This window comes from Thermobia domestica, chromosome 5, assembly GCF_964235325.1.
Source record: "Thermobia domestica chromosome 5, izTheDome1.hap1.1, whole genome shotgun sequence".
In the NCBI taxonomy this organism is placed as follows: domain Eukaryota; kingdom Metazoa; phylum Arthropoda; class Insecta; order Zygentoma; family Lepismatidae; genus Thermobia; species Thermobia domestica.
The window spans coordinates 277,101,548-277,245,726 of NC_137458.1; the positions used below are offsets into that span (position 1 = coordinate 277,101,548).

Genomic DNA, 144,179 nt, shown 5'->3' on the forward strand with positions numbered 1-144,179 from the left:
AGAAGAGTTGGTGCTGAAGAAGGTTACAGTGATAACCAACAGAATTTGCCAATGTAAGGAAAATAGTCAAGGGATACGGAGATAGGTTAAACAATTGTTTGGGTGTGACGTATCCTATACCTCCATTAGTAAACACAGAAAGTTCATACGCGATAAATCTTTTAGATAATTTCTATTTTTTTTTTTTCAAAACATTTTAATTTGCTTTTACATAGAAATATAACATTAAATGCACAAAATGGCAAAAAAAAAAAAAAAAGTAAAAGTATAGAATAAGTGGATTTGGATTTTTTTTTTCTTGTTTTGGTGTCAGTAGTTCAATTTTGTACCTTCCTATATAATAAACTCTTATATATTAATATAATTATTAATTACCTCAAGTTAATCTATAAGCTGGGTAGATTTTTTCTTCATAGAAAAACTAAAATATACAGTTCTATATAAGTGTGATTTTAAAATTTGATCCATATATAATATTATACCTAGTATATGATAAAAGTTGTTTGATAAGTTTACTTTTTAGGTAATAACATGAGGAACACTTCATCTTCTTAATCTCTCAGGAATATCACTTCAATGAGAAGAACAAGGAATTTTTCTGTTATTTACTATACTATACGATGCACCTTGCTATTCGCAGATGGTTTCAATTTACATTAGAGAAGGGATTGCAACTAGGGGCAAAAGTGAAGGGGAACGCGGGAGGACTCCATCCCCCACCTAGAAAAAAATATGTACGGCCTCCTTCCAGTTTCTAAAAAAATACAATGGGCAAAGATAGGCAGGGGAAACGGCGTGACGTCATGCCGCTACCTACCCCCCTACATTTTCAGATCCACTTTTACTCCTGATTGCAAAAATGTCGTTCTATTCTATACAAGGATTCTAGTGTGCCTAGTAACACTGACAGAATGTGTGGTTGCACATTGGTGTAAATTCTATCAGTATATTGCAAAATTGAATTATGTAAAAAAATTAAATATCTCATCATGTGTATTATGTTGGAAGATTTGGAAATATTGTTGAATATCTAGTTAACTATGGGCCTTATGCAGAGTCGTTTTGAAGCGCGATTAGTGCCGTACTAAACAGTTCGACTAACATAAGTCTCCTGCAGTAGTCTGTAGTTTAGTATAATGCTAATCATACGTCGAAACGACTCTACATAAGGCGGAATAAAATTACGTATATTCTGTAAACTTAGAATTTATTGTATATTCGTATATACTGTAAACTTAGCAGTTATTATACAAAAAAGGCAATAATTAAGGTAGACAGTAATTGACTATACTTTATTTGGCAGTGACGGATTCTTTTAATTTCAGTTTCACAATTAATAATAATAATAGTAATAATACCACGTAATAATGTTTAAAAAATTGATGTTTAACCAAATTAACTCCAATCGCTGATTTTGTCAAGAAAATCCCTCATGAAGAAAGTTAAACTTCGTACCAGTGCTATTGTTTTTCTTACAGTAGTATCGTACTTCCTTATTCATAGTCTTTGGACCACACGAAAACACAGAGACATCTTGTCTGGAAAAGAAATATGCGTTATTATTATATTAATCTAAATACGCGTATGAAACAAATAATTATTAATACAGTGGAGTCAAATTGTTCGAGGTTAATCTAAACAAACAAAAACTTAAAAACTAGTCTGGTTACAATGATAAGCAGTCTGCAAGCTTTTTTTTTTCTTTGTAGCTAAAACAAAGATGGCGTAAAGATAACGACTTTTGGCGTCAGCTTCCCCTCAATGACACCAGCTGACATAATGTTGCGACGTCTGCGCAATATAGCGGCCTAAAAACGAGGCAGCTTGTAATCAAGCTGAAGATTATAAAAAAAGATGCATATGTGTAGGCTAAAGAGAACCTTATTTGTATTGTGTTTCATATACGTACGTATCAACATCAAACCTGCATTTTCTTTACTGTATTGTGGCTAATTCCTTTCCTAGATACGTACTGTACTGTACTGTATGCCCAATGAAAAATAAGACAGTGATAATATATAATCTAATAAAGAGAGATAATCAATGAACAACAATAACAAATACTGTACAAAAATGACTATCCTTCCGTATTAACCGAGTTTTTGCTTATCCGAGTAAGATCCAGTTCACATTAGCTCGGATAATCTGGACTCTGCTGTATTATTAATTATCACTGATTTCTCTTGCAGTGAAGGAAATTCAAAATCAGGTATATAAATTCATCAAAAATCAATGAAGTGCAACAATGGCAGAGGTACATACAGCACACGGAGAGATGATGACAGGGGTAAATACAGTAGCAGAAAATGTGGCAGGATGCAGAATGAGAATAAGAACCGTAAAGAAACTTTTAAAAACAATGCTTTTAAACAATCACTAAAAAGGAGGGTAATTTAAGTGAAGGGCGGAGGGGAAGAGGGAGTAAGGTAATTCAGAATTGCTGGTGTATTAACAAACTTTAGAAACACGTACTAATTTTTTTTTCCTTGGCAGGATAATTGAGCATTATAGCCTTTAGAATAAGAAAATTTAGCAAAATGCAATAAAAAGTTTTTTTTAGAGGGAGGAGTAAAGAGAAATGGGACTTAAGATCTTCCTAAAGTTGACGGCTAATGATTTTATGAATATCAGAAGTGGTTCTCTCACGCAATCACATTTTTGTTCCTAAATTAACTCGAAAATACAAGTATGAGGTTACATATTTTATTTTCTGAACATTTTACAAAGCGTACAATAGTATGTTCAACATGTTTGCAGAATTATTATATATACACAAAACTTCCAACTGGTGAAAGAACATTTTTGCACGATAATAGCTCCTAACTCTTGTTAAAGGCACCAAATATCTTAGTTTAGATAATATCTGTAGTTTAAGACATAAATTAAAAGAAATTGACTGGCAGCAAATATTCTTCAGATGTAAAAATGTAGTAGAAGCGTGTGATTTTTTTATGTATAATTTAACACGATGCCTAAACGAATGTTGTCCAAGAAAATTTAAACGCTATAACTTATCTACAAACAAATTACAGCAAAATGTTAGTAACTGGTACACTCCGCAACTAGCAGAGCTTCGTAAGGTTGTCATTGCTTGGTACAATAGGGCTAAATCGGGCTGTCCTGTGGGAAAAGAAAAATACATCAGAGCTAAAAGACACTACAGAAAGGAAATAAGTGCGGCAAAAATTAAGGCAAACGACAATTTTATTGTAAACCATACAAATAAATGTAAAGCAGGGTGGACAATTATAAACAGGGAAATAGGGGTACGAAAAGAAAATGATTTAATATCAATATCCCCTGACACTTTTAATGAATTCTTTGTAAGTAGTGCTAAGTATGTAAATGGTAATACAAGCAATATCCCTAAGTCCACAGAAAACGGTGTTATAGACTTTAAAAGTATTCTAAGTTCATGTAGAAATCATACTAGTAACTTGACATTTAAATGGACAAACGTAACACCTGAAGCAATTTTGTCAGTGGTTCGTAAGTTTAAGACATCTGGTAGCGAGGATTATTATGGGTTTACTAATAGTACAATTAAAAACATTATAGACGTAATAGTGGAACCCCTTACACACTTAATTAATTGGATACTAGTAGAAGGAGTGTTCCCAGATTGTCTTAAGATTGCGGTTACTATTCCCATACATAAAAAAAGGGGACAAAAACTGTCCCAGCAACTATAGACCAATATCTCTCGTACCAATTGTATCAAAAATTATTGAACATTGCATGAAAGAACAACTAACTCTGTACTTTGAAAATAACAAACTCATTAACTGTGCACAATATGGGTTTCGGAAAGGTATGTCCACAATTAAAGCTGTTGAAAAAGTTGTATCTGAGATAATTGATGCCTTTGAAAACAGTTCATTCGCTTGCGCAACATTATTAGATTTAAGTAAGGCTTTTGATACTGTTTCACATGAAATATTGATTCAGAAATTACAGTATTATGGGATCAGAGGAACTGAGCTCCCATTGATCAGGTCTTATCTTGAAAGTAGAAAACAAGTTGTGTGTGTACAAAATAAACAGTCAAACGTACTTGATATATTAACAGGAGTGCCACAGGGAAGTGTCATTGGACCTTTTCTATTTCTGGTATATATTAACGATTTACCTGACTACGTATTAGAAACCACTGTTATGTATGCCGATGACACTACATTTATAACGAAAGATAATAATATCAACGCAATACACACAAAAAATAATAAAGCAATAGATAAATCTACTGTTTGGCTGTTCCACAATAAATTACATTTGAATCATAATAAAACAGAGAAGTTATACTTTCATCTCAGCAGCTCCACAACTGATACAAAAGAATGCTCCTCAGTTAATCTATTAGGGATATACTTAGATACAAAATTAAATTGGAATGTGCATACTATGCAACCTTGTAAAAAATTATCAAGGGCAGTATATGTGTTACGTAAATTAAAAATATCTGTAAGTAAAAGTCTATTAATCACTGCATATTATGCTTTCTTTCACTCTCATCTTTCGTATGGCATACTATTATGGGGTAATTCTTCCGGGGCACAAACAGTATTTAAGTGGCAAAAAAGAGCGATAAGAACGATAACAGGAATTCCAGAGAGAGAATCTTGCAGACATTTTTTTAAAGATTTTGGAATAATGACCATCCCATCCTTGTACATATTATCGTGCCTTATGTATATCAAAGAAAACTGTACAAATTATGTTACTCGAAGTAGTGTTCACTCACACAATACAAGGCGCAAAAATGAAATAAATATTCCCCATGTGCGGCTGTGCAAAACTCAAAATAGTTATAAATATATAGGGATGAAATTGTATAATCTGTTGCCACTCAGAGTGAGAGAAATGGAGATTAAAAATTTTAAATGTTTTTGTAAAAAGTGGCTCTTAGAAAAGTGTATATATAGTATTTCAGAATTTCAGGAAGAAATTTCAGGATTAGAATAGAAAAGTAGTACTAGGTAAAATATAAAATATTGTATTGATTAATTAAAATTGTAAATATTACATGTACGCAAACTTAAATTTTGACGTTGTCTATTACAACATCATGTTGTTTAACGACAATAAATTATTCTTATTCTTATTCTTAAATAAATGTCTTGAACTAGCACTGAACCACTCTGCCATCTGCTGAAGTAATTCTTCATTAACTGATGTTGCTCAGGTATAAACGCAGTCTAAATTCATTTGTAATAGCTTAATTTTACAGTAAAACGATATGCTAGAGCGATAATTATAAAAATATTGTTAACGGATTTATATATTTACAACGTAGTTCAAATAAAAGACAGGATTTTAAAAGAATTGCAAAAGTAACACTCTAGGTTAGTAGTATAGATGGGAGGGGAAGGCAGCCATCTTGATATCTGCTATTTTGAATTCATTTTCTTAAATGAAAACCGTATGTTGTGGTACGTCGTTCTTATCTGAAATTTTCCCCGAAATTCAATGCTGTTTGTTTTTGCTTATCCCCCCCCCCTGGTATAGTTTCAGGTGACGTAAAATAACATGGCTGTGACGCAGGCAGGACGCATTGAGATCATTTTGATGTCACGAGAGCAAAGCACAATGGTTGTTGATAATAATTTCAACAACTGTCACCCAGATAGGGCACTCATTAGCCATACAACAGTGAGCAAGTTGATCAAAAAATTCAGGGAAACAGGATCCGTAGCCAACAAATCAAAATCAGGCAGACGATACACGGCGACTGACGAAACAACGTGAATAGCAGTGTTGGCAGTATTTGGCAAAAGTCAGAATCGAAGCACTTGTCGTTTGACCCAGGAAGGTGATGTTAGTTACATCCATCATGTGTATTATGTCCCTGCGTATGTGGCACCCTACAAATTAAAAGTGCATCAGCAGCTGTTAGAAGATGACCCTCTCAGCGCTTCGAATACGCCGAATAGGCAACAGAGCAAATATGCCAAAATCCCTGTTTCATGCACAACGTTTTATTCACAGATAAGGTGAGCTTTTACGTTTCTGGTGAAATGAACAAATAGAATGTTCGCTACTGGTCTGACACCCCATTGGTGTGAAGTATCTGCCGGCATTCCTGGAAAAGTGATGGTGTGATGTGATGTTAACAGCAATCGAGTATCGTCGAATGTTGGAAGAAGATATCTTGCCATCTCTCCTATCTGAAGATGGGATATTACCTGTCTTCTAGTAATACGATGGTGTCCCTCCGCATTATAGAAATTGTTTTCGTGAATATTTGGATGTGCAGTTTCCCAACTCGTGGATCGGTAGACGTCGATCTGTGAAGTGCCAACCAACTTCCACTGACCTCTTTCCCCTAGATTTTTATCTTGGGAATCTTGAGACATATCTGAACTCCACTGTGTATTCAGTGGAAATTCGAGGTATTGACCACCTAAAGGAACGCATAAGAAACGGGTGCACAAGTATACCTGAAAGCACTTTGAGCAAGGTTTTGAATGAACGAGAAAAAAGAATGGCTGGCAATCAACACAATGGACAAAACATCGAACACATCCTTTTATTAGTAGAAATGTGTGATATGTGACTGACATTGTGAAAACCAAAAACCGATCATAACTTCGTTATAGGAAGTAATAAAGCAAAAAAAAACTATTGAATTCCTCAGAACATTTCAGATGGGAACAAGGTACCAGAACACATAGTTTGCATTTAAGGAAATTAAAGGTAATTCAAAATGGCGGATTTCAAGATGGCGGCTATCGACATCACATGTCCTAAAAGTTTTTCCCTCACCTGTACTACTGACCTACTGTACTATTTTTGCAGTTCTTTTAAAATTTTGCCTTCATTGGGTGTTTCTACACTTTTAAACTACCCTGTATACAAAAGCTATAGTTGGTTGGTTTCAGAGCTGTAGGTAGTATGAAAAGTCGTGAAATTTAAGGTGTAAGATTTGGCTAACAAACAGGAAAGCAATCTAATAAAACATTGTAAAAAGGAAGTCTGACATTAATTTGTTCATGCAATAATCTTGTTCTACTCCTACAGTTTTAAAATACTCATTTAATACACTTCTTAAATAATTGAACAATTAATATATGACACCTTGTTATAAATTAATTTATTAGGTGACACATTAGTAGCTATGCGATCAACATTTCAAATTTTAAAAAATATGAAATGATTGATTATATTCTATACAAGGAATCGAGCTTGCTACAGAAAGCAGCTCGGCGCCACACGATCTAACTCCAAACCATTTACTCGATCGAATTTCTATCTGCGAATCTCTACTGAAACGTAATAAACTAGAGCCATTTCTGTGATTACGAGTGATAGCTTACAACAATGTGTGCGGAAAAGATCGCAGTTAAAGCGAGAAGCTCCACAGTCCGTATCAGAACCCACATTGACACCCAGGTAGGTTATCCTGTGGGATTGGAAGGGCGTCGTGCATCACGAGCTGCTGCCACTAGGCAGAATGATACTCTTGACTTGTACTGCCGACGATTAGCGTGAGCGTACCTAGCACTTTTGAACAAACGATTGGAACTGGTAAGCACAAATAGTGGTGTGTACCACGGTGACTATGCCAAATCACACATATCTTGAAGAACCCATGAGAAATTGTGAGAACTTGACTGGGAGGTTTTAATACATCCATCATATCGTCTGGACCTAGCACCGTCAGACGATCATTTCTTTCTGTTTCTGCAGAACTCCTTGAATGATGTGTTAGTTTCAAAAGAGGCCTGTGAAAAACCACGTGTCACCATATTTTTACCGGAAACCACAACTCCATAGGACGGAATTATGATATTGCCGGGAAAATGGCAGATCATCGAACAATGTGATGGTTTCATAATGTTATTTTCGAATCGCAATAAATTTATTCTCAGTTCTCAACAATATATTTTAGACAAGCTGATATAACAAAGATACCATACTTCATGCTTACCCTTGATACATATTACCCCATTCCCTAAAGGCATCCTTCCAATTTGGCCTTCCCTTAAAGACTCTAGGTATCAGTAACGGAAATTTCTTTTCTAGAAGTTTCTGAAAGAAAGGAAAAGAAAAGTAATAATTTCTTACATGAAAAGAATTACTTTAGTATTAAAAATAGTTTTATAGACGTGCTTTCAAAGGAGCTTTTGAATTAAAGAAAAAATTAACTTGGTTATACTATTGAATAAGGGTTTCCTTTTGTAAATAATAATTGCTTACGTTAATAACTAACTAACTCTATGACCTATGGAAGACGGAGGTTCAATGTCACGTCCACAAAAGCTCTCCACTGACTTCTATCCTTAGTCAATTGGATCCGGTTTCTACTTTGTGTTCCTATTTCTGCGAGATCCATCTTAATATTGTCATCCCATCTGCGCCTAGGTCTTGCTAATGGTTGTTTTCCGGTTGGTCTTTCAGTTAAGATTTTGAAAGCGTTCCTACTTTCTTCCATCCTGGCTACATGACTGCCCACCTGAGCCTCCTAGACTTGATGACCCTAACAATGTTTGGTAAACCGAATAAATTGTGTAGTTCCTCGTTATGAAGTTTCCGCCATTCCCCATTTCCGTTTCTTCTGGGTCCGAATATTCATCTCAGGATCTTGTTCTCAAATACTTTTAGTCTATGTTCTTCCCACAGAGTAAGCGACCATGTTTTGCAACCATACAGAACAACAGGCATGATTATCGTTTTATATATTTTAAGCTTCAAATTTCTCGACAGAATTCGCGACGATAAGAGATTTTGGACTGAATAATAACAAGAATATTCCCAGCTTTTAGTCGATATTTAATTTCTTCGTGAATATGGTTTTCGTCTGTGGATCTAAAGTGGACCCTAGATATTTGAAAGTATCCACTTTATCAAAATACGTTAATAAAGAACATAAAACTTAGATATTTGCCAATGCTAGGTTAGTGTTGTTAAATTCATAAATTTCAGATTTTTTTTTTTTTTTTTTTCATTTCTTTTAATGGCTAGAAAAATGGTTTGTGTCCAAATCTTCTTAGTAACATTTGGATCCAAGTTAAATTGTAGGTCAGCATTTTATATAGGCTTAGTACTTACGCTCAAAAGAGAAACTGAACTAATCAAATCACCAACACATGTAATTTGAGCAAAGAAAATAAAATCGATTACCTGAATAGAATTCCTTGTGTAATTTCTAGTAATGTATAAACGTATTTCCAATCTATCTGGCTTATTTTCCATCCAAAACTATAAAAGAAGGTAATCATTAAATTAGTATTTTACGACAATGATTGGTAAGTATTCATAAAACATTGAAAGTCATATGAAATTCTTAGTTTTTGCTATCTGTTACACTGCTACTATCCGATATCGTGCATTATCTACGGAGACATAAAATGACTACTGCACTTGAAGGTAGCCCCAAAAATATCACATCACTGCGTAAATATTTGACCAGTTGCCATGAAATTTTGGGATAATGTATCTCATAAGAAAGATGAAGCGGCAACAATGTACTCCGTAGCGGTTGAGGAAGGGTCGCAACAAACAAATTCCACGAGTTGTTATTGTTGTCGCGCTCGTGTTTTCAGTGAAGTGCGATAAATCATGTGCAGTGTTTGTTTGTTTTCACGTTTTAATAATGATGTATTGCTATTCTGTGGAAGAGCGCGTGTTTGTGAAATAGTATTAGTAATTCCGTTAAGACATATCAGAGAATAATAATATTCAGATGCTCTAGGATGCATATTTAAACATAGAAAATAACTCACCTTGCATCTGGCTGGCGCTATTGTATATCCCTGTTATAACTCCGTAAACTGCATTATTTCGGCCCGTGCTTGGACCATGGACACGAACAGTCCTACTGCAAACTGGAAACTAAAATCAAATGAAATTTGAGTTTTACGTCCCACGTTTATGCCGTATGGGGTAAAGGAAACGGTGATGATGAGAAATGAATGAAATGGTGGAATGAAGAAAGCGAAGAGACAGGAGAACTCCGAGAAAACTCACGCACATTGTGTTTCTCCACCACAAACCCCACTTGGCGTGAACCGGGATCGAACCAAGAACTCACGCACCAGAGGTGAACTCTCAACCATTGAGCCACCGCTGCTCCCTACCGCAAACTGGAAGAAATTACTTAGACTTTATGTCTGCTCCTGTAGTAAAGAAAACACTTCAAATGTTCAAAACGCAATAGAAAATTTTTTAACTGTAAGATTTGAGTTGCGCCCGGAGATTTGTCTTGTTATGAAAGACCTTTATTTCCCACTAACATCTTTCACTATATTCACTTTTTATTTTATTTATATACAAAACTTGTTTATGGATGTTAAAATGATATTCACGTATTTCCGTTACAGAAATGTCGCTGTGCAAATTGCTTCGTTCGTTCGTTTCGGCACCTAAACTTTTGATCTAAATCGCCAATATCCATTAACTGAAGCTTCGTAATGTTGACTTTCTCTTCCTGATTTTTTAAGATCTAACTGAGTTAGGGTTATTATTTTTATCTACTATTCTTTTTTATACTACATATAATATACAGAAACATAAAAAGAAACTAGGAAAGGAACTCTCATATCAGGCCTTTCAAGGCACTTCCAAAAATCTGGATATGACATCGATAGAATTTAGGCGCTACGGAATGTATTTGAATCGTTTTTCATTAGGACTAAGAATTCACAACTTAATGTAGACGGTGGAAATTTAGATAATAATTTTTAGATAGATAGATAAATAATAATTTTATTCTTCTTTTTGTGCATCTGTAAAGTAGTTTTTTTTTATTTAATTTGTAAAAAAAAAGTCTCGACGTCATTTTCTGGAAACAATGGTCTGCATACAATCAAACATCTGCAGTTTGCAAGCGACATTACAGTAACGGAAATACATAAATAATATTTTAATATCTGTAACCAAGTTTCGTATCTAAATGACAAAAGTGCATACAATGAAAGATGTTAGTGAGAAGTGAAAGTGTCTCGTAACAAGACTAATCTTCCTAAGAATATTACTTTTTTTACCTGAGAAGTGAATGGACATAACTCAAACCTTTAAGTTGAAAACTTTTTTGAATACGCGGAAAGTTTTATTTATTCCAGAACAAAAGAACAAGTAATGACTACCTAATGATTCAGTAATTTCTTCGTTTTCGGTAAGAATGTTCTCGTCCATGGCCCCAAAGCGGGCAAATATTGAAGATTACAGACTTCACCGGATGCAAGTTGAGTTCTTTTCTATGTCACAGAATATTTCTGAAACAGTTTGGTGGTCGACACGCATCGTCTAAACTCTGCATACGAAGATTCACACAACTTGCAACCTCGTGTTCAAATGCATTTTTAAGCTGGGGACGAAATTTCCAGCATCTGTTGTCATTTTTTTTTTTTTCATTTTTTACACATACAGGTATATCTTGTACAAATTTTGTTTTATTTCCTCTCCACCTACCTTTTTTTTACACAATTTTTGGAGCTAACTTTGAGTGAGACACTGTATAAAATTTTAAAACCTATTTATGAACTTTCTTTTAATAATATTTCTAAATAACGACAATACCACTTACAGTACTTAAGGGTGTAGTGCGGAGAATTTGGACAGATTTGGCATCTAGATTGTTTGAGCATATGTAATTGACTTTTAAAGCGCTTGGCCACCATTTAGTACCTGATAACAGGAGTCAGAGTAAGGTGAATGTTAGGGATGGCCAGAAAATTTCGAATTCAGGCTACTAGGTTCCAGAACAGAATTGATTACCTGGATCCATTATTACCAGAGAACCGGGTATTTCAGTAACCAGTTCTGGTCATCCCTAGTTGAAACGCTAAGAGATGGTATGATGTTAGAGGATAAGATATGACGTATGTTTCAGGCTAAGAAGTCACGATAATTCAGTTGAGAGCCCTGAAATATTGAGATTGATGTTGAGTGAATTTAAGGGCTAGACAGACGACCAAAGACTGAAAGTTTAAGGTATACTAAGGTTTGGAAAAAATGCTCATGTCTATCTAACGTATATAGCAGTCATTTCTAGAAGTTTAAGCTCAGAGCAGTGGGACGGAGAAACAGTAAGAATCACAGAAAGAACGAGATGTGATGGGAGAAAGGGAAAGAAGTGTTAGCGCATGAGCAGCCATAGCTTTACGAATGATGTATCTGCAAAATCACCGACTGAGACAGAGATTATGTTGTCTTCCTGTCACTATTGCTTTTGTCAATCGCTGCCTAATTACTCGCTTTGCTCTTAGTGCATTTGTTTGATTTACAGAGAACGGAAGAAGCAAATTGTGATGTCCCAAACAATAGAGTTGGAAGTAACTGCCATATAGAGACAAGTGAAAACTTACCTTCTTGTGAAGTGTGCAGATCCGTTGAGCAAACCATAATAGAGGCTCCAAACTGCGGCACAGCCACAATAAATGAATCCTTTCTGGATATATCGTTTTCCCAGTAGCACTGAAAATTAAATAAATATGATATAAATTGTAAAGCATGTGGCCACGTTATCAAACAAATTACACTGATATTTTATTAAGTATGAGTTTTTCTGTAGTATGCCAAATTATTCTTCAGAAAGAACTGTTCAAATGTTGTTACTAAGCGTACTTGCAAAAATTATTACAAACTAATAATAATAATAATAATAATGTAAGCAGTTCAACTATGATACAAATATAAAAGAAAATGAAGACAAAATCAGGACTGCATGAATAACATATGTAAGAACAGCAAAGCGTTTTAGCTACTTTCATTTCTTCTTATCAACAAATGTGTAATTTTATAGTAAGACTGAATAGTCCTAGAAAAAAAAAAAAAAAAAAAAACTTGGGTAAACACATTTTCAAGTTAAAATTAAGCAATAAAAATAAAAGAGTGAAGTAACATAATTAAGGGGTTTTCTTTCAAAAGAAAAACCAAACTCAAACACTTTTAAGTTGCCCTTTATTTTATATTTAAAGATATCTTTATCCAAATGGAACTAGTCAGAATTTAGTTCTTGGGCATTATTAAATGTCAAAAGTAAACTAAATATAATTACGGAGCACTTTCCTTAATACGTTCGTATTAATAAAGCGTAACTCCTTAAGTTTCTTATAGTTTCTTATTATATACAGGGGTTGGACAAAAAAATCTAAAACTTTTGCAAAAGTGTGAAAATCATACCTAGTATGGTGTGGGGCCTCCTTTGCGTCCAAAATAGATTGGATCCGACGTGGAATGGACGTATATAGTTCCTGAATCGTGGTGTGTGGAATTTTGTACAATTGTTCCTCCAAAACATGCTCCAGTTCCTTATGGGATGCTGGTGGAGGGTAATGAGACCGAACACGCCTTTCTAACTGAGACCACAATCTCTCAATGATGTTCAGATCTGGTGATTGTGGGACCCAGGGGAGGTGTGATAGCTCCTGGTCATGCTCCTCAAACCATGATTTTACCGTTTCTGCAATGTGACAGAATGCCAAATCAATTTGGTAGATACCATCACCATCAGGGGAAAATATTTGGGCCATGGGTAGAACCTGGTCCCCCAAAATGGCCTCATACGCCTTAATATTCATCATTCCATGCATGGTTATGATGGGATCTGCAGAAAACCACGATATCAATGCCCATGCTTTACAGTTGGGAGGTGACAGTCTGTATTATAGGCCTGCGACGGTGTTCTCCATATGTAAACACGACCGGTTGTTAGAAACAAGGTGAAGGTTGATTCATCGGACCACGTTACGTGTTTCCACTGCTCATGAATCCACGCCTTGTGGTCCTTCCACCGCTGGATACGCCTCTTCGCATTTACTGCTGTGACCAGGGGTTTGGCAATATCGGCCCAGCCATGAATTTTCATTTTATGAAGTTCCCGTCGCACTGTTTTCGATGAAACCGGCTTCTGTAGGCCGGAATTGAGTTCAGACATAATTTTCATTGCAGTGGTCTTTTTAGCTGCTACAATCCATTTTAATGCCCTCCGGTCCCTATCTGACAGGATTGTCTTTCGACCACTGTTGTGCTTTGCAGATGTCGTTTGCCCATGAATTGTGCATGTCCTCGTGACATTGGACACAGTACCTTTCGATACCTCCACAATGTTCGCCAGTGTTGCCACTGAAGCTCCAACCAGATGGGCACCAACGATAATGCCTCTTTGGAAGTCTGTCAGGTCGCCCATTTTACCGCACCACTTTCACACCACGACACTCATAGGTGAACTGGTTACTGCTGGCGGAAGAGGAAGGCCTACATGACACATTGAAAACAAAAAAACGATCGGCAACCGCAACACGTGTTGTACAGTGGAGGGTCAAACTTACGTGTCCTGTATGAAGTGTTTTTAGATTTTTTGTCTACCCCTGTATATATATATAGATTAAATTCCATCTTTAAGGCATGAAATTTTGGAATTTTGATATTCTTTCTGATATTCTGTTTCAGTTTTTCCTCTTTATTTAATTTCTGAATGTGCACATTTGTCTGACGAACGTTTTTCTCATTTAACAAATTACAAATAATTAAACAAGAACTACATGAGATAATTCTTCTAGAATTTGGTTGCCACAAATACGACATCTTTTCGATCACAATTATTCGATCATTATCATAGGTATTCTGACATTATTGACAAGTCACTTACTACAACCATGAAGCTTCCATGGCCTTCCGCTTACCTCCTCGCCTTCACGTGCGACTTTTGATATCTTCCATTAACTGTAGTCTCCTTCACTCCCTCTCTCTCTTTCCTGCCACCATACCCTCTAGCACGTCCCTAACGATAGTTCCTTCTTAGCCAGTGTCCCAACCAGTTTCTATTCTTCTTCTTAATAACATCGAAAATTGTTCTTTTTTCCCCTACCGTTTCTAACACCCTCTCATTCGTTTTCCTCTCGATCCATCTAATTCTTTCCATTCTTCTCCATATCTATTCAATGGCTAAACTAAAATAATATGTTCTCAGACAAAAATGGGAAATCAATCTCTCCTCTCAACAATGATATGCTTAAAAATCACTTGATGCTGACTTGCCTTTATGATCAACACAGTGTAACGGATGGGAAGAATGCGCTTCTTTTCCAACAAATAACTAGGTATTTATTAGGGAGTCGATACCACGAATCTAGTCGCAACAACCCGATAATATTTTTTCATATTAAGACTTAATTATTACAAGTAATAAGTGTATCACTGAGTTATAAGGCGACAAACATTATTGCACAATCTACTAGTTAACAGTACACACACAAACACACACACACACACACATACATATATATATCACCTTTATAAGGATTCATTTTTCTCGAAAACTACATATCAGATTTGAAACTTGAATATGCCATTTTGCTCGGCTCTATATGATCTATAGATCGATATATTTTTCCTCTTTGCTCGATATGATCTATCGATTAATATATTTCCCTCATTTTAGCACAATATGATCTTATAATTGATATATTTATCATTTTTGCTCAATATGATCTCTAGATTGATATATTTATCATTTTTGTTCAATATGATCTCTCGATTGATATATTTCTCTTCTTTGCTCGACATGATCTCTCGATTAATATATTTCTCATTTTTGCTCAAAAGATCTCTCGATTGATATATTTCTCTTCTTTCTTCGAAATGATCTCTCGATTATTTCTCATTTTTGCTCAATATGATCTCTCGATTATTATATGTCTCATTTTTGCTTAATATGATCTCTCGATTCATGTATTTCTCATCTTTGCTCGATATGAACTATCGATTGATATATTTATCATTTTTGCTCAATATGATCTCTTGATTGATATATTTATCATTTTTGCTCAATATGATCTCTCGATTGTTATATTTCTCTTCTTTGCTCGACATGATCTCTCGATTAATATATTTCTCATCTTTGTTCGATATAATTTATCAATTAATATATTTCTCATTTTTGCTCAATATGATCTCTTGATTCGTGTATTTCTCATCTTTGATCGATATGAACTATCGATTGATATATTTATCATTTTTGCTCAATATGATCTCTTGATTGATATACAGTATTTATCATTTTTGGACACTAAAGTTAAACAAAAGGTAAAATTTAGGGCATAATAATAACTTTGGACTATATCTTATTAATCATACTGTATACGGTACGTTATCTTGCTAGTGTCATAATGAAAATATTGCTTAGTGTATACTTCAGTTTGATCTTACTAGATAGTGGCATGGTCATCGTTCAGCATCAATTTTTAGGTTTACAAAAAAGTTAGTCTTTCTCGCAAATTACACATGAGGATTTACTCACCCATATCATTTTTTTCAACTGAACGAGATTGGTATATGTCTTATCTCATTAAACTGTATTTTTCTCATTAAACTGTAATAATACGCTTGTTATAGTTGAATCGCCACTTTTTGTTATAGTACAAAAGTATTAATAGTTTTCCTTTTGTTACCATAAAAACGAATCCTAAGGCTGACAGTCTCTAACTTTGATAAAGCATCACCCAATAATATGAGCTTGTTCAGCTTACTGATATCAATAGTGCTTGACATAACGTAATGAAGGAGGAAAAATAATCCTCAGAGTTCTAGGCTCTTGCAAAAGCTCCACCCCAGTCACGAAACTCTTATTAAACTGTCTTATTTACATCTCCTATTTTAAGATACATGTTAAGTAAGTAATAATACGATTCAATGACAAATCAACTGAATACAGAGTTTTATATTAAATGGTACGTAATACGCTTTGGAATTCAGGTAGAACTTAAACTTCTAAGTTCTCAGAATAATAACTTTGAATGAACAATGAAAAATATTATTATATGTATATTGATTAAATGTCTTATGCAGTGGCGTATTTAGGGGGGTGGCTATCGGGCTCAACCTCCCCGAAATAATTTCATTATTATTTTTCCGCATTATACGTACAACACAAATGCTTCTTACTGGTTCTGGAGCCCCTCCCGAAAGAATATCCTAAGTACGCCACTGGTTTTATGACTTGACAAAACTTGGCACATGTTTCAAGCAGTAAGCAAGGATTAAGCTGACGCTTTTAAACTTTTTGTAGCTTTGTGGAAATCAGAAAAAAAAAATTTAGTACTTTACAACTTCATAGAGCAAAAAGATCTTAATAATAAACTCTAGGTTCACATGCTACTATACAAACAGAATTCCTTAAAGAGTCCAAAGTCCAAAAAAGATTTTATTATTATTATTTTAGCAAGCGATAAAAGTCTTACCCGGTTTGCATTATTCTTAATAATAGCAAAAGCCTAAAATCTTCAGTTTTATTACTTTAATTAAATCAGTTATTACGAAAAGGCCATGAATTCATTACATCCCATACTAAAGTTGTTATTTTATCGTTTTGTATCATTTAAAATGTATTATAGCAAGAGATATTTAAATACGTAGCCATTCACAGTTTACAAGGTGTCTATGAATATGAAATACAAAAATAACAAAACAAAATTCCTTTCTGAAGAAATGGGTTTTTCATAATAATTTAACCAATTTCAATTGAAAAATATTATACTAAATAATTATCTTTAGCCTCTTTCATCTACTGACATGTCAGCCAGACTAATAAACTAGTTTTTACATTTAACCACTAATTTTTAAAAACTGATTTGACTTACAGAACATGAAACGCCGCCGCAAATGGAGTTATTCCTATTCCCCCTGCAATACATATGGCAACCCGACAACGAAGAACATTCTGCAGAGGACTGCTGAACGGGCCATCAAGCAGGATTCTGTTAAAGTGAGAAAAAATATAAATCGAGCAATCTGCTGAAATATAATTGAGGTCGAAAAGGAACTCCAAATATCTAGGAATTTTAACTAAATGTTTCTTCCATTTCTAATTGTAACATATTAATAGTAAAATATGCATAAATATTTCTCTTCTAAAACGGCTTGCAGGAATCTATCACATTATATTATCCATCATGCCAAGAGAAGTCTTATAAGATCAGCATATGCTTCTTTGGTCTAGGAGACTCATAGGTTTTTGATTCCCGGTGGAAGCTCACGGGGTTAAATTCCTACATTTAGTTGTAGGTCCACATCCCATGTAGCCTCGGCGCTAAAAACGATGTTAAACTCCAATGTAACCCAGCCAAAAGAAGTATGAGAATGAGAAGATTTATTCAAGCAAGATGTAGCATATTCGCTTTGTTATTCTAATGTAATCAGAATATAGAACAGTGCATTTGGCAAGAAATGTTGATTCACACTTCAATCTTTGCGTTCACCACACATCACTGAGATTAGTTTGTGGTTCAAAATTGTTAATAATCAAGAAAGTAAAAAAATAAATCTTGTAAATACCAAATAAAGCTGTTCTTTACATGGCATGAATCAGTTGAAACACTTGCTAAAACTTCAAGAGGTCCTGTATTTTTTTAATTTGGCCTGTAAATTTTACTCCTATTTAACCATTGTAGCCTCCGTAGATATAACAATTTAAAATATATACACATTTTACTGAGTCATCCTACATATGTGTATCTTGAATTTATCTAACAATTTAAGTTTTATAAATTTGATGAACAATATATATTTCAACCTGAGTTTATTTATTTAATTCAATGTCACAGATATATGTCAAATAGAATAATGGACTAGAGTTTGCTTCATATGTAAAATTAAAAAAAAAAAAAGTTATCAATTGACTATCATTTTTCAATTAATAAGAAAAGTCTAATTTAACTCGTTAATAATATATCAAAGCATCTTCATATGATTACAAAATAACTTTAAAAATATATATCATACCTTACTGGATACGGAGTGGTATATACCCTTAGGTTCTTATCTTGGCAGACATTGTATGAGGGCGCACAGAATAAGTATTGGTACAACTTTTCTGAAATAAATAAGAAAAATAGATAAATAACAACGGGATTCAAAGATAAGGTAATAGTTCTTTTTTCAATCTTTTTAACAACCTCTTTTGAGGTATCTTTTTTTTTTTTTTTCTCCTCTTTCGAGGAATTAAGATTTAAGGCACAGATCTTATCTCATCCCAGTTTGCCTATGTCCTGCTATTTTGATTAATTGTTCCTGTAATAAAGTCTTGAGTCGAAAACTTCTTGTTCAAACACTGGATTCTTCTTGTAACTAAAATCAAAATAACAAACACAAGATCAAACGTAAAGATTATGAAGGATATATATATATATATAATTTTTTTTGAGAAATTTTGAATTCCAGTATGCTTTGTAATCTGTCATCAAACTGTTTGAAAAATATATTATTAAACTTTTTTTTATATGTTTAAATTGTTTCGTTGTAGAAATTGCAAAAAGATATGTAAAAACTCTTGATTTATGCTTGTTAAAATAAAATTAATATTAACTGGTTTTTGAGGTATCATAAATTCATGAAATTCATTTATCACCATGGAAACATATTTGTACACTTTCCTTTTTATTTAACATTGAATTGTTGTCCAAGAATACTAGCTATTTAATTAGGTTATTCCATAATAATAAAAAAATACACTAGTAAATCGGAAACGAATATATCCCTAAAAATACTGCACGATATACACGAGAATATGTATATCTACTGATTCTAATGTATTAAGAGTGGTGTATATTGTAAGGATCCTTACCTTTCAGTGAGAGCACATGTTACCCATATAACACGTGCTAATGTTTACAAGCACCAGTACAGCAGACGATACACCTAAAACCAAAAAGACAGGAACGCAGCCCGACGAGACCCAAGGAAGAACGAGCTACCCAGAAATGGCCTATAAAAATGGACCCGAACAGAACAGAAGTATCAGTTGTCCACTGATCGCTTAACCTACAATTGCTCCTGAGGTCGCTCTAAGCGAAGGAGCACCACCTTGCTTAAATCCTTGGCTGCCATGAATTAAGGAGGTTACCGACGTACCATATTCTGAAGTCGCTGCAAGACGCCCTCGACGCTGTTATGAGGTAAAGGGTTCCCGTATAAAACATTTCCTTCCTTCACATCACTTGTTAAGATTTTGAGATATTCATTTTGTAGATACAAAGACTATTTTATAATATATTTATAAAATAAATTAGGTGAAGGGCTAAATCTCGGACTATTATTGTCTCCACCTATAGGACGTTACAGTATTAACTAGATATATTTGAGTTTATTTAAAAATAAAATGAAATGAAATCTTTAAGTTTTACGTCCCACGGTTATGCCGGTTAGGCTAAAGGAGACGGTGATGATGAGAGATGAGTGAAATGGTGGAATGAAGAAGGTGGGAGGAAACGGGAGAACCCCGAGAAAACCCACGAGCACGGTGTTTGTCCACCACAAAGTCCACACGGCGCGAGCTGGGATCGAACCAGGGACCCCAATCACCGGAGGTGAACGCTCTACCACTGAGCCACCGCACCCCCTTGTGTTTATTTAATTCGAGAAGTTTCAATTATTTTGATAACCGTCTGTATATGTTTGTGTTTAACTTAAACATCTTCTAGACGTATTTCAACAAAATCTACCATATCTTTGTTACAATCTCATTATGGTTAGACTACCTATTAACATGCTTAGACTCTAAAGCTCATCAGCCCAAAAGATGAAACAAGATGTGCGTAAAATCGAATTGGATTATATCGAATGAATTCTCTACATTTACTTCATTCAATTGATTAACGGCTTTCAGGAAATGGAGTAAAACGAGAAAATTCATTTAGAGGCAATTTCACGATAATTCATTTCGGGGAATCAGAGGCGAAGGTGCTAGTGATTTCCCGTAACAATTATCTTGCATTAAATGAAGTGAATATATATATTGTGTACAAACAAAACAACACTTTACGCTTGTGTTTATAAACACCACCACATGGATTTACGTCAAGATACTACGCAGCATGTGGATCCATTACAACCAGCAGACGACAGACTTCTGGCTCCTTCTACGAAGCAGACGATGACATCGGAGCAGCAGCGCCACCGTCGCCTGGAACTCTATAAAATCGGCAGCAACCAGCGAACCAGTACAAATTCTCTGGTGTCCCTCCTACTGTTTGCCACGGAATATTAGGAGTAACGTAACCCCAACAATCTAGTCTGCTACGGGGCTCTTGGTTTTTCCTTTCTCCTGGCTTAGCCTGCTACGGGGCTCTCTTGGGAATTCTACACCCAGTTGCTTAGCATGCTACGGGGCTCTGTGACCACTAACCTCCTCACTGCTTGTCACGGAGCTTAGGGGACTCCTTCGCCACTCTGCCTAGCCTGTTACAGGGCTTTATGGAGTTCCTGTTCGCGACCTCATGGTCAAGGACTACCTATTCTAACCTAACAAATCTAGAGGAGAATAAATTTGTAGTATTTCTGTAAATACTGTTATTTAGTGAATTTTATAATAAAAGCGGGTAGTGGAGGTCGATTCCGGACACTCATTTCATTACCTCGCTTTACCTACAACCTATATGGGATAGAGTTGTATGTGTGTGTGTGTGTGTGCTTCTTTACTATGGAAATAAAATTTAGATGGGCTGGTGTATCATGGGATAGTCATCCATCCCCCTACCTTTTCAGATCCAGTTTTATCCCTAACTGTAGCCGTGGGACAAGGGACAGATAGAGTAGTGGCTCATCAATTTTAACCTATGGAACATTAAATCCTTGAAATGGAGTGAAACGAGAAAATTCATTTAAGAGCAATTTCTGATCTTAAGAACAAGTAAGTAAGATATGGGTACTTCCTTTTCTTTATGAATGGGAAATTTTAGCATTTTCGAATGATATATGAATATGAGTAGGAAAGTGATAATTATTTCTATCTTTAATATCTCCAACGTCGACAAAAATTCTAAGTCTCTCTGTGCAATGTGCAGTGCAGTGTAGTGTAGTCTCTCTGTGCAGTGTCATCATCATCATAGGTATTCTGCCTTTATTGGCAGGTCACTTGCCGCAGCTGAGAAGCTTCCATGCTCCACGATCCTCCGCTAACCTTTTCGTCTTCGCGTATGATCTTTCTGTTTTAATATCATCCATTCATTGTAGTCTCTTTCGCCCCCTCCCTCTCTTTCCCGCCACCATACCCTCTAGGACGTCCCTCATGATACAATCTCTTCTTAGGCAATGTCCCAACCAGTTTCTCTTCCTCTTCCTAATAATATCTAAAAGTGTTCTTTTCTCACCCACCATTTCTAACACTCTCTCATTCGTTTTCCGCTCGACCCAACTAACTCTTTCCATTCTTCTCCACACCCACATTTCGAAGGCTTCCAGTCGATTTTCGTCACCCTTACGCAATGTCCACGTTTCCGCCCCATACAGCACAACACTCCACACGAAGCATTTTATGAGTCTTTTTCTCAACTCTTTGTTCAAGGTCCCACAAAACAGACTTTTCTTTCTTTTAAAGGCTTCTTTCGCCATTCCTATCCTTGCTTTTATTTCACGTTCGCATTTCATGTCATTACTAAGAACACTACCCAGGTATCGAAAATTATTCACTTGTTCTATTTTCTCCCCTCCTACTTTTATATTTGACACAGACCCCTTCGTTCCAATCACCATGGCTTTTGTCTTTCTAACATTTATTTTCATCCCATATTCTTCAAAGCCCCTTCTCATTTTTTCTAACATTTTATTGATTTTCTTTTCAGATTCTGCAACAAGGGCCATATCGTCTGCAAATCTTATGCATCTAATCATTCTACCTCCCACCGAAATGCCATCATCATCATGTAGGCTCTTTTTTACTATCTCTTCTAGATAGACATTAAATAGTGTTGGCGAGAGGCAGCATCCTTGTCGAACTCCCCTTCCAATTGTACTCTCTTCCGTCAGTTCTTCCCCTATTCTAACACTTACTTGTTGGTTCATGTATAAGTTTCTTATGAGTCTTCTATCTTTCCATTCCAACCCTATCTTTGTTAGAACTCCCAACAACAATTCCCAATTCACGCGGTCAAAATCCTTTTCTAGATCAATAAATACAACATACACCTCTTTCCCTTTTTCTATAAATCTTTCACCGATCACCCTTAATAATCCAATAGTATCTCTTGTGCCCTTGCCTCTTCTAAACCCGAACTGCTCTTCCTCAACATCTTTATTTGTTCTTTCATATAACCTTCTGTTCAGTATTCGGAGCAGAATTTTAGCTGCATGAGATATGAGACTAATAGTTCTATAATCCTCACATCTCTTTGGGTTCGATTTCTTAGCTATCGGTATCATGATCGTTTTCAGAAAGTCTCTTGGCCATTCTCCTGTTTCATATATTTCATTGCATAGTCACCAGTGCAGTGTAAGATGAGATAAATAATTAAATAATTTCCTACTTACTTGACCAGTCTCCTCTAGCCCTTACATGGACTGTAAAGCAGTTATGACTAGATAATGGACACTAGAAAGAAAGAAAAAAAATTAAGTAGAGACAGAATAATCAGATAATTGTGAGAGAATTGTGATATTAGATAATTGTAAGAAAAATGAAAGCTTTCAATTGCTTACGTTATTATTAACTTGTTTTTAAAGCTCAATGCACTAAAATAGTGAAAATAAACAACTGGATTTTTTCCTTACGAGAGTTTTCTTTCTTTATTTATTTCCATTCATTCATTTTATTTACGTACATATCCAGCATAACTCTGAAACGCCTGGAACAAGTTTGACTAATCTTGGTACACATATTACTAGTCTGGAAAAGAGTACTGACGGGAAAAGACCTCTCCTAGCACACCTAGAATGGGAGAGGAAAGGGGAGACAAAAATGATCAAAAATAAAAGATATTAGTTTTCGGGATCGATGAGCTGATTGGTGATAGTTTTGGTGCCCTTTAAATCCAAGATCAGTTCCCAGCTGGGGTAAAACCTCCTCTTGACACTCACAGGGGAAGACATAAAACTGATCGAAAACGACCGATATTAGTGTCGAATCCATAGTTTTTGAGGTAGCTTAAACAAATAGTGACATTCTTGATGCCATTTAAGTATGACTTAAGCCCTCCCTAGCACCCAGGAGGTAAAATAGTGACATGTAAAAGTATCAAAACGACCGATAATAGTGTCGAATCCTTAGTTTTCAGCATCACTAAGTTAATTGGTGCCAATCCTGATGTAAGTATAGACTCCAGTGGAAGCAAGATTCACTTATCATTCCGAAGGGGAAGTGGGAGGACAAAACATAAAAATGATGATAAAAAAAGGGCCAATATTAGTGTCGAGTCCACAGTTTTCGGAGTCGTCTAGATAAAGAGTGACACGATAACATTTAAGTTCATGTTCAGCATCCATTAGCACCCGCGGGGTCTATGAAATTGTGAAACGTGAGAACAATTGAAAATGAGCGATATTAGTGTTGAATCCACAGTTTTTCGGTTTCTTAAGTTGATTGGTGGCAGTTCCGATGACCTTCAACTTCAGCCTCAAGTAGAAAAAATGAAATGAAATCTTTGAGTTTTACGTCCCACGATTATGCCGGTGAGGCTAAAGGAGACGGTGATGATGAGTAATGAATGAAATATTGGAATGAAGAAAGTGGGAGGAAACGGGAGAACCCCGAGAAAACCCACGCACAGGTGTTTGTCCACCACAAAGTTCACTTGGCAGGGGCTGGGATCGAACCCGGGACCCCAAGCACCAGAGGTGAACGCTCTACCACTGAGCCACCGTGGCCCATATAGCCTCAAGTAGAGGTAAGTCTCCCTGGTACATGTAGAGATGCTAGAAGAGAGTAACATATAAAATGATCGAAAAGAACTGATATTAATGTAGAGTTTTCGGGATCATCGAGATGAACGGCGACACTCCTGATGCCGTTTAAATCCAAGACCAGCCTCCATTAGCACCCCTAGGATGGTGGGAAGAAGTTGGCGTATAAAAACAACCGATAACGGCCGATATTAATGTCGAATCCGTTGTTCTGGATGTCGCTGAGAGTAATAATTATGTACATTCCCGGTAACATTAAAGTCCAAGTTCAGATTCCATCGGCATGGGGGTGAGAAGGGGTGAGAAATAAAATGTCTCACATGACTGAGATTAATATCGAATCCATAGTTTGGGTTTGGCAAGCTATTAGGTTACAATTGTGATGACACTTAATCTGATGTTTAGGTATGAACGGGCATGTCAGTTGGATTAGGTACTTATAGGAAGGCGTGCTCGCACATCTACATGTTTGGATGTATATGTATGAATGTATATTCCAGCATAGCTCCGGAACATCTCTACCAAACTCGTTAGACATATGACTTTCAATCAATCAAATAAATAAGCGCTATGAGAGTAAGATACCCGAAAGAGTAGGAGTTGGAAGGAGTAACACGTAAAAATAATGCAAAATGACTTATATTAGTTTGTTATGCATTGATTTCGGGTCGCTGAAGTGAATAATGACGCTACCAATGCCGTTTAGGTCCAAGTTCAGACTGATCGGCAGAGGGTGAGGGTGAGTGGGGAGCTGAAAAATAAAATAACAAAAAACACTGAGATTTGCATCGAATTATTAATTTTTGGGGTCAAAAAACGTCTGATCCTTTGAAATGACTTTTGAAAGATAGTTAGTACCTACTTCAAGCTTTCTTTTAAAATTATATAAATTAGATTAAAAATGTATTTTGCGAGGTAGGATGTTTCAATATTTATGCCAAAAAGTACAGTACCTTCTGTGTTTCTATCATTAAATTCTCATTGAAATAAATATTCTAAGGAGAAAGAAGATTCATATATTTCCCATAAACCTATTCTCCCGTACGAAGAACGGACATTTAAGCTAATAATAATATTTAAGTACAGTGCTTAACTACTTTTTGATCAAGAACAGTTCAGAACTACGTTTGAACTTTTTACTAAAAAAAAAGTACTTGATAAAAAATACATATATGTTTCAAGTTTTAGTTGATTTCAAACCACAGTCCTACTAGTAAAAAATAAATTGTAATTATAAAAAATGTTCAACAGTCTTTCTTCACAAACAATAAGATAAATATACAATTGATACCTGTTCCCATAAAGTAACTTTTTTATTGAGAAGAAACAAGTAAAAAAGAAAATTAAAAATTAATGTAATAAGTAAGCCACCTACCGTGGTAACTGTAAATGGATGCCATTCCAAGGACGATATTGTCGGACATTGCAGTAAAACATACTAGAAGAGAACATATTACCAATATAACTTTTTGATATAAAGTAAGAAAAGCAAACTATTGATATTTTACATTATTTATGAGTATTATTTACAAATACAGGGCTCATAGTGGTCTGGTCTCTTGTAAATAGTTGAAAAGTGACCAAAAGCACACGAAAAAGTGACCAGAAGCACACAAAAAGTGACCAAAATCTCATCATGCCCCTTTTTTCCTTTGTCAATTTCTCCATCACCTCTCTGTTGTTTTGTTTCATCTTTTCTTCTTTTCTTCTTTTTGAGCTTCCTCCTTTCTTAGGTTTTCTAAGTATGCTTTGTAGTTATGGTAAGCAGTCTTAGCAGATGTAAGAAGCTCCTGAGTAAGTGGAACCAGTTCTGGCCTATTTCCGAATTTCTTCATCCCAGAAATTATATTTAACTTAGTATTGAGAGTTCTGAAAGCCATGAAATATTCAAATTCATCACCTACTCTTAAGAAGAACATACAAGAAGCATAACATAAGACGAACATGATGAACCACACAAACACATACACACAACGTTGAGCGGAGCGTTAACTATTACGAGAGAAAACTAAAAGACTATTATGATAGAAGAGGGGACACAGGAAGGTTCTCAACCCCACCCTGAGAGCTTAAGCATCCACCAACCATCCATTGTGCTTTAGAAAGAATAAAAGCTGAAGTGAGAATAAAGCTGACTGTTTCGCATGTGGCAGCAAGTACTGAAGTTTTCAGAAGAGTAATGAGTAACAAGTTTCTGCCTTTTTCCATTTATTTTTGTAATATTTTTCTTAGAAAACTGTCAATGCACGAAAAAGTCACTTTACCTCCCAAAAAAGTAACTTTTAGTGACCAACTTGAAAGAAAGTAACTTTTAGTTAAAAAAAAGTGACTCGCTATGAGCCCTGCAAATAGTATAAGCGTTACTTTTAGAGGGTTGTCCAAAAATTAAGAGACATTTTGAGATAAAAAAAAAGTAACAGAATGAACAAACCAAATTGTATTATATATATTCGAAAGGTACACTCATGTTCAAAATGATTGTCGCATATCTATAACTGTCTTCTTGTAAGAATATAATTTGATAATGATTTTGCAGGGTACTTTTAATACCGATACTATGTGTATAATCGGGAAATGTATATTTGTGGTAAATTTCATAGGAAAAGAATTATAAATACGAAAATTAGAGTGAATAAAACAAAATGTTGCTAAATGGACAAGAAAGTTTAATTTTCGTTTTATTGTTCTTATTTACTGCTCTTTTGACATGAAACTTGTCACATACATGTCTTTGCCGATTATACACATACTAACATTATAAGAAATACCGGGCGAATTCGTTATCAAATTATATTCCTACAACAACATATTTATAGACATGCGACAATAATTTTGGACATGAGTGTACACCCTTAAGCTATTTTTTCCACATAATCGTCTTGCAAATTAAGGCACTTATCATACTGTGGCACAAGTTTTCCAATACTGTCGAAGTAGAAATTTGCCGCCTGCGATTTCAACTACTGACTTACATCGGCATGCAGTTCGGCGTTAGTATCAAAGCGTTGTGTAGCGAGCAACGTCTTCATTGCTGTGAAGAGATGGTAGTCGCTGGGCGCCAAATCCGAGCTGTATGGTGGGATGATAGATCACCTCTCATCCAAAACCATTCAAGAGCTCTAGGGTACGCTTGGCTGTGTGTGGACTTGCGTTGTCGTAAAAAAAAAACAACACCGCGCTAAGTTTTCCTCACTTTACTTCACACAGTTGGTGATGGATTTCAATTGGCTTTTGGTTTTTTGCCAAGAAAAATTTCATCACAGAACAAACCTTACAAGGGGCGGAATTTTTCTATTGCAGCGCACATTGTAACACGTCACAGATAGGACATAGGAGCGTCACAGTCCTATGGCTACCACAGCTGGATGCGTACTAAGAGTGGCAACGTTCTGACACCAAAATGGCGACTCTAGCCTCGCCCACTGCCACGATAGACCAAAACGTCTGGAATTTCCTGAACAGCTCTCATAAAATCTGCTAGTCAATAGTTTATATTTTTCACATACAGTGTATAAATAATTATATAATATATTCCAGAAGGATAAAAAGTATCAACTGCATCAGAATAATAATGAACAACATTCTTTTTTGCGCTATAAAAGTTCGATTTTCTCGAAAGCTATGCATAAGACTTTATTCTCAAAAATGCTGTTTTCTTCAGCTCGAAGTGATTTATTGACTGACATATACACCGATCAATCAAAACATTATGACCACACCATGGTTGCTCCTAGATATTGGCAGGTTGTTGCTGAAGACCTGCGCTCATTCGTGTCTGGTATATTTCCAGCTGGCAATGGCATTTTGCAGCAGGACAACGCTCCTTGTCACAAGACCAACGTTGTGCTACAGTGATTCGAGAAGCACAATGAAGAATTTTGAATTTCTGCAATGGCCTCGCACATTCACCCGATCTTAATCAATTGGACACCTCTGGGGTGTCACTGAACGTCAAATCCGAGCTCATTGACTTCTCCGCAGAATTTACAGGAATTACGCGACTTAGTGTGTAGATGTTGTGTGCCATTCGTCCAGTCACCCATAACAAGGACTCATTTCTCCCATGGAAAACTGCATTGCCGTTGTCCTGCGAGCCAAATATTGACATACCAAATATTAAGTAGGTGGTCATAATGTTCTACCTGGGCAGTGTATAAAAGTTTTGGACAATATTAGTTCAACAGAAATTAAAGTGTAGGAGTTAGTGATAATTTTAGGCTATCTCATTAACTATAGCATGTACTGTCGTCTTGTTAGGATCATAATGAAGAAGTATCAGTTTTACCTTAATACGAGTGGCTTAATTCTTCTACAACATCAAGTTTTTGATTTACGAAAAAATATTTTTTTCGAGTTTCCCAAAAAGTTCGCATGAGCTTTTATATTGGCATATATTGGTATGTGGCTTGTTTTTGGACATTTTTATTTTGTTAATCGCTAATAATGTTGTAGAAATTTTTCCAATTTTTTTATTTTTTTATTTTTTTATTTTATTTTATTTTATTTTATTTTATTTTATTTTATTTTATTTTATTTTATTTTATTTTATTTTATTTTTTGTCTTTAATTCACTGATTAATTAATTTGACCCTCCTTATCTAATCATTAGTTAGACTTTCTGCAGGCCGTGCTCTCTCTCTCTCTCTAGTATTTTGTTCATTCCTTTGAAACCTTTTTACGTCACTGATCTGGCAGATGCAACAGTGTACACTGACCAGCCTGAACATTATGACCACTTCCCTAATATCTAGTAGGTCATCCTTTGATTCGCAGGGCAGCAGCAATGAGATTGAGACGGGAACAATGAAATCTTGGTAAGTGGTTGGAGGAATGATACACCATATGGGTTTGGGGGTCATTTTAGAAATTAAAGTTCACCACTATGCTCTTCGAACCACTACAGTACAACATTGTGACAAGGAAGTTTCCTACTGCAAGAAGCCATTCCCAGCTGAAATATGGCCAACATAAATAGGTGTCGGTGATCAGCAATTGCCTGATGATAGCTAGGACCTGTCATGATGCCCTCCGCATGCTCTAGCAGCTCCATGCATGATCATATGAATGTTCCCCAAATCATAATGGAGTCACCACAGTCCTATCGTCTCATTACTGTCCACATCTCAAGTGGTAATTTCAGTGGAAGACAACGGGTTCTGACCCAGCCTTCGATATAATGAAGAGAGTATCGTAATTCATCGAACCATGCACCATTGTGCCATTGCTCTGCAATTTAGTGATGATGGACACGTGTCCATAACAGGCGTTACCCATATTGCCGTAGTATGGTTTACATTGATACACGACGATATCTAACAGAGTACGATGAACTGAGTTCACACACACTCGTGCTTTGTCCACTGTTAAAGTCTGCTGTTAATTGTACTACAGTTTGCATCTAATCTTGTTCTACCAGCCTCGACATTCTACGATGTCCAACATCTTTAATGAGATGCGGCTACCCCATGTCTTGTGGTTTGGTGCTGGGTTTCACCGTACTTTTTCCTCCTTTGGAAGACACTAACCATGGCAGCTCGCGAACATCCGACAACTCACGCTGTTTTCGAGATGTTCGTTTCAAGCCGTCTTGTCCTTATCAAACACTGATATATCGCCGGCCTTCCCCATTCTACGCACAATCATTTCATTGATTAATTGGGTCAGATTCCTGTCACCGTGTGGCGATCGGTTCTACTATGTTCCATGCTACTACTTTGCAACGACTTTGCAAAGCCTGAAGTCATGTTTTGGCTGGTCAGTGTATATGCATACTCTAAATGATATCCATTTTTAACAGCATAAAAACTTTGGTGTTTCGTGTTTTCGTGTATGCAGAAGTCCTCGTAAAAAGAAAATAACATATTGTATTTTTGTGGCATATTTTACGTTTAATGAACTTGCTACTATAGTGTTGAACTTCTGACCCTGTTCTGAGAACTTCTTTCAACTTTTTACAGCTTGAAGGAAAGTTTTAACCGTTTTTCATACCGAACTGTAGTTTGAAGTGTATTCTTATACTTCTTGTTACCCAATCTTGTCAAAACATACGTCAGGGAGAAAAGCAACTTTTGAAAAAATACACCTAAAGTTGCTTTTAAAAACAATCTACGTTAATACAAAATAAACCTAGTCCAGTTTGAAATTTTGCTTCATATAGAGTATAATACTCGAAAATTTCATTACTTCTCAAATAAAGATATACTATCACTCGAATGTCCTATCATCTTCGATCCATTTAGGCCCACAAACTACCGGATACGAAGTTGTGAATGAAAAACACACAATCTTTCGAACTGTTTGCACCTTCGACTATATTTTAATTAGTTAATTAACAACGAATGTAACGGTGTTGAGTACCTACGTCATCTTTGTTTTTAGCCCATTTGATTTGTAACGACCAATGTAACGGTGTTGAGTACCTACGTCATCTTTGTTTTTAGCCCATTTGATTTGTAACGACCAATGTAACGGTGTTGAGTACCTACGACATCTTTGTTTTTAGCCCATTTGATTTGTAACGACCAATGTAACGGTGTTGAGTATCTACGTCATCTTTGCTTTTAGACCATTTGATTAGTAACGGTATTGAGTACCTACGTCATCTTTGTTTTTAGCCCATTTGATTTGTAACGACCAATGTAACGGTGTTGAGTATCTACGTCATCTTTGCTTTTAGATTATTTGATTTATATGGGGATTTTTTTAAATACAATTTTACTGATTACTTCTTCAAGACTATCCCTTACCACAAGGGAAGATATGTATCTTGCTTTTACAAAATGAATTACATTGAATATAAATTTGATGTTATTTAATTTAAATTTGATTATTAAATATTAAAATTATGTTCAACAAAAATTAATTCTCATGAAATAAGAAACATTTAAAAAGATTTTAAAAAAGAAATTAGTAAAACCAAAGCATAAAATTTTAGTTCATTCAAATAATAATAATAATAATAATAATAATAATAATAATAATAATAATAATAATAATAATGATAATAATAATAATAATAATAATAATAATAATAATAATAATAATAATAATAATAATAATAATAATAATAAATCTCCATATATACCAAAGGGATGAGAAAAAAATGACAAGAGGTACTTATCCCCTAAATGAATACAACACGGAGAATAACTTGGAAAGAATGTTCTTTTAAATTAAAAAAAAAAATGAAAACAAATAAACAAATATGTGATGCACAGGAAGCTGTCCATCGTTAAAAAGAAAAAGTATTGTAAGTCTAACTTTATTCGTTTGTATTAGGTTAAGTCAATATTTTCTATCATCTTACCTGTCCTGGAGTACAACGAAATCCTTCCTTTCTGAGTTTCAGTTCAATTCCTGCTCCTGGAAGTTGACTAGCAAACATTATTTGCACTGGGATTTGCCGTTTAAAAACACGATGAAGCATTTCCAAAATATAAATTGCTAGTGGTATTACAACCCATAACCATCCCTGTAAAAAAATAATTTCTCTTGTAATCTCGTTGTGGAGCTTTAGGCAGAACGAAATTAATACAATACAGACCTTTTTTTCTACCTTTACCCAACATCATGAGAACAATAGGTACAATCTAAAAGATATTTGAATAAAAGTAACGAACTCCTATGAGGAAAACCACTAATAACGAGAAAGGGGATGATGTGCTCACCAAAATCATTCTCAGGGCATGAGTGGTGCCAACGCAAGCTGGTAGAACCTTGTCTCTTAGAGATTATTGTATCGAGAAGTTTCGGTGTGTATCCTCTTTAAGAAGGAAGTATACGGGTACAGCTTACAGCTTATATCTAACATAATATCATTTAAAAGTATACCTATGGTGTGGAAATTAAGTTCGTGCTAGAAAAAAGAAAACTGTCTAGCTTATGACGTAACTTAAAATACACTCATTTGCAATGAAATTTTAAAAAGTTTTAAAATTGAGATCACGAAAACTTAAGTTAAAAAGTTAAAAAAAAAAAAAAAAAAAAGAAAACACTTCAGACTTAAACTTAACACTTTTACTGAAAAATACAGGCTCACTTCTATATATATAAATAAGTGATCTTCTATCGTCAGAAAAGCTGACCCCGACATGTCAAATTAAGTGCCTGTTTTCCGACTATTATATGATTAAAGAAAGTTGGCGTCGGATAGAAAGCTACACGTGCTGTAAACAAAACGAATGGGAAGGTTTTTCGCTCACCACTGCAGTATTCTTTCACCTTATTTCTAGGCAATCATGGTCACTGACCGTCCTGATACCGGTAGTTGATTGTTGAATTTTCTGTCAAAAATTCCAAATACAATGAGACTTCTGAATAACGGATACCAATGGAACATGATAGCTATCCGTAAAAAAAAAAAATAAATAAATAAATAAAATAAAAAAAAGTATACACAAATTTAAAATACGTAATTATAATTGTAGACAGTACAGTAAATACTGGCCCTTGGTTCGATTCCCGGCCAACTAAGTTTGTGGTGGACAACATCGTGTCCGTGGGTTTTCTCGGGGTACTTCCGTTTCTTTCCATTTTTCATTCCACCAATTTTTCCATCGCCATTCATTTGTTTTGATCATTGTCTTCCTTAGCCTAACGGGCATAATCCTGAGACGTTAAGCTGAATTATTTCATTTTTTACTACTTTTTTTTAGAAACAGACTTACGCTATTGTAATTTATACTACTCTTATTAAAAAATCAAACAAGTGTTTGGAGTTGTCGTGGGTGCTAAGAAAAGTGTGTGATCAGTTAAAACAAGTTGGAAACTTCTGCAGCAGGGAGTGCTAGGTACCCAATGAAGCGAAGAGAAAAAGGCTATTATCCTTCGCTATTGGTCTTCTTCCTGAAATCTAATTGTAACGACAGATAGCCTACAACCCTTCTAAAATTCTGAAGAAGATAGTGCAGGGCGCAAAATTTCAGTCAGACGCACCCGCCAATCAAAATAAATAAATAAATAAATTTTAAAAAATTTAAAAAAATGGTCGTCAGTATCTCTTACGTACAAATTATGACAATTCCCCTTCCCTTGGCCTTTGGTTTGACAAAGAGGAGATCTAGAATCAGGATAATCAATTTTGTATTGGACAATTCTTATACATCTTAAAAAATAAACTCACCTTAAGGCTTCACGTTTGTGTAACGCTCTCTCTCTGCACAGAAATACCAGCTGTCGATTGGAATTTTCGGATCATCAAAATCCGTAAGTCAAGGGCCATTGATGGAAATTGTCAGGAAATGATCCAGCGTGTCACTCTTCAGTACATTCTTGTCTTAACTCTGTTGAGACTGCTGAAGCATCTCTCACATGCATCAGTACTCACAGGTAAAACTGCATAAAATGTGACAATTGGAAGCAAATTTGGGAATCTCGTAATGAAAGGAGGGGGCGAGTTACAACGCTGTGAAGACTTCACATTCCGTGTTTTCCCTCAGTGACAATTATTTTCGTGCGAAAGAGAAACTGTGCAGCTCTGAGAGTTTAGGCAGAACCATTCCTACTTTACCGGAAATTTTGCGTCCTGTATTAGTGAATATTCCATTAACGTCGATTGACAATGCTAATGAAGCCGAACACACTCCTGATAGATACGACTGGAATAATTGGTGCAAAATGGTTGTTGCAAAAGTGAACTATAAACATTACGTTATTCCTAACTTATTCTATCACTGATGACAGTAAGCAGTGCCCGAAATAATGATTGAAAGTTTTACAGAACTAAATAATAATAATAATAATAATAATAATAATAATAATAAGAAGAAGAAGAAGAAGAAGAAGAAGAAGAAGAAGAAGAAGAAGAAGAAGAGTAACATACTTGCGTTTCCATCGGCACAAATACTGGACTTTTGTTACATGTTTCTGCCTCATCGAAATTTTCATCCTCAGGTTCAGGAAATGCAAATTCTTCGTTTGTTGTCGAGTTGAGACAACCTGGGTGGTGTGCTTCAATATTGTCTTGTTCTTTAAGAACACCACTAGGAAGATACAAAAGCATGTTAAAAAACACTTTAGTTTCAAAGTTGTAAAGTTACATAAATTAGCATAAATAAGATAACATTAATTTACACAATACTGTAAAACAATGTATCTAATGATCTTGAAGATTAACTTATTAAAGCGTAGCTAAAGTAAGCTTCTTTTTATTATAAACAGAGACACGATTTTTTGGTGACAAGCGAAAATGCGAAATGTATCAGTTTTGTATGAAAATGTTTACGTGTTTTATATATATATATATATATATATATATATATATATATATATATATATATATATATAGTATATATATAGTATATATATATAGTATATATATAGTATATATATATATATATATATATATATATATATATATATATATATATATATATATATATATATATATATATACTATATATATTCACTATTTGTTCCATATAACGCTCGCGTTTAAACGCGAAATTCTGTCGAATTAGGGAAATTTGCAACAAGTCTAGATATTTCCCGCTTTTACGATTTATTCATTACAACTAATTGGCAATTGCTAGCAACGTGATGAAAATCCCCATTTTTGAGAAAACAGACCACTATAATTTTTTGAAATTTTACATCCTTACAAAATGAGCTCTAAACGGTATCTACTGGTAAAGTGGATAGTGTGGAAGGAGTGTTGTGGGGTATGTTAAATGAGCATTCAGAAATCGCTGGAAAGTGTCTCCAACTATTATACATATCAGTTTCGAATGTTGATGTGGAGAGGGCTCTCTTTTCTTGCAAGATATACTTACCGACAAAAGAACAAATTTAACACCAGAAAACATTGAAACAATGTTTACGTGTTATTTACATAAGTAAACTGTGAACACTAAAGTTATTTTTGTCTATTAGTGTTCTGTGTGTGTGTGTGTTTATTTTTTCATTAAATGATACTTTTATTCAATGAGGATGCTTAGTGTTATTTATTTAAAAACTCAAATATTGTTTAATATAGTCATGCATGAGCTCATGTCATGATTGATGTTTGGAATCTGAGGTGAAATAAAATATAACTAATTGTAATTTCGAGGGAAAATAGTGTTCTTACATTGAATTTTTATTCACCGATTTTATCCCGCTTTAAACATATTTTTATAACGAAGTTACGAATTCTTATTTACCACAAAAGCATGTCTCTAATTATAAATAAGCAAAAACTATGAAAGCAGGCTACTAATTATCTATAAATTGTTATTAAATTAACTATAAAGTGTGTACAACATATTTCATATATTGGAAAATTAAGGCATCAATCGTTACTTTGATTCGTCAAATTCTTTATGGGGTATCGAATTCAAGCAGCAAAAATATGTCATCCTGGAGGAGCTGGGGTTTGCGGTTTACTGTTCCAGTACGTTGGGCATTCCCTCCTCATATAACCCCTACACTCTCATCCTGATTTAACCAATCATATTTTTCTTCTTTCTTAATTTAACTGTCATATGGATTCATTCAAGTACAAGAGATATAATTCTGGCATAGTTCAAGTAATCTGATTAGTTGAACACTAACCTCAATATTGAGATTGTGTGCTGGGCCAGTGAAAGACTGAATAATGTTGCGTTTAATACGCATGAGATCCAAGATCGACCTTTGGTCCAATGACACATTTTCATTCTTTGAAATTCACTAAATCTTCCATTGAGTCCATGGATTTCAGTCAGCTAACTGAACAGCTTGGATGAACATCACAGTATGTCACATTTTCTAAATAACGAGTAAACTAACAAAGAACGTTCAATATTCCTATGCAATTGAATGCAATGACCAGTGGAGTATTTAAAGGGGACTTCCGGGCATAAGCCCCCCGAAATTTTATTTACTATTTTAAAATAAATGAAATATCTTGCAGAATTTTCACATTTCCAGGAATAAAGTTAGCAAAGCCCCCCCAAAACAAAATCGTAAATACGCCACTGGCAATGATATATATCAAAACAAGCTTCCCTTACCATCTGCAGCTATATTTTCAAAATCAAACTACCAACATACTCTTCTGTGGTTCGATCCCAACCTATTCCACCTACTAACTCAATTTCACCGCAAGTGGTGATTAGCGTTATGCCCCCCAGAGCCCATGCCCGTTAGGCTAAGAGAGATCATGATTAAAGCAAGTGAATGATGATGGAAAAATTGGTTGAATGAGAAAATGGGAGGAAACGGGAGTACCCCGAGAAAACCCACGAGCACGATGTTGTCCATCACAAACTCAGTTGGCCGGGAATCGAAATAGGGACCCCCACGCATCAGAGGTAAGCGCTCTACCACTGAACCACCAATGCCGCCATCTAAGAAAAGAATTGCGACAACTATTCATTAGTTTATTTAGTACTATTTTATAAATATTAGATGACTTATATAAGCCTTCACGGGAAATTAATCGTATTCGAAAATCATTTACCATTACACTTTTGATATAATTGTCTCCATTTCTGAGCAGGTGAAATCTATAGACGGTCACCGACGCGTCGATGCAATAATTTTTACACATGGGTGAATTCCTGTAAAGACTTTAGTAACTTTCATTGACTGAGAAACGCATTTTTTTCATTGGATGGTTGTATCTCAGTTCTAATTATTGCTTATTGTCTTTTCGTAATAAAGTTAAATAAACAGGTAGAAACAGGTCGTATGCAGCAACAGATCTGAAAAAACTGATTTGGAATGTAGATAGTAAATGCTCCTAGATTTTGTAAATTTAAAAGTATTAATATTTATAGTGTTGATAATTTCTAGGAGGTAAACTTCCTGAGTAAATGTGACTCAGGAAAGGTATAAATAAATACGAAATAATAAAAGTCGAAAATTAATATTAATTTTCAATTTGAAGAGAATTAATAACATGAAAAATATAACTATTAAATTAAACTCAAGAATGGGTCTAAATATTTATTAATACCAAAACTTTCAATGGGAACCCCTATCTTTGTCACTGGTTTATTTATTTATATACAAACAAATTGCTGTTTCAGTCACTGAGATAATTCTTTCATTACATAATGGAAGCCACGATTTATTTTCATTATTTTTTATTTATTTATATTTCTAGCTATTTGCGTCATTTATGGCCTTAAGCCTATCCCATATAAAGGACGGCGTCCCTCGGCTAGCATACTATTCGGGGAAGGGGTAAAGAAGGAAGCGCCTGGAACCTGTATGGTTAGGTACCACTCTTGTATGTGTCTGGTCTTAATAAGGAAAACCCAGGAAAAACCTTACTCAGGACAGCTGGCCTGAAAAAGTTGTTACACCTTTTCGACCAAATGTCGTCACCAGGATAGCAACGAAACCATGAGGTGATTGAGATGTACGTTTATGTTAAATAAATAGGCTTTTAATGAAGGTGGGGTTCCCATTGAAATTTCAGCATTAGTAAATATTTAGACGCATTCCTGAGTTTAATTTAATACTTATAAACATATGTTAGTTTACTTTCTTCAGTAGTAAAGAAAAAAAATATTGTAAGGATCCCCACATCACGACAGACGCACGTCTCAACTCAACACGTGCTATTGATTATAGACAACCTAGCAGACAAGAAGCCGACACGAAAGACACCGAGGAACGCCGAAAGAAGACGGACCTCACGGAAGGACCCGAAGAGGACAAATAAAGGGAGGACCACCGAGGGACCCAGCATCAGTCGTCCAACTAATCAAATCACCGACACCGCTCTGAGGTCGCACTGGAGTAGGGGTACATCTATCCTTACCGAGGTCGCACTGGACTAGGGGTCCTTTCTACAACCAAGCCTTGCAAAGCTGCCTTGAGCTGAGGGGGCTATCCTCCAAGACTCACCAGAACCGGTAGGTGCCTTGGAGACCGCGTTCAGAGAAGGGGCACCGTGCAAAACACCTATTATCCTCTTACTTGGACATTAACAAGAGAAACACTGTTTTACTCTTTGTAAATCAAAGACGTTTTGTATTTATCAAATTTATAATAAATTGGTGAAGGGGATAAATCTCGGTGCATTATTGACTACCAAAATCATTACAATATACTTTAGAAGAAATCAATCGATTTGAAAACCACATCAAATTGAATAGTTCCTTGACGTTTTGGAGAAAAGAACATGCATGGGATGGATATTTACTATGCTGACGACTGTACAAACAACCGATTGAAATAGTGAGGGAAAATTAAGACAATTTTAATTCAAATTTGTTTCTGACTATAAAATTGCTCTTATTTCGTTACGTTTGTGTATGCAAGTTTGGGTATGCTACTAATAAAGGAAAAACTTTTTTAAAAAATCGTAAATATGTATCATAACAGAAATTTTACTAGGAACAATAAATTACTTGAATATAACGAAGAAAAATTAAATTTTGGGGGAATTCTCTTAAATTACATGAAGAAACAACAGATTTTCAAATTTCACAATTACACAAGAAAATTGCATAAGCTAATTTTGGGGAATTATTTTGAAATTATTTGAAATTTTGATTTACAAAATTTGCGATGGTTTATCATTAGTTGAAAAGTAAATACTAAAAAAAAAAAAAAATGTGAATAATTGGCTGATACGCACCTACCTGAGCGGGTGAAAGATGAGTAGAAGCAAAAATAACAGGAATAGATAATGCGTAAACCAAAACACATTGTAATGGTTTGTTCGCACCCATCGAAGAGACGAAACAGTCATTACTACAAGTACTAACATCATTCCAAGACCAGTCAAACCTGGAACTAATAATAATAATTAAACGATTAATTTGTAAAATACTATAATTTTCAGAGCCCGATATACTAAAAATAATACAAAATTTACCATTTTTCTTTTCCTTGGTTTTCATAAGTGAAAGGAGATAATGAAATGTAACTTACCACAATCATAAATAATCTTATTCTACAACATAAAATATGAACCTGAAGAATTTTCAGTGTTGCCATCCATAGGACTTACAGCGTTGCCAGAATAAGATTTCCCTCAAAATCTAATTTAAGGCAGCGACTAGAGCAACGAACGACTGCATTTGATTACATATCATGTTGTCTTGGAAGTGAACTATTTTCTAAGTAATAGTTTTATCTAGTTTGTAATAAGCAAAATGGTTTCAACATACAGCTTTTAAAATTAAATAATAATGTTATTTAAAAAGTTCTTCACAGGATACAAAACATGATATGTAATCAAATGCAGTTCAGTTCGTTCTTCTAGTCGCTGCCTTAACGTAGATTTCGAGGGAAATGTTATTCTGGCAACACTGTAATTTCTACGGATGGTAACTGAAAATTTTCAGGTTCATATTTTCTATTCTAGAGAATAACATTATCTATGATTGTGATAAATTGCATTTCACTATCTCCTTTCACTTATGAAAACCAAGCAAAAGAAAAATGGTAAATTTTGTATTATTTTTAGTAGTATGTCTGGCTCTTAGGTACTGTTTCCAAAACATTAGAAAAAATACAACATTTAGGAATTTACAAATTCGACCTTATACAAGTTTAGGAAGCAGACCTGTTTTCAACAAATTTATATCGAATTATTTTTTCTTTTATTTTGAGTTCTTAAATAAGAATTGGTAGAAAATACAGAGGTTATTAAAAGATAAAGATGTCTAATTAAAACGCAAGTGCCAGTAGCTGATTCTATACAATTATGCTTCAATATTATGAATGTATATTTCTAAGCGTATTATTTACATAGTGCGATATCGTCACCTATATTTTCTTATAGAAATAAATAAATAAAAACAGCTGAGAATGCTCCAAGAGTATTGCCAGAACGAACTTAAAAGGAATAATTTTTCTTATTAACTTCTACAGGCTTTATACCAATTGTTCTATGTACTTTATTATTATACTCATTAAACAATTCTTATAATATACCTATCCATTTATAATTTCCTTGAGTACTAAATTTTTTTCATATGTTTTGTTTAAGAGTTCTGTCAAAACGTTCTACGATACGTTGTTTTACGAAGACGTATACACGAAATGGAGGGCTCAAAATCGAAAAATTCACAAAATATCATCTCTCTATGACTTACGGTTCCCGAGATATGGCTTCTTAAATTTTCTTAAATCCGAACTTTTTTTTTTTTTTTAAACCAATATCTGGGAAACGGTGGCCAGTTGGCCAGTGGCTACCGATTATTTTTGGTACAAAAATATTCGCTATCCTCTTAGGTATTGAATAACACCAATATGATCTCTCTATGTCTTACGCTTCCCGAGATATGGCTTCCTTAAATCTCTCGAAATCGGAACTTTTTTGACCAATATCTCGGGAACGGTAAGAGTGACGCGAAAAATTGCTTCACTTCTTTGAGAAAGTTTTTGATTCTCTATCGAATGGAGGGCTCAAAATTGAAAAAAAAAAAAAAAAAAAAAAAAAAACCTCGCAAATAACAGATACACACACAGAGAGATAGACATAGAGAATTCAGTAACGAACTCTTTAATTTCCTTGAAAATACAATGATCTCCAATAGTTGGTCAATATTACAATCCGAAGGCTCTTAGGAAGTTTCTCTTGAAACTCAATGGATAATTATATAACGAAGATCAATCTTTAAAAAATAGACACATTACTAATATTGTAGAAACTCTTTCACTAAAATAAATCTAATAATAAAGATAAAATATTAATGCTAAAATTAGTATGTTAATTTATATAATTTCCTGCGTTGTAAATAACATCCTCTAAAAAATGAGTTTAGAGATATTTTAAGACTAGGATTGTATCTTAATAATTTCGTCTGTTGATTTACATGAGAAATTCCATTTCTTACCTGAAGTTAACAACATCCAAATTGGTTCCTGTAAAGGAGAATAACATATTTCTTAAGAACAGAAACGGAAAAACTTTACAAACTAAATTATTATAACAATATGAGCCTTTTATAGGCAATGTCATATCACATCTAATCAATTTATCATTATCCTATATTGAATTTCAAAATATTAAGTCAATTCAAGTAGCACAACATATGGCGGGAATTCGCAAGACTACTAGTTTTAGTTTAAAATGGTCAACATAGTTTCATATTTATTGAGAAAAGAATAAAGAGAGCCTCAATTAAGTGAAAGTTCGTAACTTGAGAAAAAATAGTTGTAACCTTATACTAGTTCATTTTCTTCAATTTCCAAAATATAATAAACAACTCACCTCTCCGGCATGAGAAGCCATGTTGATTTCTGGAAATTCGTAGTTATAATGTCGAGAAAAATTTACTGCATTTAACATATGAGATCCTGTATGAATGGCTGCAAAGAGAATAATATGATTATTGTCCATATTGTAAATTATTTGCCGCTAATAGAAGGGTAAGTCAAAAATGATCCGCAATTTTGGCATAACTTTTTGTACATTGTTCATGCTGATCTCTCTCCTCGTTTATTTTATTGTTATGCTGTTGTAGTCATGCTATGAAACTTTGATCCTAATTCTTCCATTTGTCTTTCTTTTGTTGCTGATAGATCATGGCCGCTCCATTAGAAGTTTGCACCAAAGAGGAACAACGAGTAGTGATTTGGATTTTCGTGGTCGGAAGGTGTATCAGGGGCCGCAATCCATCAAAGACTTTCGATACAATACGGAAACAGTGTCTTGCCGCAACGGAGTGTCTACGAATGGATTGAAAAATTCAAAAATGATCGCACAAGTGCTACCTTCTAGGAAGAAGCCGAACGACCATCGCACAAGTGTTACCCACTAGGAAAGAGCCGAACGACCATCGCACAAGTTTTACCCACTAGGAAGGAGCCGAACGACCATCGCACAAGCGTTACCCACTACGAAGGAGCCGAGCGACCGTCGCACAAGTGTTACCCACTACGAAGGAGCCGAACGACCATCGCACAAGTGTTACCCACTAGGAAAGGGCCGAACGACCATCGCACAAGTTTTACCCACTACGAAGGAGCCGAACGACCATCGCACAAGCGTTACCCACTACGAAGGAGCCGAACGACCGTCGCACAAGTGTTACGCACTAGGAAGGAGTCGAACGACCGTCTACGGCCACAAATGATAACATTGAGCGTGCACGTGACGTGTTTCTGTCAGAGAGACGAGTTGACTAGTGATGAAGTGGCACATTGTCTAGAGATAAGTCATGGTTCCGTCATTAAGCAGCCGTCGATTCACCTCGGATCAGGACGTGAAGGACGTGGTACATGCGTGGCCCGCTCCTCAACCGAAAACATTCTTTTCTGAGGATATCAAAAAGCTTGTACAACGATAGACCAAGTGCATTGAAAAGCAAGGGGACTATATTGAAAAATAATGTTAAGGTGAGGTTCCTATTTGTGTTACAAAAAAAAAAAAAAAAAGTATAGCTACATTGCGGATAATTTTTAACTTACCCTCGTATATTGCACACTCTGTGGAAGACTGTTACAAGTCAAAAATACACATTAGGCTTGTTATTCTTTCAAAATCGCTCCCTGGAATACGGCTATTTCTACCATTTAGGGGTTAATTTCTTTAGTTACGTTTCTGCGAAAATACCATCAGATAGAGCTCGCTTTTCTCTCTCTCTCTCTCTCTCTCTCTCTCTCTCTTTCTCTTTTGAGCAATCACAACTTAAAATTTCCAATTGTTGAGTTGTAACACTCTTCCATCAGGTGTCCAATATATATAAAGGTAACCAAGAAAGTTCTGTCGCTTTTTTGTGGAAGCCTGTGTTCAATTGGCCCTCACACCATGAGTTGAATGCGAATGGAGATAAGGTGAAGCTTTAGGTCTTGGTGTGTGTATATTCTGGTTGCGGCAGTTCAGTTACATCGTGAACTTGAGTAAGGACAGAGTGAACATGGGACCTCTGCGTCATAAGAACGACATAAGAGCGTGTATGCTGTACGACAGCGGAGCGGAAGATATGCCAGGCCTTTGGTGAGAGTTTCGTGAGTACGCGAACAAGGCAGTGGTGGTTTAACAAGTTTAAGGACGGTGACGAAACACTCGAAGACGCACCATGTGCCGGAAGACCAACACATGTACAAAATTAAGATCTTCAGACAGCAATTGAGGCGAACAGTGACCAGACATGCGAGGAACTGGGACTAAAATTCAGTGTGAGTGGAAAAACCATTCGGAAGCACCGCACTGGGAAGCACTGCAAGTTGGGTCGATGGGTCCCACATGTTTTGACTTCGGGCCAGAAGGCAACGCGGGCGGACATCTGTGTTTCTTTGCTGTCTCGTCTGAGAAAGGAGCTATTTCTGGACGGGTGCTGACATGTGATGAGAAGCTGTTCCTGTACGAAGCTCTACGGTCCCGTCATTATTGGTTAGCATACCATGAACCGGTTCCAAAACAGCCGAAACCTGCACCGGAAAAATGTCCTTCTGTGTGTTCGGTGGACTACTCGTAGCATCGTGCATAGTGAATTGCTACCAGCTGGTCAGAATACCAATGCAAATGTGTACTGTCAGCAGTTGAGCCGTGTTCAAGAAAAACTCAAAACTCTGGAGCCAACACTTCTGAATCGCAAAAGGGTCCTCCTGTTACAGGATAACGGTAAGCCCCACGTAGCTAGGATGACATCTTCTATGCCTTGAATAAGAAATAACGATTGCATCCGCCATACTTCCCGGACATTGCACCGTCCGATTATCACCTGTTTCATTCCTTAGTCAATCACCTTAGAAGATGCCAGTTCAAATCTCTAGTAGAGGTGAAAATGCACTTGATATTTTCTTCACTTCACAGCCCACGAAGTTCTACCGTGATGGAATCCATGGTCTTCCAGAACGTTGGCAGAAGGTCGTTGATGCTGATGGGAACTATTTTGATCTTCCCGGTACGTCTTTTGATGTTCGAAGATGGTGGGTGAAAAAGCGACAAAACTTTCTTTGTTACCTTACTATATTATTATTATTATTACACCATCCAGATACCTGGTGTATCAAAAGTCCGGGGTCATAGGCTAACTCCATTATAGGTAAAGGTACGAGAAGATGGAATGAAAGGAAGAAGTAGGTGGTCTTCTATCTTTTTTTTTTTTTTTTTTTCACAATTGCACCAGCCGTTTGGCCTCCACAATGGTAAGGCGCCCGCCGTTTGATAAAAACGAAAAAGTAGCGTTTCCAGTTCAACAAAGATGTTCGAACGGAACGTAATAGTACATAAAAATGACGCGGTTAACGTGCACATTGATGTGTGAAGGAACCTAGAACACTTCAAATCGGTGTCCCAACAATACTGTATTGTTGGTATGGTGAGGACTCAAGGGAACAGTCAAAAGGCAATGTTGCTTTTTCATTCAACACACGGCACCTTACCAGTATGGAGGCCAAACATTTGGTGAAATTGGAACTGTCCTCTATTTCCTACAACTGTCCTCTCCTATTTCCTACAACAGTCCTCCAACTGGACCCGGGCTTTTGATACTCCCAGTACAGCACTTGCGATGTTCAAATAGATTTGTTTAGCATCAACAAAGTTCTGCAGTGTGTAATTTTTAGTTAGAAAAACTTAGTTATTGGTGAAATTGTTTTTAAGAAGTTTATACGGAAGATATGGAAACTAATCAACTCAAAAGCAAATCTGAAGTTCGTCAGTGAATTACTAAACTTTTAAATCTGAATTTGCCATTTCAATACGGTCAATGCTACTAGTCATATATCGTTGCTGAACCTCGAAAAACCGCTTGCAACTTTCTAGAAGCAAAAAGAGCGTCTTATCATCACTTACATTGTTAACAAATGTTATTTTTGTTTTATTATTACGAGAAAACTATTAAGAATTCAGACATAGGAATATAAGGGAAGGTACAACACCACTTTCTGCTCATATTGTAGTATTGTGACTCATTGTCGACAAAATGTCACAAAACAGTTTTTCGAGTCGCAGCAACTATATCTAGAAATTCATTACGAATTAATATACTAATTATATATCTAGAAAGTTCATTCAGAGAATAAAGCAGTGATCGAATATATAGCTTTTCGTTAATTTTTTGAATGTCGATATTTGGTTAGTCACTTGAATATATTAAGGAGTATATTGAATAAGAGTCGTGCCCATATATCCATTCATACAATATTGTTTACTGGAAACTTTATCTTTGAGTCTTGTTTCGCATTTATGTCTTACTGAGATGGAAAATAAATTAATATTAACTTAAATGAAGATCAACATATGAAATACGAGGGTGGAATGGAAAGTTTGTGGCCTGACCTACAAAATTAGAAAATATTTGGATAAGTTATGTTTTCTCTCTCCATGTAATTCCCCTCGACCGAGATACATTTACGCCACCTGTCCGGTAACACTTCTATACCACTTTTTAAAAAATAATTCCTCGAGCCCTGCAAAATATCCTAGTACGGCACCTCTGCATCCGAAGAAAATCACTGACCCTCTGAAAAACTTTTTCAGTTTTCTAAACAAGTGAAAGTTCAAGGGGGACCAGATCAGGCGAATAGGGCGGGTGCGACAAATGTTCGAACCCATAGGGATGAATTTCTGCCATTGATGCAAGGGACGTGTGAACACGCGTATTGTTCTGGTGAAACAGCGCCTTCCGTTACTTCCGCCAACTTAGGGGCTTGTAAATTTCTCACCTGAAACCATAGATAAATGAAATTTTACCCAATGACTATCAAAGGATATAGCTACGCAGTTACTGTATACTGTATACGAAAAATAATGAACAACCGGAAATTACATGAAAATGTGAAAGTAGAAAAGCCAAACAAGAGAAAACCTTTGCTAATAATATACGATGTTCCAGCTGATTTTGAGAACGAAGAGATAATTGAAACATTAATTGAGCAAAACTTCGAAGAACAGGAAATAGAACAAGCCAAGCAAGATATAAAGCCAAGATTTAGAACCGGTCTGAAGAATAAAGACAAATGCCATCTAGTGATTGAGACATCGGCCACAATGAGAAGGAAACTAATATCTGAAGGTAGAGTGTACCTTATGTATGAAGTTCATGGAATTAAGGACTTCATCACAATACCAAAATGTACCTTATGCCTAGATTATTCACACGTAAGCAAACACTGCAAGGAAGAAGAAAAGATATGCTCTCATTGCGGGAATAAAGGCTACGAACGTGCTATCTGTGAAGATAAAAATAAGAGCAAGGTATGCATTGCATACCATGTAGCAGAAGGAAAAAGAAGTGTGATGCAAAAAATAAGAAGGACTGCGCTACATATAAAATGTTTTACGAGCGGACCATTTCTAGGATAGAATTTTAATGGATAAGTATCCCGAAAAATTTTTCAATAATCAACTGGAAAAGAATATGAAAAAAAAAACAAAGAAGAAAAGGAAAAGCCAGTCGAATAAACTAAGGGATAAAGAAAGATCTGAAGCTAGAAGAAATCTGATCTCCGAAACAAAATTCGAAATTTGGTTGGAAGAATCAACACCAATAAGTAGCATCGAAAAGGTTTTAACAATAGAGGAAGGTTTCATTGATTTAGAAGATACAAATACATGCATAGTGCACCTTATAAACCCAGAGAAAGTGTATAGGGAATTTGCCAAACTGTATGGACGTATTGTATTTGACCACAGAGCTGAGTGGCCACACACCCACGTTAAAATATATAACCCCTGACCACAAGAATGGATGAACCGAGGAAGGATGAAAGAATAAAAGTTATGCAGATAAACGCAGGTGGGTCAATTACAGTAATGGACGAGATAAAAGAACTCGCTGAGAAGGAAGATATAGACATAATTTTAATACAAGAACCCTATACTAAAAACAAAAAACTAACGATAATGGGAAAAACAGAAATAGTGTACGCAGGAGAGAAACCTATAAACAACACAGGTGAAAAACAAAACACACGAGGAGGGAAGCCAAACTCAAACCACATTGGAGAGAAACCTATGGTAGTGATAGTAAACAGAAACAAAAACTACAAAATTCTAAATCTAACCCAGTTTAGTGACCCATGGACAAATTGTATAGAACTTAAATCACAAAATGGAGATATTATGATATTAAATTGTTACTGTCAGTATTGTGTAGATATAGAACCTTTTTTAAATACCATGACAAAATTCTGTGACACTTACAAACACAAAGACATACTTATATGCGCCGACGCGAATGCTAAATCTCCAATTTGGCAGAGTAGATATACAGACGACAGAGGACAGAAAGTAGAAGAAATGATAGCAGAAAATGATCTTGTAGTAATAAATGAGGAAGGTCATCCGCCCACGTACAGGAGTAGACAAGGGGGTGAATCAAACATAGACATAACACTAACAACATTGCAACTCAGCGACAGATTAACAAATTGGAGGGTACTAGACGCGGCTACCCTAAGTGATCATAACGCAATACTATTCGAAATAAGCAGCAAAACAAATTCTAACAATCTAAATGAAAACGATAAAACTGTAATATATAACACAAAAAGAATAAATTGGATTAAATTTTGGGAGACAATTAAATTGCCACAAATTGAAGACGATAGCGATGTTGATGAAATAGCTGAAACATTGGAAACTGAAATAATTAAAGCAATTAAAAGTTCAACTAAAACACGAACATTAAATGGAAAATCAAAAAAACGAGAAGAGCTAGGAAATTATACCAAGAGACGTGGGAAATAGAATTGAAACAAATACGACTAAGAAAATACAGGGAGCAAAAAGAATTATATGAAAACAAAATAAAAGAAATGAAAGTAAATAGTTGGAAGAACTACCTTAAAGAAAATACTAACCTAGACATTTGGGGTGAACCATATAAAATACTCGTAATTAGTCAGAAAATAAAGAAGCCAACTACTCTCTCAACCTTAAGAAAAGATGACGGAAGTTTTACTGCAGGATGGGAAAGCACCATAAAATTTTTAATGGAAAAACTTTTACCCAAGGACGAAAAAGAAGACGATGACGAGGTGCACAAACAAATGAGGGAAGAAATGAAAATTTTACCAATAAACGACGAAATTATGGAAGAAACAACCAATCAAGAAATAAGTAATTACATAAAAATGTTAAAAAAGAAGAAAGCAGCAGGTCCAGACATGATAAAATCAGAAATTTTCCTGGAAAATGCAGATACATGGTCACCATATCTATCAAGACTCTACAATTTATGCCTCAAGACGAAAAGAATTCCTAAAATATGGAAATACTCAAACTTAGTAATAATAAAAAAGAGCGAAGATAAAAGAAATGATGACCCTAAGACGTATAGACCGATCTGTCTCTTAAATATAATAGGAAAAATATTCGAAAGAGTAATCACTAACAGACTTAGCAAATATCGAAACATAGAAAGAGATAAGCTACAGCATGGCTTTAGGAAGAAGAACAGTACGGAGACAGCTATAAGGAGGCTTTTAGAATTAATAGAAAATGGAAAAATAGACAAGTAACAGGTAGTAATCTATGTTGATATCAGTGGAGCTTTTGACAATTTGTGGTGGCCATCACTCTTCAAACAATTTAAAAAAATGAAAGTACCTAAATCACTATACCAACTAATGTTAGAATACTGCAACGAAAGACAGGTCACTTACAAGGCACCAAATAATAACATTACCACATATACAACAAAGGGATGTCCACAGGGATCCATATGCGGTCCAACGATGTGGGACATCGTTATCGAACCATGCCTATAAACACTGGAAATTACGGAAGACACGGAAGGAGTAGTCGGCTATGCAGACGATATCGCAATAGTCGCATCAGCACGATCAAGAGACGAAATTGAGAGGAAAGGGAACCAAGTCTTACACACGCTTCAAAAATGGTGCGAAATAAATAAATTGAAACTATCAGGAAATAAAACTAAATACACGATATTCGGGCAATCTATACAAAGAGATCCAATATTAAAGATTAACAACCAAAAAATTGAACGAGTGAAAGAATTCAAGTATTTGGGAGTATGGATTGACGATAAACTGAACTATGCTAAACATGTCGAAAACGTAACTGACAAAGGAAAGAAAGTTGCACATAAAATACTCACAATTGCAAGAAAAGACTATAAGATACCCAAAAAGACCCTACAAACGTACAACAATGCTGTAATAATGCCAACAGTAAAATACTGTGCCAGCATCTGGGCTCACAGAATATTTGCAAATAAAAAATTAAGGGAACAAATAAACAGAGTTCAGAGGGGAGTTATAATTAGAACAATAGGAATAATCAAAACACTACCGATAGAATCCTTACAGGTGCTTGCACTAGAAGAACCAATCCACTACCAAATACTAAGAGAAGCTATAAAACGATGGAAAACAAATAATGAAACTATAAAAATAATAGAGATTCTAGGTACAAATCCGAACAACGAAGACGAACTAAATATGTTGATAGAAAGAAAATGGCAGGAGGAATGGTACACTACAACAAAAGGAGAAAAGCTCAAAGAATATATACCAACTATCAAAGTAAGGAAAGAAATTGGTGAAATAAAGAAGGAAACTATGGAAGCGCTGTCGGGACATGGACCCTTCAAAACACATTTGAAAAGATTAAATATTGAAAATGACGAAATGTGTTCATGTGGAGAAATCCAAACACCTGAACACGTAATATGGAATTGTGAAAATTAGGTAACTAGTGAAGGAATAAGGAATCTCAGAGATGAACTTAGTGATGAAGATTGGACTAGCTTACGGTAGGATAAAACAAAATTCGATAACTTTCAAAAAATAACAGAGCATGTAGTGAGAAACCTATGGAATGAACGAACCCAACGAAGAAGGTAATTGAACAAATAGCACTATGAAAAGATACAATTAAAAAAAAAAAAAAAAATCAAATTCTAATAGAAACAATTTTAAAGTTCTGGCAAACACCCAGAACTATAGTACAAACTTACGTTTCTTTTTATTTATTTATTTATTTATTTATTTATGTCGTTTTTATTTCTATAACCTCTATTAACATTGTGTGTGTGTCAGTGTTGTGCGTGTTAGTGTAATAAACACATATGAGAAACAGTGTGATAAAAGCATAGAGAATCATGGAAGAAAGAAGAAACTACAAGACAGTTAACACCAAATGAGAAGATGTTGTTTTTTACACTGTGTTTTGTTTATTTTTTCTTTTTAAATTTTTACTTTTCAGGGTGGTGAATGCGCTGCTTCCCAATCATTTATATTATGTAGTAATCAAATATTTTCTTTCTTCTTTCAGGTTATTTTCTGCATGTAAAAGGATAAATAAAGGAAAATAAAACAAACAAACAAAAAAAAAAAAAAGAGAGAGAAATATAAGGGCATGGTTTTAAATATTAGGTGCCATGCTGAAAAGAAATGTGCCTCACCTCAATCTGCTGAGGTTGGACAGCCGAAAAGACAGGAAGATAATAAAGAAACCAAGTATAAGAGAGAGAATAAAGGCAAGAGGCAGTTGCGTCTGCCATAAATAAGTCCGAAAGTAATCGGCCAAGGCAGGGGGAAGTGGAGGCATAAAAAAAAAAAGTTACTGTATACGAATATAAAATAATTGCTTCCTTTCTAGTCAGGCCATGAACTTTCTAATTCACCCTCCTATATAAAGAGAAAGTATAAGGGAAAAGAATTCAAATTCTTGAAAATTTACTTACATGAGTGTATTTTAGTGTATATTGCAGTTCTTCAGATCATTTTTTGAAGAGTATGATTTTCCACTTGATAAACATTCAAATCTACTAACTTCGCAATAGAAATATAAGATTTTTTAATTTTTTTTTCAATTGTGACAATTATTATTATTAATAATAATAATAATAATAATAATAATAATAATAATAATAATAATAATAATAATAATAATAATAATAATAATAATAATAATAAACAACTTACTTGAAGCTATCACAATAGTAATGGCAATTGCCATATGAATAACTTTGACTTTTTCCAACCAAACTGTGAGAGCACTTCGAGAATATCGAGAGAGTATTTGGTGCAGAAACGAATTTACAGAACGACACATCGGCAGTAACACAAGACTGCAACTGAGATTCAATATTGCTGCTGTACCGCGTGACACACACAAGCCTCTCTGAAAGAAAGATAAATAAATAAAAAATTCAAGCCATTAACATTTCTAGTAACACGCACAAAATCATAAGCAGAAGCGATGCAGAGTAAAAAGCGTTGAGTTGATTTTGAGTTTAACATTCGTTCAGCAGCGAAGTTATACGAGACGTGGACCTACTGATTAACGTGAAATCCGAACCACATGAGTTCCCGCCGGGAATCGAACCCAGGTCGCAGATTAAAAAGAATAAACAATACTTGAAAGTTCTTGTTTGACACATGTACTGGTGATGCCAATGCTTAAGCCCGGCGAGAAATGATTCACAAAAATGAGCCGGAAAAACAACAAAAGATTACCATAATTTATGTATTCATTATTAAGTTACTTTTGTCGGATTGAGGCTTTAAAATGACGTGAAGGATTGTATGGATTTTGTGTAATGTGATTTTTAGCAATTTTTACACGATTTTCAGATTTATTTATTTAATTGTACAATAACTTATCGTATCATAGATCATCTTTAATATAATAATGATAAATATGATTTACAATCAAAATTCCCAACATAAAACAAGAACAATCTTCCAGAAGACTAGGAAACATGCTTCTAAACGAAACTAAAGATTGCAAAGACCTTACTAACAATTATAACGTTATCTGCTTCTTGCATAAGTAAAAAATATATCAAAATCCAATTGTGTAAACTTTCTATGTAAATATTTTTTATAATACATCGTCAAAGGCTTTGCAACAGCAATTACGTAAATAGACCTAGCATTTAGTACGATAAGATGAATGTAATTATCGTTTCTTCTTTTACTTATAAGGCACAAAATATTGTATTATTACTATTTTCCACAATTTATGAAAAACTGAAGAGTATAATATTGAAATTCTGAATTTTTTTAAAAAAATATATATTCTTGAAGATGTTTTCAAATTAATAATTGAGTAAATTGTTGTAGAAATATTTTCACATCGGAAAAATTTATACGTTGAAGCAGATCTTTTAAATTAACCTGTATTTGGAAGTTTAAAATACTATATCTTTTTATTTAAAAAAAGAAAAGAACTAAGCAATTTAGATATTTCACTTTAAAAAAGTAAAAATTTATATAAGAAATTATTAACAAGTATAAAAATTAATTCACATTGAAAGTGAAGTGAATAAAAGAAATTAAAAACAAAATTCTTATTTGTAAGTAGGGGATAGAATCTACTTTATTCTTATGCAATTTAATAATTGTAATAATAATAATTAATAGTTGTGCAAATAATAATAATTGATCAAACTTTACTAATGAGATAATTAGATAATTGGTGAACAGTGAGTTTACAAAGAATATATCTAGTCGCATAAGTCGAGTCTACATCATAATTGGATACAATTAAAACACTTATATGGTCGAAATGAATTTATGTCCATTATTTTAAAATAACACCTTATAGGTGTTAAATGAAAAGTAACGAAACCTTCCTCTCACTGACAATTGATGTCATTTTTTTTAAATGAAATTTAAGAGTTAATGGTAGTTCTACGTACTATCGCATTAATGATAGTGTCTATTGTTCTTGCTGGTGTCTTAATGGGCGTATAGTTTAGCATCAGTTTCATCTTCATAGATGGCGTGGTTCTCGTATAGCCTCAATTAACAATTGTTAACAAACACCCTGCTAACTTTCTAGAAGACTACGCACAAGGAGCTATCCTTAATTAACAATCATTAACAAAAAATTCTGAATAGTTTCTAAAAGACTATGCATGAGGAGTTAGCCTTAATTAACAATTGTTAACAAAATATTCTCTAAAGTTTCTAAGACTACGCACAAGGAGCTAGCCTTAATTAACAATTGTTAACAAAAAATTCTGTAAAGTTTCTAGAAAACTACGCATGAGAAGTTAGCCTCAAATAACAAATGTTAACAAGAAAATTCTGTAAAGTTTCTAGAAAACTACGCACCAGGTTTTAGCCTCAATTAACAATTGTTAACAAAAAATTCCGCAAACTTTCTAGAAGACTATGCATGAGAAATTGGCCTCAATTAACAATTGTTAACAAAAAAATCTCTAAAGTTTCTAGAAGACTATGCACAAGGAGCTAGTCTTAATTAACAATTGTTAACAAAAAATTTTGTAAAGTTTCTAGAAGACTATGCATGAGGAGTTAGCCTCAATTAACAATTGTTAACAAAAAAATCTTTTTGTCAAGTTTGTAGAAAGTTACGCATAAGGATCTGCCATGAAACATGTCGTTTCGTAGCTCGATGGGAACTATCGACTAAAATTATCTCATCCTCGATCAAACGTTTTTTTTTCCATTGTATACTACGAATATTGTATAATTCAATTTCTTAAACATAAGCGTTATTTCAATTGAACTAATTGTACTTTACGTCAGAAATAAGTCGAGTAAAGGAACAACTCACTTTGGAATTTAAATATCTTTCTGAGCTTAATAACAACGACAAAAAAGCAAAGGTGTTTGAAATAAAAGGTAGTTTAAAACTCGATAAAACTCGATAAAAACAAATTTACATAAATATGACATACTGAAATAATAAATATCGTACCTGGAATAAATATTCTTACTACTACTACTACTACTACTACTACTACTACTACTACTACTACTACTACTACTACTACTACTACTACTACTACTACTACTACTACTACTACTACTACTACTACTACTACTACTACTACTACTACTACTACTACTACTACTACTACTACTACTAATAATAATAATAATAATAATAATATAAATTCCCAAAGATCAGTTACCGTATAGTTCCTGAAATGTTAGAACAGGTTAGATATTTGAAAAAAAAAAAGGTTATAGTAATTTAAATAAAATACTAAATATAGTACTACAAATAAGTATATTGTTTGACATGAAGTATCAGAAGGAAAAATCGAAATAAAGATATAAAATACTGGATGATGGGATATTTGGAATAAAGTAACCAACGTAATTCCTTATTATATCTCGAACGTGTTCAGTTAAAGTTTAATGTTTATTAACTTGAATAAAATAAGACATATATTAATACGAAAAAAAAACAAGCGTATGTATGTGGTCAATATTTGCACCGAAAAGTCATGTTGTAAGCATAAAAGTTCGGAGGAAACAACTATTAAACAATGATCTTAAACAAAATACCGGATACAATACAATGTTAGAAATACTGAAATAACTAGTACTATATTCAAATAACAAAATATGTAAGGTATAAGAAAAAAGTTACGATAATCAATATATAATACTAAATTATCTGAAAATATGAAAAATTTAGTTCTGGTGTCAAAGTAGTTTAACGTGTGGCATAATTTAGCCGTATCATAAGAACTTATAATTTTTTAAAAGTAAATTTGTTACAATTTAACGTCAGACAAGTAAGTTTACAAGATCATTATACTCGGTTGAGAAAAAGGATAAAAATTCATTTTTAAAAAATGGCTCCATTTGCTTAGTAATTTAGAAACCATTTATAATTAGTTGTAGCTAATCACTTATAGTTGAGACAAAGAAAATCAAAAATTACTTACACCAAGCATCCTTCTTAAGTAATAGTGCTTAGGCTCCTTCTTATACATATTGTATGTTGACCAGAATATTGCATTGTTTACACCAATCCATGCTATCTGTAATAAACAAGAACAAGGAATTTTTAAAACGTAAAACAAAGGTTAACCATTTGCTATAGCAAGATCGAAAAGAAAAGAAAAAAAAAAAAACTAGGATTTCTCAGTGATCAAATGTTGCTTTTCCAACTTCGATATTTCCATGTAAAATTTGCGATTCCTCATTTGTTACACATTTCTTGAGAAAGCACTGGGAACGGAACTCTATGATTTCTCTTTTTTATAGCAATTGTTTATAATAAAAAAAAGTAATCAATTTATAAAATAACGTCATGTGAATTTTATCTTTATAATTCTATTATAAACTGATGCCGTGCAGACACCCTGGGAGCTCATACTTTTGGAACTTTATTATTATTATTATTATTATTATTATTATTATTATTATTATTAAATATTGTTCATTTCGGCAGGTCCTTGTACTAATGAGGATTTTCTTTTTCAATTTTAGATTTGGACCTGGAAATGTTTCTTCCACGTTTATCGATCTTCAGCTTTCTCTTAACTCTTAATATTTTCTTCTATTTTTCAAATTATTAATCAGTCGTTCTTCTTCTTCCTACTCCTCGCTTTCCTTCCATCTTTTCTTCTATGGAAGTGTCAAGAAGACAATTTATTTGCAAGATGTGTCCAATCCAATTGGTCTTTCTACGAAGGATGGTGGCTAGAAGTGTCCTCTCCTCTTCTATCCGTTTTAAAACATCTTTGTTTGTTGCTCTCTCTGTCCATTTTATCTTCTCCATCTTCCTCCAACACCACATTTCGAAGCTCTCTAAATATTTCTTCTCTAACTTCCGTAAAGTCCAAGTCTCTGAACCATACAGTCCAATGCTCCATATATAGCACTTCACCAACTTCTTCTTAAGTTCAATATTGAGCCTGCTAGTTAAGAGTGATCTTTTCTTGTTGAATGCTTCTTTAGCTATGGCTATTCTTGACCTGATCTCTTTGGTGCAGTAAGCGTCTCTCGTCAAAATATTTCCCAGATACTTGAAATTATCGATCTCTTCAAGTTCTCTTTGTTCTACTCTGATCCATAAGGGCGTGTTTCCACGGGATATACTCATGACTTTCGACTTTTCGATGTTGATTTCCAGTCCATACAGTTTTCCAGTGTCAACTATTTTGTCAATCATCTCTTGTGGTCCTCTTTCGCTTGATTTCTTAAAACATGTTGTTGAATAAATGATATTCTAAGAACCATAGTTAATAATATCAGTTCTCATCCGAAAATTAATATTCTCCATTTCTCTACCATATCAAATTAAAGCAAAATTGAAGCTACATTCATTCTTCGATTTTTACGGACCTCGGAAGCAACGAACGAAATCTGTAGCAGTCGAATCAGTCTGAAAGTTCTGATTTTAAATTAAAAATGTTAAACTTACTGTATAATAATATATGTTTACAGTGTACAGGTATTCCATTGTCCGATTAGCTCATGTAAAGGGTTAAAAATACAGAGGTGTATTATTATTCCTTCTTTCATAGTCTAATTGTTGACATTAACCATGGCAGACTTGGTAGTGAAAATTGCGGACAATCGGCTACATCGGACCGCTTTTGTCTCCCTTTTAGTCTATTAAAACGAGGGAGAGTGTATTTGAACGAGGATAAGTTAAAATGGATCTCCTCAAAGTAAAACGTATTCATAAACGTATGAAGAGTAAAGCTTCTTTTTAAATTCGTTGAGTACTACCCTGAAAAGTTATAAAATCTCATCTCGAGGGGCAGAAATTCCCATTTTACTCCTGAACTTCCCACACTCTACTAATAACAAAATTTTCTAAACTTAAAAACCATGAACAGTGAAATGAAACCATGAACATTAGTGTATTATCAGTCATTTTCTTCAATATATGAGTAAATAATTCAAAACTTCCCATCGTCTCCGTTTATCAAACAGTTTATCAACAAGTATTTTTCTTAATTGAAATACACAATTGAAAATGTTGATGAAAATAAGTACATTTTATAGTGAGTTGTTTTAATCACACTTTTGTGCCTTAATCTTATACTGAACGTAACAAAATTAGATAAACGTCATTCTTCAGTCATTTCGTATGGAACGATTTGGAAGTTGGACGTTTCTCGTTTTATTTTCTTCCGTTAATTCTGTTCTTTCATTTCTTTGTTTTAAACCATAGTACAATTAACGTTTTGAGATTTTTAGATTTGAGATTAACGTTTTTTAGCACTTGTTTCTGAGATTCACAACTCACTGCATAAATTATTTTAACACTAACATACATTTTACAGTAACAAAATTCGACAATTAACAGTAATTGGCGTCAATGGAATGCATAAATGGAAAATCTCATAAATCAGTGCTATTCAACCGGGGGTACGCGAAGATGTTTCTGGGGGTACGTAATCCTAAAATAAGCATATTATAATATTTATTTATTAAATGATCACAGTGGAAGAAAATTTTGAAATTTTCCATGTTAATTTTTTCGGATGTGTAGTTTATCCCCCTGTAATAGTCTTTTGATTGGCACACTGATTTTCCTTTTATTGGGTCTCTATTTGTCCCGCTTTTTAATCAACAGAACATGTGTATTAAGTTTAGTAAGTTCATTTCGATTCAATTTCTTTTAAACAGCTTCATGGTACTAGCGTTTCTGGCATGTAAAATTGGGGGGGGATCAAAGAAAGTTATTTAAATGGTACTACCTAGTCCAACTTGTTTATTATCTTCGATTCCATTTGTTATCTTTTTTGCTTACATTCACAGACCCTCTGAGGTATATCAAGAACTCTGTTATAATCGTTTCACAGCCTGAATATTATATTCCAAATAAATATAATAATTGATATTAATATGTTATTCTGTCGTTAGTAAATAAATAAAATTAGAATAAAATATTGAATATTTTGTACTTGAAAATATCGAGAGGACGCGTCCCCCTCATCCCCCCGCCAGAGATGCCCGTGCTTCAGGGGTACACAATTGGATGGCGAACTGTGTCTAGGGGTACGCGAGAAAAAAGGTTGAATAGCACTGCCATAAATCCTGCTAATTTTTACGAAAACTCCCTTTATCACATTTCGAGAAATCGTCAAAATAATTCCACAATATGAGATTTTCTCCACGGGTTGGCATCATTGTACTAGGGTTTTTCACCTAAAATCAGCAATCAAGAACACTGACGCCTTCGTCACATGCCTTTACAAATTACATAAATACAGGGTCTTCTAAAAAATGTACTCAGACTTTAACTGGCTATTATATACATATTTAACTTTGATTAAGGTATTCATTGGCATCAGATCTAATAAAATAAATTACATCTCGTCTGATTTATCCCTGCGTGCGGCTAAGTTGCGAAATAATTTCCTTGTTTACAAGTGACATCAGTCACACGACAAGGTTGCAAGAGGTACTGGTTTTAGTTGTGGTTTTCTTTCATATGCAGTTTTTCAAGAAAATGAAAAAGGATATGATGCACCGGATCACATTTAATGAAAGCAGTCATGTACACACTGTAAGTCGTCGTGCCGCTGAATACGTAAAACTACTCAATAAGGGATCAAATACTAAAACATGTAGGTGGCTGCAAACTTAATTTTCCCATACGAAAACAGAACTTAAAGAATATTAAATAGTGTGTACAGTGCATACATATACCTATTTTACATATCAACTTTTTGCCCTATTTGCATATGGGATATTTAAATTTTCGTGTTATATTTACATTTAATTTTTAAAATAAAGGATTAGGTGTGGAATCATTAATCAGATTTAAATTTGTTTATATATATTATTATGTGATTTATCGGGAGGTGAAGCATATAATTATGTATATTCAGTGTTCATTTAGATATTAATCATATGTATCATGTATTTTGAAGAGAATCCAAGCTTCAGTATCTCGTTCTGGAAGAACGTAGAGTTAAAAAAAAAAAAAAAAGAATAGTTTCAAAGCAGAGTCTTTGTGTGGACGCAAAAGCTAGGTGGTCTGGAAGAGGACAGTAAAGCATAGTATCCATCTAACTTTCCTTTTTATAGACGTACCCAGGCACATGGAGTATATGTCAAGATATGGATTCTTATATTTAGTCTTTTATACGTGAGGAAGTAACATTTCCGCTCGGTGCCGGAGTGCCCGAAAAATCTATTGTTACATGAAGGAGCTGGAACCTAGCATGTACATGTCGAAACGGCGAATACAAAGACGTGTGACTTTTGCAAACCACGCCTACAAGTCACACATATTAGTATGCAAGCGTCTGTATACCAACGGACGTCTCTGGCTGGCGCAGTGATCCGCCAATTTCAAACTATACTTGAGAAGCTATGATTCGGTGCTATTCCTGTTAACAGTCTTCACCCCTTTTGTGTAGAGATGTTCCACACATAATTCTTTATTAATATGTTTAAAGTTCTCTTGATGTATTCGTTATGATTTTTGTTTACTAAATTAGGTCGTAGCTAGTTTTAGCGTTTATTATTGTAAAATAAAAGGCTTATATTGAAAAAGGTAGTAGCTCCCACAGTACGTGAATGAAATAGGATACGTAAGAGCCATGCCACCATGTTCCAGCAGACGTCTCCTGCAGGAGGGACAAGACGACAGAAAGAATTTTCATTTGTAACTTATTAACTATCAGATGACAGCACTTGGTATTTTCAATATATGCATATTTTTACTTATAGAGTCATTTTGTAATGAGTTTCAACAAGTCTTGTGCTGATATACATTATAAACAAGAAAAATCAGTGCTTAAAGAACCCCTCTCACCCCTCTCATACAGGTGGGAACCTTTCGAAGTCACTCACCAGGTGTCTCCCTGGGATGGACACAAGAAAGGGTGAGAGAGGACAGTCATTTTTAAAAGTTTCAAATGTTTATACAGTGCTTTTTCAATCAAATTTAATATAAATATCAATTAACAGGTATGAGTAGAAAGCTGCATGTTTGTACTTTCAAGTGATAGCAGCAACTTCGTGATTAAACATTACAGAAAATCACAATGATAATTAAAAGGTGAAAAAGTGTGTTTTTAAGAAATAAGTAGGTCACAAGGGGTGGCTAAACACGCTTCTCTGATTCCCCTTACGTCACTTTGCCCCGTCATAAGAAAACTTGCTATATTGGGCGCGAGCCTATATTTTTGTCCTGAAATGGAAAAATATAAAAACAATTGGCAGTGCAGAGACAGTTAAGTTGGTTTTCAAAACGCGAAGCGACAAGGTAGTTTTCTCTGGACGCATATAGCGGCTGTATAGTACTTATCGTGGCGGTGCATTTGGTCAGTGCGTTTTGTGTTGTGCCAATCTTACAGAGTTGGTTAATTGTTAACCATGAATTGTGTTTACATGTGTTACTTCCAACTTAAAACAATATTAGCAATATTATAAGTTTCACGCAGTTCTCTCTGAAACTTTCATACAAAACCGGCACTGGATGCGAGCACTTGTTTAAAAAAAAAACATTAAACTCTTTTTCGCCTAGCCGGTAAACTCTTCGCTAGCTAGACAAACTAGTACATACAGAGATATTCGTATTTATCTTCATTTTTTTTACATATTTAAACTGTTTTTTTTATTCTTATTGTTGTAACATGTGTGTGATCCGCGGTAATTAACTGTGCCATTACCAACCGCATCAGCGAACTCATAAACACACTAACATGGTGCAACGAGTGTCTGTATCATAACACGACACAAGTGCTGGTCAACAGCCAGGCCTTTTAATACGGACACCTCAAAAACTCCAGCGAGACGGCAACAGAGGCTGCAAGATTCTCGAGACCAGCAGAGATCATCTCATCATGCTGCTGTAGGTCCAGTGAGACGGTGAAGAGTCGACCAGAGGAGAACTCCAAGCAACAGAGCATGCCAATGGGAAGAGGTGTGCTTACCAGGGATGCTGACTTCCAGGAAGGACCAAGGATGAATACGACGACGACGATCCCGAGTGTAACAAAACACTAAGATTATGTGCACGAACAATATCCGGTGAAAAAAAGGCCTTAAGAGAGTAAAAAAATTTCAGCGCTTTAAAATTGTTTTAATCGTATAAAGAAATTCATTAGTGAGTGATATTTTGTACAGTGTGTTTTCCCGTGTGCTTTTAAAAAAAAATTAAATGGTTTCTACCAGGATCTCTTTCGTCTTTCTTGAACTTCTCCAGGAGAACCAAGGTATGTGAAAAAAAATTAAATGTGCCCTGTTTTATTTCAGCTGCTGGGAGTATGCAGAGCCTATGAGGCATGAAAGCCAGAACTTTTGTTGTTGTAGCGTGGGTAATCTATTTGGTGATTTCACCTGGAATTAAAACTACATATCTTTGAAATTCAGAGTCTCATGTTCACCAAAATTTAACGTATTATTTTTATTTGGCAAATTATTTTCTTTTATTTATTTTATTTCTCTACCGATTAGTTGGTGTGTAAGAGGTATCTATGTCTGGGCCTTCAGCCATCTTATTAATATTAATTAATTATAGTCATTTCCCCCACTTCTCATATTCCTCCTCAGATACCTCCTCTGCACCCCACAAAACGTGGCTTTCCCTGGCGCGTGGGGCCCGTTCACTCCAGGTGAAATTTTATTTCCCTTTGTATCTTTGTTTTGCTAAGAAGCTTGGTGGCGTGTAAAAGTAACTTCATTCTGTTTTTCTTTCTTTGGATATTGCTTTGAATGAAGCCACAAGCAACCAAAGGGATTACCCACAATGTTCATGCCGTCAATATAAGCCTTCCGCGGATCAGTTTAATTTTATTTACATTTTTGACGCGCAGAGACATCAAGAGAATTTAATGTGTTTATTTTGTTGTTTTTTCTTGCATTTATTGTTTTTTTTGTGTGTGATTTAGAGATATATCTGATTTGTTTATAATTTTGAAGGGGGATCCAATTCAATTATTTAGAGCAGTTAGGACACTTAGAGTTTCGAAATCTTTGTGTTTTAATGGTATTGACGCGAAGTCAAGTTAGAAAAATGGACGAGTTCGCGGGAGAAAACTTTAACCAATTAGGAGAGTTTGGCGAAAATTTAGAATCACGTTCTGAAGATCGCGTTGGCACTGCCCAGACTTCTCCAGGGCAGGATGTAGAAGCAGTAGTTTTACACACTGAGAACGATGTTAGGATCACTGAACCGGAGCATGTAAAGGAACCTGTTCCGAGTACCTCCGCGCAAGTCACAGGTAACACGACCGACCCGTGTCTCATGTCACTAATGACAATGTTGAAGGGAATTTCAGAGAAGTTAGAAAATCAGGAAAAGAAACAGGAGAAAGTAATGCAGGAAATTACAGGCCAATTAGGCAATCAGGAACGAAGACAAGAGGAGATAGCTAGGAAGTTGGAGCAACAGGAACAGAGGCAGGAGCAGGCTAGCCAGAAACTATTAGAAAGATTAGAAATCGTAGAGAAGGAAATAACAGTTAGTATTAGGCAAGAGTTAATGCAAAATGTCCAGGAACTCGAGGCTAAGATTACTTCTACTGCGGGCAACCTGGACACGAGAATCACTGCGTCCTGTCAAGAGCTGAAGGACTCGATTCAGGAGACGGATGAACGAGTTCGTCAGTTAGAGATAAATGCGGGAAATAGGATTGAAGAAGTGACTGAAGCTCTTAGTTCAGACTTCGCGAAGGTAGATCGCGAAGTAAACCATTTGAATAGTGAAGTAGAGAAAGTAGGTGAAAACGTCACTGAAGTAAACAATCAAGTGCAGGGCGTAAGAGAGCATGTTGGAAATTTGACAGGCAGACTAGATGGTGTGGAGAGCACTGTAGGCCAGCTGCAGTCCAAGCTGAGACGGGCCGAGTTACGCTGGGAAGAACAGTTAGAACTGTTGCGTGATTCTGTCAGGGAGAGAAGTAGTGACGAGAATGTCTCAGCCTCTGTCTCGAATACGAGAGCCGAGTCTCCTGTAGCCGGTCCAAGTAACGCGAGACAGACGTCGGAAATTTCGAGACAGGAGAGCTCGAGTGAACACACTGCCTTCCCAACGAACCCAGGACCACAGCCGTGCCAGATTGCGTCAGCTTTAGGGTTTCTGCATCGAGATTTGTCTCTTCCAACGTTTGATGGATCTGAGACCGAAGTCCAAGCGCATAACTTCCTGTTAGAATTAGACAGTTATTTTGAGCTCACTGGCGTACCAGAAGAGCGACGTTTAGCCTTCACCACGAGATGTTTCAAGGGCATCTCGCGTAGATGGTATCAGGTGACGTCAGTGAAGTGCAGAACTTACCAAGAACTAGTTACTCAATTTCGCGAGACCTACCTTAGCGAGGAGAAACTAGCTAACCTTCGTGCTTCAATATTGACATCTCGTTTCGAGACACGAGGAAACAAAAAACCGACCGAGTATTTGCTCGAGCTGCTCCATACGAACAGCATATTGGACCCACCCTTACCACAACAGGTTTTACCTAAAGTCCTTCCAAGACAGCTTCCATTTTCCATTTACCGCTGCATTGTATCCTCGAAGCCACGTACTATTGAGGAGTTACTGGGAATCGTTGGTGAACTCCAGAGTACGTATCAGCCTCCGAGTAGTAACAGCAGGAGGGGAGAGAAGACAGCAGAATTAACATGTTGGCAGTTGAAGAAGGGGAGAGAAGACAGTCACCCCCTCCTCCGAGAAACAATAGGCCGAGTAATCCCTCACGAGTAAACAGAAGGCAACATAGGAATAATGGGCCTTATCAACAGAGGGGTAGTAGAGGCACACCGCGTAATGCTGACAATAATGAGAGAGAAGGAGAAAGTTGGCAACAGCGCGGCAGCGGTATGCAGCGTCGAGACAGCAGGGCGTCTAGGGGAGCTAACGGTGGTCGTAGAGGTCAGAGGCGTGGCCGGAATGTAGGTCGGAACTACAACAACAACACAGGAAATAGAAGTGACTATGCGCAGGAGATCAATGAACTGCATGCACAAGAGCAAAGGGCTGGTCAGCAGTCGAGATCTGAGCCGTCTCGTGGCCCTTCGAGATCTAACAGCCCGAACAATGCGAGAAACTGAGGTTTCCTCGCACCTCTTCAGAAAAGCGTTAGGGAAGAGTATTGTCTGAATATTCCTTCTGAGCTTGCAAATGTAAATTTTGAGGAAGTGCGTAATAGAAATATATTATATGACACACATAGCGAAAACTGTGAAACAACAGTTAAGGAAGTTGAAAATAATGTAGAAATTGTAGAGATTGATAATTGTAAGAAGTGTGATGAAATAATTAGTAAAAAACACTTTACCCATGAAGAAAATACCGACGTTCGCCAAACTGAAATTTGTTTATTGTTAAAAGATGGGAAAAGAATTAGTTTGGATAGAAAGAAATTTGATGAGACGAACGCGATATTTCGTGATGTCCTTGACTCTAGTACTGGGAATTTACCCTCAAATAATGTAATTATTTTGCCGGAAGTAGAAATTGTTTTGTTTGGGGAGATAATGGCATTGTTAGACACTGGAGCGACCATCAGCGCTTTGTCGCAGTCTCTGTGGGAACGCGTGAAGGAGCGCAAGCCCCCACCATATTTCATTAAGTCCACCAATATTAGGGTTACTTCAGCTTTTGGTAAATCAGTAGCCTCGATTTTGGGACAAGCGATGTTGGAGATAGAGATCGATGGTAGAGATTATTACACAACTGGAATAATCGTGAAAGGGCTGAACAGAGATCTAATTTTGGGCTCACAATTCTTTTCAGAAAGTAGAGCGATTTTAAATTATGAAGAGAATATGTTGCAGCTTAACCATCCCCACAGAACAGAGGTTTCTTTTCGAGATATTCAAATTGAAGAAGATGAATTGATAATAAGAAAATTAACCTGGGAGTTCGATGACGAGACGGTAGATTTATATAATCCCGGTCTAAGTAGTATGTGCGTGTCGAGTGGACGACCGCATACTAACGTTCAGCTGAAATTGCTTAATGCAGGAGAATGTCGCCAGATGGAGTCGACAACACTGCGCACGAGGTTGGATGATGGAAGATTCCCAACCACCGCTGAACTGGCGAATGTAGTATACTCGCCCCAAGAGTGGAAGAAGGTTCGAACCCAGGCTACACCATCAGAGATTCGTGAGCATGTCGAAAAGTATACCGAATTGACTGGGGATGAGAAAAGACAGTTATACGAAGTGCTCTACAAGCATAGGGAGATATTTGACGAAAAGCCCGGATGCATTAAGAACTACGAACACACCATCGAGGTCACAGATGACAGGCCCCTAAAAGCTAGGACGTATCCATATGCACTGAAGCATAAGACCCAGGTGACCAACACCATAAATCGGTGGGTGGCGTGGAATATAGTGAAGAAATTTCCTACTTCATATACTAACCCGTTGGTAGTAGTGCCAAAGAAGGACGGCAAATTACGCATATGTATTGATGGGAGAAAATTGGGAGAGATCACGCGTAGTCAATACGACCAGCCTATACCAGCACTTTGTACGCTTCAAGACCTTTGTGATAGACGTTATATCTCATCGATAGACGCAGTCGAAAGTTTTACGCAAGTACCAGTACATAAAGATAGCCAAAAGTACTTAGGTTTTCTTCATGAAGGCATTACATATGTGTTTGTTAAACTTCCTTTCGGAACGAAGCAAAGTCTAGCTTCATGTGTTCGTGCGATCGATTCGATCCTCGGAGATGAATGTAAGGAGTTCAGCGGCCACTACGTCGATGACGTAATAGTTGCCAGCTTTTCGTACGAGGAACACATGCGCCACCTAGATAAGGTGCTAGGAAATTTACGCGCAGGTGTGGTAACTCTGCGGCTGAAAAAGTGTCAATTCGCTAGACAGAGAATTAGTGTGTTAGGCTATGAACTTTCGCCTGAGGGCATAGAAAAGTCACCTGAGAAAATAGAAAAAGTAATGTCATTCAGAAGACCACGTAACGTACGTGAATTACGTAGTTTCATTGGCTATTGCCAATTTTATAGGATATTTAGCACGCAATACTCAGAAATACTCTTTCCGCTTTTCCAACTACTAAAGAAGGGAGTGAAGTTTCAATGGCTTCCGTGCCATGAGGAAGCATTCATCCGTATCAGGGAAGTTTTTCAGCAGAAAGTAGTTTTGAAGAAACCACTCCCAAATAAACAGCTAATATTGGAATGCGATGCATTTGATGTGAGCTGTTCGTCGCATTTATATCAACTCGATGAAGATGGAAACATTCGAGTGATTGGTATGACGTCACGAGTCTTCAATTCCGCGGAACGTCATTACGGAATCACAGAGCGTGAGTGCGCAGCGGTGATTGATGGGGTGAATAAATTCAAGCATTATTTGGTGGGTAATTTCTTTAAAATCCGTTCAGATCATCAATCACTTCGTTTCTTGTCGCTGTGCAGACTCACCTCACAGAGGCTTGTAAGATGGGTACTCGCACTCAGCGTACTTTCTTTCGAATTTGAGTACGTCCCATCGAAAGAAAATCTGAGTGATTACATGTCGAGATACCCGTCCAACACTGGGAAGTAATTTGATGAAAACAAGAAGTTAGTAATAAACGAGTCCTTACTGACCATACTAACTCAGATCCCCGGAAAACTTAGGGAACTGGTAGCCATCTTACCGGAAATGCAGTCATCGGACCCAGTGTTTGGGGAAATAAAGAAGAAATTACTAGAACAAGACAAGTCAGGGAAAATAGAAAGCAGCAACCATCAGTATTTGATCTCTAATGGACGGTTGTGCAAGCGTGACCGTGATGGCTTACCTATTTGCATACCGGAAGTGCTTGTGCAGCCATTATTGGAATATTATCACGACGAACGTGGACATCTGTCCGCCAGCAAACTGGTGCCAATGCTATCTGAGTATTTTGTATGGCCAAAGATGCGAAATGCAATCAGGAAGTTTACAGCTTCATGTGGCACATGTCAGAAAGCATCCCCCCACATGTTTATTAGCCGGGACCACTGAATCCTGTGTTAATTGACAGACACAGCTACATGATCTGTCTCGATTGGCTAGGGCCACTTCCGGTTGGGGTAGGTAATGTCAGCTACGTTCTCGTCTGTGTGGATGCTTTCTCGAAACTGATTGGTCTGTTTCCTTGCAGAAAAGCCACCACAAATTCTGCAATCAGAAAATTGAAGGAATTCCTTAAACTGTGCCCGTCAGTGGAGGTAGTCCTGACGGATAATGGGACACAGTTCACCAGTGCCAGGTGGAAGAAAGAACTCATGGAGTTAGGCCTAAAACCCATCTATAGTACACCATATTATCCGCAAGGGAATATGGCGGAAGTAGGGGTACGATCGACAGTGAGAATGTTACGTAAACTGTGCCATGACAAGCAGCGTGAATGGCCAAAACATCTAGAGAAAATAGAGAAATGCTTAAACGCTTCTGTACATCTGTCGACTGGCCTAAGTCCGTATGAAGTGCATTTCGGACAGTCACCATCAAAAGAAATAGCTAAACTATTTGAAGTTCCAGAGTTAGAGAAACACAAGAGCCTACAATACTATTCAGATAGCGGCCCGGAACTTAAAGAAATCTGCACAAGAGAGAAAGAAACACTTTGATAAACGTCACCAAACTGTGCATTTCGAAGTTGACGATTTAGTGTTGGTGCGCTGCTTTCCAAAGTTAGATGCTTTCTCTGGTGTAACCAAGAAACTCTTATTTTTATACTCGGGACCCTATTCTGTCTTATCCAAGACAGATAAGAATATATACTCGCTGGGAGATCCGGCCACTAAAGAGATATCATGAAGAGAAACGCCTTCCACCTTAAAAAGTATGTGGAACGTGGAAGTACAGCACAGCAGGGTGCTACAGGCCGGCCTGAGTAAGAAAAAAAAAGAAGGCAGTCAGCTGTTTACCTGAAGGAACTTCCTTCTTCCTCTCGAGCGAGCACCACAGAAAAGGTGACCGAGAGAAAGATAATTATCTTTGTGTACATATATATCTATATTGTTGTTAGGTAGTGCTGTATTTTTGCTTCTCTTTTCGTGTATTTAGATTTTCAGTGTTTGTTTATATCTAGTGTTTATGTTTTTATGCATTAATATTATGTCGAACTATTCACTCCTTTAAGAATCTGCAACGTTTATATAAATAACTTTGCATCTTCTCTGAAGGGGGATAGTATGTACAGTGCATACATATACCTATTTTACATATCAACTTTTTGCCCTATTTGCATATGGGATATTTAAATTTTCGTGTTATATTTACATTTAATTTTTAAAATAAAGGATTAGGTGTGGAATCATTAATCAGATTTAAATTTGTTTATATATATTATTATGTGATTTATCGGGAGGTGAAGCATATAATTATGTATATTCAGTGTTCATTTAGATATTAATCGTATGTATCATGTATTTTGAGGAGAATCCAAGCTTCAGTATCTCGTTCTGGAAGAACGTAGAGTTAAAAAAAAAGAATAGTTTCAAAGCAGAGTCTTTGTGTGGACGCAAAAGCTAGGTGGTCTGAAAGAGGACAGTAAAGCATAGTATCCATCTAACTTTCCTTTTTATAGACGTACCCAGGCACATGGAATATATGTCAAGATATGGATTCTTATATTTAGTCTTTTATACGTGAGGAAGTAACATTTCCGCTCGGTGCCGGAGTGCCCGAAAAATCTATTGTTACATGAAGGAGCTGGAACCTAGCATGTACATGTCGAAACGGCGAATACAAAGACGTGTGACTTTTGCAAACCACGCCTACAAGTCACACATATTAGTATGCAAGCGTCTGTATACCAACGGACGTCTCTGGCTGGCGCAGTGATCCGCCAATTTCAAACTATACTTGAGAAGCTATGATTCGGTGCTATTCCTGTTAACAGTCTTCACCCCTTTTGTGTAGAGATGTTCCACACATAATTCTTTATTAATATGTTTAAAGTTCTCTTGATGTATTCGTTATGATTTTTGTTTACTAAATTAGGTCGTAGCTAGTTTTAGCGTTTATTATTGTAAAATAAAAGGCTTATATTGAAAAAGGTAGTAGCTCCCACAGTACGTGAATGAAATAGGATACGTAAGAGCCATGCCACCATGTTCCAGCAGACGTCTCCTGCAGGAGGGACAAGACGACAGAAAGAATTTTCATTTGTAACTTATTAACTATCAGATGACAGCACTTGGTATTTTCAATATATGCATATTTTTACTTATAGAGTCATTTTGTAATGAGTTTCAACAAGTCTTGTGCTGATATACATTATAAACAAGAAAAATCAGTGCTTAAAGAACCCCTCTCACCCCTCTCATACAGGTGGGAACCTTTCGAAGTCACTCACCAGGTGTCTTCCTGGGATGGACACAAGAAAGGGTGAGAGAGGACAGTCATTTTTAAAAGTTTCAAATGTTTATACAGTGCTTTTTCAATCAAATTTAATATAAATATCAATTAACAGGTATGAGTAGAAAGCTGCATGTTTGTACTTTCAAGTGATAGCAGCAACTTCGTGATTAAACATTACAGAAAATCACAATGATAATTAAAAGGTGAAAAAGTGTGTTTTTAAGAAATAAGTAGGTCACAAGGGGTGGCTAAACACGCTTCTCTGATTCCCCTTACGTCACTTTGCCCCGTCATAAGAAAACTTGCTATATTGGGCGCGAGCCTATATTTTTGTCCTGAAATGGAAAAATATAAAAACAATTGGCAGTGCAGAGACAGTTAAGTTGGTTTTCAAAACGCGAAGCGACAAGGTAGTTTTCTCTGGACGCATATAGCGGCTGTATAGTACTTATCGTGGCGGTGCATTTGGACAGTGCGTTTTGTGTTGTGCCAATCTTACAGAGTTGGTTAATTGTTAACCATGAATTGTGTTTACATGTGTTACTTCCAACTTAAAACAATATTAGCAATATTATAAGTTTCACGCAGTTCTCTCTGAAACTTTCATACAAAACCGGCACTGGATGCGAGCACTTGTTAAAAAAAAACACATTAAACTCTTTTTCGCCTAGCCGGTAAACTCTTCGCTAGCTAGACAAACTAGTACATACAGAGATATTCGTATTTATCTTCATTTTTTTTACATATTTAAACTGTTTTTTTATTCTTATTGTTGTAACATGTGTGTGAGCCGCGGTAATTAACTGTGCCATTACCAACCGCATCAGCGAACTCATAAACACACTAACATGGTGCAACGAGTGTCTGTATCATAACACGACACAAGTGCTGGTCAACAGCCAGGCCTTTTAATACGGACACCTCGAAAACTCCGGCGAGACGGCAACAGAGGCTGCAAGATTCTCGAGACCAGCAGAGATCATCTCATCATGCTGCTGTAGGTCCCGTGAGACGGTGAAGAGTCGACCAGAGGAGAACTCCAAGCAACAGAGCATGCCAATGGGAAGAGGTGTGCTTACCAGGGATGCTGACTTCCAGGAAGGACCAAGGATGAATACGACGACGACGATCCCGAGTGTAACAAAACACTAAGATTATGTGCACGAACAATATCCGGTGAAAAAAATGGCCTTAAGAGAGTAAAAAAAATTCAGCGCTTTAAAATTGTTTTAATCGTATAAAGAAATTCATTAGTGAGTGATATTTTGTACAGTGTGTTTTCCCGTGTGCTTTAAAAAAAATTAAATGGTTTCTACCAGGATCTCTTTCGTCTTTCTTGAACTTCTCCAGGAGAACCAAGGTATGTGAAAAAAAAATTAAATGTGCCCTGTTTTATTTCAGCTGCTGGGAGTATGCAGAGCCTATGAGGCATGAAAGCCAGAACTTTTGTTGTTGTAGCGTGGGTAATCTATTTGGTGATTTCACCTGGAATTAAAACTACATATCTTTGAAATTCAGAGTCTCATGTTCACCAAAATTTAACGTATTATTTTTATTTGGCAAATTATTTTCTTTTATTTATTTTATTTCTCTACCGATTAGTTGGTGTGTAAGAGGTATCTATGTCTGGGCCTTCAGCCATCTTATTAATATTAATTAATTATAGTCATTTCCCCCACTTCTCATATTCCTCCTCAGATACCTCCTCTGCACCCCACAAGTGTTAGAAACATATTACCTCTACAGCAATGCTGGAGCCAGGGAAAAAAAAACATTATGGAGCTAATATGTACAGTATATATGTAAGCCTATACACAGACCATGCGTCACTGGCTGAAACGTTCGCATGGCCGGACAGACTTTCTATGCTTTTGCGTCACTACGTTAATTATTTTATTTCATTATACAGAAGTAAGCCGAATTACAGGTGAGACAGATAAACGAGTCTTTTTTTTTATTTCTAGTCCTACGTAGCGACGCAACTAGGGTAGTTATCGTCCGGGGCAAGAGCTCGCCTTAGCGCCCTCTTTCCCTGACCAACCAAACCTAAACGCTCCTCGACTACTCCTGATATTGGCATTATACGTAATTCTCATATTCCATTTTCTCTTCAAGTGGTAAAGCTTGATTTCAAAATTGCGGTGCATAATTTAATTTTTAGTAGCTTACAAGACAAAACACAAAACTAATTAGTATTATATTGCCAAATAAAATGAAAGTAGCATGCTTGAGAGATATTCTTATAATCTTACCATAATAACAGCAAATCTCAATGCTTTTGGAATTATTTGGGATGTGCATACGTGTATAATGAGTCAACAATCTGTCGCTTTAGAGTAGAATATTTAATTATGACAAACAGTCAAGCTGTTGTCTCGAGTATTATACTCGGACATTTTGCAAATCTCTTAAATTGATGTAAGTTAAATGAAAAACACAAAAAGCTGGAACTAAAATTTAACTCTACGGGCTGTTTTGAATGCAAATGCTTTTATGATGTCTTCAAAAGATAGCTTTGAAGCTAACTTATGCTTTATCGATATGATGCTAAGATTGGTGAGTCGTTGTTGTTCTGTTAAGTTTCTGACGTGTTTTTTAATGAACTTTAGTTTGCTAAAACTCCTTTCCTTGTGTTATGGTAAAAATAAATATTTGCCGAGTTTTGCGACCCCCACCCCGGCGGCCGGGCCACAAGTCCCGTTTGTCCCCCTTAGTTACGTCACTGGTCCTACGGGTTTCAAATACTTGTGAAATTATTTAATAGATAGAAGGAAGTACTTAACTCACTGTCGCTAAAATTGAAGGGCTATGGCTTCTCAGATGTAGCACGTTCAACATGGAGATGCGTGGTCAGTGCATCACCTCTAAGATGTCATTATTTCTGACCTTCTGGACCTGAATTCGCTACTTCTTAAATTACGTAGTTCCCCAATTTGCCTTATGATGATGAAAAAAATTTACGGCACATGATTCTGTTTTGAAGACTAAAGATGGAAAAATTAAGAAGCTGGAAAGATTGATTGATTGACTTTTACGTCCCGTTCAGCAGCGAGGCTATATGAGACGTAGACCTACTGATTAACGTGGAATCCGAACCACATGAGCTCCCGCCGGGAATCGAACCCGGGTCTCCCGCGCCAAAGGCACGTACGCTAACCGCTTAGCCACGGAGGAGCTCAAGCTGGAAAGAAACTGGAGAACACAAAAAAACTCACGCAATCGTGGTTGTCTACCATAAATCCCACTTGGTGCAAGCTATAGTCAAACCAGGGACTCCACGCGTCAGAGGAGAACGTTCTACTACTAGTCACCGTGACTAGGGATGGCCACAAAGTTCCTGTTCCGCGAGGAACCGGATCTCGGAGATCTGGTTTTCAGAATCCGTTCTGGAATCGGTTCCGGACCTGGATCCGAAAACCCGGTTCCAGAACCGGATCTTAGGAACCGGTTCCAGACCTGGATCCGAAAACCCGGTTCCAGAACCAGATCTTAGGAACCGGTTCCAGCCCTGGATCCGAAAGTCCCCAAAGACCCGTAAAGGGGACACAAAGTTCACCTTCAAAACACTGCAAAGAGGACCATGCGCTTGTGCCCTCCCCGCCCAGACCCGCTTGTGCCCCCAGAAAAGAAATTTTGGTCCACCAGTGGGTGTTTAGGCAAATGAGTTGGCCAGTTTGCCTGTTTAGCCAATGAGTTTGCCAGTTACCCAGTTTATTTAGCCAAATGAGACAAGCGGCCGCTTCCTGGGCGCCTGCCTGTCGCTTCCACCATTTCATCTAGCACACTGTTCACAGAGTGCCAGCACCTAGAATTTAGCGTAGGGTTGGTCACAAAGTTTCGGTTCCAGTGGAACCGGTTCCAAACCTGGATCCGAAAAAACGGTTCCGGAACCGGATCTTCTAGAACCGGATCCGTTCAGACCCGAAAACCGGTTCCACCAGGAACCGGTTCTGGCCATCCCTAACCGTGACCCATCACGATGATGGGTCAACACCAGAAAATGTTAGTGGAAAAATTGAAAGTGGAACCATTGACCATGCACTACGAAGTCGCGTGCGTTTACAATTCGGCTAAGCAGGTCATTAATTAAAATAGAGAGAGAGAGAGAAAAAAATCTGTTTCTTTTTTAACGCTCTTACTCGCTCCCATAGGCGATACATTTTGATAGTTATGCTGACAAGAAAGAGTTCCTCTTTCCAAAAGAATAAAAAAGTACATAATTTATTGAAATCCTACGCCCAGTTCAAAGTAAGTTTTGTTTCTAACATGACTGTACAATATTTATGATAAATTACGTATATGAAAACTCACATTATCAGGAATCGCAAATGGAATATACTGCATATTAGCATAATCAATTTCTGATATCACTATACTAAGAGGAAGTAGACTTAAGCGTGCCAGACCCTTCGATACGCCATTGGTCTACACTATGGGTTTATGCATGTACTTTCAATAATGCACCAGTTTTAATAACAGTTCTCATAATTCTGCCTACTGCACAGGCAGTTTCTGTTGTTTTATTAAACGTAATATGAGTATGCTTTTTTTCTTTCTTTCTTTTCTGCAAACTTAAAACTCTCTATGTAGTCCTAATATCGGATTGTATTGCTTTATGTGATGACTTTTTTTTCGTTTCCATTTTCTAATTCAAATTACACTTGATAACTTGAATCACTTGAACAATATTTTATAACAAAACAAACCACGTAGTGACTTTTAATGCTCGTATGTTCTGGCCACGCTGTAAAGGCAAGCAAAATAGCACTCACATCTCCCCTCCTTCAACCAATAACAGTATATAAACTGTGGTCCGCGTAGAGTAGTCGCTAACGCTCTCGCCTTCGGTGCGAGCGGTCCCGGATTCGATTCCCGGTTGGTGCACTCTGTCGAAAAAGTGTAACACGCTTTTTCAGGCCAGCCATTCACACCAGGCAAATATCGGGAGATGCCTAACTTATAGGTCCCAGACTGCTTCCTTCCTTCCGTTTCCCCGGATATAATGTGCTCGCCGAGGGACGTCATCCCTCAAAACGTGACGGGCTAAATGGCCTTAGATACCGAAAGCCCAGAATTCTACACAGTATATAAAGTATAAACACACCACAGCGACTCTACAAAACAAACGCACGAACTCGTCAGATGGGTAATACGAAAAGGTAATGACATTATGGAGTAGATTCAGTGGCGAAGGGTGATAGTTTCAAGAGGGTAGGCCCAATGTTGTACTATTACTACTACTAGTGCTACTATTACTACTACTCCACTATTACTACTAATACTACTACTATTACTATTGCTACTACTACTACTACTACTACTACTAATAATAATAATAATAATAATAATAATAATAATAATAATAATAATAATAATAATAATAATTACAAAACAGATTAGACATAAATACAGTATTTTACTACAGAAACACAAGAAGACAAATTCACATAATTTAACGTAATTGTAGTCCATCGACAGCACTTATTCGATCCGGACCTCAATTTTCATAATGAAATTCACGTATGTCACTCATAGCTGATCTTAATTCGCCGTAATGTAGTTTAATTGTTTTAATCGGGCTTGATCGGGTAGGGAAGATGGATTATCACATTATCTGCGCTTTACAAGAACATCCGTTGTTTAGTCTACTTCAACTGAAACAAACTCTGCTTGTAAAATTTCGTCTTTAATTAGGCCTATATTGTTCAAAACACATGGCAAACATTCAATCCAGTAATTTTGTATGTCACTTATTTCCCCTTTTGAAACAGAATCAGACTTAAATATTTTTCATACTCTGCTCTTTATTTCAACAACTACAAATAATTTTCTTGTACCAATGCATGCAGAACTCTCTTGCCCTCTGTTTGTTCTATGTTCAACACAGGTGTTAGTCTTCGTTCCTTAATAACACATTAATTTTCCAAAGACCATTGACATAGAAGATTCTTTAATAGGAATTATATTATGTTCATATTCTCCACTTACTGACATTTTCTCTCATTAACTTTTGCAAATGTAAGAAAAAAAATGTCATAATATCTCAAAAACACATACTCTCTACTCAACTCGAATGAACTCAAGGAGTCTGATGCCGTATAGGTTTGCGCCAATGTAACGGAATAAAGGTGTATTAGTTTGCGATAACAGGCGTAGCACCTTTAGAATTACTTGTTCCAGATTTTGCGTTGTGTTAGAGTCCGCAAAATTAAGCCAAGTTGGTACGGAATGAGGCCCTACGTTCTCTTGCTCTTTATTTGTTTGACATATCGAATTGAAATCGAAGGTCTCAAGAGACACACTTTATGTAGAAACGAAAGTCGATAAGCGCTGAGGCCGGTCTCTTTCGCAGGTTATTACCACCCCGTTTTCTCGCGGGATTTTCTTAGTAGCTTGGCGGTAGTTCTACTGCCGCCTGAGCAGTGTTGGGCAAATTTCAATTGAATTAACAATTAACAATTAATCTGTAAATTTAATTGTTAATGGCAATTAACAATTGAAATAAGTAATGGTTAATTGTTAATTGCAGTTGGCCATTAAAAAAGGAGAATCAATTGCAATTGATCAATTGATTGAAAGTAATTGCAATGGAAAGTAATTGCAATTGAATTCTGTAATTCAATTGCAATTGAAATTAATTGGCAATTGATTCAATTGCAATTGATTTCCACAGCAATTACTTTCAATTGATTGATCAATTGCAGTTGATTTCAATTGATTTTGCCCAACACTGCGCCTGAGACACTGCTCGGTGAGCCTCCAAGCAGTGGTGCTAACCACGATTTCTTTATCGAACAACATTTTTTTCCAACTTATGTTAGAGAACTATCATACATTCTGTGGAAGGAAAATGAATCAATTATAAGTTACAATTTCTGAAAGTAAATGGGTAGGCCGGGGCTCAGGGCCTCTTACGACCCTTCGCCACTGAGTAGATTAGTCTTTTTCCGCAAATCGTTTACATATTTTGTAATAAAACAAAAAGTATGTGAGTATTGGTCAATAAAGAGTTAACGCACAACTTTATTTTTAATTCCACACATGCTATTAAATATGTTATTACTCTTAGAAAATGAAAGACAGTGAATACTACAAGCATATTCTACATTTAAAAAAATATATTTACTTTTGCGGCTTACCGAAACATGTTCTTTGCCATTAGGTGCAGTTTTCATTTTTTTTTTTTTTTTTGACCACATCAAAACACGACAATATTTAGAATCACTCCACACTCCAGTTATACAAAATAATCCTAAAACCTAGAATTATGTTGAATTCACTAAATTTAATTGTATATAACTCGTACACGTCTAAACACACTACTTCACTTGTATGCTACACTGCAAAACAATGGAAAAGCTGGTTGTTTCATATTACTCTCTTTTTAATCAATATTCCTTACTGTAAGAAAGAAGAAAAGACATTTTAGGAACTGTCAATTTCTGTACAATTAAAGAATAACTTGTGAAAAATTTCTTTTTTTGCGAAATGTTCTCTCAGCGGCTGACTAACATATCGAGCCCTTGTAAGAAGTGAAAGTATGCTGGAATTGTTGTGCTCCAAAAGGTTAATTTTGGGATTATTTTCGGTGGCAATTAAAACCCAATTCTTGTTGCTTTCTTAACTCCACGGGAAGACAACCGACATACTCATGCAACGGCAAATATTATATAGCACCATTTTTTTCTATGAACCAGTAATATATACAAAAACTTTACATTTCTAAATGAAACTATATAACTTAATGGGTGGGGGGCAACTGTTCCCCTTTGCCCCCACCTAATCGCCGCCCATGCTGATACCGTTAAACTGAACGACCTCGAAAACCACGAATTCAACACTAATATAGGTGTATGTCGTTTTCGACTACTTTTAAAATCTCGCCCCCTCCCTGGGAATTGGAGTATGACCTTGAAGTTGAATTGGATTAAAACTGTCACTATTCATCTCAGCGAACCCAAAAACTATGAATTTAACTCTAATATTGGTCGTTTTCGGTGGGGCGGCAAAATTATTTAGAGCACAGGGGTGCACAATATATAAATACGGGCCTGACAACACAGTCCCATGCCGGTAGCCAGCCCAAAACTGTAGGGAGGCGGTTGAAGTTAGGGGATCCTGATCCAAAAATATTATAGTTCATCACCATATTATAGTTCATTTGCAAGGCTACCGTGAAAATTTTAGGGGGGCCCGCAAAAATTTAGGGGGCCCGACCCCCCTAGATTCCCCTGGATACGTGCGTGCACAGTCCTAATAGTATACATAGGTATTAATCATTTAACACACAAACAAAGGACTACATAGAAATAAACCTCAAAATATATTATGTGATCAGAGATTTTGTGTTACTAGTTTGCATATATATATATTTACGAACTTGTAGAAATTAACTCGCCTGCGTAGAGTAGTTAGTTAGCGTAACTTAGTTATGATTGTAATCCATGTAATCGTTTAGCTTTTTCGATGATCACGTACCAAATTTGTCGCTGGACCTATAGCCCACGAAGCACTTGAGAAAAGTTTGTATTAATTAAACAGATAGTTAACAAAAATAGGAAACTAAGAAGGGAAAGAAATCGGTCAGGCTTACAATTAAAGGAAATATCCCAAGACTTTTCACTAAACCTCCCGCAAAAACTTCCCCTTCTGGGAAATCTGAAATTAAGCAGATAGGTCTATACGGGCGTAGGAGTCTTACTCATACAATATTAGTAACAGATGAAATTCTTTGAAATACACATATCTTTTGTCATCAATAATTCCTACTTTTATCTAAGTAATGTGGCAACATCAGTATATAACTTATTTATAGTTTTGTTTTTCCTCTTGGCTAAAAATGCAACTTTTTAAGTGTTTCATCATTTCCTCTGGTTATGCTAGCAGCTCGCCAGGGAGTCGTCTGGTAGATATGGAACAAGAGGGTTTCTTGTGCAACCGCCTTATGGATGGATGGATGGTTTATGTCAAATACAACTTTTAATATGCGAGAAATCAACAGCAAGAAATTACACACTATGCTACTTGTCCTATAAAAACAGCAACAAGGCCAAGGACAGTCTTAAGAGGGATCGAAAGAGGTTCTTTCTAAACTAAGGTTACCAGATGTTCCGTGTTTTTTTATTACAAAATTATCAAGCCATACTTTAATTACATTAGTCAAGAACATTCGGAACTAATGTATAAATTTGCTGAAGCCGAATCATATGGACAATTAAAATAAGAATGGTAAACAGGTGGCGGAGACAGAAAATGACGCAAACTTGCGTATTTAAATTTTAAGTCAGTGCTGAAGAACAAAAGCTTTTTTCAAGCCAGTCATCCTGAATGAAGTTTTCCTAGGTTGGTTCCTCACATGATGGTGCCAGACAGTGTTCTGGACGAGAAGGAGATGCTAGTACAAATAATGTATAATAACGGTATGTATACAAGAAGGAAATATTTATCCCAGGCAAAGCTGTTATGTTATTTCTGTGATACGAATCGGGAATGATCTTTTACGAGAGGGGGATTTCCTCGCCATTCCTCCATTAATTCGAACACTGGTGCCAGATCACTTTCTTCCTTCCCCATTCCTTTCTCCCTTCCCGATTCCCCAGAGCATAGTGGGTCAATGCTATAGGCTTACCTCTTGTGCGTGGGGTATTTGGTTTGACCCCCGGACAAGTAAGTTTGTGGTGTACAACATCGTGTCCGTGAGTTTTCTCCCACATTCTCATTTTACCAATTCTTTCATCATCATTCACTTACTTTAGTCATCGTCTTCCCTAGCCTAAAGAGCATAATTGTGGGACGTTAAACTGAAAGAGCCATTTTTCACCGATCTCGATCAAATTTTCGACATAGATTAGGTTCGGGCCTGGGATGGTTTTTATAATTTCATTTTGACGGTAATAGTCTACTTAGGGAAAGGGGAGGAGGAGTTATATAAAAAAATATTGAAAATAATCGATATTAGAATCGATTTTTTCGGGGTAGCTGAGACGAACAGTGACACTTCCGATGTTGCTTAAATCCAAATTCAGTCCTCATTAGTACTCCTATATGTCTAAAATGAAACCATTCTCCCCGTGCCAACAACGGGCATTCTGCTAGTCAATAATATATTCTAAACAGAATAAAATTATCAACTGCATCAAGTATGGCAACGGACAACACAGTTCTTCGCAAACGCCACAACATTTAATTCTCAGTTCTCTCGAAAGCCACACACGAGAGTTTACCTTCAAGTATCTCACTTCATTAAACTCGGAAGTTATTTGTCGAGTTATATACGTCTTATCTTTGGACAATGTTTTAATTAAACAGAAATTGAATGTTAAGAGTTCATCATAATTTTAACTGTATCTCCTTAACTGTATACAGTGTACTCTGTCGTCTTGCTAGTTTACATAAAGAAAAGCTCGATGTGGGTACACACATGGGCGTCTCTGGCGGGGGGGACGAGGGGGACGCGCCCCCCCAATATTTTGGAGTACAAAATATTCAATATTTTATTCTAATTTAATTTATTTACTAACGACAGAACTACATATAAGTAATAATTATTTTATTTATTTGCAATATAATAGACAACAGAGTTCCTGATATACCTCAGGGGGTCCGTGAAGGTAAGCACAAAGGCAACACATGGGATCAAAGATAATAAACAGGTTGGGCTAGGTAGTAGCATTTAAATCGGTTTCTTTGATGTCCCCACCAAATTTTACATGCCACAGACGCCAGTGGGTACACACAGGGGCGTTATTTAAGGGGACAGGGAGGAGCAATTCCCTCCCCCCTGAGTTTGAGTTTTATATAGATTTTATCAATAGAGTAGTAGAAAGTCAGTGAAAACCGCGAAATATTACTTATATCAAGGGGTCTTGCCCCCCCCCCCCAAGGAAAATATGAAACGATGCTCGCGGGTACACAGCGAAAATGATTTAGGATCTAGAAATTGGATTTCTGGGCATCTGGCATCTATGGCCATGTTAACTCATCGCCTCATATGAAGGATGACGTCCCTCCGCGATCACACTATCCGAGGAATGGGAAGGAAAGAAAAGGCTGGAACCTGTATGTTAGATACTATCCCGGCATTTGCCTAGTGTGAATAAGGAAAACCCAGGAAAATCTCACTCAGAACGTTTGGCCTGTAAAAGCTTTTACACTTTTTCGACCGAGTGTCAACAACGCGGTGCTACTACACAGCAAAAAGTGATGGTGTTATGATACAACACAATTTAAACATAGATATAGCATGACTACCATATTAGGGTGTTATTTTAACACCAACGGTCAAGCTTTGCGGTTAACATAGGCCCAGTACTTTACCTGTTTATCATGGAGTCGGTGTTCAGCGGTTTGAAAAAGAAAATACCGTGGCGGTGTTAAAAGAACTAGGTAAAATTGAATAAATGAACGCCGAAATAGGAACAATGCCACAGTGTGTTTTTTTCAATGTATACTTTGTGTTGCTAGAAATACTCCAGCGCGCATGGCAAACTCAAGCCATTGAGGCATCAATATTGAAAATTATATTATTTGTCAGTAATCAGCGAAATCTTTACTAAGAACTAAGAACAACGACTTAGCGAAAGCATCACACCCACCTTAAAACTCTACCTAAGTAAGTCTCAGGTACATACAGCTATACAAATAATTTTCTCCGTATACATTGCCTTGTAGAGTCTGACATTGAGAATTTGTATTAGCTTTTACTACGAGCAAAGCGTTATGCAATATATTTCACATTTACACTAAGTAATGAATAACGTATTACTTTTTCTGATCTTTTAAATAAATAGTTTTGTAAAAGTATGAACTTGTTGACAAAAAAATTACATTAGCTCAGGTGCTGCCATCTGTTTTCGATCTTCTAATATTTGCTCGCGTCGTATTTCAACGCGACGTCAGATACCTGACTTAACCACTACCACTTTAACAATTTACTTCAAAATACGATGGAGTTGAAGTTGACACCAGGCATGTGCCAAAATTTAACACAACTGGAGCCTTTCTATTTTAGGTTTGCCCCTACTGGCGCTGCTGTTAGGGTTGCCAACCGTCCGGTATTTTACCGGACAGTTCGGTTTTTGACGTCCTTGTCCGGTGTCCGATACGACCTCAAAACCGGACGTTAAATGTCCGGTATTTTTTACTCTTACTAGCCCTATTTTCTATTCTATTCAGATTATTTTCGGATGACGAAAGAAATCGTTTGTCGATGAACATAGTTAAAGCAGAGCTTATAAATCGCTTTGATATCGACTTGTGCGCGGAATTTGCTGAAGAGTTGAAGGCAGGAAAATTTACTGAACTTATCAAAAATGCTGTAGGTCAACAAAAGTGCATGTTCAAGAGCGCAGCTTCATTCTCGGCCTACAACTGCACGCACTCAAGACAACGTACACAAGTGAAGGAACTTTTGACCCAGGATCGTTGTGTGACATTGCGAATGGAAGCGGAGGAAGTAGGAATTGGTCTGGAGACGGTCCACCTCATAGGGACCCAGTTTCGGTAAATGTAAGCTTTGCTCCCGACTCGTGCCCCACACTTTGACGCCGAAACAAATGTAACTTCGGCTTGACGCTGGTGGAGATGTCATCGACATGGCAGATCGATCCAAATTTCCTGAAAACCATCGTCATGGGCAACAAGATCTGTTGCCTGAGGTACAACCCCGAAGGCAAGCGTCAAAGTATGGAATTTTGGGGTCCAAGGTCGCCGAGAAGCAAGAAGGTGCGAACTGAGAGTCTCACATCAAGACAATGCTCGTGGTGTTCTTCGACTCTCAGGGTTTCCTTCATAAGAATTTCTCCCTGAAGTCATCGTGTTAAATACTGCTTCGTACGTTGAAATACTGAAACGTCTAGCGAATAACGTCAAGGAAAGCGACTGACCCTGCTTCACGACAATATCCGGCCACACACTGCCTTTCTGGTGCAGCTGTTCCTGGTCAACAATAGGGGAGATGTGTCACTCAATCACCCATCCTATTCCCCAGACTTGTCTTCCCGGATTTTTTCTTGTCCCCCAAATTGAAATCAGCTCTGAAGGATCAGAGGTTTCCGAACATTCAACATAATGTTACGACCACCTGACGGCAATCCCTACAGACCAGGCCCAGTTTCCAGGACTTCTTCTACAGCCGTTCCCAGAAGTACATTACCGTCAACGGAGTTACTTCAAAGAATAGTGACTGTTGTTTCAGATATGACAATAATCCATTCAAAATATAGATACACTCACCGAAGTTTCTGGACCGAGGTTGTGTCTCCACAAATTTTCAACCTGTTTTTCAAAGTGTCTGGGTCAAAACTTAATCGTACTGGACTATAATGCTAATATCCTATTTTTCAGGTGCAGATATTATATGTAAGCTTGTGTTTTTCTTTTGTTGCCACGTGGAATCTTAGAGACTTGATAGTATTTCGTGGATAAATGAAAATAGTTTATGTTTGTCATAATCAGGCAGTGAGGTACTGGTACGCAAGAAGAGGTTACCGAGGTTTTTACACCTCTTGCTACAATATATACGAAAAAATATATAAATTTATTTTATTAAGTTATGGACAAAAAATCGCCTATTTCCTGAAGTAACTTTAAGCCCCCTCCCCATTGATGTCAGGAGTAACACACTGGTTTCACTGTGCTATGCAAAATTCAATAGGGTAGATGCAACTAGAGAGATATGGTATTTTGTAATTAGAGCTTACTCGGATTCAGATTCGCTATTCCCAAAACAGCTCTCTGTCAGTAATTTCTAGGGATGGCCACAAAGTTCCGGTTCTTGGAGATCCGGTTTTCAGAACCGGTTCTGGAACCGGTTCCGGACCTGGATCAGAAAACCCGGTTCCAGAACCGGATCTTAGGAACCGGTTCCAGACCTGTATCTGAAAACCCGGTTCCAGAACCGGATCTTAGAAACCGGTTCCAGATCTGGATCTGAAAACCCGGTTCCAGAACCGGATCTTAGGAACCGGTTCCAGATCTGGATCTGAAAACCCGGTTCCAGAACCGGATCTTAGGAACCGGTTCCAGACCTGGATCCGAAAGCCCCCAAAGACCCGTAAAGGAGGCATAAAGTTCACCTTCAAAAATAATGCAAAGAGGACCATGCGCTTGTGCCTTCCTCGCCCAGACCCGCTTGTGCCGCCAGAAAAAAATTTTGGTCCACCAGTGGGTGTTTAGCCAAATGAGTTGGCCAGTTTGCCTGTTTAGCCAATGAGTTTGCCAGTTACCCAGTTTATTTAGCCAAATGAGACAAGCTGCCGCCGCCTGGGCGCCTGCCTGTCGCTTCCACCATTTCATCTAGCATACTGTTCACAGCTTGCCAGCAACTCGGGTTTAGCGTAGGGATGGTCACAAAGTTTCGGTTCCAGCGGAACCTGTTCTGCGAGGAACCGGTTCTGTTAGAACCGGTTCCAGACCTGGATCCGAAAAACCGGTTCCAGACCTGGATCCGAAGAACCGGTTCTAGACCTGGATCCGAAAAACCGGTTCCAGACCTGGATCCGAAGAACCGGTTCTAGACCTGGATCCGAAAAACCGGTTCCAGACCTGGATCCGAAGAACCGGTTCTTGACCTGGATCCGAAAAAACGGTTCCAGACCTGGATCCGAAAAACCGGATCTTCTAGAACCGGATCCGTTCAGACCCGAAAACCGGTTCCACTAGGAACCGGTTCTGGCCATCCCTAGTAATTTCAGTTAGCCTCACGCCAGCTTAGGCTCACTATCCTCAGTAGGGCTCGCACTCATCAGCTTCATTGGGGCTCACGCTTATTCGAACTTAGGCTCCATCTCTCTCCATAGAAGTCGTGTTCACACGTGCTCGTATCCAGCTATTGAGCCCGGGAACCCGACTCTTAGAGATACACATGTCTACCATGCTAAATACTATAACATTCATTATCATCGGTATTTTGCTATTATTGGTAGGGATGCGCACAAAACGAGTCGAGACAGGATTTTCCTGACAAAATTCGAGTCGAGACACGGCTTTTCCAATTGAGAAATATACATTTCTCGAGTCGAGACATTACTTTTACAGCACATTTTCGAGACGAGACAGCCACAAATCTTGTCTCGTGCGCATCCCTAATTATTGGGACTGGGAGGTCACTTGCTGTAACTGAGAAGCTTCCATGCTCAGTGGTCTTCCGCTAACCTCTTCGTCTTCATGTACGATTTCTCTGTTTTGATATCGTCCATTAATTATAGTCTCCTTCGCCCTCTCCCTCTTTTTCCTGCCACCATACCCTCTACCACGTCCTTCATGATACAGTTCCTTCTTAACCAATGTTCCAACAAGTTGCTCATCCTCTTGTTAATAATACCTAAAATTATTATTTTCTCCACCACCATTTCTAACACCCTATCATTCGTTTTCCGCTCGACCCATTCTCCTGCACACTCAGATTTCCAAAGCTTCCAGCCGTTTTTCATTCTTTTTGGATAATCTAGTTTTCTGACTCAGAACACAATACTCCACACGAAGCATTTTGTAAGTCGTTAAAATTAAATTTTCGTGTAAAATTTTCTGTGGCATATCAAGAAGAGATGGACAAAATTATTCCATATACCCGGGCCTTCATGAAAGAATTGCGGGGTTTTGTGGTGCTGTTGTGCAGGAGTGAATCGTTGAATGATACACCGTTTAGTTTGGCAATTCAAATACCTTATTTAGTGCAAAATCAAAGAGAGGTAAATTTGGATAAGGGCGTAACTAGCAATTCTTCAATTTTTCAGGAGAGCAGAAAAACAAACGCCCTTGTCCAATTAACCAACGTATTCACACACTATTTTTGGAGACAGTCGTTCGCTACGGAGCAGAGATATTACCTTAACAGCACCTAGACACATACTGACATGCTCAAACTTGCAGAAAATACATTTATCTCATTTTACCGGAAATAGGTCGATACACCCTTATCCAAATAACCCCTTCAGTAGTACAGTTGGACATTGCTAATGCGAACCTTGATAACTCGATTTATTCACATTCCCTTCAACTCTTCATAATACTCAATGTAAAAAATAACCTCTGTAAGTAAGAATGTTTAAAAATTTCAACCTCGGTAAGTCGAATTTTAAAACTTTCAGAATCATCGGTAACTCGAACTTCCGTATCTGTGAACCTCTACAAGTTGAAGCTTACCTCTATAATTCGAATATCTATTGATGTGACCTCGATAACTCGAAGCTATAGTTCTATGTTATTACGTAATTGCCATTGCTGCTAATGTGTGCTGTAATTATGTTTTATTTATGTCTAATATTTTATTTTTAGCAGTCATTTCATTTAACAAACTTTCACAACTTCGAGTTATAGAGATTGAATGAATAAAACTTCCAGTTAAGAGTCTTCATCCCGGTGAAATTAAAATACCGCTAATTTTACAGTAATTATGTGATATCTTCAAATAGATAAAAGATAATCGAAATGTGGAACATGAGCGCCCTAGACAATATTATTTTGCGTGAGGTACCGTTATCACGACTCACTTATCTGCTTTCGATTTCGAGCCATTTTGAAAATCGGCATTTATTTTCGCGTTTCTAAACAGCTGAAAACGGAAAGCCGCTAGGTGACTTGTTATAACGGTACCTCACGCAAAATAATATTGTCTAGGGCGCTCTTGTTCCACATTTCAATTATCTTTGATCTATTTGAAGATATCACATAATTACTGTAAAATTAGCGGTATTTTAATTTCGCCGGGATGAAGACTCTAAAGAGGTTACATAGTTATACATCATGAGGAACGCGGAACCTCGGTATCTCGAATTTTTGTTGTGGCCGCCTTGATAACCCGAAGTTTGATTTCTCGAAAAACTCGATATCTCGAATTTATATCTATTCCCTTCAACTGAGTTATCGAGGTCCCGCTATTACTAGCAGAATCCACTATACTGTGTCCATGTTAACATACGTTTGCACGTCAGTATGTATCTATATGTGCACAATTCACAGCATGACTCACGTTTAAGTGATAATCAATTTCTCATCAGACCCTGTTGAGTATGTCTGGCGTAACAGTATCAACTGTATCGTTGTTTCTTGTTTTTAAGTGGTTCACATTATTTGATTTTAAGACGGTACACCATCTCTTTGATAAAACCACACAGATGTACAAACGCACTTGAACATTTTTTCTAAATCAAAGTTTAGTGGATTCCGGTGGTACTGAATCTGTGTCGGCATCAAAACTATTTGAGTTGCCAAAGAAAATGGTGTTTCATTCAATCAGCTGTGCCATCGTTCCTGCACAGCAGCCCCAAGAAACCCCGCCATTCTTTCTCGAATACCCTGTATTATATGGAAATTTTATTATATCAATAACAAAAGAAATTAGCATATTGTTTATTTTTATTTAAAAAAAGATTATAAAAAACTAGAACTATCTTATGGAAAATCACTGGTTTTGATTTTTTTAAATAACTAATCACCTTATTGCTTCTATCATTTCAATGCAACAAATTAAACTGAATGCAATAATACAAATCACATTTACCGGCACTTAAAAAGGAGATCTTATGCCTCTATAAATCAAATATACTATGTAAAGCTATATCAAGTATTGAGGACAAGGTCTGTGGCCAACACATGACTCAACAGATGATTCGAAATGTACTGAAGTGTGTGTAGTGCTACCCGTGAATAATTGGGAATGACTTCTTAACACGATCTAAAAAATCTTTATCGACCTTTCTCTCCCGGTCACAAAAGCGTTCAATGGCTTACATCACGTTTATATTCGTCTAGCTTCCAAAGTGCACATTCCCAGGCAGCTATAATTACAATTACTTACGCTTGCAAGTTTAAAATGAATGCTATACCAGTCTGAGTAGGCAATATTTCTGTTCTAGCTTCCAAGCCTATTACCATTATCAATTTCTCTTACAGTATTGTTCAGAATTTTATTTTTTTAAAAATAAAATAAGGATAAAATTTAACAAGGTAATAATGTTTTAACACTAGAATTTTTCACTACAAAACAAAACTGACAATTGCTATAGTCATTTCAAGTACGATATCACTTGCAGAACACTTGCACAAAATTTGAACGTTTCCGTATCCATATTTAGAATATATTTCTCAGCTACATCTTGGGGAGACGGTGGCTCAGAGATACAGCGCTTACCTCTGAGGCGAAGAGTCTCAGGTTCTATCCCAGACCCAGAGATTTCCAAACTCGCGTGACCGGCTCTCAGGGTTAATTGAATTTGAGCTCAAAAATTGAGCGCGGGTTCGTGTAAGCACTTTCTCCAAACCTCACTTAACTTTAATCTCACGTTACAAACTTGTCCTCAACCCCACGGTTTCTTCCCTCCTCAACCTCACTAGCTCACTCTCACCCCCTTCATCAACTCTCAATCTCACTCGCCCTTACCTAACGGCTTCTCGCCATCTCTCAAGTTCACTCACACTCATGTTCACGGCCCCTCACCTACCCTCAACCTCACTCCTCATTGTCACTCATCCTTACTCTCACGGCTACTCTATACCTCTCAATCTCACCCACCCTCACCTTAATGGCGCTTCAACCTCGCTCGTGCTTACTCTCATAGCCATTCAGTACAAATCAAAATCACTCACCTTCTACTTTATAGCCATGTGAACCTCGCGTAATAACTTTTAGAATAGCGAGGTTGAGGCAGGAGCGCACCCACGGGGGTCCACCGGGTCCGGAACCCCTCAATACTTCCTAACTCAAGACACATTTGTATACTTTCTCAACAAAACTATATGGTCCTTATGCAGAGACGTTCTGACGTGTGATTAGTGGCATACTAAAGAGAATGACTAACATATGTTTGCTGCAGTAGTCAAGCCTTTAGTATGACGCTAGTCGTACGTCAAAACGACTCTGCATAAGGCGGTATTTGTTTAACTATACTTGGAAGTGATTGACGGATCATGACAATGTGATCTTACATTTTTCATCTCTACTCTTTCTCTTATAAAAACATTCTAATTCCATCATTTTTTTTTTCCCCTGAAAATATAGGTGGAAGCATTTTACAGTTACTTATCGTCTTTACGGATGCAGAATAATACCTGTTTAATATTACATAGATGTAGTGGCTTATAGTATTGGACCTTCTCCCAAAGCTTGGACTCCTAGCAACAAAAAAATTTGGGTGTGCACCTCAGTTGAGGAATAACCTCATGAGGTTTCCCACCTATGCCTATGAGTACGATTATCCCTATCAGTGGATAACGAATCAGAGCCCGAGTCCTAGCGAGCACGAATCCCAGTGAAGTTAGTGAGCGTGAGCTCTAGCGAGTGCAAGCTTCGTTGAAAATATTTAGCGCGAGCTCGACGAAGTACAAATATAAGCTACTGTGAGCATTATTAAGATTTAATAACTGCAGGGCGAGTCAAGAGTCCGCGCGAATCCTATTGCAAAATGGCCATCTCTGTCCAGACCTTCCGTGGCTACAAGATACTGATGGCCCAAGTAGCAAATAATTCAACTTGTCTGTGGGACGCGTGACAACGTGGCGACAGTGGAGCAGAACTGGCGACAATCAGTAGCCTGTAGCCTACCATAGGTGGTCAGAACGGCTAGTATACGACGAGATATCGAAATGAAGAGCCTTTGGATGTCCTCCTGAGGCAAGTCATACGTCTTCGACATGATGGCTCCTTCATCCTTACTCTATGCTACCTGTTCAGCTGGTGGATTGCGCATGTGTGTGAGACATTGTGTAACCAACAACCAAACATATTAAATCTACAAGAGATCGGCGGAATGGGCCAGCCAAGGAAGGAAAGGAACACACTGTGTCTAGCCAGGAAGTGTACGGCAGTTCGTGGAACACGAGGACCCGCATTATTCTGCTGGAAAATAGTCCCCGGAAGGATCATATACTGTTTGGCGTTTAGAACCGCAACAGAAAGAAGCTGCTCACCTTATCCATTTAAAAACTTTAACGTTCTACGACTATGAATTTTAGGCTAAATGTTTTAATAAAAATAAATGAAAAAAAGGGTGGAATGAGAATGTAAGTTGGTTGGATTAGAACTCAGAGTTCCTTTCAGCACTGAGGCTATATGGAATATGGATCTACAGTGAAATCCGAACCACAGTAATGCCAATTTCAAGGATATCTCACCAGAAATCGAACTCGGGATCCCATGTACTAAAGGGGGTTCTGAGTTAGCGAGCGGACGCGGTAGCGACTAGACCAGCGGGGAGGGTAAGAATATGAGGCAAAACCCACGGACATGATGTTGTCCATCACAAACTTATGTGGCCTAGGATAAACCACAGACATCCCGCACCGGAGGTTTTTGACAGCTGAGCAACCGTGACACTCTTTTTACGTTAGCGTCCCACATTATGCTCCAAGACTAAGAGAGGCGGTAAATGAAAATTGTGGAATTGTGGAAAAAGATGGGAGAAACAGGAAAGCCCCGAACCACGCACATGACGTTTGTCCATCATAAATCCAATATTGCGCGAGCTGGTATTGAACCAGAGACTCTACGCATCAGAGGTGAGCGTTTCACCAGTGAGCCACTGCGGCCCGCATATCCCTATAAGTTTTGTTTAGTGATGCAGATAAAATAGAGCCGACTCTGAAGCACAACACAGACAAGAAACGAGAAAACAGGTTGCACACACAGTTTTACTAATGAAATTTTGAGAGAGACAAATGTGAAGAAGCCGCTAAAAAAAAAAAAAAAGGAAAAGATACATTGAACACAGTTATATTACTTTGTATTACTAAAAAAAAATCTAATTTACATACTGTAAATGAATCATGTAAAATTGAAAGAAATAGTATTTGTTTTAAAAATTAAAGTATTTGACTCACCATCAGCCAATACCGAGTAACATAATCACGCATTGTGTTCCAACAGGCCATAGTTTAAATTTCTTCCCTGTTTCTGGTGTGTGACGTGACCCCAACGGGACGATTTGTATCAGCTGTACGCGAAACTCATGCTTCTGCTTGAAGCAAGTGCGGTCCAAACACTGACGAAACCAGTCGGAGTCATCCTCTTCTTCTCCTTTCATCCAAGCCTTCACTCCATCCACGAGAGAGCGGTAGAAGGAAAAAAAAGAAAAAAAGAAAAAAGGTCCGAACGAAAAAGCCTGTCTGCGGACAGCCACTTCCACAGCGTTGCCAACTTTGTCTATATTCAACTCACAAGACACCGCCCACAAATTGATGATTGTTCTCACTCCGGATGTTGTTTCGGAGGTTTGGATAGAAAAAGACGAAAAAGAAAAAAATTAAAACAAAGCTTACGTAGGAGCTAAAATAGCGATTATGTAGTCATATCAGTTCAACAGGCGACAACAAAATCCTGAGGCATCGCTCCTCATTCTTATTTACGTCAACAAAATATATGGAAAAGGGGGTGAGTTTAGTTAAAAGTTTGGCAACGCCTATTTCATGCACATGTGTAGGGGTGTCCTTTGGTTATGGAAATGCCACAATTAACCTTTCTTTTTTCTCTTGGTTTTCTTCTTGTTTCTTTTTCTTGTGTGTTTTCCTTTCATTCTTTTTTCTCTTCTTTCCCTTCGGATTCGGAATAATTAACCTCTTAGCAGATGGAGCTAAATTTATCAAACAAGTTGAAGCTGCTTAATGAAAGTGTGCGACTTGTGGTTAAAGCCCTAACAATAAACAAATTATCAAAGAATATAAGCGTAAAATCTTCAAACTCTTCACTGAACGGAAAGAAAGATTACATTGTGTTGTGTTATTATCATTAAAATCTACTGAGGATTTCACACATGTTTCGATTATAATGAGGTTCGACCTTTCGAGATAATTTACTATAGTACATCTTGTCTTTTTTTTTTTTTTTTAAAGTGCATCCTAAAACAGATTGCTAAAACTTCCAGCTAACTATTAAAAAGGAAAATAAGATGGACAGGCCGGCTTACATCTTAAAAGTGTGGCTGGGATGGCCAGGAATGTTCACCTTCAGAAACTTACAGTTGTTCGTTGACATGTATATATGAATGGAAAGTGAACCAAAGTTAGTCCCTCCAAAAATTATCTCGTCCCTCTTCTCAGTGTTCTGGCTACAGGGTATAATAGTGTATCCAATGGTTCTTTTATAAACAGTGGCATATGCAAAGGGGATATGAAAAAATATTTACTATTTTAAGGTGTATATACAGGGTGGTCCAAAAGTAGGTATACACCCCTGGATTGATCATGTATAACATTCTAGTTTATGGGTGCATTTGCTACGACTGTTCCAAGCTTAGGGTATAAAAAAGTAATTGAAACAAATAATAAAGAAACTAAGTCTACCTAATGGATAACAATAAGAAATAACATAAAATGTAATGAGCTGATCAGGACGGTACTGTATATCTACTTTTGGACCACCCTGTATTCAAAAATCCTGAAACGATATAAACTTGGGAGTACGCACCTCTATGAGAAATTTTGTGTACGATATTGTTTTTTTTTTTTTTTAACTCTATTTTCCGCTACCAAAAAGACTACGAATTTCTCCGTCCCCAACAATGCTGTACTTTTAGGAAAAATACTTTAAATAATATGCCTATTTCTTTATCATTCATCAGATAGAGCAATGTAACGGAACAATTTTGATACATTACACTCGTACAGATTTTTCAGTTTTTTTTTTTTTTTTTTTTTTTTAAGAGTGTTATAAATTAGAGGACGTGCCCGTACTCCAAAATCATGAAACCATACGTCATAGCTTCGTCACGCCTACTCCACCACCTTAGTAGGCTCACTTTAAAACCAATGGTCCCATAAGTTAAAATTGAAAACTGCAATATCTATTTCTCAAATATCTCAAAACGTGCTATTTCTCAAATATTAAGCAAACAATCAGAAATGAGCTTGATCGCGAAGCAAATTGAGGTTAGTAAACTCGAGAAAGCATGAGGTCCATTGAAAGTAATGAGTTTGAGTTCCATTGGGGAGCGCGATGGCTCAGTGGTGCCGGTGGGTGTAGCCGAGCGGTCTGAGGCGTTAGGCTGATGATCACGAGGTGAAGCCCATTGGGGGTTCGAGTCCCTCTGTAGTAGCAAGGGTCGAATTTTAACTGTCCTCGATGTTAATGTGTTCGTGTCCCTGTCGTGTCTAGTAGCCCTGAAAAGTGGTTGCAGTAGAAAATGTCAGGAAGTTTAAAAAAAAAAAAAGTGGTAGAGTGTTCACCTCTGGTGCTTGGGGTCCCTGGTTCGATCCCAGCTCGCGCCGTGTGGACTTCGTGGTGGACAAACACCGTGCTCATGGGTTTTCCGGGGTTCTCCCGTTTCCTCCCACTTTCTTCATTCCGCCATTCCATTCATTTCTCATCATCATTGTCTCCTTTAGCCTAACAGGCATACTGTGGGAGTAAAACTCAAAGATTTCATTTCTTTTTCTTTTTCTTTTCTTTTTTTTTTAGTTCCATTAAAGGTAATGACTCCAAGCTCGAATGAAATTATTGGGCGCGAGCTCAAGTGAGAGTAGATCGAACTGGAGTAGTGAGCCCAAACCCAGTTGAGAGAAATAGGCCAAAGTGCGAGCTCATTTCAAGTTAGACATCCCGAGCCTGAGTGAGCGTGAAAACAAACGAAATTAGTTAACACGATCCTGAGTCCCACTGAAAGTAATGAACCCGAGCTCCATTGAAGGTAAATGACCACAAGCCCAAACGAAATTCAACGTGAGCCCAAGTGAACGCAAGCCCCACTTAGGGTAGTGAGCACGAACCCCAATAAGTGTAATGAACTCGAGCCCAAATGAGTGCAAAGCCGTACTATCAGTTAGCCCAAGCCCCACTGATGGTTGTGAGCCGAGACCACCAAATATTACTTGCCCACGGGCTATTTATCTACCAAATTTGAATCAGATCCTGCTAGTAGTTAATGAGAAATAAAGTACCATATACAAGGTGAATCGAGCCTATCCAAGCCTGTCCTTGACCGAGTCCAACCACCAAATATCCTTTCTATTCATTTGACCATGGGGAATTCGCCCACCAAGTTTGGTTCGGATGCGACCAGTATTTACCGAGAAGTAAAGTGAAAATGAAATCTTTCAGTTGAATGTCCCTCAATGTAGGCTATGGGAGACAGATGATCAAGGCAAGTGAATGATGGTGGGGGACCCGGTGGAATGGGAATGTGGAAGGGAATTGGAGTACCTCAAGAAAAACCACAGACACACTGTTGTTGGACGGGGATTGAACCAGGGGCCCCACACATCAGAGGTAAGCACTCTACCATTGTTCCACCGTGGCCCCCAAGAAATAAAATACCACAACACACACACACAGACCGGAGTACAGCTATAAGCTTCCATATACTTACACTGGAAGCTAAGAGTTGAGTTGATTTTGAGTTTAACGTCCCGTTCAGCAGCGAGGCTATATGAGACGTGGACCTACTGATTAACGTGGAATCCGAACCACATGAGCTCCCGCCGGGAATCGAACCCGAGTCTCCCAACTGGATGCTAAGAAGTGCAAACTCCAGACTATAAGGTGGTACTAGTTAAACATTTTCAACTTTCACACAATATATTCGATACTATTGAGACGTGATCCAGACTTAGCCCTCGAGACAATACCGAGAATGAGACGGTGACTTTAGACTTAAGACGAGACTGTGACAGTAGAATTCTCGTCTCGATACCATAATCCCTAAAAGTAATTGGCGCGTACAACGCACAAGGGAATCAAGATCCACTTGGGCCATTTTGGGATATATTTCATCTTTAAGATTTCTATCTGAAGCTCCTTTCAGAGCTTAAAAGGCTCACGTCCAGATAATAAATAACTGTAGTAATGTAAGAAACAAGCTTTAAATTTCCATGTTCTTAAGCGTACCATACAAAATTTCTCTCTCTTTTTCTCACAATTTTAGTTGCTGGCTTTGATTCCCTTATGCTCTGAACGTCCCAATCACTGATACCGCAACTCATTTCAAGGATGTGACCGATATGCATTTTTCGCTGTTAACTCTGTGTTTGAATGTCATGTAGAGATATCACGAGGACCAGCATAAACGAAGAATATGTATGTTTACGTTTCTAGAAGCTACATATATTGCACATGTCCAAGGGGCGTCTTCAGGAATTTCAACAAGACCCATAAATGTCCCGGGATATTCAAGTTCGAACTTCAGGTTGAGACTTTGAAAATAATGGAAATATTTATGGGATTACCTTTGAATATGAATGGTTATTTGCTTGTTACGGGACAATATTTGGGTATCCAAAAATCGGCCTATGATTCTGCCGTGAATGTCTGAAACGTTCAATAGGTATCCAGGACGAAGTTCCGTTTCCAGAACATAAGAGGAAAATTGGATTTCAAATTATGTTCACAGGCAAAAATGGGATGTGCCGTGGATATCGGGATGTATACGGCCGTAAACAACCCGATATCCCTGGATTGACGTTCATTAGAGTCTAAAGTACGCAAATATACTATGAGTAATTCTGAATAATATACACTCATGTGCAAAACTTAAGAATAATACTATTTGCATGATTTATTGTACTCAGAGAATGGTGAATCAGCCGTATATTATTGGAATGTGGAATTGCAAATGGATACAGTCCAAAACATGGAAGGGAATGTACAGTATGGGCAACAGAGACGAAAATACATGGGCATCGGAAAATTCGACAATAGACCAATGTAGTTTTCGAGGGTTGATCGTAAGATAAAGGATATCAATAGTGTGTGTGATCGCCTGCACTCCAACACATGAACCACAACGTGATTGCATGTTGGGAATCAGATTATCAAGAAGTGGCTGGGGTATGTTTTGCAATTCCTGTACAAGTGCCTCCCCAAGCTCAGAAATGGATCTTGGAGCCATTTGATGACATTCAATTCGCCTGCCAAGCATGTCCCACGCATGCTCGATGGGGTTCAAGTCCGGTGAGCAACTCGGCCAATCGAATCGCCTGATATTCTGGTGCTCAAGGTTAGTGTTGTAAATAGAAAAAAAACGGTTCGTATTTTTTCAGAAATGTACGTTTTTTTTAGAAAAAAAACATTGCCTCTCGTTTTTTTTCTAAATTTCGTTTTTTTTCAAACAGTCATTTGTAATGCATCTTACGTCTATTTAAGTATGAAATATTTTTATGTAGGTGTAATCACCGTAAAATGCAACATAAATTAAACGCTAGATACTGATACGCTACAAATATTTTACAATTTACATGAATACCATACCTATTAACAATTCGGGTTTCAGCAGTTTTCATCAATATCAACTAAGAAATAAAAGTAGAAATGAAATTTTGTTTTTTCGTGAAAGCAGGCCTTTAATAAGTACGAAAATAATGTCACGAACAGTATAAAATTCCAATAATCTGTCTAAAGGTAAAGAATAATACTAATTTGCCTAATAGTATTTTTCTAAATGTCATATATAAATAATTTGTCGACTAGATATATATGATATGCAGAGCCGGCTCTACCATATAGATTTTGTTAAGGGAGGGGCTTTGCCTGAAAATGTGAAAATTCTGCAAGATATTTCATATACTTTGTAAGTAAGATTTCGGGGGGGGGCTTAAGCCCGGAAGTCCTCCTAAATACGCCACTGTATATATACAACACGTGCATTTGCGTGGAACGGCAAGCTTGGATGGTCCGGCAAAATCTGTCATAAGTATATTATTTAAATTAAATATTTCTTGTTGGAAATAGACTTCATGATGATGGTAGTTACATTTACTAAGCTGACCTTCTATTTGAATACTACATTCATAAATTATGTTTAGGTTGCATTAGTTTAAGATCACATAAACAATGCTAAAGCAAATGGGCGAATAAATCCGAGCACAAATTGCTTGATTGTTGTCAAATGCAAGAATTCAATTCTCGAATAGTAATGAATATCTGTTCCATTTAGTAAGTTATCACAGTTTTGATATGAAAGTAATCTTGTTTTTGTCTGAAGCAAGTTCCTTATCATTGAAGATAGAAACAAGTTTTTTAAAAAATGTTAGAAGATGTAGAAGAAAAATCAAGAAATAAAGATAAAAGAGCTAGTTGCACTGGAATTGCAAACTGATACATTGAGATTGAAGCTCGATAGTGAATTCTATAAAAAGGTTACCATCTTTCCTCTGCAGGTGTGTTTGCTTTATCTTTCACTATCATAATAGATTAACATTTAAAGAAAAAAAAACAGACACAACGGAATTGCATTTTTAGTAAGTATTTAAGCCTTTCTGAGTACGACTGCACTTACCCTCACCTTTGTTGTCCATGCTGGAGTAGCATACTTAAAATTATGACTAAGATTTGTTCTTTCTGGAGAAAGGAGGAGGCGGCAAATTATGCCATTACACGAGGCGACAAATTGACTAGGACCTGAATATAGGATGACTCAATTTGAAGTAATGCAGAGTGTTTCAAAATTAATATTAGGGTTTTAAAACTTTGTAGTATTTATTACAATAAACTTAAAATTATAAATATTATATCACATGAAAGAGCAACTCAAACAGTTTTGTACGCACGCATGTACATGCATTCTTCTTCTGTCTGCCGTTAGAAAGAGCAAGTAGCGAAGATGGAGACTAGAAAGCAGAAAGTTTTTTGTGTTTTAATAAAGACTGAACCTGTACAGTGCAACCGTCTGTGTGAAGAATATTAAGGAGACGCTTCCAACTACGTCTTTATTGTTTGCAGCTGCTACAGGTCTAAAACCTACAGACTACGGTTTACGTGCCAATTTCGCAAGTGAAATATTCCTGCATAACAATGAAGATTTTCTGGATCGTATCGTCTACAGTGATAAATCGACTTTTCACCTAAGAGCTAATGTGAACACTCATAATGTTTGCATCTGGCCGTCAGCAAATCCTCAGGAGATGGTACAATTGAAACTAAACTCCCCTAAATTGAATGTGTTTTGTGCCGTATGGCGGAAAGTTTATGGGCCTTTCTCGCCTATCGACTAGATGTGTGCCGTGTGATGAATGAATCTCACATTGAACACTTGTAACAAAGACTGTTTGAGGTGCTCTTTTACTTGATGCATTGCTTATAATTGTACATAAAATGTAATAAGTACTACGAAGACTTAAAACCCCAAAATTTATTTTGAAACACCCTACATTTCTCACCAACAGTGTTGGAACTAAGATGTAAAAAGGAGAGAAAATTTTCCTTATAAAGTTACTGTTTACAACGATATTATTATTAGTCGAGACCATAACTACAACAACAACACGAGTTAGTAGTCAAAAAATGTAATCAAATGTGTACTCGGTAGCCCAGGTGGCCAAAGTGGCACACACAGGTGTGTCACTTGTTTAATCCGCTCCAGGGTGGACTCTAATTAAGATATCGGGATATTATTCTTGCAAAATGTGGTTGGATTATAGTTTATCATATTAATTTCTTTTTCTTCTGGTGTCGAATTTCCTTCTCAAATTTTACCCCAGTAAAAGATTCGAGAATTTTCTAATTTCGAATTTCCTTTACTTTTTTTCCCTATAGCTTCCTTCGTTGTAGAAAGACATCCTTAAGACTTGCCAGGTAGATACCTCGAATTGATACCTAACTGTTGACATCAATTGGACGGGCCTGCGCGCAGTGTTGCCAATTAGGGAAATTAAAATTCTCCTATATTTGGGCAAAAAATTAGAAACTTTTGTTTATAAATCCGTACCTATACGTCCGAGTGCAAGTCAACTTACGCCAATCGAACATTTGTCCTTACTTAACAAACGAAAGTACAGATCGTTACAATGGGGTAATTAGGGGACGCACGTAAAATTCGTATTTAGGTTCTAGCCCTTGTTTTTTCTAATTTTTCCTTACTTTTCTGTTTACCGTAATATATTTTTGGTAATTAGAAGCTTTGTTCCTTAAATATCGCCATAATACTTGTAGGATATATTAGTGGTGTACCAATGTTTAATTTAAGATAGTTTGCGTCTGTCTGGTTGCAGTGTTGCCAGCTACAGAATATTTTAATTCCAGATTTTAGGGGGAAATTTTGGAAAAATTATATGTTTTGTCTCTATTATTTCCATTTTGTTGGATATATCGGAACAAACGTACCAGTATCTGGAAGTCTCGTCTTTGCTCTATACAACGCACTATAGAAAGTTTCAATAGGATAATTAGGGGAAGTACAGTTGAGGTTTACAGTGGACCTTGTTCTCTAATTGAAAAGATAACTGTGATTTTTTTAAAGGTAGAATGAGATATTTTTTTATTGACATGCTTACTTTATTAGATATTGTCACAAAACTTGTAGGATATATTAGAGGGATACCAAAGCTTATTTTAAGACAGTTTGTGTGTGTCTGATAGTAGTGTTGCTAGCTACAAAAAAAAATTAATTCCAGATTTTAGGGGCAAATTTTGGAAAAAATTCCCTTTTCATTTCTATTATTTCCTTCTTGTTGGCTACATTCAAACAAATGTACCAGTGTCTAACAGCCTCATCCTTAGCCTACACAGCGCACCATAAAAAGTTTCACTAGAATAATTAGGGGAAGTACAGTTGAGGTTTATAATAAACCATGTTCTGGAAATGGTAAGAAAATGGTGAATTTCTGAGGTAGAATGAGATATTTTTTTTTAATTTTATGCTTACTTTGTTATATATCGTCATGCTACTTGTAGGATATATTTTTGGAGTACTACGGTTTATTTTCAGATAGTTTTCACCTGTCTGATGGCAGCGTTTCCAGCCAAAACAATTAATTCCCGCTATTAGGTGAAAAATTCGGAAAATTTCCCTTTTCCCCTCTATTATTACCCTCTTACTGGCTACATTGAAACAAACGTACCACTACCTGAAAGCTTCCTCTTTGCCCTACAGAACGCACCATAAAAAGTTTCAATAGGATAATTAGAGAAGTCTAACCCGGCATATTTGATTTTTGCCTCTGAGGCGTAAAAAGTGTCAAAATTTTATGTGTATGACAGAATTTTTTCTTTCCCTCTTTGAATGGTAGCCAGCGACTTCAGGATTTCACTGTACCTTGTCAACACACCAAAGATTTGTTTAGGTGACTTGAACCCATATAGCAGCAGTGGTGCTAGATACAAAAAAAGTTTGAAATTCGGTTAGGGAATTTTTTGTAAATTTTCACCCCTACATTTCCCTCAATAATTTCCCACCCGTTGGTAACACTGCAATGCAACTTACACCAAAAAATAGCCACATCAATTTTCTTAAAAACAAGGCCTTAACCATATCAATCGAATGAATAGTTTTTGAGCAATAAGTCACTAACTGGAAATATAGGAAAACGCCAAAAATGGCCTGGGACCGAAAGGAATAATCACACAATTGTGCTCGTATAGGTTCAAAGAAACAAACGCTTTGTAAGTTACGAGGGCTTCGACTCAAGTTCTGTTGATTATTTCAATAATCTGCAACATAAATCAATAAATAATAGTTGTCAGAAAAAAAACAGACTTTTGAAAAAAAACATGAAAAAGAACGATGTTTTTTATTGAAAAAAAACTTCACAGAAAAAAAACCGTTTTTTTACAACACTACTCAAGGTACTCATCCACTATGGCAGAGCGATGGGGACATGTGTTATTATCTATTAGAATGAAATCAGGACCCACTACGCCCCGAAACAGACGAACATATTGCTCCAAGATGTCATCCCTATATATTGCACCAGTGACGGTACCCCGTGGGAAGATATGCAGAGGTGTACGGAACCCCAGGATAATCCTACCCCACACTATAATTCCGCCGCCCCTGTACTGCTCTACAGCAGTCATATTAGCTGGAAGGAACACACACCGAGTATCACTGGTGAGACTGAACCTGGATTCATTTGTGAACAGGACATGACGCCATTGTTCCGGGTTCCATGCGTGAAGTTCTCTGGACCAATTCAACCGAGCTCTTCTTTGCTGTGGGGTCAATGGAACACAACTTGCAGGTCTTCTGACATACAAGTATCCCTCAGCTAACAGTCTGTACACTGTAAATCTCGACACTGACGTTCCTGTAGCAGCTGCAAGATCCCTAGAGAGATCTGAGGCAGTGGTGTGTCTGTTGCGCCTGGCAGTTAGACGTTAGTAACGGTCTGCCTGGTCACTGGTGCTCCTTGGAAGACCTCCGCCGAACCTCCGAGAGACGTTTTCACCCCTTTGGAATCGTCGCCAGATCCTCGAGATTACACTTTGTAGGACACCCAATTCACGAGACGCGTCTATCTGGTTCTGACCCCTATCGAGTCGCCCGATGATTCTTCCACGCATAAAATCATCAATAGGTCTCTTTGCGCAATTCTCCTACACGTACACTGGCACTATGTCAAGTAATGCTGCTTTGACTCACAAGTCTCTAACGTCTCAAACACAAGTGCTTTCGTGTTGAAACAGCGCTCATTACCAACCATCGTTCAATGGGTGTATACAGCATTACCAAGCGGCAACATCGGGAGTTACGCGTGTCAAGCAGTCAGGTATGTGAAATAGGATAAATTATATGCATTTACCATACTCTCCAAAACTGTTGTCTATGTATTTTCACTTTCTTAACTTAAGTTTTGCACATGAGTGTAGAAAGTCATGGGTGACCATCCCTCCCAAGGGCTTGGACGCAACCCTTTGAAGTGTACCATTCTCCAATGCAAATACACCATTCCCTCCTAAACTTTCCATTATTCTTCCCCAAAATTTACATTTGTCGCACCAATTTAACATCCATCCCCCAAATTTATTATCCAAGCACCCTGATGGCAATGTGGATAGCTCGTGCGTTTTTGCCGTGGAAGACTCGGCTTCGATTCCCGGTGGGAGCTCATATGTTTCGGATTTCAAGTTAAGTTGTAGGTTCATATCCTTGCAAGGTTCCTGCAAAAAGTGGCTAATATTGAGGTGGGGGAAGTCTGGGTGCGACGACATCACTTCGGTTACACAATTTTATTTAAGTGATGTCCTTAAAAATCACATGTAATTTACATAGAAATACACTTTCACAAATATCATTGTTTAAAATTACGGCAAAGTTTCCTAATATATTTTGGAAGGAGCAGAGGTAAAAATGAGGAGAAACGAGGACGGATGCCGTCCCCGACTTACAATGGGCAAAGATTAGGGATGGGCAAAATCGGTTTTTATAAAAACCGGAAATCGGTTTCCAGAAAAACCGAAATTCGAAAAACCGACATTTCGCCAAAACTGGTTTCGTTTTTTTCCAAAACCGGTTTGGCTTTCACCGAAACCAGTTTCGGTGAAAACTTTTGGAAAACACATAAAACTATTTCTGTGGAAACCGGAAAACAACGAAACACTATTCTGGTCAGAAAGAAAACCAATTTTGGAAAAAACGGAACCGGTTTTGAAGAAAACCGAAACCGGATCCGGTGAAAAGCCGAACCGGTTTTTGGAGAAAACCAAAACCGATTTAAGTGAAAAACTAACCGGTTTTGGATAAAACCTTGACCGGTTTCGGCGAAAAACCGAACCAGTTTTCGAAAATTTTCGGAGGCCGGTTTCGGTTTTTCTAAAAACCGGAAACCGAAAAACCAATTTTTGTGCCCACCGCTAGCAAAGATAGGCTATGTGTAGGGATGGTACCGAGACCGAGACGGACTTTTATATACCGAGACGAAACCGAGACCGAGACGGACTTTTAAATACCGAGACGAGACCGAGACCGAGACAGACCTCTATAAATCGAGACGAGACCGAGACGAGACTTAGGTCAGTCTCGAAAGTCTCGGTCTCGTCTCGAATATTGATATTGATAGATACTAAAATTGCCTTCACACAAAATTTGTTTCGTTGCTGTGTTAGATAATATGAGAACAGTTGACTGATGTAAAGTGGCGTATTTACGGGGTGGATATCGGGCTCAAACCCCTCCCGAAATAAATTTGTGATAATTTTTTGCATTGCACGTACAACGCAAATGTTTCTTACTCGTTCCTCAAGCTTCTCCCGAATACACTGCTGATGCAAATAGAATTCTCTCTCTCTCTTTCTCTCTCTCTCTCTCTCTCTCTCTCTCTCTCTATATATATATATATATATATATATATATATATATATATATATATATATATAATGGTTGCGGTGCCACCCAGGTCCGCCCTGTATGGGTTGCCAGAGTCCAACTTTAATTTTAAATGGAAACAAGGGGTGAGTAGTACCTCGTTCGATAGATCTTGAAAAACTAAAAAGCGTTCTGGCAAAATATCTTTCATATCGGGCACTGTATTCAAAATGGCCGCCAAGACATGTTGCCTCTATCAGATACAGTAAAACGTGCAGTACCACTAATATGAAAACGGTTGAACATAAATGAACCGAACAAAAACTCAAATAGAAAATGTCATGTGGCACATCTATTGATATTGTCGCGGAGACTCCCAGGGCCACCCTTCATGGGGGCCCAGGACGCAACTTCAAAATTGTAAATGGAAACATGGGGTGAGTGATACCTCGTTCGACATATTTTTAAAAACTAAAGAATACTGTTGCAAAAGATTGTTCATATGGGTCACCGTTTTCAAAATGACCACCAAGACATGGTACCTGCATCAGGTAAAACGTCCAGTATCACTAATATGAAAACACCAGAACAAATATTCGAATAGGAAATCACAGAGGGTATTTATCATTCTATAGCTCTGGAATGTTGCCACAGTCGAAAAGATGATTAGAGTGAAAGTCCCATAATGGAGAGGAAGAAATCTAACTCCTAGAAAAGTATCGCTCCAACCTCACTCTGTACGTGAGTGAAGCGGGAAGGATCGGTGAAATTGCAAATGAGAGCCTTAGTTTTTGCAAATTGTATCTACGAAACAAAGTTATTTGAAATGTGTTTTATAAGAGATAAATGTCTCTGTAATGGGATAAAGTATGTAAAATTCTTGTTAAATGTTACCTTCCATTTTGATTGCGGGCAATGTTTTGATGCAAAAATGAATCAACTGAAATGCGAAACCAATTTGTCGAACAATGCAATTTTAGAACAATGTTTACAAACGTTGGTTTTGTGCAACAGTCGTCTGCGTGATATTGGTTCGCTTCTTTTCCTTCTATGTCTTCTTGCATGTGATAGAATATGAGTTTCACTGAGATGTCCAGTTACATTCCGAATAACTTTCAACGGTAATTTCAGTTGTGATCCTTAGTAACGAAACGGTACATACTGATGCAGATATGTTCCAAAAATCTTGCACGCAATGCGTTAAATTATCAGGGGCGAAGAGTAGGTAAAATGTTGTTAAACTTGAATTTCACCTTATTTTTATTCACCTTATTTCACTTTATGTTTATTCATTATAGTACCAGTCATTTGTACACACAAGTGTTTCAGACAAACCATATCTATTGCAAATAAAACTGAGGATCTCATTTGAGATTTTACCATTAATTCACGCTTCACCTACCTACGGGCAGAGATCGGAAAGATAATTTCCTATCATTTCCTCTTTTGCATCATGTCAATTATACTTTAATAATCTTTTTCCCCGTTGCATTATAGTCGAGCCGTGGAATGATAAATACCCTCTGTGCTTTCCTATATGAGTTTTATTCTGTTCATTTATCACCAACTATTTTCATATTAGGGATCTAGTTATACTGGACGTTTTATCTGATACAGGCACCATGTCTTGGCAGCCATTTTGAAAACGGTGACTTATATGAAAAATCTTTTGCTGCAACACTGTTTAGTGTTTCAAAATTTATCCAACGACGTATCACTTGACCCATATTTCGGTTTAAAATTTCTAAGTTTGGCCCCCTTAAAAGGCAGCCCTGGGAGCACTGCGAGAACATTATTCGACGCGCCCCATGCCTTTCCTATTTCACTTTTTGACTGTTCGTTTATCTCCAACTGTTTTCATATTAATGGTACTGGACGTTTTATCAGATACAGGCACCATGTCTTGGCGGCCATCTTGAATACGGTGACCAATATGAAAAATCTTTTGCCACAACGCTTTTTCCTTTTTAAAGATCAATGGAGCGAGGTATTACTCGCCCCATCTTTCCATTTAAAATTTTAAAGTTTGTCCCTGGTACCCCATGAAAGGCGGCCCCGGGAGGCGCCGCGACACCATTCAGTGTGCCCCATGGCATTTCCTATTTGAGTTTTTGTTCGGTTCATTTACGTTCAACCATTTTTGAGATATCTCCATGGAAAGATTAAAATGGACCATCCTGGATATATATATATATATATATATATATATATATATATATATATATATATATATATATATATATTAAAAATGCTGAAATTTTGTACCAAGTTGGGAAATTCTTCTTGATACTCTGCAATATCACTAGATAAACAAGCAATGTTGCTAAAGCAAAATAAAGTTGTATTTTCTCAAATTGCGCAATGTAGAGTATTATATATTTCTAAGTTAGTTATTTTAAAAAACCACAATAGCTTATATATTATTTAGTGTAGCTTGGAAATCTCTAATAACGCAAATGGCATGGACGGTGCAATGCGCATCAACTGTACCTTAGCGTCAAATACTGTGATCATAGTATAATATATTTCGAATGAATGAAGGAACAAAGTTATAAGAAACGAAAAAAATTAAATGTTTCTAAAGACTTTACTTCGAAAACGCGCTGACATATCACGTCTCATCATGCAGATGCTTGCAAAAGACTTAAATGCTTATAACGCCATTTACAACAATTGTTATTTCAAATCGTTTCAGAGATACCAAACACATTGGTAGTGATTGTTATAATGACGTATTTGTATTAAATGTTTATAATGATTATTGCTTTCCATTGCTTTTATAACATTGCAACAATAGTTTTTGGTGGTTTTAATTACAAGTCGCAGTTACATTATTTTAAGCAGTGTTGCCCACTTAAATAAATTGCTAAATATTATTCTAAATATGTGCAAATAACGTAGATAAACTGCAAAATATTTAAAAATTACTCGTAATTTGTTTCATGGTGCAAGAATTCTTTCAAGAGATGACGTTTTTCATAGTCTTTGGACTACTTATGATGTTAATGTTTAAGTCTTCGTTCCAGCAATACATGTAAATACAAATTGTAACGGATACATTTTCAGTAACAGTAGTTGTTCCCCCTAAGCCTTAGGCCTGGTGTACACTTTATATTAAAACCGTGCTTAATTAAAAGTTCTAATTACACCCTAATTACATTTCACTTGCTTTAGTTTGACTACCGACCACCTCAAACTCAATACATACCATATAGCTATATGCAATTATTCAAGGACTTACAGTTAGTAATACACAGTGTTCACTTTTGTTTTGTTTTGTTTTAGTTTAACGTCCCACAGTTATGCTAGGGCGGCTAAAGGAGACGTAGAGCTAATGATTATAGTGGAATCCGAACCACTTCAATCGTTCAACTTTACCCCTACCAGAAATCGAACTCGGGACCACGCAAACCGAAATCAAGAGTGCTAGCCGCTAGACCAAATGGGGGTCCTCACATTGTATTGATTTAAATCGGTGTTGCCAGATCTGAAGATTAAAAAGTAGCGTGTCTGTACTCCGAAAGTACCGAATTCGAACTATTTGTAGCCCAAATATATAGAAATGAATACTGATGGTGCTAATGAAATAATTTAATATGAGCTGGAAAGTGTGCTGGACGTATTGCAAAAAGAAATTATGATCGACGGATGGAAACATTTCTAGACTGGATCCCACGAGACAAAAACAGCCTAGGAAACCTCCGCATACAAGAAGGTGTGACGAAATCAAGAACCACGGAGGAATAACCGGGAAAAGAATTGCCCAAGTTAGATAGTTGTGGAGAAGACTTGGAAAGACCTTCATCCAGCAATGGATTGATAAATGGTTGATTATGATGATGGTGATGATTTTGTTATATCTGGACCTCGGAGGTAAACTAAACCAAGTCATAATTTCGTAATTTTACAGAAGCGAAAAACCGGTTCCTCGACTAAGACTAAATATATAACTTTTACTAGGTAAGGTAGGGTAAAAATGGATCCAAAATTTAATGAAAGTCATAGAGCGAAAAAAATATTTTTGACTGTTCAATCCATCATGTTGCAGCAAAACTACGAAAATTAATACAAAAAAAAAAAAAAAAAAAAAAACTAGAAAGTTAAGAATCACTTGTTTTGGCGAGTGAGAAAAAATAGATACAGATAACTCGAATTACCTATATACTTATGTAATATGTATGTCCATGTTTCGCAAGTAATTTTTAATCAATATAAAATTTCAAATTAATGAACGCAAGATTAGTTTTCTCGAATAAAGATTGCATGCACCATTGAGAGCTCAGGAATAAGATTAATCTATGTTACGGCACTGGATATGTGCTTACGTAATGCATTACGACCTTATGAACTTGTATAAGAAACAGAATACACTTAAAATGAGACGCGAACTATGCGAAACATCGGACTTTGAATCTAACTTGTTTTGTGATCCAACTCGAGACCTCACATAGCAAAGATGAGTGTAGTAGCTCCCACCACAAGGTTCAGGACGTTCGTGTTATAAAGTGTCGATTAAACACAGAGATGTGAAACGGTAATATAGCATTTCATCAATTTCAAACAAAATACGTATATTGTAGTAATAATTTACCCTATTTGTTAAGATAATGAACGTTATATTTTGTTTTTAAAATGACAGTCAAAGCAGAATGTATTGAATAATAAATGAGAAATTGTAAAGTTTCAATTTCGGCACGATTAAATACATTCGTACTGCTATGTGTTGCTTTATCCGTTAGGAGGTATTGAACAATTCTGATTCAAAGGAAGGAAATAAACTACTGTATAGTAATGGAGTTAATTTAATAGAGTTTAATTGTATACACAGTTCTGAAGCTATATGAGACAAAGTCTATCGCTGAAAGTGAAATATGGGTTCTATTAGGGTTTTAGCGTGATATACCCACTGATCATTGAACCTGGAATACGCGCATGTAAAGCATTAGCACTAGCAAATTAGCTATGAACAGGTACACCATACCATAATTCTAAGTCAAAATGAAAGGAAAAAATAAGCGGAAACGACAGACTGTACGAGAATAATACTTTCACTATTTTAATTTCACACTATTTATTTCGAGACTTTCGAGACGAGACCGAGATTTGGCACTCGAGACCGAGACCGAGATCGAGACAAGCATCTGTTGACCGAGACGAGACCGAGACCGAGACGGTGATTTTTTACCCGAGACGAGACCGAGACCGTTATTTATCAACCGAGATGAGACCGAGACTGTACAAAGTCTCGTCTCGTCTCGTCTCGATACCATCCCTAGCTATGTGATGCCATGCGTCCCCCTACCTTTTCAGATCCACTTTTACCCTTGGGAAGGAGGGCACTGATTGCCCAGACTTTTCCCCTTGTATCCAGATAAATTAAGTTAATCCATAATGATTTGTTTGTGCTGATCAACACTGGCGCAAATCCCGGGGGGATGAGGGGAACATGTCCCCTCCAATCTTGGAACTGAGTTGGACTGTCCCCCCCCCCAATAATCCGATTTGAAATGTGTTTTTGGGAAGAAATTTGATTTGGGAAGATTTTTGTCCGACTGCCACAAAGGGACGTGAGATGAAATTGATGTCCCTCAGAATAAGCCTCAAATCTGTCCGCCTCCCAATGTTGAAGACAATTCTGATCCTCCACAACATTGTTTTTCAACTTCAAAAATATTTTGGACATCGCAAAAAAAAAAAAAAAAGAAAGAAAGAAAGAAAGAAAAAAGAAAAGAAAAGAAAAAACTGAACGATCTTACCCGTCCCCCCTTAATATTGAAGACAGATTTGCGACGCTGCTGATCATTATCTTAATATTTCCTATAGTGCTAAATTGTGAGACGAAGATATCATTTCAGTCTTTCAACTTTGCCATGTCTACATTAGTAAATTCGTATCTAAGCATATTTACGCAGAGTGCAAGGTAAGCTTGTGTGTTATTATAATATCTCGTATTATGCTCTCATTTCTTAGAAGATTCTATGTGCATAACTAGTTAAATATGACTTATCACATTATGTATAACTGTGTTTCAAACATTCTATACCGAGAAACGATTACAAAGATACAAACATTCATACAATTCTTAGAAATTTATAAAACCATATTCTGTTTTGCTGTGCTCTTTTTCTTTAATAAAACTATGAATTTATATTTGCGGGTTTCGTTTCACAGAAAGCTGAAGTGTCTACGAAGTGTGACATCTGCTAATTTCATAATCTTTATCTCGGTCTGACAGAACAGGCGCGCCTGTACGAGCTGCAAAACAAAGAAACGATTCACTATGAGAGAGAGATTGTTCTTCAAAAGAATGATGATAATATATAGTCTTCAAAGAGACTTTCACTGTATTTATTAGCATTGAATAAGCTTGTTACGTCTTCCAAGTGAGATACGGTCTGAACGTTTATATTTGAAAGTGGTCCGTTTCCTTTAAAACTATAGAGTATAGATATGATATATGATTCCTAACCCTTTTGCCCATTGAACAGCTACATTAGGGTTGCCAACTCTGGAAAATAATAATAATAATAAAAAAATCACTCCTCAAAATGCCCTATGATATAGGTCTAAGTGGCAGGGGCGGATCCAGGGGGCGATTGGGGCGATCGCCCCCCAGAAGAGGAAACTTTCTCTTTTTATATATATAAATAAAACCCATCCCAAAGTTTGGAGCCCTTAAAAGTAGCAGTATGACAACCCCCCCCCAGAAGTCGGTTCTGGATCCGCCCCTGCTAAGTGGGAAGTAACTGTGTTCGGACCCATTCATGGGAAGGGAATGTACAATCGTGGACAAAACTGCAATAGCACTTGTATTCTGCATATGCTTAGTACATTCACTAATAAGCTTAATAGACACATTGTGTTAGAAATGAGAAACTGAAAGCGGCAGTGATCATTTTGTTGTATTTACCAATAACTGTCACTTTAAAATTATCGAAACAGATGAACAAAAGTATATTAATCTTTACGTGACAATTTTGAAAAATGAAATTTATTCTTTAAACTTATACTTCAACTACAGGAAATTGCTTTAAAAAGTCCTTTTTCACTCTCAATAAATGTATAAAATTCCTTACAAGTAAATTTCAAATTTTCCTTGATACAGTCCCTGTCATCTCTAAAATTATCTAAACTGATGAACAAAATATATTAATCGTTGATAGATGGTGAAAGATGACAGTTTTGGAGTTACAGAATGAAAGTTAATTTTTAAATCTATACTTTGAACTGAATGAAATTGCTTCGAACTAGATACAAATTTGAAAAAAAAAAAAAAAAAAGTCATAAAGGAACTGGTAAGAAGTTTGTACCGGTCACCGGCTTTAATCAAAATAACAGCAATACTTAGGACTAGGAAGGTGAAAAACCGGCCAGTTGGCAACCCTAGGCTACATACAGTGACGACGCCAGCTTCAATTTATTGGGGATTGGGAGAAAGCGAAGACGCATTTTTTTTTTTTTTTTTTTTTGAGGAGGGCAGCTATTTTTTGTATACTCGAAGACGATTGTTATGTATTACTTGACTTACATTAAAATACATGTCTGGGGGGAGGGCAAACTTAGTGTAGGAGGCGTTCGACTTTCTTGCCTACTCTGGTGTCGCCACTGTCTACATAGATTATCAGGATGTCCTGAACATGTCCACTATTTAGGCCAATTTTCATTGATGCGTCAGCAGCGTACTTGGTTGGTTACTTTGTAATTTTTACTCACAGTCTGTCTTGGTGACGATTAGGGGATTAGGACAAAGGGCCTATCTAGTTTGCTATAAGCACCAGATTGTGTCACGTGATCAGGTCAAAAGTCACGTTGTGGGCTAAATCGAGTTTGGAGATTCCAAATCAAGATGTGAGATATAATCTCCGCGCGGGACATCCTGGGTAATTTGAAGAAGATGCATATACTTCATCATTATTGTTGATTTTAGTCAAACAACTTGACTTTTGACAATGTTTTAACAGTATTTACCTTATGTGCTATACAAAGTTTTTAAGCTCTTCATTATGTTTTTGCAATAAGCTTTCAATTAGCCATCTCCTTATTATAGTTTTTGAGATATGTGGACGACGTCTTTTTTTTTTTTTTTTTTTTTTTTACAGATTTTTCATCGAGTTTAATGTTCATGTTTCGGTTTTTTTTTTTTTTTTTTTTTTTGACTGTTCTTTCTATTTTAGGACAATTTGCTTTTGGAATATATAATCTATATGGTCTCTTCTACATTTGATCTGAATTTCAGTCATCTCCCAGTTTGGTTTTTGATATAAGTGGAGGAATTGAGGAGCGTTTTTTTTTTTTTTTTTCAAAACTCGATACAGCACAAATTTTGAGAATCGGAGGTATATATGGGATAGGTATGCTTTTTATGCTACCAATCGAGCTGTGAAATCAGAATTGGCAAATCTCGATATGTATTGTGTGTATAGTAACTGAATCATGAGCGTTTTGTCAGAACTAGATAGAGCTCATGCACAGCAATTTCTCAAAACTCGATACAGCACATAGCTGAATATTACCGAATCCTGCAATCTTTTGGAGTTGTCAAAGTTCTTAATAGGAATTGGCAAATCAAAACACTGAAAGAGATTTCTCAGAAGATTCTGAAAGCAAAGTGGCCATTTCACATAGTAATGCAACGTGTCATGTCCTACAGAAGTATGTACTGATAGTGTAAGTGTGCAGTACACTTAGATTGGGTTACCTGTGGAGGTTTCTGTTTTCAGATCTGGAATTAAAACATGCCACAAAGAAATGCTAAGATCATCATGCCTACAGAGGATGAACATGGTGTCCAGTGAGAAGAAGGACGTAAAGAAACTCTTACACTTTTTCGACATGCCGCAAGAACCAAGAGGATTTTATGAAGATGTTCTCAGAGACTGCTAACTACAACGTAAATGTATGCTTCATTACTAACTATTGTAAACACTTTGTATTCTTACATCCTGGTGTTACTTTTTGAAATTTTCCATAATGTCTATTATTTTTTTATTCGTGTAGCCATGTAGAAGTAACCTTTTATACTGTACACAAAACTAACTCAATAAAACAAAATACTAATCAAAACTAAAAGAATATATCGTGACGATATAAAACTAAAATTACAATAGTAATATAACAGTATAATAATATAAAACAATAATACTAGCAGCAAATTCAGGTTCGGTCACATTCCTATGTTTCCTGTCCATGTTCTCTATCGAGTTTTGAAAAAACCTGCATTTTTTAAGTAGCCATTTCTATGACAAATATTTGGATTTTCTAGGAGATTCACGTTGTCTGTACTTGTCCCTACAATACAGTAGGATAATAACTAGTATTACCTACAATTACGTTCCTTTAATGAAAGGTTATGTACAATAATAACAAAAATGCAATTCCTATAAAAATGATGTTTTGTACTCTATCGAGTTTTGAAAAAACGCTCCTCAATTATTTGTTTTCATTGATTTTCTATTGATATTAATATTAATATTTCGTGCTTTTTGACTATGTTCCATCCATTTTAGTACTATTACCTTTTAAAATATAGAATCTACATAGTTTCTTCTATATATAAGCCGAATTTCAGCCATTACCGTGTTTTGGTTTTTGAGATAAGTGGAGGAATTACTTGTTTCTCATTGATTTTCTATTGACATTAATATTAATGTTTCGTTCTATTTAAAATTATGTTCCATCCATTTTCGGACAATTTTCTTTTAAAATGTCCAATCTATGTAGTCTCTTCTACATTTGAGCTGAATTTTAGCCATCTCCCTCTTTTGGTTTTTGAGATAAGTGGGAGAATTATTTGTTTTTTGTTGATTTTGCATTGATATTAATGTTAATGTTCCGTGCTTTTTGACTATGTTTCATCCATTTTCAGGACAATTTGTTTTTGAAAATAGAATCTACATAATTTCTTCTAAGAAGTTCAGTGGTAGAAAGTTGGCTTCGCATTTGGGAGGTCGTGGGTTCAATTCCCGCTGCCGACCATCTTGACGGGTTTTCCTCAGTTCTACCAGGCAAATTCCGGGATGGTACCTACTAAACAGGTCCTGGCCGATACCTTTCCAAATCCTTTCCATTGTTATTATTGTTGTTAGATATTCAGTATAAAATGGCCACTAAACTGTGTCTGGTGATTGTTAAAATAAATATTTAACCTGAATTTCAGCCATCTCCCTCTTTTGTTTTTTTTAGAAAAGTAGACACATTATCTGTTTCCATTTATTTTCCATTGACTTTAATGTTAATGTTTCATGCTTTTTGACTATGTTTCATCTATTTAAGGACAATTTGGTTTGGGAACACAACATTTACATAATCTCTTCTACATTTAAGCTTAATTTTAGCCATGTCCGTCTTTTGGTTTTTGAGATAAGTGGAAGAATTATTTGTTTTTTTTTGTTGATTTTGCATTGATGTTAATGTTTCGTGCTTTTTGACTATGTTCCGTCCATTTTAGGACAATTTGTTTTTGAAAATAGAATCTACATAGTTTATTCTAAGAAGTTCAATGGTAGAGCATTGGCTTCGCATTCGGGAGGTCGCGGGTTCGATTCCCGCTGCCGACCATCCTGGCTGAAGTTTTCCAGGGTTTCCCTCAGTCCTACCAGGCAAACTCCGGGATGGTATCTACTAAATAAGCCCTGGCCGGTACCTTCTCAAATCCTTTTCATTGTTGTTAGATATCCAGTATACTGAGCGAAGTAGCTCAAGTGGTAGAGCGTTAGCTTCGCATACGGGAGGTCGCGGGTTCGATTCCCGCTGCCGATCATCCTGGCTGGGGTATTCCAGGTTTTCCCTCAGTCCTACCTGGCAAATTCCGGGATGGTACCTACTAAACAGGCCCTGGCCGATACCTTCCCAAATCCTTTCCATTGTTATTGTTGTTGTTGTTGTTGTTAGACATCCAGTATTAAATGGCCTCTGAGCTGTATCTGATGATTGCTAAATAAATAAACAAAATGGCCACTAGCTGTACCTGTTAATTGTTAAAATAAATATAAATATAAATATTTTGGATTTTGAGATGTGGAGGAATTATCTGGTTTGTCATTGATTTTCCATTGACATTAATGTTAATGTGTCGTGCTTTTTGACTGTGTTGCATCCATTTTTAGACAATTTGCTTTCGAAATATGGAATCTACTTAGTCTCTTCTATATTTAAGCTGAATTTCAGCCATCTCCTTTTGATTTTGAGTTAAATGGAGGAATTATTAGTTTGTCATTGATTTTCCATTGACATTAATGTTAATGTTTGGTGCTTTTCTTGAGTATACTCCAAAAAGCACGGACATTGACAGACTTTTTGGAACATACTCAAAAATTTGGTTTTCAAATATGAGGCGCCTAGTATCGAAATCCGCTTAGTTTCGAGTAATCTCGTAAAACGTGCAGTGAAGCTCCATATTGTTATTCATTAGGTAGACTTAGTTTCTCTATTATTTGTTTTTATTACTTTTTTCTTATACCCTAAGCTTGGAACAGTCGTAGCAAATGAGCCCATAAACTAGAATGTTATACTTGATCAATGCAGGGGTGTATACCTACTTTTGGGCCACCCTGTATATACACCTTAAAATGATAAATATTTTTTCATATCCCCTTTGCATACGCCACTGTTTATAAAAGAACCATTGGATTCACTATTATACTCTATAGCCAGAACACTAAGAAGAGGGACGAGATAATTTTTGGAGGGGCTAACTTTGGTTCACTTTCCATTCATATATACATGTCAACGAACAACTGTAAGTTTCTGGAAGTGAGCATTCCTGGCCATCCTAGCTACACTTTTAAGAGGTAAGCCGCCCGTCCTTTTTATTTTCCTTTTTAATAGCTAGCTGGAAGTTTTAGCAATCTGTTTTAGGACTACACACACACACATACACAAAAAAATCTACCAGTGGCATATTTAGGGGGACTTCCGGGCTTAAGCTCCCCGAAATCTTATTTACTATAGTAAAGTATATGAAATTTCTTGCAGAATTTTCACATTTTCAGCCAAAGCGCCCCCCAAAACTTAGCAAAGCCCCACCCGAAACAAAATCGTAAATACGCCATTGAGATGTACACGGACATTGACAGGCTTTTTGGAACACACTCAAAAATTTGCTTTTCAAATATGAGGCGCCTAGTATCAAAATCCGCCACATCCATTTCGCTTAGTTTCGAGTAATCTTGTAAAACGTACAGTGAAGCTCAATATACACGCGTACAAAGTCCCATATTTGAACTAGTTTTTTAGATGAAATATTAAGCTTTTAAACAAAATTCTGTCTCTATGGAATTCCTTTCGATCAAACATATAACAAGCGATATATAACTCAATTTTGGTATTTAAAAAAATTGATTTGGAGGCTTTTGATACTGGGCACCTCATATAGAAACTGCATAGTCTCTTCTACATTTAAGCTGAATTCCAGACATCTCCCCTAAAGTCTGTTTTCATTATTGAAACCGTATAGGCCCTTAAGCTAGAATTAAACGAAGCTACGCTATGACAGGTTCATAACACCTAACTGTAACATGCAACATGCAAAAAAGGGAGTCTTCCAATTTCATTAAAGAAATAGCCCCAGGTCAGGGACGTCTGCAGATTTTTTCTAAGGGATGAGGCAGAGACCTCTTTCAAAGAGAACTAAAGTTTGATTCCAGATGGGGAAGGGGGGGGACGACTGACACACAAGCACGCTCGCGAACATACAAATTTTGATGCACCTGTGTACATAATATAAAACAATAACTATTTACGCACATATTCTTGTTAGTTACAGTAAATAAACTATAGCACTATACCTAAGCAAAATTTAATATAAATATATTTACTGTTATAGTATGTGAGAGTAAATTAGTATATTTTTACATGTATTTTCAAGAACTGAAAACCTTTTGAAAATTCAGGGGGGATAACTACCTCTTGTCTCTGCTGCGGGCAGCTATGCCTCGGATATTTAAAAGGAACGTTAAAACTTTTTAACCTGCAGAATTGCTGTCTTGTAGGAGCTGATTCGTATTTGATTGAAAAAGCTGGCTCTACATGGTCAAATAAAAGTTACATAACAGAAATTGAAAAAGTCTATTAGATAAACATAATGTCAGTAAATACTTGTACTTCACTTGCAGCACTGCTTGTATGCGAGTCCACTGACATTTTCTTCTGCAGGACCGTCACAAAAAGCCGTCATCCAACCATATCCTGGAAATATTCAATAAGCGATATGTCAGATCACTGTGCAGGCCAGGGAAGCAGCGGTACCATTATTCCTTGAAAAAATGTTGGCATATTTCAGAATATATGTTGCTATAACCGCTACCAGGTTATAGAAGGATTTTTTGTGGACACTCTGTATATTTCGTAAAGACAGTGATCATTATTTTTTTAAACACTTTATTCTGCAACGAGTATAAGTTCTTTCTTTGGTGGGAATTGCTTCTTTCCCACACAATTGGACAAAGAAGTCTTTCATCATTTTTTCATATATATATTTAAAACATTGATTTTGCTGAGAACATTTCAGCTAGTGACGAACCATTTCAGTGTTTCTCCCTGACTCATTATATACACAGTATATATTCTATAGTTATTGGGAACTGAATTAAGTGCTTTCTTTAATTGCTTATGGAAACATTATAATAGATTAGAGAAGTACGGGCTGACCAGATGTTCCAGCAACCAAAGTGGCACCAACTGCGTTGTTTCGTACTCGTTATCTGTACTTTCTCACGCCAAAGTTATCGCCGTGTCTAGTGCATTATGGGTAGTTGACTAAAATTAACATAAATTGTTTTCTATATTCTGTTTGTATGTGCATACAGGTGAGTTAACTGAGTGATTTTTGAAATGAACTGCCAACCCTTTTTAGTTGACCATTGCAACCCGTACCTTGAGCTTCGGTGCTCAGGGAGTTTTGACTCCAGGTCTGGAAGCCGTAACCACGCATCTCGCGTCGAGCTTCAAGTCTGACTTTTTGTTAAGGGGCACAAGCTATTAGCCGGTGAAGGACGTTTTCTTACGGCTAGCCCCAACTAGTGAAGTCCCAGGTCCGCAGACCTTGTGCGTACATGTAAGTTATACACGCGCCCTCCAACATCAGCATTCTACTTTTTTCTAATTTGCTGAGGACTCATCTTTACGCTGCAGGATCGTTAGCGCAGCAACTGGATTCATCGTGGGACGATCCAGACAACTTTTCCCCAGTGCTAATCCCCCAAGTGTGTCAATGGTGTGAGAGAAGCATTGACTGCGAAATCCGAATTATAATCTTATATATTTAAAGGGCTATCGCGCACTGAAAAGGCAAAGTGTGATTTCAGTGACGAAAATTATTTTACATATTCAGTGTTGTGTTCATTCCTCTTCGCTATTTTATTTTTTTTTTATATTTATGATAGTGTTCTAATAAATAAGTATAGTGTCATTTAATCCAGTGTGTTTTCGTTGTTTGTATGAATGATGTTTGTGTGCGCTATGGTCTGGATGACCGTCTGATCGTCCGTGAGGTTTTCGAGACGAGACACCCGAACCTCTCGGCGCCTAATGCTCATCTCATTATTGAGACCGACGAGCGATTTGGGAACAGTTTGTAACTCTTCTTGGAGAGGTCCTTCATCGTCCTGTCCAGGTAAGTTCCAGTCTCTCAGGAGAATACTTATTGGTAGGACCACGAACCACGAACCGCGACCAGAACTCCGAGATGGTTACAAATAAATGTCTGCCCGAACAGTGACTCGAACTCAGGGCGATTACATTGCCGGACGTTATTCTGATGAAATATAACATTCGGTATTGCCTGAAGAAAAGGCACAACCTCTGTCTCCAGTACTTCTCTGATATAGCGGTAATTTGTGAAGTTGCGCACCATGCATAGATCTGAGGTCACGTATTGTACCAAATAGCGCACCATATAATTGCTTGAACTGTTATGATTTTCAGCAATGCAGGCTAGCAGATTGTGTACACAACACCTATCCGAATATACGACCATCGCTCCGACAAAGTGGCACGGGACTCATCCAAAAACACGACATGCGAGCACGTCAGCGATGGTGTTAAGTACTTTATGGCCTGAGGTCTTTGTAGCACTAGACCATTTGAAGACGTAGCAAAGGCATGTGCGGTCAGTCCAACGTTCTGCAGACGACGTTGATTCATCGATGCAAACTAGTCAATTTCTGTTAGTATGCCCCTTGCTCCAGAGTCGAGCTAACCATGCGGATGACGTTATTCGGTCCGTCACACCCATATATACAAGATAGCTGCCATTCCACATTACGTGGTCCATTGCCGATTTTCTTCTATCAATTACTTTTATACAGCATCACTATTAAGGGACCGGCATGGCATGTATGCAGCACTAGAAGTTTCCTTCCCGTAGGCCAATCATGCGGTCCCGTTCAAACTCAGTCGTCAAGAAGACAGTGACGATTGTCATACTGTTCGTTTGTTCACGTCCTACTACCTGAGTTGTGTGTAAACCACCCTGCTGCGGCACTATTCCGCACACAGTTACGAGAGCAATGCTAGGGCCACCTGTATTGTGTAATTTCTTCATTCGTACGTGCACACCGAATCATCAAATTCTAAATAATAACACTGAAAAAAGATTAGATGATAGCGCAAGCCAGATATGTCCAAATTTGCAAGTAACGCTCTCGAGCTCGAGTTCAGCAGTCAAAGAGACTAGGATCCCGGAGCGGGAGCCCCATTCAAGATAGCGTGCCCGAGTTTCAGCGAATGCGAGCTTGATATAGCATGAGATAGTAAAGCTGAGTCCGACTGAGCCTCGATTAGAAAATGACAATCTCTGGCGCAAGCATGCAGAGTAAATGGAAGTTATACGAGTAATGCCAACCCATCCTCCAATCGAGAATACAATGGCCAATGTAAAATAATGAAACAAACGAGTAGCCATAGCCAATCAAGATACCCTAAACAATTCTAAAATACCCCAAAATTGCTGCTATGTCATTATTCGTATAATTCCTATATCCTCTGAGTTGCCATAATTTCTGCTATGGCAGATCGAGAGGCGTGCTTGCAGAGGAAATGGAAGTTATATGAGTAATGACATAGCAACCATTTTTGGGGCATCTGCATTGCTACTCATCTGTTTTAATGTTTCTCATGGGACATTACTAGCATTACTACATTACTGCAGCAACAAAGTGCGGCGAAAGATGAACATAGTCTAATATTTTATAGGTAACTGAGAACCATTGCTTTATCTGTATAAAGTTACTAGGTAATACAAGATCAAGCGCAAGACAGTATGGTCCTTATGCAGAGTAGTTTTGACGTATGATTACCGTCATTCCAAAGGCCTGACTACTGTAGAAAACATAATCCGCCTTATGTAGAGTCGTTGTTACGTACGATTAGCGTCATAACTAAAAGCCTGACTACTGCAGGAAATATGTTAGTCGAACTCTAGTAATTATGGGTCAGAACGACTCTGCATAAGGCCCAATTAGTCGAACTCTTTAGTATGGCACGACTCTGCATAAGGATCTATGGGTCTTGCATCCAACTGCATATCTTCTTATACAGTACTTCTCTTCTTCCATCGTGTCCGTATTGTCTACTGTTTTTCGTCCATATCGTCCTATCCTGTCCTGTTCATATCGTCTACTGTCTACAGATAGTGTAGTCAAAAATGAAACGCACAAAATCCTAGCTACTAAGAAGTTCTACGAAACATAAAAGAGAGAAAAAGTCTTTTTGCGTTCGTTGCATGTCGTTGTTAACTATGTGACCTAAAAATCTAATTATGATCTTCAAAGGAAAGGCTTTCAGTTACCTTTAGTAGTGCCTCGATGCTTTCTGACCATTGCGATAACAAAAATCTTGACGTCACTTATACAATAGGGCAGCGTTTCTCAAAATGTGGTCTGTGGAGCACAAGTTGTCTTCGAGGTATGCCTTCATGTTTATTTTAAATTGAACGTTGATTTAAAAAACCACAAATATAAAATTCAAATGAATTGTGTATCATATACTAAATTAAGAATCTCAGTAAATATAGATCATACAATTTATTATGAAACGACAATGAAATTTAATAAGGTAAAAAATATACAGGGTGTTATATAAATGTGTAACAATATTTTGCGAACAGATTCCTCACATCAAAATAAGAAAAAAGTCCATATAGACCTGCGCTCAGAAGTGGATAGTTTCGGAGTTATAGAGTGTCGAAAATGTGAAAAAAGTTAAAATTAAAAGTTCATAGCTCCACTACTATGGGACCTATCGTAGTCGGGTCAAGACATCATTGAGGAACTGGTATGTGAACTATCCAAATATCTATGTCTAAGTAAGCTCCAGTACTTACACACTAATTTTTAGAGGTAGGTGGAGAGTGATCAAGTACTCCCAAGCAGCCTCTCCAAAAAATGATTGTGCAAATACCAGAGGTTCTGAAAGATGGATATTTGGATAATTTACATACTAGTGATGTCTTGACCTTACTACGATCGGTCCTATAGTAGTGGAACTTTAGATCTTTATATATTTTTCATATTTTCGGCACAATATAACTACGAAACTATACATTTCCGTCCACAGATCCATATGAACTTTTTTCTTATTTCGATGTGAGCAATCTATTTCCAAAATTGTGACAATTTTTTGTAAGACCCTGTATAAATAATAATTGATCATATATTGGAAGATATATATATATATATATTCTTCGCTCTTTATCTTATTTTTCTTCCAAGTATGTATATTATTTTCGTATAATTCGTGATAACAACTATCAGCTCTATAAATATTTATATATCTTCCTATATACGTCCTTTCATAAGTACCTGCTGGTTACGTCTAGGATTTTTGGCTTATATTAAATGAAAGAATATTAAATGAAAGATCGAGAAATCAAATAGGAGATTGATAGTTTATTTACAAAAGAAATACTTTAATTAATACCTAGGGTAATAACTTTAACTCAGGACGCCACTCCGCCCTATATGCACTCAAGCTTCCTTCTTACCCTTCCCCAATAACTAATGGAGAAAGGAAGTATTTCGATCTAACCTCTAGATATCCTAATTCATTAAACATCAAATTTCATCTCTATTTTAGTAGGGACCTGTAGAAAATACGGATTACAGTATTCAGTTACTCCTGTACCGTACTCCTTGCTTTTTAAAGACTGGACCTTGACTCACAGGTCACTCTCTGGCCTAACCCTGTCTCTGGGACTCCAAGTTAAGTCCACAAAAGGAATCTATCTAGTTTAAGTATATATATCCTATATAGGATAGGTTTGTATTAAGGATAGGTTGTCAGCCTTTACTCCATGGCTCAGACTAAACTTCCTTACACTGAAAGAAAAAAAAAAGGAATTTGGTAAATTACTCACTCTTACACTTTCTTGAATGAAAATTGCAGTGAGAAAGTATTTTATCACTTACAGCACCTAAATATGCTATAATTACATATACAAGGGATCGAACCAGGAGCGTCATTTCAGATTTTGCTTGGGGGAGGGGCAAAACCCCTTGATATAAGTAGAATTTCGCGTTTTTCACTCATTTACTACTACTCTATTGATAAAATGTATATAAATCTCAAACTCAGGGGGAGGGGCAAATGCCCCTCCCTGTCCCCCCTAAATGACGCCCCTGGATCGAACCCAAACGCATTTGGATTTAGATTAAATGTTCCTCCACCACTAGGACGGAATCAATTCCTCGAGTCTATACGAGCGTCACTCACCTCCGCCATAGACACTTAGGAAGCTTAAATACTTCCATTCTAATTAATCAATAGTGACCCAAATAGCCTCTGTTATAGGCGTAGGATCAAACATCTAAAACAACAACTTATTCCTAACTCCCTATCATTTGTTTAACTTATCTCACGGCCGAAGCCCATTTGCTTTAGCGGACAGCTGTATTCTAGTAGAATCTCTAATCTGACTACATACAATGACTTTTTGGAGGGATCTCTCTTCAAACTGCACTATTCGCTTCCAGTGCAGCGGACTGGCTGGCCAAGATCCTACACTTAGAACTCCTTAAAACGCACAGCAGCCAAGATAGGGGAGGCAGCCCTTTTTATACGTTTTGGCCTGCTAAAAAAAATAGCAACAAAAGTTCTTTTGATTTTTCTTTTTTTCGCCAACTTCTCGAATGGAAAATTCCCAGTAAGGGAGACTGAATACGATGGATTTCAGTGCTAACCTCCTCGACAGGCTTGTAAAAAAGTTAGCATGGAAAATCGACGTTAGCTCAAGCTAAACTGTAAATAATAATATGATTAATTCTTAAGTAATGGGGAAATACTGCTCTAATACGTACGTATATATACATAAATATACAACATGAATAAATATTACTTTACACTATTGATAATAAAATATATGAATAGATATATCGGGTGTTGCAAAATAAGTGTTACGACTCTTGGGAGGTGACTCCTGCCACTGAGACAAGAAAAACTCTCTTGAACTTTCTGCTATCGGACATAGTTTCAGATCTACAAGGTGCCGAAAGCGTGGGAAAATGTCTTTCGGACGCCAATAATTCGGAAACTATCCAACATAAAGAGGGCGGTTAAAAAATTCACTGAAGAAGTCATACCTGCTCTATTGAATTTTGTATGTTTCACAATCCTACCATGCACGCGCAAGGGATTCCCCAAAGGAACGTAGGGAGTCCCGGATAATCTACCAAATGAAACTTGGTCTAAATGGATATGAATTGATAGGCTTTCTACCAGGTAACAATAATTCGTTTGTATTAAGTCAATATCTGGAACAAATACAAAATGGCGGACACCTTCATGCCCATTGTGTGTGGTTGCGTAATCGCCAGGTACGGATGCTGGCCAACAATGAAGTTCTGAGTATTAAGTGTAGCGAATTTGTACTCAAATGCTCTACAAAGACATCTGGAGTGTCGGTAGAGCATAACAGATGAAGCAGGGTGATTCACATGTGTGGTAACACTTAACGAAAAATGCCCAGAAATGCACTCATACTCAGTAAACGTCAGTTCAAAGCGTCGGAAATGTAAGGATTAGCGTCAAGAACATGAAAGTTATTGCAAATTCACCAATAATATTCCTTCAAACCGGTGCAATATGATGTGCACGGTTGCATACCAATAAGGATGCAACAACTGAGGACAAGTTGAAATTCTGCGATCGGACTCACTAAGAAACTGGGTAAACTAAATGAATGTCACTAGTGGAATTGCATGATCGATATTGAAATGTGGCCAATGTGTGTGTTGAAATCAACATGTAACTAATGGACAAATGTCAACATATCCTACTACTGCTGGGACACCGTCCCTCGTGCGAAAAATAGGAAAATAACTACTCGGGTATTGAATCTGATGCTATGGGTTTCCAGTAGGATTGGAAACTGCGACCACGCGAGCAAAAGCGAGTGCTCTAGCCGTGAGGTTCCTTCGAGGCACTTTCTCTGTATTCATTTCTTTGAGGAGTACCCACTCTGTTTGCCAAGCGCCCTTGTACAGTCTCCCGACATGCTTGTGTGTTTCATTTTGTTACTCCTACTGCACAGTTGTAAACAATCAGAGCTTTAAGACGTTTATTCCTATTTCTCATGTCGTTCTATTTTCCATATGTATGGTACTCCAGCTGTAGTGTTAAATGTGCCAGAAGGGTTCAGTTTCGTCTTTGTCTTGGCATTTGCACTGTGTGTAAGATACGAATTTCTGGAGGTATTTTCCTATATTTCGAATACGTTATATGTCTCAGAAGACGTGGGACATGATACAAGTTTGTTATTTTCACACTCTATCAGAATTTGAACCCTGCATTAAGAGATTTCTTTTCATATGTGTCGACTGTGGGACAATGTTCCAAACAAAGAGGGACGTTGATACAATCGTGTTCTATTTACGTTCTACCAAAAGGTGCAACAGATGTAATAGCAGAGTGTACAAAGTTATTTTCCTAGTTTTCTCACGTGAGACGGTGTCCCAGCAGTAGCGCGACATGTTCACATTTGTCCATTAGCTATATGTTAATATCAACACACACACATTCGCCACATTTCAACATCGATCATGCGATCCCACTAGTGACATTCATTTAGTTTACCCAGTTTCTTAGTGAGTCCGATCGCAGAATTTCAACTTGGCCTCAGTTGTTGCATCCTTATTGGTATGCAACCGTGCACATCATATTGCACCGATTTGAAGGAATATTATTGGTGAATTTGCAATAACTTTCATGTTCTTTACGCTAATCCTTACATTTCCGACGCTTTGAACTGACGTTTACTGAGTATGAGTGCATTTCTGGGCATTTTTCGTTAAGTGTTACCACACATGTGAATCACCCTGCTTCATCTGTTATGCTCTACCGACACTCCAGATGTCTTTGTAGCGCATTTGAGTACAAATTCACTACAATTAATACTCAGAACGTCACTGTTGGCCAGCATTCGTACCTGGCGATTATGCAACCACACACAACGGGCATGGTGTCCGCCATTTTGAATTTGTTCCAGATATTGACTTAATACAAACGAATTATTGTTACCTGGTAGAAAGCCTATCAATTCATATCCATTTAGACCAAGTTTCATTTGGTAGATTATCCGGGACTCCCTACGTTCCTTTGGGGAATCCCTTGCGCGTGCATGGTAGGATTGTGAAACATACAAAATTCAATAGAGCAGGTATGACTTCTTCAGTGAATTTTTTAACCGCCCTCTTTATGTTGGATAGTTTCCGAATTATTGGCGTCCGAAAGTCATTTTCCCATGCTTTCGGCACCTTGTAGATCCGAAACTATGTCCGATAGCAGAAAGTTCAAGATAACTTTTTTTCTTGTCTCAGTGGCAGGAGTCACCTCCCAAGAGTCGTAACACTTGTTTTGCAACACCCGATATACCTATAAATTAATATACTCCAGGCCTGGATATCTACCTTATAAATAAACACAATTTATTAAATTTGAGCAATAGGCCCTATTTATTTTTTTATCGCTAATATTTAAATCTTGTACCAGCAAGGTCGCAAGACGTACCTTGCAATATGTGTAGTGTTATAAAATATTCCTGATAGCCTTTAATTATTAAAAAACTAATGCGTAGGGCCTACATATTTTTTCTATTAATATCAGTAGGTGTCTATTAAATAAAGGGAATTTTAATTAATTGTATGTATTTTTAAAATATAGTTTTTTGGTGAGGGTCTATCTGCTTTTCTCGCACAGAAAAAAGATAAAGATGATTCGAAGGGGACGAGAGCAGGGTGGCCCTCATAATTTATTGTAACTAATAACAATTGTCTCCAAAATCAGAGTTGGCGTGGGTCAATGAAAACTTGACCCACGACCCACCGTGACCCACTGTGACCCACCACCCACGGTGACCCACTCTGACCCACCGTGACCCACCACCCACCATGAACCACTCTCATCCACTTTGACCTACTCTGACTCACAAAAATCCATCGTCATCAACTCTGAACACGATCCACGGCCTCTTCTGTACCGGTACTGACTAAAGAGTTCACACTTGTAATAAAACATGACTGTGAAATTGCCACTAATCGGAGTTCGAGAATTTCTAGTCAATCGCTCAAGCACCACTCTGTTACAATAACGGTGGATCTGACCTTTATGATATAAAATGGTAAAGTGTTTGTCAGTGAGGAAATTGAAACAGTTCGAGGTGGTGTGAGGTGCAGGTGGCTATAGGTGTAATTTACGCATATTAAAGAAACACTAACACAATAATGGTAAATGATATATGGTGGAGTGGCTAGGGATATTTAAATTAGTATGTAAATTACTAAATATGTAAATAAACTTTTTTTGTATATGTACATTTTTGTTTGGAGTTATAAGGGTGATTTTTGTTTGAAGCCGCCACTGCCACAAGTGATAGTTGGTAGATCATAACAAAATAAAATAATTATAAAAATTTTAGGGTGTTTTGACAACAGTTATGGTTTTGCAGCTACTTGTAAAGAGTTTTAATAAATGTAATAAGGTTAAAAAATAAATTTTAAAACAAACAGGTAGCAGCCTGTTATGTACTTTTTACACTCATAACTGTGTCTTTATGTTTTTTGGGCGTATTCCTTCTTGGGCCCCATTTAGGAAGGTGGTTAGATGTATAAGAGTAAGGAGAAGTGTTTTTTTGACTTTTACTTTTGAAATAAAAAACATGTAGGTTAGTATTTGGGTACTTACCCTGTAGGAAAACAGACACCCTTGCTATACTGTTGGAAGATGAAGATTTATTTTTTTTTTATAAAACAATAGGTGATGGTAGGTAATACTCACCACTTTTATATTTACTATACACTTACTTAGAACTTTTTTTGTAATGGTGCATCATTTTCACTAATTAATATATACACACATTTTACACCACAAAGATATAGCATATTGATATATATATATATGATACTGGAGATCTGTTTGATCTCTTAAATTTTATCTGCCAAGCAGATAAACAACAAAATTTTACTCCTCATGTAAATGAGTTCAGTGTCTCTGACAGTTCTTTTCAGAGAGGAGGATTAAGAAAAAAAATATAAAGTAACAAAATTTATATGATAAAATTTACATTTACGTAGATATGACGCAGTTTTTTTGTGAAATGATGTGCCCTACTGTTTACTTAACTGGTAGTCTTTGTTAAAATAGGGGTTGACAAAATGTTTTCGATGACAATAACACAACAATGGAAATTTTCCACATTTTTCTTTTACTGGATGCAAATTGTTTTTGAAGGCAAACCAAATATGACGGTTACTTAAGATGAAGCAACTGACCCAAGGTATGTCAGATTTAGTTAGCAATGCTAAATGTTTTGCTATTTTTCTTAGTAAAAGTTTAAGGAGAGACACTGTCATAAGCCTGACAGGCCTAGTAATCTCAAATAGAGATGGGAGCAACAATTGTACTATTTCATAATAGGACTGAAGATCAGTGCCACTGCACTGTTAATAAGCTTTGTTTGTAGAATAACTGCTACTTAGAAATGTTGAAACAGTTATAGCCAAATTAGCCATAGTTTAGAAAATATTGGTTGCAGAGTGATTATGAAAAAAAATGAGCATGACGTGATTTACACTTTTTGGGAATATTACTTTTTGGCAGCACTTTTAGAATTCCACTATAAATTTAATATTTATAAGCACTGTTTACTAACAACATTGTTGCCCGATACATGACTGTTCATGTATATATTACACAGGACTCCATGGGAAAACGACTCTTCACACTGTCCTGGGTGGATACCTCTTAACATTTGAGAAGTTTTGAAGTAACTTTACACACTGTAGTTTAGATATAAATTTTTCCGCGTTTTAGCAACAATTAGTTTTCTAAGTCCACGAACGTGTTATTAAACTTCACATTTTTCTGGAAAAGCATTGACTCGCTCTTTTAAGAATTCCAGAACAAAAGGTTTTGATGCCTCTGGCAATAACGGTGTGTGGTCCTTTACCAAGCACCACACCGAAAACCCGCTTGTTCTTGCAAACATGCATACACTGCTTGATAGGTGCTGCCACCACTGTAGAACGCGGCAGATTTGAAAGCTTTTGCTCAAACCAGAAGTCCATCACAACAACACTATGAACATTTACTGTTTTTACTGAAATAAACATTACGAAGGATAGTTACACTTGATTAAATATACATAAATATAGTAAATTATATACAGAATACAATAGTATCACTAGATACAGCTGTCATTTCTCCGAGTATGTGTAGGAATTTTTTTTTACTGGCTTTCCTCAAAACTTTTTGCTATTAACCCAGTAGTTATTATTTTAAGAGAGAGAGAGATAGAAACGGTTTTTCCAAGAACTGGTGAGAGTAATACGTTAATATTAATATTTTACACATAAAATAAGTTAAAATAAAATACATGCTTTTAAAAGTGCAGTGCATTATGGGAGAAATACTTAGGTCCGTCCGCTGACGGTAACGAACTTGGGGTGAAGCCACGCCAAGGGCTTGAGACTTGCGAGATTTTTTTAAAAGGTGTGAAGACGCTACCTTTAGAAATAAGAAATTTCTATTCTAAAAATTTTATTCTACGCTAAAAATTTTATGGCTTTTGAAACAAAGCCTGGAGAGCGTCTGTAAGTAATGTTTCCACCTAGCCATTGCTATACAAGAGGAAGTTACCAGTATACTTCCTATACTCAACGTTTCATTTTTTCTTGGTTATTTAGGGATTTTTTCACTCATTAGTTGTCATAGACCTCACATGCAGTTTCTGTGCAGACTGATGTCGCCAAGAAAAAAATTCTGTCCAAGCTACCTTTGTAGCCACGAAGTTTAAGCTTCTCTACATGAAGTACATGCATGTGATTTGATTTATTCTTTAGTTAATTATATGTAGAATAGTATGCTGGCTATATAAATTTAATGACGCATTTAACATATACAATATAAAGTCCCATTAATGAGATGTACGCAAACATTAAATGTTGTTTATATCCTATAAAGGAATAAAATACACACATGAAAATACAATATACATCAAAATTGTATTAATACTCTCGTATTACGCTCGGTGTTTACCCAATAATATTCATAGAAGTTATATAATAATTAAAAGGAATGCTAATTAGTAAGCAATTAATTTGATCACAAATTACCATATATTTAAATATTGATATGCAAATGTGCACTCATCTGCATTTTGATATGCAGATGAAGGAGAAGACACTTGGCCGTCTACAGTGGAGGGAAATTAGTATGTGCCTAAAATATACTTGTACTAAGAGAGTATTCTTGCTAGTGTTAATTCCTGAACGCATTCCAAAAGAAACTTCTATTCGCAGGAAAACACCCCTGTACAATATGGAAAAGGTTATGGTTTCTTAGTTCACAGTATTTTTCTCACAAAAGACTTGAAAAATCAGTTGTTCATAGGGTATAAAGGTGCTCGGGTACCCTATGTGAGGCATTTCCATAAAGTATGCTCATAATTGTAATTTGTGTAATCACTAAAACACCACGTTAAATTTAAGTTACAAATATGCATAATTGCAGTTATTATGAATATTTATTTAAAGTAGTTTACCTAAAGCAAAGAAGAGGCTTACTAAAAATTAGGTACAAAGTTGAAAAATACAAATAAGCCACTAGTAATACAAGTACACATTTTCCGTAACTCGTAATTTTCCACCTTAAAACAAATCTGAAATCGGATTTATTTCCTGTTGGTGACTTTTTGGCGGTAAATCATCCGCAGGAATTGAGCTTGTCTAGTGGTGGGCCATTAACATTGATTAGCAACAAGTTAGACAATGTTTGAGCACTTAGTCTATTTCTAATATCAGTCATCTGTAAATTCACAACGGGAAATTCCCGTTCGCACTCTGTCGTGGAAATTGATAATACTTCCACCCGATTTCTGCAACTTCTCATCGACAATTTACTTGTTAGACTTAAGTCTGATAACGATTTTTCTTGGTTAGGTTTGAAATACTCAGCAAGAAGTATCATCTCTCTATCACCATACATCTTTTACATATCGACCATGTTAGTTGGCAATGTCGACCCATGTAGAACAGAAACTTCATCTACCACACCTTTGATAGGGAATCTTGTGAATAAATGATCAATTAAAGCCTGATAAACTGATTTCTTATTTGTTTATAAATTTAATTTTTGTAATTACACATGAAGGTTTGATACCATTACCAAGTTTCCTCCCCCGTCTAGAAAGCGAAAGGGAACGGGGTTCCTGGAAAGTGTTAAGAGGTGAATGGGAATTCCCCTCCTTCTTCAACTTCAATTACCACACTGCTGTTTGCCATGAGACAAATTACGATGAATTTCAATTAAATTATCATAGTATAATTATTTCCTTGTTGAATTATCAATACTTTTCAGTGGAAAAAAAGGATGAAATTTCAAAGTTCCAAATCAAAGTAAGTAGACCAACGTAAAGGGAAAAAAGTGTAAAATTTTCCATACAATTATGCGTACAATCCAAACTTCAAGTTTCCGTGTAATTAAGCTTACAGTACAAATTTTATGCCTATTTTTCTCACAACTTTATGGGTTGATTGCCCTGTACTGTAAGCTCTCCATATAATAAACATAAGCTTCAGCAATTATTATAGCAGAAAGCAATGGATATATGAAGCCAAGCACTGTATTTTTTGTTTCTGATTTTTTCCCCTTAAATAACATCGATCGTTTTCGATCATTTTTAGAAACCAACTTACTACCAATTTTCCATATATAGAAAGTGCACCCCCCCCCACACACACACATAAAGGAGAATTTTAGAAAATGCTAGGACACATTCTGTTTATTTTCAATAAAGAGTTAATACAGTGAATTTCAGCTCCGTAAGTTTAACGGCTTGCGAGATACTAATTTTTTTTCGCAAAAATTTGGATCCTCACTACCTCCTTAGGATATTATGCATTATAATAAAAGCAATATAACTTCCCAGTTTGGATTAAGGCCTAACTATATACCAAAAGTAATTTCATTTGACTTTGCAATTTGACCGCGATGATAAGGCACACATAGTTACATTCAATTTTTTATATAATAATTAATATATTACAGTGATTCAAAAATGTATTTTTCCCAGTAGTTAGCTCTAAAAACTCAAAGGTCTCGAAAGCCAAGTTGTAGTGTAAGTCCTATTGCTATTATTACTGTTGAAAATATCAATATTCAAAAGTGCCTGAAGTTCTTTTTTCACTTGGTTAGATATACTCACCTCAAGTAAGTAGATAGAAACAAGTGGAAAAGGAAGGGAAATGAAGGTCTTGAAAGTAAAACGGAGACAAATTTACCAGTCTTCAGAAGATACTGTCTACGATGCAGTGAGCAGAGAGGATCGATAGATCATACTGAGTTGGTGGGTCGCAGTTGGTCACGGTGGGTGGTGGGTCACAGTGGGTGGTGGGTCACAGTGGGTCATGGTGGGTTGTGGGTCACATGCTGTTGACCCAGGATCCACTGACCCACTCAGAAAACTTGACCCACCGACCCACTCCATCTCTGTCCAAAATATTTGAGAAACAGTGCCACTGAGTAATAAATACTACTCGTTGATAGTATATTCTGAATTTCTCTATAGAAATATTCTTTTGCTACATCCTCTTGTTTTTCGTGGAAGTAGAGAAACAAAAGCATTGTTCGGTTTACGATTTTCAAGAATGAAAGAATGATCTGGATCCGCGTAGTAATGTAGTGTAAGTTTTGTTTGTGTCATACATAAAGATGAAGATTCACCTTGTGGGCCAATGTTCCGTTTCTTGACGCCATTACGGATTAAGCACTTAAATATATGGAGTTTGTTCTGTGGTCCTTATTTTTCGACTTCTGATTTGTTTTGAGTCCCGTCCTCTAAAATGATTTCATATCGGACCAAAGTAACTCACAAGAAAAGAAATCCTCAATTGAATAACATCAAATAGTGCTCCAAGCGTTCTGAAGTTCTGAATGCCTTTGCAGTGGACAGCATGAGGCAAGGACACATTGTAAGTTTGGAAAGACAATTGTAAGTTAAACATATATTATGAAGGTAATAAAAATAACCATTAAATAATTAGAGATAAATAGAAAATAAATTGAGATGTGTATTTGTGGTGAAATGTTACCTCAAAATGATGTCATATGCCCCTTTCTTGTTAAAAAAAAAAAAAAAAAAAAAATGGACTTGAATCCAGGCACGTAACCAAGGGGAGGAGGATCCGGACCTTCCCTTCGAAACCACAAATGAAAACAGTTTAGGAAGAATGAAACAAAAAGAAGCTAAAAAAAGAAGAATCAGCGTTAAAAATAAAAAGTTACTGCAAGCTTTTGGTCACTCTTTCTTATCAGGAGATTTATATTAGTTGCAATACATGGTGGTGAATTAGCGGGATGTCCTGGAAAAATCAGAGAATTTGAAATTTCTAGAAAAGTTACGGAAATCTCAGAATTTCTGCTACTAGTCAGGGAAATTTCAAGCTCTCGAAACGAAAGCATAGTGTCGTTCTGTAACAGCGTGGACATTTTTTTAGCATAATTTTTCGTAATCGCTTTTTTGCAGTATCAAACATGGTATTTCAGAAACAGTTTTCTACTGCTCCTCTAATTTGTCATTTGGAACAGACAGTAGTTGACGGAATAATAAAAACAAAAAAAGTTATGTGGAAAGAAAGTTCTGCTAACATTTGATTCAACAGAGAAAGGAACACAGATATTGTGAAATATTTTACAAGACATTATTGGATATGTACTTTTTATAATAGTGGATATGTACATTTTATAATAGTTAAGGTCATAATGAAAGGAAAATTGTTATATTTGAATGAACAAGGGTAGGAACATAGATACTGTAAAATCTTTTTCAATACTTCTTTTATAGATATTTAGATTTCTTCATAGTTTATTATTAAAATACTTAATAACTTCCTCATTTTATTGTCCTAACAAACCAATATACGCTGGCAGTAAGGTAGTTTAGATTGATCGAGCTCCTAGGCCTACAGTATTTCATGTCACCCCACAATTACGAAATCGTGCCTAAACGAACCAATATATGTTCCAGTAAAATAGTTTAGAATGATCAAGCCCCTGCTGTGATGACCACAGTATTTCATATCACGGACTCCCCTTCCCCTTTACGAAATCCTGGCTACGTGCCTGCGAATCCAAAATAACGGACTTCAAAATGGTCACCATGATGATACTATTATGCAGTAACAGATGCGGTTCTATCTCCATTACATCTAGCCAAGATATGTGCCATTTTCTCTAGCCGTTCTAAACGTACCAGGTCATTTTGCCTCATGCTGTTATTGCATCCAAAACTCGGAGTCGCTAGGACACCAATTAATATTGTAAAATTGAGTTATTTTTTTTCTCATGGGCTACTTTGGTCTGATATGAAATCATTTTAGCAGATGAGACTTAGAAAAGCTTAAAATTCGAAAAATAAGAACCATTCTTTTATCATATATATATATATATATATATATATATATATATATATATATATATATATATATATATATATATATATATATATATATATATATAATTATATATATATATATATATATATATATATATATATATATATATATATATATATATATATATATATATATATATAATTATATATATATGTGTGGGTGTGGGTGACATCGAGCTGAACAAAATGACATGCTTGAGTGAATTCTTATGCGTAATTTTCGAGAAAATCGAATTTTTATTATGCTAGAAGTTTGTCGTTCATTATCAATAATAATTTATATATATATATATATATATATATATATATATATATATATATATATATATATATATATAATGTAACTAACTAGTTGATTGTATCTATTGTTTCCTTCTGACAGCGAAAAATCTACTCCTAAAAGTCACATACACTCAACTTGTAATTCACGGGATGCTTAAATGTCTTCTTTTTTTTAACTTGCAAAAGCTGCTTACGTTATGTTGGAACGTTAAATTTCAAAAGTAATCATAAAATGACCTCAGAATAGTGGTCAAGGGCTAATTTTTATAGAGTTCTGATGATAGTAAGTCCTTTTTCCGATTACAGAAGTACTAAATGAATCGTCTACTTCTTATTAAGTATTAGGTCAATTTTACGGAGGAGTATGTAGTGCTTTATACATGAATGACGATGTATACAACAAGGTGATGTAATTTGCTGAATCAGATGTCACATTCTAAGTTTAGTATATGTAGTCTTCTCGACATCGAAAATAAGTGACCATTTTCTATTCGAAGTAAAGATGGTGTTACTATTAAATAGACTAAACTCACTTTAAAACGTGTCTTACAAACCGGTGCATTGAACTGTTGAGAAACAAGATGTTTATATTCCATCTGACACTTTCAAGAGAATATTTGCTAGCTTCAAGGTATCACAATATCACTTTGAAGGCTGCAACAGCACACGAGTACATGGATAGCTTATGCCAAAGATAAACAGTTGTTGAATCATGGCGCCTGTTCGTGACATTTTATTACTCTTGCCGTCCAGATGGTCGTTACTCAACAGGCAAGAGTTGAATCACCCAAGTTGCAGTGGTTAATATGTTCTTCTTCGACTACTTCGTTTTTGAAAGCTTATATTTAATTAGAAGTTATAAATAATTTTGCAACATGTACGTACATTTATTTTGAAATTAAATCAACCCGAACCATGTTCATTGAAAATGAATATTAGATCATTTTCATGTATGCATTAGCTCATTTATATTATATCCACTTAGTTAAACAGTCATCCAACGTCTTCCACAAGACTAAATATCATAAATTTTTCAGCTCAAAAGTGATAGTTATTTGCTTTTGAATGAGTTTAACAAGGGCATTGTACCAGTATTCGAAGTGAAAAAAAAAGAGGCGGTATGTTTTATACGATTTTGACTTGACATACCGGCTACCTAAATGTTGAAATGCAGTAAGGGTATGTTGCCTAAAAGATTGCATTTCTATTTACATAGTGACTGAAAACCATTGGAGACCTTCTCTTTACTAACGGAGGGGTGGGATGGGAGGCATGGACAGACTTTGATCCCCTCCAACTTTCTGAAAAAAAAAATATATATGTTGTATGATAGAGAATTATACATGAAAATGCTCAAAAACCGATTGAGGATATTAATAATTTCCTGTGGGAAAACTCCCGGTCTCCCACTCGACTGTGGGGTATTCGAAACACCCGGAAGGTCCGCTCCCACAGCAGACAACTCCTAAACCTCTCCATGCTCAAAACACGGCATTTATATGCATTAAGGCAAGAAAACACACACATACACACATACATAACAAAAAATCAATATGGCACACATACATAACATTAAAAAAAGATCAATCTGGCATCGAAATATAAACTAGGTGACTTCTTTGCAGACACCTCATTTTAAAAACAAAAGGTAGGAAAAAGGTAAGAAAAATGTCGGTGTTGTCAGCTTTTCTACATAAGATATAAAACCTTTTACGTGCAAAGCTATTCGTCAATTACTGTGTATAAAAACGGATTTATTAAAGGTATTTAGCATCTACTTTCCAATGACGGTATATTTTAATCATTGGAAAACCAAAGACTGTATGCCCTCATCACTGAAAAACCAGAGGCGATATGGCAAACCACCGCATACAGTCTCACTTTGACCACTGCATTTACTACTATTTACCCAATAGGAAATGCTCAAAATATCTGTAGCAAGTGCTGTGACTGAATAATTCACAAATTAACACTTACATTTTTTAATTTTTTTATTGATTACTTTTATTTGTGTGTGCTTGTAGTGAATTGGTTTTTGGATTCATTGCATAACAGTTCGCTTAAAATATGTAAAACGATAATCATCACTGTTGTGCTGTATGGTTGCGAAACATGGTCACACACTTACTATGAGGGAAGAACTGAGACTGAAAGTATTTTAGAATAAAATCCTGAGATGAATATTCGGACCCAAGAGAAACGGAAATAGGGAATGACGGGAACATCAGAACGAGGAATTGCATAATTTATACTGTTTACCAAACATTGTCAGGGTCAGCAAGTCGAGAAGGCTCCGGTGGACAGATCATGTAGCCAAAATGGAAGAAACTAGGAACGCTTTCAAAGTTTTGACTGGAAATCCAATCGAAAACGTCCATTAGGAAGGCGTAGGCACAGATGGGAGGATAATATTAAGATGGATCTCGCACAAATAGGAATACACAGTAGAAACTGAATGCAGTTATCTAAGGACAGAAGTCAATGAAGAGCTTTTGTGAACGCGTTAGTGAACATCCGGATTCCATAGGCCATAGTGTTAGTTAGTTAGTTAGTAGAGCCTATAACAGCTCAGAGCCCAATAAATGAATAAGTCCATTGTCCACTGTAACAGCACGGAGGAATATGAGGATTAACTGGTCAAATCAAAATCCCAAAATGTAGATGGTTATCAAAATAATAGAAACACCTGGAGTTGGAAATATAGGATGTCTAGTTTTGTAACGATCAGGTGATGATCGCAGCACCCAGGCTGTTGGTAGTGTTGTGTTAGGGTAAACTCCGTATTATGTGAGAAGCAGCAAACCGACAGTGTGCAGTAAACTCAGAAGATAGTGATAATGTAAAATGGACGACCCTTCTGATTTCCAAGGAAGGCAAATTGCTTACGCTCGGTTATGAGGTGCGAGCGTGATGACACTGGTTAATGTTTTGGGTTTGTCGCAAGGAACAGTGTCCAAGGTAATGTCGGCTTACAAAACTCGCGGCTAAACCTCATTGGAAAAGAGGAACAATGGTCGGAAGAAAACCTACATCGACAGGTCCCGGTTAGGGTTAAAGCGGATTGTCACTTGGAACGATCATGTTTGTGTGGAACAAATGACGGAGAACTCAAACAGCACTAGTGATGTCAACCGGCTCGGCTCAGCTTGGTTCAACTGAGCCAACAGCTCAAGCCGGCTCGATTGGAATGAGCCATTGGCTCGGTTCGGCTCGGCTCAAGTGAGTCATCGTCTCGACCCGGCTCGGTTGCTGTGAGCCATCGGCTCGAACCGGTTCGACTGAGGTAAGCCATCGGCTTGGCTCGATTCGGCCCAAATGGGACGAGGGCTCGAGCCGATTCGGTTGGGTGAGTTGTTGACTCGGCTCACTTCTTGGTTCGATTTGATGATGACTGAGCCGTGAGCCGAGCCACTCGAGCCGTTGACAACACTAAACAGCACATCCTACAATCTGTGTCGACAATTACAGTCCTCACTGAGTTATATGACATTAACTAGTGTCGGGTTGCACTGGTGAAACGTCTTATAAGAGACCATATACTTTAGTACGATTCCAATGATGCCACGAACATGCAAGATGTACAATTCAAGATTGGAAACGTGCGATATAGCCAGGATGAGTTAGTGTTCACCTAATTTCAAACCACGAGCCGTGTTTATGTGTGACAGGCGCCCAAAGAAACATGTGATCTTCAGTGTCTCCGTTCAAGCACGGCCGTAGTTCTGTGACACTGTGGACCGCAATATCCTGGTTTTCAGTGGGTCCTGTGCTGACGCTTACCGGTCAGTTACCGACCGTAATTATGAGCCATTTTAGGAGACCACGTGCATCTCATGGTCCAAGCGTTGTTTCCGGGCAATGACCCTTAGGATGATAATGTACCCATTTCACTCAACTGAATATGTTGCAGCAAGGTTTGAGGAACATCGGAATGAAGTTGAAAACCTCCTCTTTCACTGATCTTCTCAATTTCCGAAACTAGATATAATAGAACATCTACGGTCCGTGTTGGAGACACGAATTCGCCACAGATTTCCTCCTCTACCCTATCTCACAGAACTGAGTGATGCGCTACGAGGAATGGGGTAATATTCTATTTTCGACCATTCACTAGCTCTATGACTCGATTCCACGTCGCATCAGCGCTGTTCTGAGTCGAAAATTGGTACCATATTAATTGCACATTTTTCAGGTGTTTAAATTATTTTGATAACTATCTGGGCCTTATGCTGAGTCGTTCTGATTCGTGATTAGTGTCATACTAAAGAGTTTGACTGACATATATTTTCTGCAGTAGTATGAGTATGAGCTAATCATACGTAAAAAAAAAAAAAAACCTCTGCATAAGATTCTCTGTATTTTGATATATACTTGTAAACTATTTGTATTTTGGTATATACCCAGACTCAAATAATCCCAGATCTTGGGCTTTTCTGCTCCTTTCTTTAGTTTTAAGATTTTGGGCCTTATGCAGAGCAATTTTGACTTATAATTAGTGTCATACTCAAGGTCTGACTACTGCAGGGAACATATGTTAGTCGAACTCTTTAGTATGGCACTAATAACGCGTCAGGTCGTCTCTGCATAAGGCCCTTTGTTTTGTTTTAGATGCATGTTATATTTGGTACAGTTTTAACCCTAATGGACTACCGTGAATATCCTTTTTCAAAATTCCAGTGTGCTTGTAAGAAACAACTCTTCGCACCCTAATTATAAAAGGGAGATTTCTCAGTTCTTCATTCTGTGTGTCTTGGTAATTTCTAATAGTAAACAGTCCCGGGAGTAGGTGTTGCTCCTTGCATCGTCTACCTGCCTAACGACTATAGATGTCACTAGTATACATGCAATTTGCTGATTTAAAACTATTGTGACGAATTATGTATTATTTCAGCTTAATTATTTCAAAAGAGGAAGGACCATGGTTCTAACCATAGAACACTAATATTTGTGTGTTTCTAGCCTACAGTAATATATTGCAACGATTTGGAACGCAGCCTGAATTGTATTGTTTTAAGTTATATTTCGAATGGATAGTGATAATACTGAACATGAAAATGTTTTACTATTCATCATTAACACAAGGTCGTAACCATATTACATTTAATTTTCAATATTTGTGTAGGTTTCCGTAGTGAGTTAAATGTAAACAGTTATAAGCTTCAATTAAGCACTAGTTTAGTCTACAGTGTACAGCAGGCAGAAAGCAACAAAATGATTCAAAGTCATTCTATGTGCTTCTATTTGGGAAGCCAGTGGGAAAGGTACCTTGAAGAAAGACAAGAAAGAATCAGAAAATAATAAAAAGAATAATATAGTGGGTATCAACAATCTTAATTGTATTGATCTCCAGTAGCGTACTGAGCAGGGGCGGATCCAGGACCAACTTCTGGGGGGCGGTGGGTTGTAATACTACTACTTAGAACTACTTTTAAGAGTTTCAAACTCTGGTATGGATTTTATTTATATACAAAATAAAAAGGTTTCCTCTTCTGGGGGGGGGCGATCGCCCCCTGGATCCGCCACTCGTACTGAGACGTAAAGGGCTAAGCGAGAATTAATCATGGGGGTCTATACAGAGTCCTCCAAAAGTCATGCAAAAAAGTAAAAAGCTATAACTTTGAAAGTACTACTTATAATTTTGTACTTTGTTTGTAATGTTTAGTGGAAATGTTGAAATTTGTGTTGGCAACAATGAGCGGATGTAAACGTTGACGTCATAACCGCAAATCACGTGACAAAGATGGCGTCTACTCAAGAGAAAGCGCAGTGTGTGGCGTGGTTTTGTGAGTTAAAATCTAGTGTTTTGGTGAGAAAAAAATTCCGACAAAAATATCAGAAACAACCAACTGCAGGTTCAAATATCAAGAGATGGTATGCTAAGTTCCTAGCTACCGGAAGTGTCTTGGACTTGAGTCGTAGCGGAAGGCCAACAACCAGTGTTGATGTGATTCAGTCCGTGTAGGAAAGCGTGTTGCGAAATCCAAAGAAATCTTTGAAACGCAGATCCTTGGAGCTGCGAGTGCCAATGACAACGCTACACAATATCGTTGGTAAGAAAACGATATACAGAGTTTACAAGCAAAAACCGAAAGATGTTCAGGACCTCCGGAAGAAGATACGTGATGTGATTGGGAGTACTACGGATGAAGCACGTCGAAATGCCATTCTTGGATTCCCGAAAAGGCTTCATCAATGTTTGGACGTAAATGGTGCTCAGCTGGAGGTTTGGCGTTGAAAAAATGCTTGGAAACAAAATTTCAGACTTTCTTACAAGTCCACTAAAAGTTTTGTACAAATACAATAAATGGTTACAAAGTTACAGTTTTTTTTACTTTTTTGCATGACTTTTGGAAGACTCTGTATATACTACAGTGTGTCCGTAAAGTTGTGCAACCCAAAGTTTGATTGCGAATATCTTTTGAACCAAGAACGATAAAGACATGAGATTTGAAACAAATGTAAGCGTGTTTCATGTAGATATTTTCAAAATAATGATCAATGTTGAAATTTGTAACGTTTTTGTGTAGTAACGAAAGAAAGTGCAGAAAGTGTTACATAAAAGAATGTACAAAATGAAGAAAATCAACATTCAGTTGCAGAAACTGACTTCCTGCGGGGTGAATCCCTGTGTGTATATGCACTATGCATCAACAGTTATCCATTAGTGCGAAAATGTGACAAAGTTGATGCAGTATTGTCATGTAAAAAAAAACTATTTAGTGCCAGACCGTAATATGGGTGCTTTTTTCTGTTTTTTTTTTTGGACAAAATGCCGCCCCTGACAACACTGTAGTCGTAAAATTACTGCAACAGGTGTGTTTTAGGTTAATTAATGATAAGCAATGATAATTTGCACATAATTGGTAACTTAAGTGTTTATGCAAAAATTAGCGATAATTGTTATTTTACTGGGATTGAGATTATCTTGGTCTAAATCAAGCCAGAGAATTTTATTAAAAAAAAAAAAAAAAAAGATCTTTCGTATCTAACTAACTAGTGATGCTGTCGAAAGAAGAGAGCCATTGTTGAAACGAAGAGAGCGATTTTTCCTCTTTCCTCTCATTAATTTCAGTCCCAAACCATGGTGAGGGCCGCGGTGGCTCAGTGGTAGAGCGTTCACATCTGGTGCTTGGGGCCTTGGGTTCGATCCCCGCCCCCGCCAAGTGAACTTTGTGGTGGACAAACACCGTGTGCGTGGGTTTTCTCGGGGTTCTCCCGTTTCCTCCCACTTTCTTCATTCCACCATTTCATTCATTACTCATTATCACCGTTTCCTTTAGCCTAACCGGCATAACCGTGGGACGTAAAACTCAAAGATTTCATTTCATTTTTTCCCAAACCATGGAGTAAATCTCTAGTCTCCAACAAAACATACATTATGGTCTACAAAAATAGGAATGCTTTTAATGAAGTTTTACTAAAGATATCTTGTATAAAATTGGGTAGAATGTATTTCCTCATTATTGACCCATTCGAACTCAAGCAACTGAGATTATTGCAAATCTTTTTTTTTTTTTTTTGTTTGTTTAAAAAAAGGGAGGCAATATTCGACCAAAGTCGAATGCCAAATCAGAAAAACGCTTTTAGTGCAATAAGTCTATACATAGGGCCTCGTTAACACCTCTGGTCCCATTGCTGCGGCAACATTATGTCGCTTATTGCGTTATTAGTTAGTCATTACACAGAACTTTTCAATCACCAAGTATTCAAACTCCTTTAATTGTTATTATTATATACTTAACTGAAGGGGCCTAGACGGGTATCTCTCCTTCCCGCCCGGTCAGTCCACCACTGGTTATTTGGCATGGATTTTTTTCCCCCTAGAATGATGAACTTTCCAATTCCTTAAGCCAGCGTTTCCCAACCGGTGTGCCGCGAATGGACCGCTGGTGTGCCGCGAGGAAATCGAAACAAAATTATTAATTCTATAGCAACCAAATTGCAAGACATAGGGAAAAATGTATAGGTTTGTATTTCACATTACTATGAATTTCTACCATGGAAAAAATCACTGTAATTGTAATATATTATTCTACATCTATTACTGTGTAGCAGATAGTATTTCGGCTCGTACACATTTCCACGGTTAGCTGCTATGTTACGCTTCAATTGAGAGTCATACTAACACCGAGAAATGGAAGCACTTGTACGGTACGCGTCAAGTGAACGTTCGTAGAACACTCATTCGCACGTGAATGACAGAACAACACTTTGTTCAACAGATGTGTTTTGATTTCGACGCATCGCAAGCTGTGTGATTGCAATAATATGTACAGGTTTAGATTAAAACAGCAAAGTTAAAATTACAAGACATTTGTTTGTTCGTTCGTCATTTCGTGATCTTCTTTCTTAGTGAAAGGTTGGATACAGTTTTCGAAAAAGAAAGCGTATTTTTAAAAATCTGAGTCATTGCAATTGTTTTCTATTTTAAAATTAGAATAACAAATAAGCATAATGAATTAACATAGGGGAAAACCAGTGATCGAGCTTTCATCTTTGTGAGGAGATTAGTAATTAAAAAAAAAAGAAAAAGAAAGAAAGAAAGAAAGAAAATACCATGGTATTTTATATATGCAAATAATAATAATAATAATACTATCTATAAATGTGACGCGAGAATTCAAGTTACAGCCGTAGTGTGCCGCAAGTTGAAAAAGATTGGGAAATGCTGCCTTAACTATAGAGTTACTTTTAAGTCCAAAGTTTAAGTTTTACATGCCACAGTTATGTCGGCTAGGCTAAAAAAGACGGTGATGATGAGAAATGAATGAAATGATGAAAGTAAGGGGGGGGAGGAAGAACTCCGAGAAAACCTACACGTACGGTGTTTGTTCACCACAAGGTTAACTTGGCGCGAGCCGGGATCGAACGAAGGACCCCATGCATCAGAGGGGAAAGCTGTACCACTGAGCAACCGCGGCCCCTTACTTTTAAGTAAGAGAATGGCGTTTGCAAGGGAATGATTATGGTAGAATAGGTTGAGTGAGCAAATCGGAAATAAAACGGTAAACCACCGGATAAAAATCACGGACACATGATCTTCATTAAGGCTCATCAGCCCTGGGATTGAACTATGGCACCTTCGCACCAGATCTGATCATTCTACCACAGAACCATCGTGGTGCACTAATATGGGTTGGCACGATTTTAATTCTTACTTAAATCTTTATATGCAGATAAAGGCGTGATTTGAGTCATACATATGAGAGACGTTGTTTCGCTGATACCAAACAACATTTACTTAAAACGTGTTACGTGAAAACAGGCTTTAAATTAACTTGAAAACAAGATCTGTTATTATAATTAAGTACCTTGCGCTGCAAGAATCCACTTACACACTTGTTTTATAGTGTTACTAGTTGTAAAATCATTGGATATGATTAGTCTTGCCGCAGGTGGCACTTGACTTCATCTTGATTTCTTAAAATGGAATGGTGCCACAGCAGACCCCACGTTCGTGTTATGAGTGGCTCTCTGATCGTTTACAATCTATTGGACAACCCTGATGCAGCGCTCGCAGGCAACTTTTTCACTCCGTAAATCACCTGACCCTTGCCGGCTGCCTGTTTTAATTCATAATTTTTTCTCTTGACTTAAACCATATTCCTTTTATGATTTAAACAACTTGTATTTTAACTTAACAACGTTCACGCAAGCAGGAGTTGGGATCTCGGAAATTTAATGCTTGATACGCGTAAATTGTAAACCGTGGAATGTACTGTACGTCGGGACTTATAGTATCTCGTTACTGATTAATACAAACGGTTTTTTTCTCCGTATGTGCGCTCATTTTTTTTTTTTAATTTGATGGAGAATATGTGGGGCTGCGGTGGCTCAGTGCTAGAGCGTTCACCTCTAGTGCTTTGGATCCTTGGTTCGATTCCAGCTCGGGACCGCGGCGGCTCAGTGGTAGAGCGTTCACCTCTGGTGCTTGGGGTCCCGGGTTCGATCCCAGCCCCGCCAAGTGAACTTTGTGGTGGACAAACACCGTGTGTGTGGGTTTTCTCGGGGTTCTCCCGTTTCCTCTCACTTTCTTCATTCCACCATTTCATTCTCCTTTAGCCTAACCGGCATAACCGTGGGACGTAAAACTCAAAGATTTTTCGATTCCAGCTCTCGCCAAGTGAACTTTGTGGTGGACGAACACCGTGTGAGTCCCGGTAGGTTCTCCCGTTTCCTCCCACTTCCTTCATTCCATCATTTCATTCCTTTCTGAACACCGTCTCTTTAGCCTAGCTGGTATAACCGAGGGACTATCACTTAAAGATTTCATTTATTTATTTTATTTTATTTTATTTTATTTTATTTTTTTTTTTTTGATGGGGAATATAAAACATTAACGGAAAAAAGGCTGATACTTTGCTTCTATTGTTGCTGCTATAATTTTTCTTTCCGTAACAGTTACAAGAGATAAAATATTAATCAATGGACGTGCGAACAAATAAAAAGACGAACAGGGCCGCAACTAGACAAGAGAGAAATAGAAGAGTATCTTTGGGCGCCGTTTGGAGAAAAGTTGCCAAGATTGATTCCATGTCAGGACGGCTCAGACAGAAAGGCCTGAGTCAAACGGCCCTTCATTAAAAAGATCCGGTCAAAAAGGCCCCATTCAGAGGGATCTGGGCAAATACATCCCCACAGCTAAAAAAGTCTGAAATCAAAGTTAGAGGCAACATGTTCTGGCGGCGTTTATCTTCAAAGAACTCTCGTTGAATTTTTACTTTATTTTAAACGTTTTGTCCCTGGCCCAATGGAATGAATGATTGTTCAATGTCAAAGTAGTTAAATCGTGAACTTAATTAAATCCATGTTTTAGGTCAGCGTTTCCCAACCTTTTTCAACTTGCGGCACACTTCAGGGTAACTTGAATTCTCGCGGCACACATATTATTATTATTATTATTATTATTATTATTATTATTATTATTATTATTATTATTATTATTATTATTATTATTATTATTATTTGAAAATATAAAATACTGTAGTATTTTTTTCTGATTACTGACATCCTTCTCACAGAGAAGAAAGCTAGACCACTGTTTTTTCCCCGTGGTAAATCATTATGCTTATTTTTCATTTTAATTTAAAAATAGAAAACAATTACAATCAGATATAGGGCTCAAGTTGTTAAAAATACATTTTTTTTCGAAAACTGTATCCGACCTTTCATTAAGAAGGAGGATCACTAAATAACGAACGAACAAACGAATCTCTTTTACTTTTAAAACACAAATATAGGTAACTAGCAGCGTTCACCCCGCTTCGCTGCGGTCACCCCGGAACGCAATAAACTTTGTTACTTAGATAATTTTTACTTTTTCGCTTTCAAGTGATATGATAAAAACCATAGAAGATTGCAGTAAATGTTAACATTATATCGCCTGTCATTTATGTTAACCCGCCCCGCTTCGCTGCGGTCACCCCGGAACGCAATAAACTTTGTTACTTAGATAATTTTTACTTTTTCGCTTTCAAGTGATGCAGTAAATGTTAACATTATATCGCCTGTCATTTATGTTAACCCGCCGAGTGACACGGTCATGCGGGTTGCATATAAAT

The 144,179-nt window shown here is 36.8% G+C and overlaps 1 protein-coding gene across 1 annotated transcript; it reads right to left on the minus strand.

Annotated features, from left to right (window-relative positions):
• Positions 1-1,198: 1,198 nt before the first annotated feature.
• LOC145686641 (NADPH oxidase 4-like) lies at positions 1,199-90,578 on the minus strand. Its single transcript, XM_081760116.1, has 16 exons — positions 90,274-90,578; positions 55,113-55,208; positions 51,382-51,580; positions 41,747-41,844; positions 41,370-41,397; positions 39,165-39,318; positions 34,430-34,589; positions 31,916-32,080; positions 25,985-26,047; positions 23,242-23,302; positions 18,721-18,811; positions 17,580-17,696; positions 12,306-12,414; positions 9,121-9,198; positions 7,928-8,028; positions 1,199-1,538 (listed from the first exon to the last, which is right to left on the minus strand). The coding sequence occupies exons 1-16, from the start codon at positions 90,322-90,324 to the stop codon at positions 1,418-1,420; spliced, it is 1,692 nt and encodes a 563-aa protein (XP_081616242.1). The 5' UTR covers positions 90,325-90,578; the 3' UTR covers positions 1,199-1,417.
• Positions 90,579-144,179: the final 53,601 nt, after the last annotated feature.

Bases quoted from the DNA above. Each gene is read 5' to 3' on its own strand.
- LOC145686641 (XM_081760116.1), bottom strand. From the start codon at position 90,324: ATGGCCTGTTGGAACACAATGCGTGATTATGTTACTCGGTATTGGCTG. The intron at 9,199-12,305 runs GTAAGTTTTCAC...CTTCTTTTATAG, and splicing joins TCTGCACACTTCACAAGAAG to TTTTGGATGGAAAATAAGCC. The intron at 1,539-7,927 runs GTAAGCATGAAG...TTTCTTTTCCAG, and splicing joins TGGGGTAATATGTATCAAGG to ACAAGATGTCTCTGTGTTTT.